Source organism: Notamacropus eugenii, chromosome 1, assembly GCF_028372415.1.
Source record: "Notamacropus eugenii isolate mMacEug1 chromosome 1, mMacEug1.pri_v2, whole genome shotgun sequence".
NCBI lineage: Eukaryota > Metazoa > Chordata > Mammalia > Diprotodontia > Macropodidae > Notamacropus > Notamacropus eugenii.
This window is the reverse complement of record NC_092872.1, coordinates 81,385,035-81,527,592: the sequence shown is the minus strand read 5'-3', so window position 1 is coordinate 81,527,592 and position 142,558 is coordinate 81,385,035. Positions and strand designations below refer to the sequence as shown.

Genomic DNA, 142,558 nt, shown 5'->3' with positions numbered 1-142,558 from the left:
TATATATTAAATCACTAGTATTTACTGAATGAGCATTAGCCAAACTTCTTATTTTTAAATCCTTTTATGATGCTTAAATAGAGTTGACCTTACATTTAGGTAAAGTAGATACAGTGGAATTATATCTAAATCAAGGGTAGAGGCAGGTAGGTGGTGGAGTGAATAGAGTAACAGCCCTGGAATCTGGAGTATCTGAATTCAAATCTAGCCTCATAGACTTGAGACTTATCAGCTGTGTGACCGTGGGCAAGTCACTTAACCCCAATTGCCTTGCAAAAAAATTTTTTTAATTAATTAAAAAAAAAAAAAACCAGGGTAGACTCAAAAAGCAGTGCAGAATATGTTGCCAAAATTACCCTTGAAAAATCCTTCAATTGGCTAGAGTAGAAGGGAGTAATATAAAAGAAGACTAGAAAGATAGGAAGAGACCAGACTAAGAAGAGTTTTAAATGACAACAGTTTATATTTAATCCTAGGGGTAATAGGTAGTCATTGGAGCAGCTGTGCTACATGATCCAACCTACCTACTCCATTAAGAAACTCAACTGGGTAGTAATATGGAAGGTGGATTAAAGGAGGAACAGACATGAGTCAGGGAATCCAAATACAAGGCTACATCTGGGTCATGTAACCAACACAATGGAGAACTTGACATTTTCCCCAATCTTCACAACTCCTCTAACTTCTAAACCTAGAAATTTATAAGTGATGAAGCAATATTACCTGTCTCTGCCATCTAGGACACCAAGAACCCTAACAAGTTAACAATTCAATGAACTCACAAAAGAAAAGCCAAATCCCTAACCCTCCATTATTATCACCTGCCCCAAGGCTATCCACAGGCTTGCAATAGAATTTAACTCTACCCTTCCACCTCTCCTACTGTTATAGAAAACTAAAAGGCAGAAGCTCACTCTATAACAGCCCCACAGTAGCATTCTGTGCTATAACAGAGTTCCATCAAATAACTGAGGAACAGAAAGAAATGGAATAGGACATATCTGTATATGACTGTATGGCACTCCACTAAACCTAAAGGAAAGAGACTAGCATCCAAGTAGGGTTAGTTTTGTCCCTTCAGAAATCACTTGGAGAAAAGACTAAAAAATAAGCGCAATTTGAGACAGCTTTGAGGACTAGGGAAATTGCCATCAAAGAGTCAGAAAGTAAGCAATAAGGGAATATGAGAGAAAAAATAAAAATACCGAAATTACCAAAGAACTCAGGAGGAAGAAAATTCAATTAAAGACCTTGAACATAAGCAGATAAACAAACAGGAAAGATATTAACAACAGAAGGGAACAGGGTCTCTGTTCGACCTAGAGGCTGAGTGCTACCCCAGTCTTCTTACCTTTCATCCAGGTCTTTGGTGATCAGCCGGATAAACGTATTGAGAGAAGAGACTTTCCAGAGTCAAACAAGGGTTAGGCTTTATTCAGGGTCTTAGTTACGTATCCATATGCAGGGCGAGTTCTTCCCCAGGAGAAAGGAATCCTCCTCCTCCCAAGGGGCAAGGATCATACAGAAAGAGGATGGGAGTGGAAGAGGGGAGGGACCCTCTTCCCTCTAAGGGCCCTGCAGCAAGAAGAGGGCCTTCAGGCTTTCCTGTCCCTACTTAAGCTCTCCCAGCCGCATAGTTTGCATGTGAATACTGTGTGTGATCTCAGTCCCTAGCTAATTAACAGGTGTGCTCAGACCCACGGACCAATCTCAAGGGTGGGATGCTCTCCCCAGCAAGTTTCCCACTGAGAAGAGGTGGAAAGGCACAAGATAGCTCAAGTTTCACGCCTCAATCCCCAGCTGTTCCCTGGGGGGCCTCGTGAGAACTCTGAGGTTTAGAAGTCCTCACTTTTACCTGCCCGAGACTGTTCAGGTAAAAACTGAGCTTACACCCCCAAAGGTCTCTAAAAATGACTAAACAATCCAGGTGAATAAAAGAACGAATATTACATGACAAAGGAAAACTGATCAATACCTGATGAGACAGAGAATGCCTAGGAATGCCAAAGAGATCATGGAACCACAACAGGATCTTCCTGAATGGTTTAAAAGAGAAATATAAACTATGAAAGAAGAATTTATGGCCTGAAGAGAAAAACTGGAATCCACCATAGCGAGTCTCACCAAAGAAACAAAGGAGAGAATAACTGATAGGGAGTGTAAATATAGAGAAATAGAGATCAAGAAGATGAGAAGCAAAAAACAATAATGTTCAAAGAAAACATGATGTCTATATAATTGAAACATATCAATATTTGAAGACAGGATACACAGAGAGAACATAAGGATTATATGCATAGGTCTTCTGGAAAAGTACAAGTCAAAAAACTTGAATGACATAATGTAAGAAATAACACTAGGAAAGGGGAATCAGAGTTCTCTGGAGCAAATGGCACACAGAAGAGAAGGCATGGACCAAAGAAAGTGATTTCATGGCACGTGGGGGTGATGGGGTACAGGCTCAGGAAACCCCTCCTCCCCCAACTCTCTTTGAACTTTCCCACAGTCAATTCTCTGCTGCTGGCCAGAGTGGCCTACACCTAATCTCCCAATTCTCTCCATTCTCTGTTACCTCCATATTGCCCAGACTACTTCCCACCCTTAATCCTATCTAGATCTCATTCTCCCTTGGCCACATGGTCTAGATCCCTGGCATTCCTGGCCCTTCTCTTTTATCTCCCAGTCACCCCAGATTACTTGGCCACTCCTAGATCCTTCCCACAGTCTTCTGTATAAAAGATCCACCTTGCCTCCAAAAAAGTGCTCAGATTCCTTAAGAATCTAGCCAAAGCTTGGATTCCTTAAGGGTCTAGCCAATATGGTGGATTTTTAGAATTTTAGAATTTTAGAATTACACCCACCTAGGACTGTGTTTCAATAGACCTTGTTTTGCTTTGGCTGAAAGAAAGCTTGAGTCGAATTCATTAGGGCAGGACCTGGCGCATCACTATTTCAGGAGTCACTATTTCAACATGGAGATTGTTGAGGTTTAGGGGTGCTCAGGACCCCAAAATACTCACACACCAGGTCCTGCCCTACTGAATTCGACTCAAGCCTTCTATCAGCCAAAGAAAAGCAAAGTTTACTTAAGATCTGCCATATTGGGTAGACTTTTAAAGAATCTGAGCATTTGTGACAGCTTGTATTGACAAACTGGCCAGAGTCTGAGCTAGATTGAATATGAGCACCTTCAGGGAGACAAGATGTACTTTATATAGAGAAAGACTGTGGGAGGGATCTAGAATGGTTAAGTAGTATGGGGTGACTGGAGGAGGGGTTTTAGATAGGGTCTTGATGGGAGTGGCCAATAACTGGAGTGACAAGAGGTCAAGACGTCAGAAACCAAGAGAGTGGGATTAAGGGTGGGAAGTAGCTGAAGGCTACCTAGAGATAACAGACCATGCAGGGCAAGGCTATGTGAGCAACGAGCCCAACTAACAAGCCCCTAGTTCCCAACTATTAGAAACATACTCACCTTTAACAAAAAGCAATACTTGTAAAATCAGGAAAGCTTTTATTAATCTTGATAGCCCCCAAGTTGTGTTCATCCTTCATTGCCAAAGAAGACTATGCCATCAGAGAAATGTTGACATGACTTGCACTTGACTTTGTTTTGAGTGAGGAAGGGCTGTGCAGGTCACCAGCCTCACTTCTCTTCCAGAGTCATCTGAATCCAGTCACCAGATATTCATCAGGATGATTGGAGATGACCCAGAATGAGGCAGTTGGGGTTAAGTGACTTGCCCAAGGTCACACAGCTAGTGAGTGTCAAGTGTCTGAGGTGAGATTTGAACTCAGGTCCTCCTGACTCCTGCACTGGTGCTCTATCCACTGTACTACCTAGCTGCCCCCTTAGCTTCAAAGTAAGGCTACAGGAAGACTACAATTTGTTCAGACCAATCCAAACCCTTTATACTAGTCCAAATTTTGGGCTTCCTGCCACACCATCCATTGGCCACATGATTTCATGTTCTCCTCTCTGATAGGCTTCCCCTAAAACAGCTAGTGTTCCCTGTGCACAAGTTTCTGACCTTTTAATCTGACTGTGCTAGATCACAACTGATCACTTAAAGCTGGGCATTTTAACCTGTGGAAACAGAACTCCTTCCTTGTTTCCTAAAGCCAAGTTAAGGTTAACAGAGATTTGTAACATTAGTAATTAGTTAAGTAATTTTTTTAAAAATTAAATTTTAAATGAATTTTTTTAATTTTAATTTTTTAATTAATAATTAATTTATTAAATTAAACTTCATTTTAAATTGATTTAAATTAAAAATTTTAAAAATAATTAGTAATTAGTAAAATAAAAAATATATTAGTAATAATGGAAGGCTTTTGGCCTTTGTCTGAAGCAAATGTAGCAGTCCATTAGGAACTACCTGTTCATTCAGGAGGGAATGAACATAAAAATTAATAAAAGCCTTCCTAATTTCACAAGTACTGCTCTTTGTGTAGAGTAGGTATGTTTCTAGCAAGAGAGAGTGCGATGGGTCACCAGGATAGGCTACCATTCCTGTTGGGAGCTATGTAACACTCCACCAACCTGAAGGGAAATAGCACAGCACCCTGCTGGAGTCAGTTCTGATCAGTTGTGGCAAAGACCTAGGCTAGTGAACTATGAATTCAGTATGAGAAGAGGCTGAGATACTTTGAGATCCAGCCTGCCCGGGGCGACTCCCGGGCCTTCGCCTTCTACTTACCTATCCCCGGTCTTCGGACGTCTCCGGCCCCTCTCCTGGTTGGGGGAGGGGAATTCCCTCTCCCTGTTGGGGGAGGGGAATAAACAGGCAGAGCACCCGAAAGGAGTTGCAGCCAGCAAGCTTTATTGCGTTTCTTCTCCTCCAGCTCTCGTGGTCATCCCCTTTTATTATCCCCTGTCTCCTCCCCCGTACCTCCCATGGGCAGGCGAGCTCCTCCCAAGTGCCTCCCCGTGGGTGGAGCCAGCCTGTTACCAGGGCCATCCCAGTACCCCACAAGGGGGCAGGTTCGGACCCTCAGGCGTTTCACGGTCCTCACGGGGAACCCCGGTCCAGAGCTGTCCCCCAACATCTCCCCCTTTTTGTTTTACACGGGTAGGTTGGGCGATTCCCCCCATGGGGACCTGCCCTCGCGGTGTCTCAGAGACAAGACATCGCCTTTAAGACTCTCCAGTGCCCGTGTCAATAATTGCAGGAGGCACTTCAGGAGGCACGGCAGGACGAGACACATAAGGACAAGAACTGCAACGGAGGAGAGCACCCCTGGCAGCCAATGCAAGTCCAGGATTCGTTGTAACCAATCGAAGATGGAACGCTCTTCTTGTTCACGCTTTTCCTCAAACGTTCTGGAAAGGTTATTCAGCTGATCAATAAGCAAGTCCAACTGATGGATGTCATCTGTGGCGTTGTAAGCCAGCATAGCCCCCTGGAGGGCTTTGCGGACCGCCGGCCATTGATTGGGGAAGGTTGAGGAATCAGTTGGGAGGTTAAGCACGCAAAGCGGGCGATATTTATAATGGCATTGTAACATCTCATAGCGTTGATGTAACGCCATTTGGTCTCCTAGCCAAATTACCGTGTCTTGCAGGGCGGTGATTTGGCTTTGGAGGAGATGGTCTATGTAGTCCTGATGGTGCCACGCCGCTACCTCTGATTTCATGAAAGATTGAAGAGTAGAAGCTAATAATTGTCCTTCCTCTATTAGTTGTTGAATCTGAAACTCTTCATAAGGCGGGGAGTCCCTGTGCTAATGCCCAGTAGGTGTCGCCCCTTTGATCCGCGGCTCGCTGCTCTGCGGGGGTGGCGTTGTACCATTTGGACTGGACAGCCTCGGACCCAGGAAGGAACTGTTGTAAGGCCATCAGAAGTGTGAGCATGGTTATCTCACGCTGTTTGCACACCTGCTTTGGACGGTGCCTTCCTCTCCGCCCTCGTCTCCTCCTTGCTTTCGGCTTCTCGCAGCTCAACTGCCCATCGTGTGGGGATCCAGATCTCCGTCCCTGGGTCGGCTCCATCTGGTTGGACACAAAGATACCCCTGACCTCTCGCTATAACTACTCCAGGGCCATACCATTTGCCTTCTTGGTCCCTCCACCAGATTCAAGCTCCGGTGAGGCAGGCAGTAGGGGCCTTTAACGGCCTTTCCCTTCTGCCTCCCATCTCATGGAGATAAAATCTTTGTGCGGGGCATGTGCCATCGTCTCGGATTTGCAAAAAATTGTGAGTGAAGACGGCTTGTGCCAGATCACCTCGGGAGAGGCGCCCCGCCGCCCTTACTCCCCCTTTTTGTTTTAACAGAAGAGTTTTTATAGTGCGGTTAGCACGCTCAACAATGGCCTGACCTGTGGGATTATATGGGATGCCAGTAATATGAATAATAGAAAATTCTCTACAAAAGGCGGCAAAGGCAGAGGAAATATAAGCTGGCCCATTGTCTGTTTTTATGGCTCGAGGCACCCCAACCATGGCAAAGCAACCATAGAGGTGGTCGATCACTGCATGGGCTGTTTCCTTAGGCTGTATAGAGGCCATAATAAAATTGGAGGCCGTATCAATACAAACATGTATAAGAACTTTGCCAAAATGTGTTACATCCATTTGCCAAAGATCGTTAGGGAGATCACCACGGGGGTTAATTGCGGTGTCTCGGGCAAGAGGGCGAAATGGGGCACAATTGATACACTGTTTGACTATTTGGCAAGCGTTTTCTCTGGACAATCCATAAAGGCGTCGCAAAGATTGGGCAGATAGGTGATACTTATCATGGGCTGCCTGTGCTTCTAAATGCAGAGGGAATATAAGGGCTTTATCTACAATATCATTACCCTGATAAATGGGTCCTATGGTGGACATATGTGAGCGAATATGCAATACATAAAGAGGAGTAGAGCGTTGTAACATGGACTCTTGAATATCATATAGGATTTGAGCTATAGTTGAAGCACGGGGATTAATGAGGGCAAAAGGTAAAGCAGCAATAGCATTTGCACAATACAAGCTATCAGTAACAAGATTAAAGCTCTCATTAGGTAATATGGAGAGAGCATGTTGGATTGCCACTAGTTCATTCGTTTGGGCTGAGGAATGTTCGGTGGTGTACACCTTAAGGAGTAGCTTAGAAGGGATATAAACTGCAGCCCTATGACATTTGGTGGCATCCGTAAAAACAGTGGGTCCCATAACTGGCTGTGGAGATACAATAGCAAAGGAAACCCGAATAGGAAGAACTTCCCATCCTCTAAGCGCTGGGGGGAGCGGAAGCTTCGCAATATTACACATGCATAGAAGAGAGGCCCATTCTGGGATTTCATCGGAGAAACACCTCAGGGCTTCCTCCGATGCCTCTAAATTCAAAATGGGAAATCTGCCAAAAGCCAATAGGCAGCGCTCGGCACCTAAAAGAAAAAATTGGGCGACCATTCGCCATTTATGTGGAAGGGCCTTTTTGTTGCGAGGGGGGTACAGCCACTCCAAAATGCCATGTGATTGATAGAGGCACCCAATGAAAGTACTGGCTTTTAATATAGTGGCATAAATGGGTTGGTTGGGTTCCTGCCGCACAACAACTGTGGAGCATCTGTTGAGGATGCTCTTGGCTGCCATTAAGGCCTCAGATGTCCAGTGTCTGGGTGAGAGTAGGGCGGGATCTCCTCGCAGCAAGTCATACAGCGGGTACAGATCACCATCGGGGATAGGGATAACTGCCCGCATCCACTGTATAGCGCCAATCAGCTTTTGAAAATCATTGAGAGTGGAGAGCTGAGAGAGATCAATGCTCGGAGGACGGCGAGCAATTCGCCCTTGTTTTAGTTCATAACCAAGATACTGAAAAGGGGGTGTGGTCTGTACTTTGTCTGGAGCCACAGTCAGCCCGTGGGCAGCTAAGGTATCAATCATAAGCTGAGTAAGGGCCATTGTGAAATCATGGCTAGGCGTAGCAACAAGAATGTCATCCATATAATGAATGATAATGGCCTTGGGGAAGCGCTGTCTAAGTGGAGAGAGGATAGCATGGACATACATTTGGCACATGGTAGGACTGTTTGCCATCCCTTGAGGGAGCACGGTAAAATGATACCTTTCATATGGCTGCTGGCGATTTTCCGAGGGAATGGAAAAGGCAAATTTGACTCTATCTTGTGGATGTAAGGGAATGCTATAGAAACAATCTTTGATGTCAATAATTGTCATACTAAAATCTCGGGGGATCGCAGCAGGGCTAGGGAGACCAGGTTGTAGCGCCCCCATAGGCAGCATGCATTTATTAATCTCTCTAAGGTCTATGAGCATGCGCCAAGATCCATTTTTCTTTTTTATAACAAAAACAGGAGAATTGTAAGGGCTTGTAGTGGGCTCAATGCGGCCCTGCTCCAAAAGGGAAGCAACTATAAAGCGTAAGGCGGTGAGCTTTTGAGGGGTTAGGGGCCACTGCTCAACCCACACAGGGGTCTCGGTTTTCCATGTTATAGGTGGGCTGCTCACCGTCACAGTGACCCCGGAATATTTAATTGAAGGTGTTCTGGGGTGGTAAGGTGTAACCCAAGTTGCTGAAGAAGGTCACGCCCCCAAAGGGCGTAGGCAAGGCCGGTCAATTTCAAAGGCCTAAAATACCCCTGATGATTCTCAAAGGTCCAATTCAAATGTTTAGCAGCCTGTAGTGCCAAACTGGCACCCCCTACTCCAGCAACCTGGGCAGCACCATCGTTCACCGCCCAACTGGGGTCCCACTGGGATGCATTGATGACTGAAATATCTGCTCCGGTGTCGAGCAGACCCATGATTGGGCGTCCTTCAACCAAAACTTGTACCATGGGGCGATCGCCCACAATGGGAGAGCACCAATTAACTTGATGGGTTTCCTGCCCGGACTCTTCAACCCAAGGCAGAGAGATACCCCTCCCAACAGGAGTTCCTGGGGCAATGTTTATGGGATAACAATGAGGATTGTTCAAATAAATGGTAGAGGATCCGCTAGCCAACAATTGAGTATGGACTATAAATGGCACATAGCCAGAGGGTCCCACCACCAGACGGGGGAAAGGAGCGGGGGGCATGTCGATCCCATCAGTATGCCAAGGTCTTATAACTAAATCGGCATCGGGGGAATCCGTGGTAGACGTGCATATTAGGGTTGCAATTTTTGGAGAGCCTGTTGATACTGCTGCGGGAACGATAGGGGTACAGAATTCCCGGGCTGGGGGGCAGGGACAGGGCCTACAGCCTCCACTGGGAAGATCTGTTTCTGGGGTCGGGGGCCCCCCCGAGGGAGGCCCCCTTTCCCATTTCCCGACCGAGGTGGTTGAGGCTGCTGCTTTAGACGGCAATGTTTGGCAATATGGCCCGGTTTCCCACAGCGAAAACAGGTGGGCAATGCTCCCATTTTAGCGACAGGGCACTGGCTCTTAAAGTGCCCCATTTGGCCACAGCGATAACATTGTTTCTGGGCCTTGGTACCTTGAAGGGCCTGAGTCACCCCTTGGGCCACCGCCGTCACCATGGCTTGGTGGGTGTCTTTAGGTGGAATGTCTAACAGCCTCTCTACTATCTCTTCGAGGGAGGCGAGAGGTCCCAAGCCCACTAGGGCTTGGGAGCATTCTGGACGCAAGCCATCTCGGACCAGCTGAGCTATCAGGGAATCCGTTCCTGGTCCTGAGCCAAGAGACCGCCGGACCGCAAGCTGGACCCGACTCACAAAATCAGTGGGGGACTCGCTAGCCCTCTGCTTTAGCCCTACCAACTTGTCCCTCATAGTCCCCGGGGTGTCAATCTTGGCAAAACCCCTAATATGACAATACTGAACTGCAGCCATCACCTGAGGATCGAATTGGAGCTGGTCAATAAGCTGCGAGTATGGCCCTGCCCCTGTTATCATATTCACAGCGTCCTATGTCTCTGCAATATTGTGTTCCTTGACATATCTGAGCGCCTCTTGTCTAACGGCGGTGCCATAAGCCACTAACTGTCCTGGTGTAAGGATAGCCCCCGACACTTCCTTCCAATCAGCTGGGGCCCACGGCCAAGTGGCTGTGGTATTCGCAAAGAGATGCTTCACATAAGGTGATGAAGGGCCATATTTGGAAACGGCCTCCTTCAGTTCTTTCAATAATTTGAAGGGCACCGGTCGATGGAAACGGTTCTCGTTTCCCATCGGATCCCGCTCCACAATGACAGGGTAAGCACCGGCCCCCTCTCACTCCTCTAAATCTATCTCCTGTCCTTCCGCCAAAGCTGCGGATAGGCTCTGAGTGAGTACACTCAGAGGGTCCGAGGGCCCGGACCGCCCGTAGGTAAATGAAAGCGCTCCTTGTGATGATTGTGACAAGGACGTGGCGGCTGGGGAGAAGGAGAGGGCATTCAGCCCGACCTCGGGAGGACTGGGAGTTCCCAAATTCCGTTGAAACTTCTTCCTGCGAGTTCCCCAGCCCTCTCTTGCTGTTTCAGGGACTACCCATTCCTTCTTGAGTGTTCCTCCCTCATCGGACTTTCCCTTTGTCTTGGGAACTTTCCACTCCCTCTTGGGTGTTCCCTCCTCATCAGACTTTCCCTTTGTCTCGGGGGCTTTCCAGGGGACCTTCCACTCCCTCTTGGGTGTTCCCTCCTCATCAGACTTTCCCTTTGTCTCAGGGGCTTTCCACTCCCTCTTGGGCGTTCCCTCCTCATCAAACTTCCCTTTTGTTCTTCCCCTCGGGGCTCTAGAGTCCCGCCCCTTGCTCAGCCATGCGCCACCTTGAAGGGCGCGGTCCTGGTCCCTGCCTGCACATTCTCTTAACATACCCCATGGATATAAAGGCTTGGGGTTGGGATCATCCTCATCGGATTCCTCTTCTTCTTCTGTCGTCCCTTGAAGGGACTGCCCTGTCTGGGTCTCGCCATTTGATCGCCAAGGGGGACGGGGATCCGAGCACAAAAGTACGGCGACCACTTGAAAGAACGTAAAGTCCTCCTCTGTTAATACACCCGGGTTCACCCTCTCATAGGCAACCATCTGTTGTCCCACTATGTCCCATTTAGCTGGGCATAACCCACAATGCTCTAGCCAAGGGGAGACATCCCAGATCTTTTCCACAAATGCTCTACAGTCCCGAATGTGGGGCTTAAGCCCATGGATCTTACAAAGCTTATACAGCTGACAAGCAAGTACTCCTTTATCTTCGGGCTTTAAACTGGGAAAACTATTTCCCTGACCCATCCTGGCCACTTCCCAATATTAAGACTGCCTGAATCTTCCCGCAGTAGCGAGGCAAGGCCACTTCTCAATACTGAGGCTGCCTGAATCTTCCCGCAGTAGCAGAGCAAGGCTACTACTGCGGGGCAAGGCGGATTCTCCTCTCCCTACAGCGGTCCCTGTTCGGGCGCCAGATGCCCGGGGCGACTCCTGGGCCTTCGCCTTCTACTTACCTATCCCCGGTCTTCGGACGTCTCCGGCCCCTCTCCTGGTTGGGGGAGGGGAATAAACAGGCAGAGCACCCGAAAGGAGTTGCAGCCAGCAAGCTTTATTGCGTTTCTTCTCCTCCAGCTCTCGTGGTCATCCCCTTTTATTATCCCCTGTCTCCTCCCCCGTACCTCCCATGGGCAGGCGAGCTCCTCCCAAGTGCCTCCCTGTGGGTGGAGCCAGCCTGTTACCAGGGCCATCCCAGTACCCCACAAGGGGGCAGGTTCGGACCCTCAGGCGTCTCACGGTCCTCACGGGGGACCCCGGTCCAGAGCTGTCCCCCAACACCAGCCAAGGAAATCACAGTCAGAAATCACAGTCAAGAAGTCACAAGGAAAATGGGGTCCCCATCCTCCCCAAGCAGGACTGAAAGTACCAAAGATTTCATGAAGAACTGAGCTCAAAGACCTTAAACATAATGAGATAAATCAACAGGAAAAACAGAAGGAAATAGGGCCTCCAATGCTAGTAAACAAGTGCAGGCATCTATAAATACTGCAAACAAAGGAAAATGGTAAGACTTGAGAACATGGAACCACAACACACCATTCTTGACTGGTTTGGAAGAGTATTGAGAATTATGAGAGGGGAGGTTATGTCCTGCACTACAAAAATAATAGGGAAGACAAAAAAACTGGAATGTGCAATGGTAAGCCTTGGCAGGGAAACAAAAGAGATATTGGGAATGCAAATACACAGAAGTGAGGGACAGCCTAGGAGAAGCAAAGCAAAACACAAGAACATCAAAAGAAAATATTCTCACTATGCAAGCAAAACATATGGATCTCCAAGGCAGGATGCACAGAGACAGCCTAAAGGTTAAAGGTTTCCCAGAATGGCAGGACAGGACAAAAATCCTTAATACCATAATGAAGGAAATAGTAGAAGAGAACTGCCCAGAACTTTTGAACATAGAAAATTAAATTCTAATCAAAAGAAATCACAGATTACCTCTAGAAAAATGTCCAATGCTGCAAACTCCAAGACACTTAGTGATTAAATTTAACAATTCAATTAGAAATTATTTAAATTAAATTTAACAATTCAACTTAGAAAATATTTGAATAATATAAGACTATTCTGCACCCACTAGAAAAAGGACAAGGGAATGGAATAATGTGTTACAAAGAGCAGTGGAGCTCAGAATGCAGCCCAAGGTGACCTCTCCTACAAATCCATTTAACCATATGGCACAAAAGATGGATATTCAATGATAAAGAAGAGTTTGAAACATGTTTATAAAGAAAACCTGAACTAAAGAGTTTTTGTTGCTTCTTGAACACCCCAAACAACAGAAATATCAGAGGAATGAATAAATGCAGACAGCAACAGCTGTCTTTCTAAATGTACAAAGAGACAGGGGTGAAGTTGGAAATCTCATAGAGGTAACAGTGAAGAGTGGATGACTACTGGCGAATGCTTCTTTGTGGGACTATTTTATAATATTATAACTGCCACCTTGGGGCAATCTTCTCTGATACCTGAAATAACTGGCATCATTCTGAGAGTGAGGCACAATGGAAAAGGGGAATACATGGGCTAAATCCCATAAGGCAGGGGGAGAAAGCACCTAGAGAACCGAGCACAGAATGAATATCTTGGAAACTTTGATTATATGAAGAATACAGAGAAAAGAGACAGATTAGATTATGAATCAGAGAATGAGGGTCTAGAGTAAACAAAAAGAGATGATGAATAATGAAGAGAGTGAAAGAAATATCTTTTGGAAAGGGATGCAAAAAATAAAATTTAAAAAACTAATAAACAGGACTAGCTGAAGGAGAGGAAAGGAAGGGGAGCTTTACTTGACTGGGAGGAAAAGAAAGAGGGGGACGAAATATATAACCAGATAAAAGAGAAAGAAGAACTAATAAACAAAACCCTAAAGGGAAAGGAGTAAAAAAGAAAAACAACAGAGAAGAACAAATCAGAGGAAAGGAGAAGAGAGACGTTGGGAACAGGGCCACTTTTAAAAAAAGATTAAAGTAGCTGAAGGAACATAATATTGTGGTTACAGCAAAAGGCAGAGCAGAAAGCATAGCTCGGAGGAAAAAAATTCTACAAACAGATGGAGGAAAACATAAACCTAACTCATAACTTTAAAGGAGAAGGGATTAAACAATCCAATAAAATGAAAAAGAGTGACAGATCAGATAAGAACATGAAACCCTACAATCTGCTGCCTATAAGAAACATATTAAAAAGACAACAACATATAAAAATAATACTAAGGGGATGGGAAAAAAATTACTATGTGTCAAGTGAATCCAAAAAAGTAGGAGTTACCTTCCTGCTATCAGACACAGCAAAAATAAACATTCAAAAAATAAAAAGGGACAAAGAAGGTAACTCTATTAGGCTGAAAGGAACCATAGATAACAAACCAATATCAGTAATCAACTTACATGCTCCAAATGACTTGGCATCCAAATTCATAAAGGAAACATTTTCTGAGTGTCAAGAAGACGGACACTAACACAATCATGACAGGATCTCTCCATCAGTTTTGAATGAGTCTAATGGAATAATAAACAAAGGGAAAATATGAAACTGAACAAATTTCTGGAGAAACTAGCCTAAAAAGACCTATGGCATCTTCTAAATGGGACAGCAAAATAATATACATATTTCTTTGCACCATATGGAACTTTTACAAAAATAGACCCTGTGTTAGGACATAGAAATATTGCAAGCAAATGTAAAAAAAGGCAAGAATTGTTATGACATCCTTTACAGACTATAATGCAATAAAAATGGAAATTGGTTCAGGGACCCTAAACAAAAGGTACAGACCCAAATGGAGACTTAAATGAAATCTTAAATATTGAGTGAGTCAAAGAACAACCTATAGAAACAACAACTATGTAAAAGAAAATGACAATGATGAAACAACATACCAAATTTGGGGATACAATTTATACTCTTATATTCTTTGTAGGGAATGTTATTAGAATAAGGAAAAACTGGAACCTTTAGAAACGTTCATAGTGGTTTCCAATGTTCTTTGTTCCATAAAGCCCTTTGAACAAAAATAAAAAAGTTTTGTGAATTCCAAAGCTAATTTAATATACTACTCATAATATTCTTTTAGATTTATTCATTAATTACTTAAAATAATTACAATGATAACTTTTTACCTCAAGAGGTCCACATTAAAATTTATATTATAGAATTATAGCTGTAAAATATAAATGCTTATTCTACCTACGACTATCAAAATTCAAATTTTATAGAACAAGACTAACTATAAAATGATCATGAATATTTATATGACATATCACAAGAACTAAAAAAAATAATCCAGTAATACTTCATATACTCACTATTATCTCCAAGACTTTATATAAAATGTATCTTACAAATTCTGTTAACCATAAGTAACATTTTAATGAAATAAGTTACAACTTGGAAGATATTTAACATTATATAACAACCATGTGTAAATTTAATTTTGATATTAGACTTTTTCATTTGAAAAAAGATTTGCAATATTTGACTCAACACTAAGCAGTCTTAAATATAGTTCCACACTCTGTTTTTTCCCTGTATTTTGATTTAAAACAATAATAAAGATTCTCTGACACAAAAATGTTGTGGAAAATGATAGGAAATTTTTTTACAAACTTTCTTGTTGATAGAAATTCTTTTTTATTTTTAGCCATCTAACCAATCTGTAAAAATGAATAACTAGTTGCAACAGAAAATATTTACTTTTCTACTGTAGTAAATGCTAATTTTAATTGGAATTCAATTACATATATTGCTTCATTTAAAAACAATGTTTATATATAAACTAACTTTGTAAGGAAAAAAATTCTTGAGAAATGTTTTTCTTCTTTTCCACCACTGGCACAATAGTTGCACTCTCACAGAAACTCTTCTGAGTGACTGACCAGTGCTGCCAAAACAGTTTATTTGAAAACCTGCCAGATAGAAAAATAACATAAATGGAGAGTAAGTTTAAATTAGAAAACAATCTTAATGCAGCAATGAGAAGTAATATAAAGTTTGCTTCTGCAGAACATTTGGGATGGTACATGATGATTTCAAGATGGCTTGTAATGCACATTCTCAGTGATCATAGTTTTCCAAATGACCTGACTTTTGAGCTACAAAAATCTGTAACATTTTGACATTTTGATTGCAGAGATGATAAAGTACAATTAGAGGATAAAAGAGGGGAATGAGGGAGCTACTGTGGTATAGCATATGGAACGGAAATAAGGATATGCACATGCATCTGACCACATACTGGGAATTGTCAAACTCTTGTGGTGGTTTGAAAATAATTTGATAACAGGTTGAGAAACATCATGTTCAGTCAGAAGCAGAGTTTGATATAATCACTGCACAAACACCAAAATCATGCACATGATCACGACAATTTCAAATAGCAGCAGAAAAAACCTAGAGTGCTTCAAACATGCACATACTTATTGTCACAGAGGAAAAATATATTTGTAACATAATTGGACAATTTTTTTATTGCTTTAGGAACCATAAAAGAATTTTTAGCACAAGTCTCTCGAACTACCATCCTCAAGGGGTTCATGAACCACTAAATTGTAATCTCTGTTTGATAGCATCACTCAATGCAACAATGATGCCTGATGGCTAATTCTATCATTGAGAATTCTGCTCAAGGGGACAGAGAAATTCGAATTGCAACTAAGAGTTGAGTGGGTTGACTAGGTGACTGGAGGTTGAACCCAGGGATCCTGGCTCAGGTGTGGCATAGGATCAATTGGGATTCAGTATAAGGGTAAGCAGTAGTGCCAGGGCAAAGTTCTTTCAGAAGTGGACTCAGATATTCTCAAGCAACAGTCACAGGATCATAAATTTAGAGTCAGAAGGGATCATTGGATCATATAACTATAGCTGGAAAGGACCTCAGAGGCCAGCTAGTCCAACCTCCGCATTTTACAGATGAAGAAATGGAGGTCTAGAGAAGGAAAGTGACTTGTCCAGTGTCACTCAGGTAGTTACCACCTTTCCCCCTGTACTTTGTTGCCTCTCTCATTTATTGCCAGAGTTTACAGCAAAACTACCAATTAAAAGCAACTTTGATTTGGTAAGGAAACCTTGGTAATTCCCATGCCAGCTAAACAAATGCAAGCTGTGATGGATGAACTTTGAACCCCACCCCAGAGGGGAATGTTTACACTTAAGATAGACAGTTACAGAGAAATTACCAGGAAGAGGATGAGGAAAACAAAACAAGCTATCATGACAACCACTACCCAAAACCTGCCAGATGAAATAAAATTTCCTTACGACACTTTCTGGGTATCTGATATTATACAATACTTGCTAGAGAGGATGGTTCAATGTTTACTGCTCACTGAAGGGTAAGGAAGAGAAAAGAGGCTACAAACTATACACAAAAGTGACCATTATAGCTTAGTAAAACTGTTCTTCCAGCTGGATGAAAACCAGAATGACAGTGGAAACCACCACAGAGTGGAGAGAACAGTTATCAGAAGAATGAGTCCCTGCCTTTGATAAAGGGCTAAGGATGCTGACAGCTTCTATGGATGATCTGAATAAAAACTACAATCCTCTGGAACTGGAAACACAAAGAAAACAGAGACCACTTAGCATTAACCAGGCTTTAGAGACGGGGGCTGCTTTTGATTTGTATTTCTGCACACAGTAAGTGCTTAACAAGTGGTTTTTTAATTCATCCAAAAAACTTAGTTTGGATTAGAATTGTCTCTAAGGTTGTTTTCATCTCCAGATCCAAGGTCATGTGATAGATGTGGCAAATTGGTTACCTGTGAAGGAACACAAAATCATGAAAACTCCACATCTGTAAAGTGTTAGCTACAGGTATGGGGGGGGGGGCAGGGTTTAATTGTGCATTATGAATAAATTTGAAAGGAAAAACTTGTTGGGTGGACGGGAAGGACCTATTCGAAAACGAAGGTGATGTTTAAAAAAAGTTATCAACCAAAAAAACTAATTGTAAACTAAGACAGTTCAATTCAACAAATACTGTTTCAAACTATAAACTCTGGGTCTGGGTGTTTTATACATTCCAGGAGAAAACACTTTCCAGATTATAAGACTTTCTTAATAACATTTAAGTTCCCAATTGGAGAGGAGGAAAAGGAAGCCAAATGTGAAGTTTGACCTACAACAGGTAAGGAATAAACTTTTTTCCCCAGCTAGATTTTTCCGAGGACTATATGAGACATCTGTGCAGGTACTCTCGTAAACCCTGCTACTGCTTCTCTTGTATCGCCCTTAGTGCCAAACACAGCTCAGAACACAGTTTTTATTGTTCACTTGAGCTACTACAAACACAGTTTACAGGCGAGGAAATTACCAGACTCTTCCTACAGCAGGGGCAGTCTTTGAATTTCGTGATTTAATTAGGATTACGATGGAAGGCTACCTCTCTGGGTTTCTAAATATTGGCTGTTTTTATTTGTTTAAAAAATAATACATCGTCCTCAGCGTTGTCACACTTAACCTGAGACGGTCCGTTCCCAGATCTGAGCCTCTCAGCCCTCACTTCAGAATCCTATAGTTGGGACAGAGCCCTTCGGATCCAGGGATCATTGAAACTCGAAACTGTAGGTGACCAGACGAGAAGAAAGAAACGAAAGGAGTAAAGAGGGAGGAGGTGAATGGGCGGGGCGAGGAGGTAAATAGGAGGAGGGAGGTTTTTTAAGTAATGTATTTTCTTTTAACCAATAGTAGCCCTTGGAATGGGTCCCCTCCCCGGGCCATTATTGGCCAGGACATACTATAAAAAGAGGGCTAGCTGGGGTCGCATATTCTAAAGAAGGCAAGTGGGTCAAGAAGCAGCTTGGGTTGTTGTGGTGCCCCTAGCTTCGAGGTTCACCCACACTTGTCGCCACAATCCGTGCAGGTCTACCCTTCGTAGGTCTCCTTACTCTCCGACACCATGGCCCTGAACCCAGGCAAGCCCGAGTCCAGCGTGCGCCTGGTTTTCTTTGGCGCGGCAGGGGTGGGCAAGACTGCGCTGATCCAGCGCTTTCTGGCGGACACGTTTGAGTCTCAGCACAAGCGCACGGTGGAGGAGCTGCACTGCCTCGAGTACGAGCTGGACGCGCAGCGGGTGCGCGTGGAGATCATGGACACCAGCGGCAGCTATTCGTTCCCGGCCATGAGGCAGCTGGGGATCCGCCGCGGGGACGCCTTCGCCCTCGTCTACTCGCTTCAGGAGCCCGAGTCCTTCCAGGAGGTGCGGCGGCTGCGCGCCGAGATCCTGGAGACCAAAGGAGCGGTGCCCAGCCCGCCGCCCATCGTGGTAGTGGGCAACAAGAGCGACCTGGCGCCCGGCGGGAACTTCGCCGACGCGGCGATCGCTGCCGTGGAGCTCGAATGGGGTGGCATCTACCTCGAGGCGTCCGCCAAGCGCGGGGAGAACGTGCTGAGCCTCTTCCAGGAGCTGCTGCAGCTCGTGCACCTGCCCAGCCGCCTGAGCCCGGTGCTGCGCCGCCGCCGCCTGACTTTCCCGGGGGGAGCGCCCGACTCGCCGGGGGGCACGGTCTCCAAGTCCCGGGCGGCGATGCGCAAGCGCCACAGTTGCGCAGTGTCTTAGCGCTGGCCATTCCGCTGTCTCTGAGCGCCCCAAACCTAGCGAAAGAAAGCGCAGCCCCGGCTTAGCCCTTCCCTTTCTCGGCTCTCTCCAGCACCTTGGTTCGCCCTTGAACCACCCCTGGCTGAAGCCGCTGCGGGGATCCTGCCGCTTCTGACTCGCCTCCCCCCGCAAGGGGCGCAGTGGAGCTGTTTCTTAGGGGGTCCCCGTGCGACTGGGTCCCGGGCTCGGCTGGTCCCCGCATGCTTAGGGCGGTGCGGGATATGCGTTCAGCGTTCAGCGTGCCAACGTTTCTGTTGTAGGACGGGCGGGGTGGAAACCAGGTGCCAAGCGTGAACGACCCGAAAGCCCTGTGGTTGCTAGTCTGTACTGAAGTGTGTCCTGAACTCCGGGAGTGGGTGCTGTTGGACTGTTGTGGTGGACGCTGGTGCCACAGAAGGCTTGGGGTCTGGACTCGGGGTAGGGTAGCAGTAAGAACTCAAACGTCTTCCAGGCAATTAAACTGGGTGGGGGGGGGGCACTTTGAGAGAGTTTGGACTAGAAGATTGCTTCCAGCTCCAAATCCTGTCACACTATGAACATGAGAAGCTCTTTACTTGGCTATACGGTGGTAAGTGCCTGACGTGCCAGGCCTCTGAAAAATAGCCTCCGTGGTAAGCTGTCAAGTCCAAACAATCACTCCCTTATACCCCACATCCCTCAGTGCCACAGTTTACCCTGGCAGCTGCTGTGCTTCCTGACTGGTTGTAAACCCTTCAGGAGCAAGGACTGGCTTTTGCAAAGTATGTATGTACATATGTTGTATGTGTATATGTATGTGTGTGTGTATATATATATATGTGCATATCTGTACATACATATATATGGCATTATACCAGTTTGGTTCGTCCAGTTCAGGACTGTGTTGCTGAGGCTGGGTGTAAATGTTCGTAAATAAGTTTCTATTAACTACAGTAAAGGAATTCCCTCCTTCAGTTAAAGTCAGATTATATAGCTAAAGTTTACTACGTGCTTCCTACACATTACTGATTCTCACAAAGCTGTAAGGTAAGTGCTATCACCCCCATTTTATTGTTAGTTTCTGAGATGGAGTTCGAACTCTGTCCTTGACTCCAAGGGAAGGCAAATCATTAGAATACCTTAGCTAGTGTGGTTATTTTACAGATAAGGAAACTGAGGCTCCAATGTTAAATAACATGATAATAATAAGTATCCGAACCACAATGAGCTCAAGACTTCTGACTCTAACTCATCGGCAGCTCACTAACTTTGCCTAATTCAGTCCATTTGCGGGTTTTTTCCCTCATGTTTGACTCTTCCTGATCTCTTTTGGGGTTTTCTTGTCAAAGGTTTGACGTTTCCTTCTCCAAATTTTGCCTAACGTTAAGTCTAACCCTATGCAAATACATTTCATCACCTTAAGTTTTTTGAGGGGGGAGGAAGATGAGATAAAGGGGAACATAGAGACATAGTCCACATGTTTATAGTCCTTTAAGAAGCAGAAAGAAAGCATTCCTAATAAGGCCCAGTGGCATGGTAGATAAAGTGAATTAGGAAGGTGTGGGTTCAAATCTTGCCTTTGATATATACTAGCGGTGGGACCCCATGTTTAGCCTTTCTGAACTGCCCTCATATAAAATGGAAATAATAACACCTGCTTCACAGAGTTGTTGTGAAGTTCAGATGAGACAATGTACATAAAGTCCATTGTAACTTTAGCTTATAAAACATTATAAGTTTTTTAGTACAGGAACATAGGTGCTCTGTAGAACCCTGCAAAAGGAGGCCACTGTTAACACTGTTCCCATCTTTCCCCTTTACCTTCAGAGATTCAAAAAGTTTTGGAGTATAAGTTGTTTAAAAAAGTGTTTTATTAGGCCTAAGAAGAGAACAGTTTTCATTATTAGATTACTAGCTACTAAGTATAAACAAGTTACTAAGTATAAGCATAAATTTGGTAGCTTTACAGGAAATCACCAGGACTCTGTTACATCTGACCTATATCCAGTTCTACTAACTAATAACTATTTGTCCTTATTTACAAAGCCAAAGGGAAGTCCCACCCACCCATATTTCCACTTCTTTCTTCCCAGTCTGGTCTCTTGTTTGTTGATCTGAAATATGATCATTTTAGGGTTAATCATTCTTAAAGCATACATTACACAGGGGTATCACAATTATTAACACAAAGGGATCACAAATTACAATTAGTTAATTTTTAAACATTTGTCAAACCAACTGCTGTCCATAATGATCTATGTTGTATTTATGTGTGACCAGGCAAGCATCAAAGCCCGTTTCACTTTCAGAAATTTCTGCTTTTTATTTCAAACACAAATATCCATGGACTAAATACATTCTACAAGGACCCTTGGTTTGGGTCTGCTCTCAAAAGTCAGTTCTGGTTTTTTAGCCACTTTAGGTCTTTATGAAGCAAAATAATAATAACAATAATAATAATATTAAGTGGGGGGAAATGCTGGCCTCCATCTAAATGCCTCTGGTAGGGGTGGGGTGACAATGTACCTAATCTCCATAACTGTTCCCCTGTTTTAACTGTTCTGAAAACTGCTTATCTATTCCATCCTTTTCCAGTCCTAACTGTGTATCTTCCCTCTGATTATTCAGTTACCCCTCTTTTTTAAAATAAATTTTTTGTTGCTATCTTTTGTTTTCTTTAAATCACCAGAATTTCTCCCAGGATCCTTTCTTCCCCTTTCCCACAACCCACCCCCCATATAACAAGTGACAGTTTTAAAGAAAAAAAGAAAGAAAGAGGAAAAAAACAGCAATAGTGATTCATATATTGGGAAAGTCTGAAAATATATACAGTATACCACACTCATGGAGTTGGGTGGGTGAATAAAAAAGTTATTCTTAAACATTGTTTTTATTTCTGCATATATTGCTCCCTACTTCATGGCCAAAAATTGTTAATACCAAATGCAATATTAACTGCCACTGTCTTAACCATCCTAGCAATGTCAGAATTCCAGTTTTGTCCGTGCATTCATACCTTGAGCCACAACTTAAGTGCCCACCCTAGAACCTTTCCTTGTGAACAAAACCAGCTTGAGCTTGACAGTAGCACCTGATGCCCTTACCACTTCCATTGGGATTCATGGCATGAAGGGCACAACAGCCAGAATGTAGCTTTCCTTCTTCAGATTGCAGAGGGTGACTGGCATCTCATGACCAGGTCTTGCTTTCTTGTACTACCTCCTCTCCTCCTCCTGAAAGTATCAGGACCTTTTTCATGGGTCTCTGGGTTGGGAAATCCTTTGTGCTCTACACTCATGTAACATCCTCCAGGGTAACCAGCTTACTACCCTGTTATCTCAATTAAAGATACTTTATTCCTCCACTTATGACTTTTAATTTATTTCAGGACTTAAATTAAATAGCGGTAGTGGTGGAATTCATTGAATATGAAGTCCTTCATGGTCCAGGGAGTGAGCTTCTGGCTACCCTGGTGCCAGCATGGCACCCAGTCCTCAAGCCTTCTTCCTATTGGACCAGTTAATACCAAATTCTTAATTTTTGACTTGATAAAGAGGTCATTTTCTGCCTCAATTCTTATTAAACCTTAATCATTGAATGGGGGTTGCCTCAGCTGAAGTGAGACCTTGTAAAGGCCAAGATCCCCCACTGTGTCCAGTTGTCCTGATCTGTATCTGGCTACTGGACCCAGATGGTTCCAGAGGAGAAAGTGAGTCTGGTAACTTTGCACAGCCCTCTTTCTCTCAGATCCAATTCACTTTCATGTCATGGTCTTCTTTGATAACAAAAGACAAACAGCAGCAACCTAATCGCTGTTCAATCCAGACTCCCATCTTTTTAAATTGAGTCACCTTTTTAACTGAGAATTGTTTAAAAAAAAGACCCGAGTTCAATTAATTTGGCGTCCACTTTACCTGACTCCCTCAAATGGACTTCAGTCAGTCAAATGGCTTCACAGTATGATTTGAATACTTGCAAGTTTTTGGAACATTGGCAATTATTGACAAAATCAATAAAACAGAAACTGCTGGCCCCAGGGGGGTTCATTTGACAGATAAAATTAGCTACTTAAAAATGTCACTGGATAAGGCAGGGTCAGAAATCAAACATCCTCCAAGGGACTTATTTAATCAATGGCTGTTAGAAGTCATTAAGAGAGAAGCAGAATCTAGGTTTTCATCTTCCAAGAAAAACACTGAAAATAATTCTAAATTGAAAAAGATGCTGAAGCTAAAATATTTGTCCTACAAGAAGGATTAGGCCAATTGGAATCTCAAAAGAAAGGAAATGAAAACTGAAATAAAATCTCTCAGGTGATATGAAGGAAATGAGAGAACCAATCAAGAATTTCTATATTAGCCTACCATATATGATATACATGGTATATGTATGTATAAAACACATGTAATATATACACATATTCCAACATATATGTATATACATGTACACACATATATCAACATGTGTGTGTGTCTTGGTCCCAGAATTCTTGTGTACACACTAAATTTTTTAAGGAAGCTGCATGCTTTTGTCTGTCCTTATGGCATGTAAAGTATAATGTTTGTATTTATATGTGTGTTACTAGAGAGAGCTAGTAACCCAGAGTGAGAGTGGAATCCTATCCTGTGTTTGTTGATGTATGCTTCCTCTTGTACCTGCTTCAACAGAGAGCCTAGCAGAATGAAAATTTAAACTCAAGTGCCTTTGTGTTCTTTTTTTATATCATCTGTGTTTAAAATCAAACTAGCCTTTTCCTGAAGCCATTATCTTTGATTGTTTTCTGTTTGTTTGTCCGTTAACCTATGGTGTGTTTGTGTGTTTCTCCGTGGCTCTTAGAGCCTTTGTCAATGTAATTGTTCACACACTGGGAACTCTGAGCTTTCAAAAACATCTTTCCTTTCACTGGCTAAGTGAACTGAACTGGTTAAGTTTGAAAATGTAAGGATTTGATAGACAAAAGAAAAATAAGCTTGTAAGAAAATGTTTGCAAATTAAAGTGAAGTAGGATTAGGAATAAGTTAGGAATAACTTTTTAATTGGTATGTATTTTGAACTTGGAAATTTTGCTGTAAATTATATGACATTGCTGCTTATTTTTATAACAGATTCAAATGTATTATTTCATTGCTAAGTAGAAAGAAGACTTACAACTGTAGCTGCCCTGTTCGTGTGTCCTGTACCTTTAATTTTCAGTCTTAATTGAGATTAATTGATAGCCTCCCACTCATCCTAAAACACCGTCATACAGCCCCTATGGAAGGAATTTTGGCTAAATTTAAACTAAATTGAAAGGTATATTAAAAACTTTAATTGGAAAATAATCTTGAACACTAAAAATTTAGAAATTCAGGTATAATTAAATCCCCAAACTAAAGTTTGTGAATTATGCTCAGTTTAAATTGGTTTTGTTCACCCAATATATTTGAAATGTGTTTAAAACTTCGAAACAAATTTTCGTCCTTTAAGACTCCTTAATCAAAATTTGTCTATAGTGTCCTTAAATGCAATCACTTTAGAATTTCGGCAATCAGTATTTAAAATGCGTATTACCATAGTGAAAAAAATTTGTATATGAATTTTTGTAAAAATTAAAAAATACAACTCTCTTGACTTTTGAATTACAAAGTATTAACTCTCTCCAGAGTTTGAAAAATGAAGAGTAAGTAAGCAGAAAAATGAAAAGAGTAAGTATGATTTAATTTGGAAAACTGCTTTGATTTCATATCTGCAGACAACATAATAAAACTTTATTGTTAATTGGATAGTCAATCTTTTAGTAAGGTGTTATTGGGGTTGAGAGAAGCCAGAACACCACTCTTGTGTTGTTCAGCAGGAACATAAGCCACTCCATGTCTCCTGAGTTTTTGTAACTACTAAACATATCTTAATGATTTTCTCTTTAAAAGAAGATTTGGTCCCACAAACTTCTGGGACAAGAAATAGACAATACAGTGGAGCTCTTTGGATCTCCCAAGTTATAATATCAAACAACTGAGTATAATTATGATAAGTAAATTAATGAAAAAAACCCCTGGGTTGAAATTAACTTTACACTTGGGAAAAGTTAGCAACAGTATGTGCTGAAGTTATGAAGGAAATATTCAGTAGAATGAATACAGTCTGTGATATGGTTGAAATGTAAAGGACAGGTAGGTAGTCTGAGTAATGGGTTTGGAAGATTTGGAAAGAGAAATGAAAACTTGAGGGAAAATACGGAGGATGTGAGAAGGTTTGGATCTTCAAACCATAAGAGAGAGTGGGAGGAAGTTTGACTTCATTTAAGTAGAAAGATTTTGAATGAAAATTTTGTAGCTTGATTTGAAAGTCTATAACACAGTTATAGAGGGTTAGGAGAAATTTGATTAGCTAGGTATTCCTAAGTGTGAAAATTGGGGTATAATACTGTCACTTTGAAAATTGAATCCCCTAATATCAAATGCTTAGAATAAATAGCCCTTGTGTAAAATGTAATACTACATAACTGAAATTATAAGTTGAGATTCTGTACAATACTATTTGGAAAATAGATCCAGGTGCAATTGAATTTATTCTGGGCTTGTTTGAAGGGAAATGTGACCCTCCTAGAATTTATTTTACTATGGACCAGGAAACTGGTTAGTTATGGGGTTTTATGCCAAATTACCTCAATTATTTGATCTGTATATAAAGATAATATCTAACATTAATTTGATAATCCATTGTATTAGAAATATTCTTAGAAAAATGAATTCTTCTTATTCTTTCCCTTCCTAATCCCCTATGGATTTAATTGTTAAAAGATTAATATAAATATATTATAAAATACTTTTTAGAAGTATGGGAGATACAAAATTTTATAAAAATGAATGTTAAAATGGTTTTACATGTAATTGGAAAATTTTAAATACTATTTTAAAAAAAGAAATATAGGAGACAGTTTGCTGTAAAGTTGACATAGCAAGGAACCCTTTAAAATGTCCTCATCTGTGAAAGGCAGGGTCCTAAAATCTTATTAGACCTACTAAGAGTTTAAAGTAAGGTTGACAGAATTATAAAGAAAGCAGAATAGTGAGAAAAAAAATTTTGTTGATAAGTGTTTCTGATAAAGGCCTCATTTCTCAAATATGTAGAGAACTGAGTCAAATTTATAAAAATATGAGTCATTCTCCAATTGATAAATGGTCAATGGATATGAATAGACAGTTTTCAGATGAACAAATCAAAGCTATCTATAGTCATAAGAAAAAATGTTCTAAATCACTATTGATTAGAGAAATGCAAATTAAAACAACTCTGATGTACCACCTCACCCCTATCAGTTTGGTTAATATGACAAAAAAGGAAAATGTAGGATATTGGAGGGGATATGGGAAAACTGGAACACTAATGTATTGTTGTTGGAGTTGTGAACTGATCCAGTCATTCTGGGGAGCAGTTTGGAACTATGCCCAAAGGGCAATCAAACTGTACATACACTTTGATCCAGTAAAGGAAAGGGCCAAAAAAGAAAAGGAAATAGGGCCTATTTATACAAAAAATATTTATAGCAACTTTTTTTTGTGGTGGATAGGAATTCAAAAGTGAGGGAATGCCCATCAATTGGGAAATGGCTCTGTTAAACTCTGTTAAATGATTATAATGTGGTATTATTGTGCTATGAGAAATGACAAGCAGGATGATTTCAGAAAAACCTAGAAAGACTTAAATGAACTGATGCAAAGTGAAGTCAACAGAACCAGGAGAATGCTGTATAGAGTAACAGCCATGTTGTTCGAAGAAGAGTTGTGAATGACTTAGCTATTCTCAGCAATGTAATGATCCAAGAAAATCCCAAAGGACTAATGATGAAGTGTACTATCCACCTCCAGAGAAAAAACTGATATTGTTTAAATACAGACTGAATTATGCCAATTTTCACTTTCTCTCGCTTTTTTATTTTATTGTAGTCTTCTTGTACAAAATGACTAATATGGAAATGTTTTATAGTAAAAAAATGACTAATTACTAATATTACTATTATGCACATATGTAACCAAAACTGATTGCTTACCATCTGGGGGGGAGTGGGGGAGTGAGAGGGAAAGAGGGATAGAATTTGGAACTTAAAACTTTAAATGAAAATGCTTTATGAAATTAAGTAAAGACTGAGTGTTGTCTTTTTGTAGCAAATTGACAACTGAGCAGGGTGTCAATATTTTAAGATTTTAAGTTCTATCCCCATGCTCAAATTGAAGTATATTGAGTTGATTTTAATTAAGAAATAAATTACCAAAAAATAAAGATTTTTATTCCTGACCCCCCAAAAAGGGGGGAAAAATAAATCTGTTTCTAACCATTGAACCACACTGTCCTAAAATTTAAATTTAATGCAGCTTTGACTTTAATCTCCTACAAGTATCTACAAGGTTAAATAAGTCTCTGACAGTCATATCTGCCCATCTTTCACAAGGGTCTGTAGGAAGCCATTATTACAAATCTAACACTATATTATAAATTTTGGTTATGGTAAAAATATTGGTTATTGTGATCTATATTTATCATTATTATTATATAAGACCATATATGACCTTTAAGACCATAAATGTTTCCTTGTATTGATCAAATTGAGATTTATTTAGTTAATTCTTTCTGTGAAAATTCAGAGGTTTCTCCCTCAGGAAAATGGACCACACTTTGTCAGTATCAAATCAGACTCCTTAGATCTTTTTTGCCTGACTCAAAAATCAGTCCTTCAACTAGAATTTTGTATTTTAGTCTAGCACACTTTAAACTCACCTAATGATCACTGGTGTGAATTCTAACTGACAAAGCTTTTTATGTATTTCCTATTATTTTTAATGTAAAATTATATATATACATATATACTGAAACTTGGTAGCACCAACATAGAAAAATAGCTTCTCTTTTAATCTGGATATTATTACGTTATACTTTCAGTGTAAAGAACATTTTATTTTACGTAGATTATAATAATAAAAAGTGTTGTTTTTATCTGATAAGAGGTTTGACATGTTTGTTTCAGTTTTGCTGATAGCATGTTATAAATTCTATAATGGCTAAACCTAAGAGCTACTGAGGTAAAAATGCCTACCACTCCCAATTAAAATGGAAAAGTTTATATCAGTTTTATGTAAGTTCCACTTAAATTTGTTCAGAATGATATTTTTGTTTAAAAGAATTTAAAGATACATCCAACTGAACTGAGATAACAACAAGAAATGGGTTTTATGTTTCAAATCCATGTTACGGTTTATGATATTGTGTAGATATACTATTTAGGATCACAATTTCTTTCTAATCTGGATGTTGCTACATTATGAGCAGAACTGTTAAAGGGAAAAGAAAGTGTTTGAAAACTGTTAATGTTCTGAAGTCCTTGCCTATAGTAAAGTGAAAGTTTCATCTAAAATAATTTCACTACCATTTATTAAAAAATGTAAGATTATTCCGGGGGTGGGGAACCTGCAGCTTCAAGGACACATGTGGCCCTCTAGGTCCTCAAGCGTGTCCTTTGTCTAAATCCAAACTTTACTAAATCCAAACTTTAATAAAAGGATTTGTTCTGTAAAATTTGAACTCAGCCAAAAGGCCACACCCAAGGATCTAGAAGGCCACATGTGGCCCCAAGGTCACAGGCTCCTCATCCCTGGGTTAAGTTATTAGGGTTTACTAAGAAAACTGAATACCTTCCCACATTACAAACAATTTTTGTTGAAAGGGGGAGTGGTCATTAGAAATTTATGGTAATTATGAATTTATAGCATCAGACTTTATTGGGAATTATGAAGTTACATCTGGAGTAGTCTATACTGAAATTACTTTTTAACCGACTTAGTTTTAACATTAAAGGTTGAATAAGAGATAATATCTGTCAATTTAAAGGTTTCCAGCTATATTACTTCATGAAAATCTAATAATTATCCTTTAATATCAGGACAAATTTTAAGTTGGTTTTTTTTGAGAAAGTCAAATACTAGTAGAAAGGAATGTTAAGTAAAAATCTTTTGTGTGATTTTTTTAAAGGCCTGATAAATTTTATTCATTAGCCAATTTTTTTCACCAGCTTAAGAATATTGACGGCAATTGTATCCAGTCTTCAATCTGATCAGTGAGACTTTGTTTTTTGAGGTTAAACCTTTTTGGGACCCTGAATATTCTTTTTGAGTTTCATTCTTAGGTTTGTTGTGTCCTTGGTCCAACCCTAAATGAGCACTTCAAGAAAGATGCCAAGTTGCTCAACAAGAGTGATATCTCAGACCTAAGGCCAGTGGATATCTGTTCCTGGGAATAAAATTGGGAGGGTAACCTTGGGAAACTAAGGTTGGACTCTCTTCATTCATTTTCCTGTACAAGAAATTTACTTACCTGGTTCCATATTCTTAGCTGCCTATAATCATTCTGAGCCTTGGGTGTAGGCCTTTAGGGCAAGTATTGATGTATTATATTCAAATGCCTGTTTCTTCCTCTAATAGCAAATATCTCTATCCAGGGAAAGATAAGCTGTGATGTATGACTCTCTTAGCGTTTTCAATCGGAGACCATAGTCAATACTTATTCTCAATAATATGTGATCCTTAATAATTGAATCTACTGAAACCTATGATTATTGGAACTTGCTATTTAAGACCTTATGGGATGGTAATTGATATTATTCTGAAACTGACTCTGGGTAAGATCATCAAGAAATGCTGTTTGGCCAATGGGGCCAGGAACCCTATAGGGCTGACACTCATGAACTGCAGGTGGAGTTCCGATGGGGAAGTCTGGGAGAATGACACTTGGCATGGACTGAAGTAGGATTCTCCTGACTCGATTTACCAGTGTAACATTTCCTCTTTGATTGACTTTAAGCCTAGTTATACTACCTATATGACTCTTGCTGGAATTGACATGAAGTTAGGGTAGCATTTTTCCTTTACTATAGCTATGTCCCTATCTTCCTTTTATACCAAATTTCTGTAATTATGGCAGGTATAAATCATTATAAGCACATTATTAAATTTTTATCTTAGAGGTAAATACTAGAGCACATCTGAGCTACTGTAATAAGATGCATATAACAATGTACATAACTATAATAAGGTGCAAATAAGAACTATTTAACTTAGAATGTTAGTCCTCTCTATAGTCTAAACAACTAAGTAGATGAGCATTTCAGCTTGTCCTCTTCCTGTTACTACTTATAGATATTTGTATATTAAATAAGGTCCTTAAACGTTCAAAACAATGCAAGAATAATTGAATAATGCAATAGTTTATGAGACCAAGCTATTATTCTATTAATTATTAAGACTAAATCAAAAAATAATTTTTTTAAAAGAGTAAATCAAAAACATCTTCAATTTTGTTTTGAAGGAAAGAATTTTAGTGTGATCAATTTCCTTAGAGAAGAGTAATTTATGGAATATCTTGTGTTCCCTAAATGGGAAAAATCAATTATATTTATGTTTGTTTTTAAATTTGAAATTACTACCTCATATTGAGTATGTTTTGAAGTGCAAATATGTTTTATTATAAACAACTTATTTGATACACACTGTTTGGAAACTGATTACTCAGTGTGTTTATACATGCCATCCCAGAACCTTTTGTTACAATTGAAGTTAGTTTGGCAGCTTTTAAATGAATTCAGTCATGAGCATCATCTTATAAAAAAAATGTTCTGCCATTAGTTCCTTAGCAGAATCTCAAACTCCTGGCGGGGGTGGGGGGAGGGGATGAGCAGATAAAAGTAAATCATTAGAGTAAATAAAAAATTAATAATAATACAAGAACAGATAATTATAAATTAAGAAGGGAATAACATGCACACTCAATTTGGTATGAAAATCTATTTTACACTACAGGAAAGTAGGGGAGAAAGGGATGTGTCAAATATAAAATCAGGTTTAAAATTTTTCAGGCAAGGCCTTCAGAATATTAAAAGTTTGCAAACGGTTTCTTTTTTTATAATTAAGCACATAATGTAGCAACATCCAGATTAGAAAAAAAAACTGTTACTAAAAGCATATCTGCACAGTATCGTAAACAGCATTATAGATTTGAAACAAAACCAACCCATTTCTAGTCAAGTTATCTCAGCTCAGTTGAATGAATCTATAAATTACAGAGAAAATCATTCTGAACAAATTTCAGTGGAACCTACATAAACTGATTTCTAAATTTCCCATTCTAATTAGATGTGGTAGATATTTTCACTTCTGTAGTTCTGAGGTTTTAAGCATTATAGAATTCATATTATGTCATCAGAAAATTAGAAACAAACTTATAACCATGTCAAACATCTTATCATTTAAAAACAACAAAATTTGTTTTCATTATTATAATCTGTATAAAATAAGGGAGTTGCTTTGGGCACACTTCTTTTTGCTATGATTGGTCCCCATTACAGGAAAAAAAATCTTTAGGGATGTTCTCTTTTTTCTTCTTTTTGCCTGATTATATATTACTTTTAATTGTAAATACCTAATACACATTTTAATTTTAATTTAATATTTATTTTCCCTAATTACGTAAAAACAATTTTAAATATTAACTTGAAACATTTTTTAGTTCCAAATTCTCTCCCTGTCTTCTCCGCTTCATTGACAAGGCAAGCAATTTAATATAAATTATACATGTGCGGTCATGCAAAACATGTTTCCATGTTAGTCATGTGAAAGAAAACAGACAACCCCACCCCAAGAAAAATAAAGAAAACGTATGTTTTGACCTGACTTCAGATTCCATCAGTTCTTTCTCTGAAGATGCATAGCATTTTTCATAATATGACCTTCAAAATTGTCTTGGATCATTCTGCTGCTGAATAGCTAAATCATTCACAGTTGATCATCATACAGTGTTGCTATTACTGTATACAATGGTTTCCTGGTTCTTCTCATTTCACTTTGCATAAGGTCATGTTAGTCTTTCCAGGTTTTTCTGAGAGCATCCTGCTTATCTTGCCTTATAGCACAATAGTATTCTATCATACCCACCTACAATAACTTGTTCAGCTATTCCCCAATGGATTGACAAGGGATGTTTTTTCTTAGCGTTTCAAGAACTCCTCCTGTGGGCCATATGGCTTAAATGGCTACTAATTAATTTCAGTTGAGATGGTGATTTGCTTTAGAGTCTAACATTAGAGGTATTATGGATATATTTTGTATGTTTTGTTAGAATGTGAGTAAAATATTTAATACTTTCATGAAATATTCAACTCAATTTACCAACTTGTTGAATGAACAAAACAATTCTCTGAGCAAAAAGATTGGTTTGAAGGGAGTGATCCCTGACCTCAGAGAAGAGAGCCATCCTTGAGGCAATTCCTGTCTCTTGACCTTGAGGCTATCACTATCTCTGATATCTCTTGATATCCTTTCTTTTCTCCAGGAGTCCTCATTCAACTCTCCTCTTTTCAGTCCCACCCCCATCCATCTCTCCTATCTCTTCTCCTCCCCTCCCCCCACTTACTAGTATTTTATTTTTTCCAATTACATGTAAAGATAGTTTTCATCATTTTTAAATAAGATTTTGAGTTCCAAATTTTTTCTCCCTCCATCCCTTCCTTCCCTCCGTCCCAAGATGGCAAGCAATCTGATATAGGTTATACACGTACAATCATGTTAAACATATTTTCTCTCTTGTTTCTTTGACAATCCCAGAACACATAAAGCTGAATCTTAAACAGTCAGACTATCTTTCAAGGGCCACCTGATACAGAGACAATTTTCTTATTGCCAATGACAAATGACTGTGTGCCTCCCAATTATATCAAAGAAAGCTTGTTCTTCCTTAGTAAAGGGATTACTAGAAGTTGCTGAATCTTTATAATGTTATTTCACATGTTATTATTGTTCTGTTTCTTTTTTTAATAAGCAAGTAAATATTTAAATAATTAATATTTAATAAATAAATATTTAATTTAATATTTAATGAATATTTAAAATAATATTTTTTCCAATTACATGTGAAGACAATTTTTAACATTCATTTGAAATTTAAATTTTGAGTTCCAAATTTTCTCCCTCCCTTCCTCCCCTGCCCCCTCTTTAAGGACAGTTAGCAATCTGATAGAGGTTATATATATGCAATCATGTAAAACATATTTCCATATTAGTCATATTGTTGGGGGACAAGTTGAGTTGCATCAAGATGTCTCTAAGGAATTTCAAAGATTCAGGCGAACTCGGTTTTGAGGTTTCATGCTCTGATGAGTGGTTAAGCTTCTTAGAGGAATTAACTTCAGTAAGGTAAGACAATTTTATAGTGTATATGATGCTGATTGCACAATAAAAATTTAAATAGAATATTTGAATATGATTAATATTTAAAAGGCAGGAGGGGGTTTGTTAAGAGATTAAGTAATAGGGGAGGGTTCCCAGCCTGGGTGGAACTTTGTATGCAGTTACCGACAGTACATATAGAAAAATCCAAAGGGGGTAAAGGGGAGCATGTACGTATGATAATGAAATTATAATAATCCTCTCTACACCATAACTTCACTCTAGGTCAGTTCTTTACTATTACTGTGAAGGTGCTATCTTAGGGAGGGCCCCTTCTATGGTTTGGTGGTCAAACATCCTGCTCTACATCCTGGCAGTGCTGCTGATTGGCTAACTATTGTGGTCCTGTCTGGTCAAGATGGATGATGTGGTTGAGGTTGAGTGCATAGACATACCTGTTTCTGTGGAAAATATGTGAATTGCATCTGGGGGTAGAGGCTAGCTAAAGGATTAAGTCTGGTGGCAATGGCTGGCTAGGGGAAATGGCTAGCTAGAGGCAGTGGCTAAGTTGAGTCTGGATGCAGTGGCTAGCTAGAGGCAGCAGGTCTGCCGATGATTGAGTTTGAGGACCTATGGTATGATTAAGGCCAGATTGTATGGTCAAATCAAGCCATACCTGCTGTTTAGTGGGGCCCATAAGGAAGTTAGAATATTGGGGCTGATTTAGCAGCTCTATTAGGATTCCATCAATATTGGGAAAGAAGAAATGAAAAAAAAACATTAAAAAATGAAAATAGTATGCTTCGATCTGCATTCAGACTCCATCAGTTCTTTCTCTGGTTGTGGATAGAATTTTCCACCATGAGTCTTTTGGAATTTTCTTGGATCATTGTATTGCTGAGAAGAGCCAAGTCATTCATAGTTGATCATCATACAATGTTACCATTACCGTGTACAATGTTGCCCTGGTTTTGTTCATTTCACTTTCCATCAGTTCCTGTAAGTCCTTCCAAGTTTTTTCAAATTCATCTGCTCCTCATTTCTTATAGCACAATAGTATTCAATTGCATTCATATACCATACATTCCTCAATTGATGGTTATCCCTTAAATTTCCAAATTTTTTGCCATCACAAAAAGAGCTGGTATAAATATTTTTGTATAGGTAGGTCCTTTTCCTTTTTCTTTGATCTCTTTGGGATACAGATCTAATGGTGATACAGCTGAATCAAAGGGTATGCACAGTTTGATACCTTTGGGCTGGATCTGTTCACCACTCCACCAACAGTGCATTAGTGTCCCAATTTTCCCACATCCACTCCAACATATATCATTTTCCCTTTCTGTCATATTAGCCAATTTGATAGATGTGATGTGGTACCTCAGAGTTATTTTAATTTTCATTTCTCTAATCAGTAGTGATTTAGGGCATTTTTTTCTTCATCTGAAAACTGCCTGTTTATATTCTTTGACCATTTAACAACTGAGGAATGCCTTGTATTCTTAAAAATTTGACTCATTTCTCCATGTTTGAGAAATGATGGTGCCTTAACTTCTGTGATTAGATCCTAGAGTTGGTCTCCAACTCTCCTATAGTCAGTCAATAAAAACTTATTAAGTGCCTTACCCTGTGCCAACTCTGTGCTAAGTGCTAGACTATATTGAGAGGATACAAGGTGTGTACAAGTAAGCAAGGCAAATATGAAGTATGTCTGTAGAAAACAATATAAAGTAAATTATTTGAGTGGAAGTAAAAACAAAAAAATGATAAACATCCTCTGCTTTCAAGAAACTTATATTATATATAATAATATATTAATAATTAATATATTACATATTATAAATTAGATGCAGGATTGTACTGGTAAATGTTTAGCTCTCTGGAAATGTTTGTAGCTGTAAGGTAAGACTCACCTTGTAGTCTGTAAATGTTTCCAGCTTTCTGGAAAAATGTAAGCATGACACATTTTTTAAAAATTCAAATAATATTCTACTTTCCCCCCAATTACATGTAAAAACAATTTTTTAGCATTCTATATTTTTTAAGCTTTGAGTTCCTAATTCTATCTTTCCCTCTCTCCTTCTTGAGACGGTAAACAATCTAATATAGGTTATACATGTACAATCATGTGAAACATATTTCCATATTAGTCATTTTGTGGAAGAAAACTTGAACCTGAAAAAGAAATGAAAGAAGCAAAGAAAGTGAAAAAATAGTGCACTTTGGTCTGTATTAGATGCCATCTGTTCTTTTTCTCAAAGGGAAAGCATTTTTCATCATGAATATTTTGGGATTCCAAGACACATTTTTCAGTCTAATTTGTATTATTATTTTCTTCATTTTTTTAAAGTCTAGAAATCAACAAAACAATAAATTTCTAATTCATTGCACTTGCTGATTTCCAAGATGTAAATGCTCACACGGAAAATTTTAAATGACGCTCTCTCTAGCAAATATGAGTTTGTTCCAATACCTCTCCGATTATATACTTGAAAACTTAAGGAGGGAGAAATCAGTAACAGCCAGGGGGAATCAGGAAAGCTTCTGGTAGGAGGCAGCATCTGAACAGAGCCAAATCAAGGATTATAAAAGTCACAGCTCAAGAAGTAGTGCATTCTGAGTGTGTGGGATGAACTTATTTGATTGTTCATACAAAGGCACTGAAGACTGAAAATGGGACCCTCGAGTCTGGGGAAGAGCAACTAGACCAATTTGACTGGACCCTAAGTACAATAAGTTTGCTACAGGGGTAGTGAAGGATTTTTCTATATTCCACACCCAATCCTAGAGTTATTAGGGAGCCCCTGAAGGTTCTTCAACAAAAAGGCATCATTTTAAGAAGGGGTTAGTGAAAGTACTGGAGTCCTTGTCTTACAAAGTGGAGTTTAAGGAACTGAGGTATATTTAGAATGGCAAAGAAATGACTGGGGTGGGATGGGAGAGAAAAGCGAGTGGAAAGAAGACCGGAGAAATGGCTGCCTACAAGTAGTTGTAGGACCGTTGTATCATGGACCGTTGTATCCAAAAGGAATTAGCTTGTTCTGCTTGTCTCCAGAGGGCAGAACTAAACCAGTGAGTGTAAGTTATAGAGAGGCAGATATACTCCCCATCTTAAGAAAAGCTTACTAGCAAATAGAGTTATGCAAAAGTAAAACTGTTTCGCCTTTGGAGGAGGATATAAATATATATGTATATGCATGTATGTATTTGTTGAGGTTTGGGAACCATGAGGTTTGGGGAACTCAGGACCCCAAAATACGGACAAGCCAGTTCCTGCCGAATGAATTCGACTCAAGACTTCTTCTAGCAAAAGTAAAGCAAAGTTTATTAAAGGTTTGCCATGTTGGATTGACTCTTAAGGAGCCTTGCCATTTGCGATGCTTGTATTAACAAGTGGGCCAAATAGAAAGTTGGCTAGACAGTCAAAGCTAGATTGAATCTGAGCCCCTTCATGGAGGTGAGATGGAATTTATATAGAGAAAGTCTGCGGGAAAGATCTAGAGGTGGTGTAGTAGTCTGGGAGGAGAGTCTAAGGAGGATCTGGAAGAAACTAGGGTAACTAGTGATGTAATGAAGGGTGGGAAACAGCTGGAGGCAATTGGGAGGTATCAGACTATGGAGAGCTTGAGTGGGAAGTAATGGAAGATGGGCTAGGCTAGGTTAAGGGTCATAGATTTGGGTATAAAGTCCAGATTAAGTGGGAAGATTCAAGCAGAGTTCAAGGAGCTTCTCAGAGTCTGTACCCCACCATATTTTATCCTTCAGTCTTGTCTGACTGTGACCCATTTAGGGTTGTCATGTTAAAGATACTGCCATTTCCTTCAGCTCATTTTAGAGATGAGGAAACTGAGGCAAACAGGGTTAAGTGACTTGCCCAGAGTCACACACACACACGCATTACATACACATATACACATACATGCATACGTATGAATGCACACATATACACACGCAAATATACACAGATACATAAGCGCCCACTCGGTAACACTAAAAAGGAGATTCTTGTTCAGCTACAGACAGCTCCTGGATGGTTCGTGGTCCATCATCAATTGATTTCCTCCTCCCTGGGGGTCCTTCCCAGGCCAGTCACTGCCACAGATCGCTTCTCCCTCCCTCCTTCTTCCTCCGTGGTGCAGCACGCTCAGCACGCTCAATCTCCAGGCTTCCCAGGACAACCAAACTTGACAGCGGCCCCCCACTCGCTGTCAATAAAGTTTGTTGAAAGCTCGGCTTGCCTTCGCAGGTGGGGCAGGGGCTAGTGGGTGGTGGAGGCGAGGGCTCTCCCATCGTGCCCCGCGGTAGGCGGGTTTGGATTTTAAATCGCTGCAGCCAATCGGCGGCGCGGACCGCCCCGTAACGTTCCCGGCGCTGGGTTTGAATTCTGGGCTACTTGCACTGACCCTGCAGCCGCGCCGCTTGGGGCTGGCAGAGTGCAGCCGAGCTGTCCTAGCTTAGCCCCGCCGAGCTGGCCTAGCGGAGCTGGCCTGGCCTAGCCGAGCCTAGCCGAGCCGAGCCGAGCCGAGCTGGCCTAGCGGAGCTGGCCTAGCCCAGCCGAGCCGAGCCGCAGCCGCTGCGCCGCACCCGGGCAGGTCCAGCCGGGCGAGAAGCAGCGGGAGGAGGACGGAGCGGCTGCGGGCGGAGCTGGGAGAGGCGGCTGGGGACGGCGGCGGCGGCATCATGAGCGCGGCGCCCGCGAAGCTACCCCTGCGGCAGCCCGGCGTGGGCTCCTCGGAGCCTCGGGGCAAGCCCGCTGTCGGCGGGGCCGGAGCGGGCGGCGGGACCGGGACCGCGACCGCCCCTCCTGCGGCCGCCCCGGACATCCCCGAGGTGCTGGTGGACCCTCGCAGCCGGCGGAGCTACCTGCGGGGCCGTTTCCTGGGCAAGGGCGGCTTCGCCAAGTGCTTCGAGCTCTCGGACCTGCAGAGCAAGGAGGTGTTTGCGGGCAAGATCGTGCCCAAGTCGCTGCTGCTGAAGCCGCACCAGAAGGAGAAGATGTCCATGGAGATCAATATCCACAAGAGCCTGGTCCACCAGCACGTCGTCGGTTTCCACGGCTTCTTCGAGGACAGCGACTTCGTCTTCGTGGTGCTGGAGCTGTGCCGGAGGCGGGTGAGCGCCCCGGAGGTGGGGGGGACGGGCGAGGAGACGTTAGTGCCCCGGGGTGCTATCAGAGGGGTGGAGGGCCTGCAGGAAGGACTGGGGGTGGGGCGTGCTTCCTCTCCGATCTCCCCACCAAGCGGTCACCATAGAACCGGCGTGGGCACTAGCGAGAGCCCGGGAGGTTGGGGGCCGGGCCCAGCTAAACCCAGAAACTGGCTCCAAGTTCCATCGTGCCCTTGAGTTCTCAAGTTCGAGGCCTCAGTTCATGTCTTGAACCCTCGGGGCTCGGGGAGAGAGTGGATCCCCTGTGAGTTCTTTCATAAGCAGCATTAGGGTGGAGTAGCTCTGTTGCCCCCCCTTCCCCCCCCCCCCCGCAAGGTTTCCACTCACACGACCCCCTCCCCACCCCGATAACAGAGTCTGAGACCCCTTGACTTAGCGCGTGTCTCTTCTCGCTGCCTCCCACAGTCCTTGCTGGAGCTGCATAAAAGAAGGAAAGCAGTGACTGAGCCTGAGGCCAGGTATTACCTTCGCCAGATTATCCTAGGCTGTCAGTATCTCCACGAAAATAAAGTTATTCATAGAGACCTCAAGTTGGGTAATCTCTTCCTCAATGATGACATGGAGGTGAAGATAGGTAAGACTGGGGAACCCCTAACCAAGCTGGGATTTTGTACAGGAAGTGTAACTTCCTAAATGGACCTAATTCCCCGTTGAATAATCTGTGTGGCTGTCCAGGAAAGACCCTTAAGCAAAAGTCCCAGGGATTAGTCTAAAGTCTGTGTGACTGGAGCCTTTTCCACAAGCCAAATTTTATAAACTTCTTTTTGGCTTTGCTGTTAAATCATTCCTCTTGGCAAAAGTAAGCAGTTATGCTTAAATGCACAACCTTATGCAAGAGAGCTACAGATTGAAGAAGATTTAGTCCTAAAATGCTTGCAGGAAAGTGTATGCCCAGAGTCATATTTTCCTTGCACAGCTCCATGTTTTTTAGAAAAGGATAGGGATGGAGATGGGGGAGGTGAGGGCAGCCACAGGTTGGTAGCTAAAAGAATACTGTAGAAAAAAATCAACAACCCATGCTTTTCTTTGTTTCTTCTGTACAACAGAACTGGGCAACCAGGGAACATAGACATGGTCCAGGGTTTACTGTGGAAAACAAAAGGAATTCTGGATCTAATTTCAAAAAAATTTGGAGACAGGCACCTATTATACAAAGGAGGATATAACTCCTTCCCCCCAATCCCCCCAGTGAGATGAGGCAGGGGTAGTAATGTTCTCTCTGGGTCTTTAGATTACCCTAGTCTAGGGAGATGGGATAGAAAAATTATATTTTATATTGTAGGCTACAATAGGGCCAGCTTTGTTGAAAAGGCCCCAGGCTGTTAGGTGCCAGAAGTGGGCATCAGTAACAACCTACATGGGACTATGGGTCAAACCAATCTGGATTCCTGGGAAGAAGAATGATTTGCTTCCTAACCCTTATTACAGGTGACTTTGGATTAGCAACCAGAGTAGAATATGATGGTGAACGTAAGAGGACCCTCTGCGGAACACCGAACTACATAGCCCCTGAGGTGCTAAGTAAGAAGGGCCACAGCTTTGAGGTGGATATCTGGTCCATTGGGTGTATCATGTGAGTAGTAGCTTAACTGGATTCTTTATCAGGAACCCAAGAGACAGGCAAACCTCCATTTATGAATAGGCAAAACCTGGCCTTCCTTTTTTAGCTCTCTGTTATCCTAAGAACTATTTAGTCTCAGGGACGAGAAGAATAGAAGGAAAGATGATCCAGGGAAGATGAGATTCCAGTGACAGTGAGATATTCAAGAACACTGGTCTTTGGGGACAGTGAGGAGATGGGCAGGACAGGTGGAAGGGTTAACTATTGCTTTTAAGTGATTGTGGTTATCTGAAACAAGATCCTTAGAGAGCAGGGGGAATGGAGCCTTGTTTCCCTTGATGCTGGCATCCCACTGAGGGCCTCTTCCATCCAGTACCAGTTTTCTTCCCTTTGCCTAGGCTTGGCCTCAGGAGCTGAAGGATATTTTCCTAGGTCGTTCACCTTTTGCACTTGCTTGCAAAAAATTGGCTTCACAAGTACAAGATGATGGAGGCATGGTTCCAAAGTTTGTTTGAAAAAACTCTCTCAGTATCTGAGTACGGTACAAGTTCAACATTAGTCATAAGTATAATGTGGCAGCCAAAACTAATGTGATCTTGGGCTACATTTAGAGGCAACACTTCCAGTCAATCTGTAAGGAAGTAGGAGGTGATTATCTTACAATACCCAGACTCCATCTGGAATATTGTTTAGTTCTGAACAAAACCATTTAGAAATAACATTACTAATAAGCTGGAGGATATCCAGGGGAAGGCATCCTGGATTGTGAAGTAAGTGAAGGACCTTGAGTCCATGTATTATGAGGATCATTTGAAAGAATGGTATGTGTTTAGCCTGGAGAAGAGAAGGGGAGCATGAGAGCTGACGTGTTTTAAGGGGTGTCATACTTCTCTTGTTAGATTTCAGAGGGAAGAACCAGGAACAATGGGTAGATGTCTCAAAGAGGCAAATTTATGCCTGATGTTAGAAAAATTTGTCCTTGAGCTGCCCAAAAGTTGAATGGGTATCTTTCTCAGGAAGTTAATTCCTCCTCACCAGAGATCATAGGATCAAAGGTTTAGATCTGGAAGGAAAGACTAAATAATTTGCCCAACTGATAAGTATTGGAGATGGTGTTTGCACCCAGGTCCTCCTGACTTCAGGACCAGTGACCTCCCCAATAGACCATGTTGTCTCTTGGTCTTCAGATAGTTTGAATGACCACTTAGAGGTTGGGTTGGCACTCTGTTGCAACTGTGGTTCCTTCCAACTCTTAATTCTGTGTTTGTGTTTTATTATTGATTGTTTGGGATTAATTTGCATTTGAAGAGACCTGGCTGTGAAGTCTTACTCTCTCCCTTAGACACCACTTCCCTTCTTTATATTTGCAGGTATACCTTATTGGTAGGCAAACCACCCTTTGAAACCTCTTGCTTAAAGGAGACCTACATCCGGATCAAGAAGAATGAATACAGCATCCCCAAGGTAGGCTGAGCTTCCAGAGTGGACATACCATTGATTGTAAGTTCTTCTGAGCGAGACATGGGGCAAGAGCTCCTTTGTTTAATATATCCATCTCATAGAAATGTGAAGACCACATCTTTCATGTATGAAATCCTTCACTCATACAGCTACCACCTTTATCACTCCTTGTCTGTATTATTTCACTAGCTTCCTAATAGGTTTCCCTGTGTCCAGTCTCTCCTCTGTCCAGTCCACCATCTACACAGCTGCCAAATTGATATTCCTAAAACATAGACCTAACCATTTCACTTCCCTATATGATAAGCTTTAGTAACTCCAAATTCCTTCTAAGATAAAGTAGTAAGTTCTTTGTTTGGAATTTTAAAGCCTTTGTAAGATGTCTTATTGCATATTACATTCCAGACTGACCTGTTTGCTGTTCCTATATACAACAATATTCCATTACTTGTTGTCTCTGTGTCTTTGTGCAGGCTTTCTGTGTCCCCCATATATATTCTCTCTTCATCTCTACTACCTAGAATCCTTAGCTTCCTCCAACGCTCAGCTCAAGTGCTACTTCCCATGTGAAGTCAACCTTGATCTGCCAAGTTGGCTTATGCTCTTCCCTCTGGAAATTAACTATTTTTTGTTTACATCTGGGTGTGTGTATGTGTATTTATTTAAATTTACCTAGCTATGTTTGTGGTTTTTCCTCTCAGTAGCTTGTAAGGTCTTCGAGGGCAGGGACTATTGGTGGTAATGCTAGGATCGAATACAATGCCTGGCACATAGTAGGTGTTAAATAAATGACTGTAAAATGAGTGGGCTTGGTGCCTGTTAATCTGTGAGTGTGTGTATACATACGTGTGTAAGTGCAAAAACATTTTGGAATTGTAGGAGGACAGTTGGATAAGGGTGTATCTTTCAGAATTCGAGTGGAAGTCTGGAGCAGTTACATAAATTTGGTTTTCAGTTCATTTATGGTTAAGAATCTGTTTCTGAATTCTGTATTTATGTTTACAATAATTTACAATTATTTAGAGTTTATGATTGTTTACCATTATTAGAAAAGTTTTTGAGGTTTCTCTCCCCTCTGGACTCTATTGTAAAATATAGAATTGCACTAATAGGAAAAAACTGTCTTATGTATTCTTTATGTGGTGACTTGGAAATAGTACCATTCAGTTATGTGGAGTTACAAGAAACACTCACCTTAAGCCTGCACTGTAAGATTTTCTCTCTAAACCCTGAGGAAACTTCAATGTTGAGGTCTTTTCAAAGCTTTGGGGGCACCAATTTGAAGGGCTGCCTAGAAGTATCTACAAATAATTACCAAGTAGGTATCCGCACTACTAAAAACATTTAACAATGTACATTCAAAGTATGAAATCAAATTTACCCTAACCCTCCTGTAAGACTTGAGTCTTTTGGAATTGGCAAGTCGTGGCTGTTAATTCTGCTTATATTCACCATGCATTTGCGCTGTCTCTGACATCCTGCCTGTCCATGATTTGTTAGCTAGGTAGCATTAGCAGGGTAGTATATTGGTTGAGAGGACTGAGCTTAGAGTTAGGTAGTGTAGAGTGGGGTACAAATCCCGATTTCCCGATTTAGTAACTGTGACCTTGGACAAATCACTTAACTCATTCAAGCTCAGGTTCCTCATCTGTAAAATGAAGAGGTTGGATTTGACAGCCTCTAAGGTTCCTTTAAGCTCTAAATCTATGATCTTAGGAATTTTGATGTTAGAGATGATTGACCCCACTACCCCCTCCATAGTGAGTAGTTTAGGATTATTGAAAGTTATCATATGGAAAATGTTACTCACTTCTGTAGAAAGAACTGAGAGAGACTGAATGCAGATCAAAGCATACTCTTTTCACTTTTTTCATCATTTTTTTCCTTTTCTTCTGTTTCTTCTTATACAACATGACTAATATGGAAATAAATTTTACCTGATTGCATGTATATAACCTGTATCAAATTGGCTAACCTCTTAGGGAGGCAAGGGGAGGGGAGAACATTTGAAACTCAAAATTTTATTTAAAAAATGAATGTTAAAATTGCCTTTACATGTAATTGGAAAAAGTAAAATACTATTTAAAATAAAAATAAAAATAAATGAAAGTAGTCATGATTTCCCAAAGGCAGTCTCTTCCTTTTTCTCAATTGTGAGCATCTTTAGCCCTTGTTCAAGAGACACATTTATATGTATGTATTTATAGAACATATAACATTTTACAGGGTATCTCAAGTTTTAGAGTAGTTTTGAGCTTTAATAGTTTGAAACTGCACTAAGACTTTAGGAGTACTGTGTGTGTGTGTGTGTGTGTGTGTGTGTGTGTGTACACACACAGATTAATTTGTTAGCCATCCAGTGGCAAACCCTAGTCTGTCCAGTATAAGTTTTCTATTCACTTTGTTTTTCCATTGTTGATGACTAGGAAAACCTCTTTCAGTTTATATACTTGCTTTGTACAAGGCATTGCACCAAGTGTTAAGAGACCACAAGGCTGAAAACACATTTGTGTATCCTGAAATTTTAAAAAGGAATTCAGTGACAAAAATCTCAAGTCAACTAGAGTGTTTTTGTAACTATCTAAGAGCATCTAGAGGAGTACACAGCTAGTTTGGAAGCCTTGAGGTGTTCTGTGCTCAGCTGCTTTTCCATCTTCTCAGGGAACACGTTGAAATATTACCCTAGTGTGGGAGGGAATCTTATTCACTGATTAGGGAGCAGCAGCCTAGGCTCTGCGGATCAGGAGCAGTGTTGTTTACTTAGTGTATTTATTGTTCAGTTGTTTGAGTCACGTCTTACTCCTCGTGACCCCTTTTGGTATTTTCTTGGCAAAGATACTGGAGTGGTTTGCCATTGCCTTCTCTAACTTCTTTTACAGATGAGGAAACTGAGGCAAACAGGGTGAAGTGATTTGCCCTGGGTCACTTAGTAACTATCTAAGGCTATATTTGAACTTGAGTCTTCTTGATTCTAGGCTGAGCCCTCTTATCTACTGTACTACCTAGCTGCCCCTACTTACTATGTCTAGGATAAATCACTTGACCTTTCTGGGCTTTAATTTTTCTCATTTGTAAAATAAGAGAGTTGGTTTAGGTGAACCCAAAAGTCCATTCTGACTCTAAATCTGTGATGCTCAAATGGAGCTGGGGTGATCTCCAATAGAACTGGGGCTCTGGTAAACACTTTATTGCCTTTGGATGAAACTGGGTAAGTTTGGCCAGAAGTGAGGCCAAGTATTTTCATGTGCACAAGAGATAAAATTAAATTCCATGTCTTTTGGCAGAGGAGGATTTCCTCCATGAAACACTGGCCTCCTAGCCTTTCTGTCTTTATCCCAGTGAGGGATATCAGATTTCATTCTGTAGACCAGATCTGCACAACTTGTAAACTTTGGACACAGAAAGGTTGGATTAGAGACAGACTGACAATGGTTGGTTGCCTCCAGTCACATGACAAATAGGAGAGAGCACCATGGCAACAACCCTACATTTTTTGGGGAGCCTCCTGAAATCATTTGGTGGGCCACAAGCAGCCTGTGAGCCATTGTTGTGCAGGCCTGCTGTAGACTTTACAATTGGGTTTCCTCAATCTAGTTCAAAGATCTTCAAACATATTCTGTTATACCTTCTGTTAGCAAGAAGGATGCTAAACCAGGTGTTATGCTGGGCAAAGCTCCATACTGCGGAGGGAGTTTTCAACTCTAGGAAAAAATAGCTGGAGAAGAAGGGAAGGAAATCCATAGAGACATTATGGAAAGCCCCAGGTCCAACCTGGGGAGAGAAGAGATCCTTTGTAATCACAGCTTTCTCTTCATTTCTCAAGGTCTGTCTTACATAGCTCATGGTCATAGCTAAAGTGTATAAAAGGACTTTCTAACTGAATCTGGTGATTGTATGTACATGACCATGATTCTTTTTAAGATGGGGGAGAGTTGTCCTGACAAAACACACAGGTTTTTGTGTACCGGTGACTTAGACAGAGTTGGTCCAGTTGTTAGCTGTCTGATATTCCTAACCCTTTAGACATCGAGGTGTACTTGGAGTCTACAAGACCTGAGTTCAAATCCTTCTGCAGATACTCGCTAGCTTTGTGGCTTATGGCAAGTCATTAACTTTTCTGGGCTTCAGTTTCATCTGTAAAGTGAGGATTATGATAGCACTGACTCTACAGGATTGTTGTGGGAATCAGGAGTTAAGGGCTAGACCCATGATTTTATATAGGGATCCCTAGGAGGGGACTCTCCTTATCAGTGCTGGTCAACAACTTCTCTGCGTCTTAACATCCTTGAAAGAATGACTTAGAGCACTAAAGCTTAAGTGACTTACACTCAGCCAGCGTATGTTAGCGCAGGACTCATCCCAGGTCTTCTTGGCTCCAACACTGGCTTTCTGTCTGCTGTGCTCATACTGCCTCTGTGAACTTCATGTGAAATAATACATGTAAAGTACTCTGAAAATTGTGAAGTGCTGTATAAATGTTAATGGTTTTCACTTCTGATTCATAGTTGTCTTCTCCCTTGGTTTTAGCACATCAGTACTGTGGCTGCCTCCCTCATCCAGAAGATGCTTCGCTCTGACCCTGCCTCCCGCCCCACCATTAATGAGCTTCTCAATGACGAGTTCTTTTCTTCGGGCTACATTCCTTCCCGGCTTCCCACTACATGTCTCACAGTCCCACCAAGGTTCTCCATTGCACCCAACAGTGTGGAATCTGGAGGCCGGAAGCCTCTCACAGCTCTCAATAAAGGTACAGCTAAGTGGATGGGCCAGATGCTGGGCCCTGGTGCCTTCTGGTCACCCAGCCCCTAGGATGTTTGCTACCTCTCAAAGAAGGTACTAGATGAATGAAGCCTTGAAAATGAACAGACTTTTTTTTTGTTTTATGACCCTCAAGATGAGTGGGCTCTCACTGGGGTGTTTGGACAGGGCAGTGGTGGGGAACAGCTAGTGCTGGCCAAGTAACCTCTCTGCCCTTTTCAAGAAGAGGAGACTGACCTGAGCTTAACCATGAGGTGCAAGGCTGACATGTAGGTGGGAGGTGGTACCTAGCTCAGCTAATAGGGTTATTCTGTACTATAGCATCTAAATTGGCCCTTAATTCCAGGTCCTACAGGGGGTGCTTGCCCTCAGAATCATCTAGCCTAGAAGAGTCACTTTCCACTGACTCTAAGCTTGGATAAATCAAACCCGTCACTCACCATTCAGGGGTAACTGCACAGTTAATCTGGAGAATTATAAAAACAAGAGTAAGTCACTGTTTTGAAATGTAGCTAGTATGAAAATTCAAGTCGTTTGACAGTGTTGTTAAGAAAACACTACACGTAACTATTTGTTGGGAATCTTTAGAAAGAGTTTCTATAAAGCAAGAATTCCTAATTTTTTTTGTATCATGGACCCCTTTGACAGTCTGGTGAAGGCTCTGGGCTCCATCACAGAGTAATGTTTTTATTTTTTTATTTTTATTTTTTTAAATTTAATTTATTTAACTTTTAACATTCATTTTCACAAAATTTTGGGTTCCAAATTTTCTCCCTGTTTGTCCCCTCCCCCCACCCCAAAGAACCGAGCATTCTAATTGCCCCTATCACCAATCTGCCCTCTCTTTTCTATCATCCCTCCCTCCCCTTGTCCCCATCTTCTTTTTTGTCCTGTAGGGCCAGATAACTTTCTATACCCCTTTACCTGTATTTCTTATTTCCTAGTAGCAAGAACAGTACTCGACAGTTGTTCCTAAAACTTTGAGTTCCAACTTCTCTTCCTCCCTCCCTCCCCACCCATTCCATTTGGAAGGCAAGCAATTCAATATAGGCCATATCTGTGTAGTTTTGCAAATGACTTCCATAATAGTCATGTTGTGTAAGACTAACTATATTTCCCTCCATCCTATCCTGCCCCCCATTACTTCTATTCTCTCTTTTGATCCTGTCCCTCCCCAAGAGTGTTGACTTCAAATTGCTCCCTCCTCCCATTGCCCTCCCTTCCATCTTTCTCCCCACCCTGCTTATCCCCTTCTCCCCAACTTTCCTGTTTTGTAAGATAGGTTTTCATACCAAAATGAGTGTGCATTTTATTCCTTCCTTTAGTGGAATGTGATAAGAGTAAACTTTATGTTTTTCTCTTACCTCCCTTCTTTTTCCCTCCACTAAAAAGTTTTTTTCTTGCCTCTTTTATGAGAGATAATTTGCCCAATTCCATTTCTCCCTTTCTCCTCCCAATATATTTCTCTCTCACCACTTAATTTCATTTTTTTAAGATATGATCCCATCCTATTCAATTCACTCTGTGCTCTCTGTCTCTCTGTGTGCGTGCGTGCGTGCGTGCGTGCGTGTGTGTGTGTGTGTGTGTGTGTGTGTGTGTGTGTGTAATCCCACCCAGTACCCAGATACTGAAAAGTTTCAAGAGTTACAAATATTGTCTTTCCATGTAGGAATGTAAACAGTTCAACTTTAGTAAGTCCCTTATGACTTCTCTTTGCTATTTACTTTTTCATGCTTCTCTTCATTCTTGTGTTTGAAAGTAATATTTTCTTTTCAGCTCTGGTCTTTTCATCAAGAATGCTTGAAAGTCCCCAATTTCATTGAAAGACCAATTTTTCCCCTGAAGTATTATACTCAGTTTTGCTGGGTAGGTGATTCTTGGTTTTAGTCCTAGTTCCTTTGACTTCTGGAATATCATATTCCTTAAACCATGGATCCGGGCTCCTGCCTGCTTGGGGAGCCCCTGTCCGCCGCCACCCCTGCTGCTGCCTCCCGAGGGGGCCTGAGTTATGGGGACACTCCACTCCCCTCTTGACCAGCCAAAGAGACTCACTCACCCCGGCGCCTGTGGGTGGAGGGACCTGCGTGGCTGCTGAAGATTCCGTCCCTGAAGCCCGCTCGGATCTGCTCCTCTCGGTGCCGTGCGGCCAAGGCAGGGCTGGGCTCCGCGGCGTGATGGACCTTTAGCGTCAGGTTTTCAGGGCTCTCTGGAACAGAAATCTCCTCTGCTCCGTTGTTCTGTGGCTTCTGCTGCTCCAGAATTTGTTGAGAGTCCTTCTTTATAGATACTTTATGGGCTGTGGGTTCGGAGCTAGCATATGTGTGTCTTGCTACTCTGCCATCTTGGCTCCTCCCCCCTAATGTTTTTAAATGCATAAAATAAAATACATGGGATTACAAAACAAATCAATTATGTGAAGCACAGCCATCACGATATTTTCTTGAAAAAATGTCACAAAGCCCAAGTTAAAAAAATATAGTTTGGACTAATTTGACCCCTAAGGATTCTTCCAACTACAGATTGGTGAAAAATGCCATTTGGTTCAATGGAATTTTCTTAAAATGATAAATAGTACCTATTTAAAAGCAAGAACAAGCTTTTTCTGTCACAGAGACAAACTTAAAGCTTTCTCATTGAGATCAAATATGAAGCAAGGATGTCCATTATTCACCCCTAGGATTCATTATTATGCTAGAACTGCTAGCTATAGTAATGAGACAAGAAAAATAAATAGGCAATCAGATACCCAGAATATTCCATTACTAGGAATTATTAAGTGAAATGATTAAAGTAAAAATACCTATGTTTTCTAATGTTTCTAGCAGGAATGGGTGTTATATTTTGTCAAATGCTTTTTCTGCATTTATTGAAATAATCAATATGATTTTTGTTTTTATATTGGATATGGCCAGTTATGCTGATAGTTTTCCTAATATTGAAGAATATTCCCAGTATTAGTTCCTAGTATTTCCTAATATTGAATGTTCCTAACTGCATTCCTGGTATAAATTCCAAGTGGTCATAGTGTAGGATTTTTGTTATATATTTCTGTAATCTCCTTATTTAAAATGTTCACACTGATATTTGTTAAGGAAATTGGTCTATGATTTTCTTTCTGTTTTTCCTCCCCCAGGTTTAGGTGTCAAAGCCACATTTGTGTCACAAAAGGAATTTGACAGGACTTCTCCTTGGCTTATTTTTTAAATAGTTTGTATAGTATTCGAATTAACTATTCCTTCAATGTTTGGTAGAATTGACTTGTAAATCCATCTGGTAATTTTTCCTTAGGCAGCTCATTGAGAGTTTCTTTTTCTAAGATAGTTATTTAAATATTCAATTTCTTCTGCTAATTTTATATTTTTGTAAAATTTCCTCTATTTCACTTAGATTGCCAATTTTGCTGGCATATAATTAGGCAAAATAACTTGTAATAATTGCTTTAATTTCATCTTTATTGCATTTACCCTTTTCGTTTTTGATTCTGGTAATTTGATTTAAAAAAATCAAATTAACCAATGGTTTATCTCTTTTGTTGTTTTTTTCTCAACATAAAATCAACTCCTAGTTTTATTTATTAGTTCAATGGTTTTCTTTCTTTCAATTTTATTAATCTCTCCTTTGATTATCAAAATTTCCATTTTGGTGCTCAATTAGGGATTTTTAATTTGTTCTTTTTCTGGTTGTTTTAGTTGCATGCCCAGTTCGTTGATATGCTCTTTTTCTATTTTACTAATGTAAGTGTTTAGATATCTAAATTTCCCCCTAAGAACTACTTTGGCTGCATCCTACAAATGTGGGAATGTCTCATTGTTGTCATTTTCTTTAATGAAATTATTATTTCTCTGATATGTTGGTGGACCCACTTATTCTTTAGGATTTGACTATTTAGTTTCCAGTAAACTTTTAATCTGTGCTTCTGTGGCCCTTTATTAAATATATTTTTCTTTCATTATGGTCTGAAAAGGGTGCATTTGACATTTCTGCTTTTCTGCATTTGGTTGTGAGGCTTTTATAACCTTAATACATGGTTAATTTTCATGAAGGTACCAAGTACAGCTGTGAAAAAGATACACTCCTTTCTATTCCCATTCAGTTTTCTCTAAAGCTCTAGCACAGCTAAATTTTCTAGGATTCTATTCATCTCCTTGACTTCTTTCTTATTTTATGGTTAGATTTACTTAATTCTGAGAAGGAAAAGGTGAGGCCCCTGCCAGTGTAGTTTCACTGTCTCTTTCTTCCTGTGATTCATTTAACTTTTCCTTTAAGAATTTAGGTGCTATGCCATTCAGTGCATTATGTTTAGTACTGATATTACTTCATAGGTATGGTTCCTTTTAGTAAGATGTAGTTTTCCGTGCTTATCCCTTTTCATTAGTCTGTTTTTCCTTTCCTTTGTATGAGATCTCAATTGTTCCCCTTGCCTTTTTGGCTTCAGCTGATGCATTTCCCTCTATCCTTGTTTTCTTTTGTTTCTCCTTCTTGTATCTTTTCAGTTTTCTCAAGTCTGAGTTGATTCTGACCACTGCCCTCCCTTCTCTTGTCCCCTTCCCTTTCTCCTTCTCTGTTGGGTAAGATAGATTTCTCTTACCAATAAAACGTATATATTTCCCCTCTTTGAACCCATTTAGAAGTCAGTGAGGTTCAAGCATTGCTCCCCTCCCCCTTTTTTCCGTTCACTCCCCTGTACGAGCTCTTCCTTGTGTACCTCTTTTATGTATCATTTCTCCCAACTCATTCCTATACCCTTTGTATGTAGAATACTTCTAACTGCCGTAGTAATGGCAAAGTTTGTAGAATATACATCTCATTTCCCATATTATTTCTTTTTTTTTATTATTTTTTAATGTTTAACAATCACTGCCATACAATTGAGATTTTATCCCCCCCACACCTACCCCCCACTACCCCCCTCCCTCCCCACGACTGCATACAATTCTGTATAGATTCTACATATACTTTCCTATTGAGTATATTTTCACTATAGTCATGCTATGTAGTCAGACTAAAATAAATGAAAGAAATCGTATAACAAATCAGAACATGATACACAAACACATACACATACACAAACATGATCTGCTACATTTTGTGAGTGACTTCCATATTTCTTTCTCTAAGTGTGGAAGGCATTTTGCCTTGAGAACCACCTTTGGGATTTTTTTTTTTTTATAAGAAGTTTTTGCGTTATTACGAAATTCCAAGTCTACCAGAAAAAACTCTTGCACACTGTGGTCGTTGCTGTGCACAAAGTTCTCCTGGTTCTGCTCCTTTCTTTTTTTTTTTTTTTAATTATTATTTTTTTTTATTTTGTAATGTTTAACAATCACTGCCATACAATTGTGATTTTATCCCCCCCACCTACCCCCCACTCCCCCCCTCCCTCCCCACGACTGCATACAATTCTGTATAGATTCTACATATACTTTCCTATTGAGTATATTTTCACTATAGTCATGCTATGTAGTCAGACTTAGGTAAATGAAAGAAATCGTATAACAAATCAGAACATGATACACAAACACATACACATACACAAACATGATCTGCTACAATATGTGAGTGACTTCCATATTTCTCTCTCTGAGTGTGGCAGGCATTTTGCCTTGAGATCCTCCATTGGGATTTTTTTTTTTTTTGGTAAGAAGTTCTTGTGTTATTACAAAAATCTAAGACTACCAGAAAAAACTCTCACACACTGTGGTTGTTGCTGTGCATAAAGTTCTCCTGGTTCTGCTCCTTTCACTCAGCATCAGGTCATATAAGTCCTTCCAGGCCTCTCTGAAGTCTTCTTGTTCATCATTTCTTATGGCACAATAGTACTCCATTACATTCATATACCATAATTTATTCAGCCATTCCCCAATTGATGGACATCCCCTTGACTTCCAGTTTTTGGCAACTACATAGAGTGCTGCTATAAATATTTTTGTACATGTGGGACCCTTTCCCATTTTTATGATCTCTTGGGGATATAGTCCTAGTAGGGATATTGCTGGGTCAAAGGGTATGCACATTTTTGTAGCCCTTTGGGCATAGTTCCAAATTGCTTTCCAGAATGGTTGGATGCACTCGCAGCTCCACCAACAGTGAATTAGTGTTCCAACTCTCCCACATCCTCTCCAGCATTTATCATTTTCTTGTTCTGTCATGTTTGCCAATCTTATAGGTGTGATGTGGTACCTCAGAGTTGTTTTGATTTGCATCTCTCTAATCAATAGTGATTTAGAGCATTTTTTCATATGATTATAGATATCTTTAATTTCTTCCTCTGAAAATTGCCTGTTCATATCCTTTGACCATTTATCAATTGGGGAATGACTTGTATGATTATACATTTGAGTCAGTTCTCTATATATTCTAGAAATGAGGCCTTTATCCCCAAGCTTAGCTATAAAAATTCTTTCCCAATTTACTACATCCCTCCGAATTTTGGTTGCATTGGGTTTGGTTGTGCAAAAACTTCTCAGTTTAATGTAATCAAAGTTATCCATTTTACATTTCATAATGCTTTCTATCTCACCTTTAGTAAAGAATTCTTCCCTTCTCCATAGATCTGATAAATACACTATTCCTTGCTTCTCCAGTTTATTCATGGTATCAATCTTTATACCTAAATCATGTACCCATTTGGACTTTATTCTTGTGTACGGTGTCAGGTATGGGTCTATGCCTAATTTCTGCCACACTGTTATCCAGTTTTCCCAGCAATTTTTGTCAAACAATGAGTTCTTATCCCAGAAGCTGGGGTCCTTGGGTTTATCAAACAGAAGGTTGCTATATTCCTTGCCTACTGCATCTTGAGTGCCAAGTCTATTCCACTTGTCTACCTCTCTGTTTCTTAGCCAATACCAAGTGGTTTTGATAATTGCTGCTTTATAGTACAGTTTGAGGTCTGGTAGCGCTAGGCCACCTTCCCAAGCATTTCTTTTCATTAGTCCCTTTGATATTCTGGACCTTTTGTTTTTCCAAATGAATTTTGATATTATTTTGTCCAGCTCTAGAAAGTAATTGTCTGATAGTTTAATTGGTATGGCACTAAATAAGTATATTAATTTGGGTAGAATTGTCATTTTTATTATATTAGCACGGCCTACCCATGAGCAACTAATGTTTTTCCACTTACTTAAATCTGACTTTATTTGTGCAAAAAGTGTCTTGTAATTGTGTTCATATAATCCCTGGGTTTGTTTTGGCAGGTAGACTCCTAAGTATTTTATACTGTCTACCCTAGCTTTAAATAGGATTTCTCTTTCTATCTCTTGCTGTTGGACTTTGTTGCTAATATATAGGAACGCAGAAGATTTGTGTGGGTTTATTTTGTAACCTGCAACTTTGCCAAAGTTGTTTATTAATTCAAGTAATTTTTTACTTGAATCTCTGGGATTCTCTAGGTAAATCATCATATCATCTGCAAAGAGTGATAACTTAGTTTCTTCTTTGGCTATTCTTATTCCTTGAATATCTTTATCTTGTCTAATTGCTACAGCTAACATTTCTAGTACCATATTGAATAATAGTGGTGATAATGGGCAACCTTGTTTCACCCCTGATCTTATTGGGAATGCATCTAGCTTATCCCCATTGCATATAATGCTTGCTGAAGGTTTTAGATAGATACTGCTTATTATTTTATGGAAAGTTCCCTTTATTCCTACGTTCTCCAGTGTTTTTAGTAGGAATGGGTGTTGTATTTTGTCAAAAGCTTTTTCTGCATCTATTGAGATAATCATGTGGTTTTTGTTAGCTTTGTTGTTGATGTGATCGATAATGCTAATAGTTTTCCTAATATTGAACCAGCCCTGTAGTCCTGGTATGAATCCTACCTGATCATAATGTATTAATCTCATGATAAGATGCTGTATTCGTTTTGCTAAAATCTTATTTAAAATTTTTGCATCTATATTCATTAGGGAAATTGGTCTATAATTTTCTTTCTCTGTTTTGTCTCTTCCTGGTTTGGGTATCAAAACCATATTTGTATCATAGAAAGAATTTGGAAGGACTCCTTCTTCCCCAATTTTCAAAAATAGTCTATGTAGTATTGGAATTAACTGTTCTTTAAATGTTTGATAGAATTCACTTGTGAATCCATCTGGCCCTGGAGATTTTTTCCTAGGGAGTTCATTGATGGCTTGTTCAATTTCTTTTTCTGAGATGGGGTTGTTTAAGTATTCAACTTCCTCTTCTGTTAATCTGGGCAATTTGTATTTTTTAAAATATTCATCCATCTCGTTTAGATTATCGAATTTGTGGGCATAAAGTTGGGCAAAGTAGTTTCTAATTATTGTTTTAATTTCCTCCTCATTGGAGGTGAGTTCACCCCTTTCATTTTTAATATTAGTAATTTGATTTTCTCCTTTCTTTTTTTTAATCAGATTGACCAAAGGTTTATCAATTTTATTAGTTTTTTCATAAAACCAACTATTGGTTTTATTTATTAATTCAATAGTTTTCTTAATTTCAATTTTATTAATCTCTCCTTTGGTTTTCAGTATTTCTAATTTGGTATTTACTTGGGGATTTTCAATTTGTTCTTTTTCTAGCTTTTTCAACTGCAAGCCTAAGTCATTGATCTCCTCTTTCTCTATTTTATTTATGTAAGCATTCAAAGATATAAAACTTCCCCTAATAACTGCTTTTGCAGCATCCCATAAGTTTTGGTATGTTGTCTCACTATTGTCATTCTCTTGAATGAAATTGTTGATTGTTTCTATGATTTCTTCTTTAACCCAACCCTTCTTTAGAATTAGATTATTTAGTTTCCAATTGATTTTTGGTTTCTCTTTCCATGGCCTTTTATTACATGTAATTTTTAATGCATTATGATCTGAAAAGGATGCATTGATTATCTCTACCTTTCTGCACTGGATTGTGAGATTTTTATGTCCTAGTACATGGTCAATTTTTGTAAATGTTCCATGTACCGCTGAGAAAAAGGTATATTCCTTTCTATTCCCATTTAATTTTCTCCAAAGATCTATCATATCTACCTTATCCAGAGTTTTATTTACCTCCTTAACCTCTTTCTTGTTTATTTTGAGGTTGGATTTATCAAGTTCAGAGAGGGGGAGGTTGAGGTCCCCCACTAGTATAGTTTTGCTATCAATTTCTTCCTTCAACTCCCCCAACCTCTCCTCTAAGAATTTGGATGCTATACCACTTGGAGCATACATGTTTAGTAATGATATTGCTTCATTGTCTATGGTGCCTTTTAGCAGGATATAGTTTCCATCCTTATCCCTTTTGATTAGATCTATTTCTGCTTTCGCTTTGTCTGAGATTAGGATTGCTACTCCTGCCTTTCTTACATGAGCTGAAGCACAATATATTCTGCTCCATCCTTTGACCTTTATCCTATGTGTATCCCCCCGTTTCAAATGTGTTTCTTGTAAGCAGCATACTGTTGGATTATGGCTTTTAATCCATTCTGTTATCCGTCTCCGTTTTATGGGAGAGTTCATTCCATTCACATTCACAGTTATGATTACAATCTGTGTATTTCCCTCCAACCTCTTTCCCACCATTTGTGCTTTTAGCTCTCCCGTCTCCCTTCCCCTCCTCAATAGTATTCACTTTTCTCCCCCTCCTCCTGCAGCCTTCCCCTCCTTCTTTTAGCCCCCCTCCCTTTTACTCCCCTTTGCTCTTATTGCTCTTTCCTCCCTTTTAGCCACCCTCCTCTTTCTTCCCCCTTCCCCTCCTACTACCTATAGAGCTAGTTAGGATTATCTACTTAAGATTATTGTTCCCTCCTTTGAACAAATCAGATGAGAGTACCTCTCAAACAATGCTCATCTCCCTCCCCTCCTTCCCTCTACTATAGTTTTGTACTTCTTCCTGTGATATAATTTGCCATTTTCTGCTTCCCCCTTTTCACACCTCCTATTACAATCCCTTCTCATACTTAAATCATATTTTTGACATGACATCATTTACTTTATGCCCATTCCCTCTACATATATCCCTTTTATCATAATAGCTGCACAGTTCTCAAGATTAACAGGTATCATCTTCCCTTATAGGGAGGTAAACAGTTTGCCCTAATTGAGTAGCAAGTTTTTGTTTTTGTTTTTTCCCCTCTGTTTACCTTTTTATGATTCTCTGGAGACCTGCATTTGAAGATCAAATTGTCTATTGAGTTCTGGTGTTTTGGTCAGGAAGCTCTGGAAATCCCTTATTTCGTTGAATGACTTTCTCCTTGCCTGAAATGTTAAGCTGGGTAGTTGATCTTGGTTGAAGTCCCAACTCCTTTGCCTTACGGAATATTGGGTTCCAATTCTTTCGATCTTTTAATGTAGAAGCTGCAAGGTCCTGTGTGATCCTGACTGTGTGTCCTTGATATTTGAATTGTTTCTTTCTGGCTGCTTGTAGTATTTTCTCCTTCACTTGATAGCTCTGGAATTTGGCAACGATATTTCTTGGGGTTTTGAGTTTGGGATCCCTTTCGGGAGGGGAACAGTGGATTCTTTTGATGACTATTTTGCCCTCTGAGTCTAGTACTTCTGGGCAGTTTTCCTTGATGATTTCCTGGAAGATATTGTCCAGACTCTTTTCTTCATCATGGGTTTCTGGCAGGCCAATAATTCTTAAATTTTCTCTCCTGGATCTATTTTCCAGGTCAGTTGTTTTTCCAATTAAATATTTTACATTTTCTTCTATCTTTTCATTCTTTAGATTTTGTTTGACTGATTCTTGTTGCCTCATTGAGTCATTAGTTTCTACTTGCCCAATTCTAATCTTCATCGTATTGTTTTCTTCAGTTAGCTTTTGCATCTCCTTTTCCATCTGACCAATTTTTCCCTTTAAGGAGCTATTTTCTCCATTTAATTTTTGTACTTCTTTTTCCATTCGACCAATTTTCCCAGTTAGGTTTTGGGTTTCCTTTTCCATCTGATCAATTTTCCCAATTAGGTTTTGGGTTTCCTTTTCCGTTTGATTAACTCTTCCTTTTAGGGAATTATTCTCTCCAGTTAATTTTTGAACTTCCTTTTCCATTTGTTCAATTTTCCTTTTCAGAGTGATGTTCTCATCAGTGAATTCTTTTTTTATAATTTTAAAATCATTGGCCAGTTTTTCTTTTATTTCCTCCTTCAGATGTTCCAGGTAATCTAGTTGTGCTTGCGAGAAATTCATAGTCCCTTCTGAGGTTTTAGATGGAAGTACAGTCTCAGCTCTGACCTCTTTGGTGTTTGTGTTTTGGTCCTTATCCCCACAGAAAGATTCTATGGTTTTTTCACTTTTCGTCTGCTTTTTCCTATTCATGATGTTGGCTGAGTGTTTTAGCTTCTGGTTCTTTCAGTCAGAAGGTACAGATCTTTAAGTTGAGCTGATGTGTGTCTACGCTAAAAGCAGGCTTTTGTTTTTTGTTTCCCAGATCAACCCTGGGGTTAGCTTGTTAGGTGTGTGGGAGGGGTGGTCTGATCTCAGGAGATCTCCTCAGCTGACCTGAGGCAAAGGCAAGGTCAGGGGATGGTGATCCCAGCTTCCCTATTGTCTTCCCTTTTCCCCTGGAGGGCTGGGGCACGCCTAGAAGCTAATGCGTGTTCCTGCCCCTCCTGGGGCTCGTCTCCCAGCGCTGAGGCTTGCCTGGGTCTCAGTGCGAATTTTCTCTGCCCTGGGTCGTCTGTCCTTCCAGATCGCCTCCGCCACAGTAGGAAGAATCCCCCTTTGCTATTTTTCTAGCCTCTGGTGTTATGAGACTATTTGCCCCCTTCTGCTGTTCCCGCTGATCCAGGATTTATCTGGGGAAGTATTTTATGGTTCTTTCACAGTCATCAGGGGGGAGGAGAGAGCATTTACTGATCACTCCACCATCCTGGCTCCCGGAAGTTCAAGTAGGTGACTTACTGAAGTTTAGTCTTCAGGCTGAAGGTTTCAAGGGCTGCTGCGCTGATATCTGGCGCTCAGCGGCTCTCACCGGCTCGGTTTGGCTTGTCTCCTGCTCCGCTGGGTTCGCTCGCCACTCTCGGGCTTCTCAGGTCCCTTCCGCCCTGCTGTGCTGACCGGGCTGCTCTGTGCGCTGGGGGCTTACCCCCGCGGAACAGATCCTTCCTGTGGACCTTCCAGTCCAACCTGGGCTCCGAGTCTGTCAAAGTCTGTCACCCACTGGATTCTACACCTCCAAAGTCTGGTCAGATTCTCCTTTCAGAGATATCCAGAGGAGTTTGTCCAGGAGCTTAGGTGAGTCGTTGCTTTCACGCTGCCATCTTGGCTCCGCCCCCTTGACCTCCCATATTATTTCTTTCATGTTTACCCTTTTATGCTGCTCTTGCGTCTTACATTTCAAAATCAGATTTTCTCTTTGCTCCAGTCTTATCACCAGGAATACTAGAAAATTTTCTATTTTATTAAGTGTCCAGTTTTTTTTTTCCCTTGATGGATTATACTCAGTTTTGCTGGGTAGGTTAGTTTTGGTTGTAATTCCAGCTCTTTTGCCTTCCTGAATATCATTATTCCAAACCCCCTGCTCCTTTAATGTGGGAGCTGCTAAATCTTCTATGATCCAGTCTCTGGCATCATGGCTGTTTAAAGTATTTTCTCTTTGACCTGGGAGCTTTGGAATTTGGGTGTAATATTCCAAAGACTTTTTATTTTGGGATCTCTTACAGTTGATGATTGGTGAATTCTTTCAATTTCTGTTTTACCCTCTGGTTTGAGAATCTCAGTTGGGACAGTTTTCCTTGACAATTTCTTGAAAGTATGATGTCTAGGCTCTTACTTTGATTATAACTTTCAGGTAATATAGTAACTCATTTTCTTCTATTTTGTCATTCTTTTGACTTTCATTGTTTCTTGATGTCTCATGGAGTCATTAGTTTCCACTTTATTTTTAAGGAATTATTTTCTTCAGTGAACTTTTCTTTGTTTTTTCTTCTTTCTTTTTCTCTTTGATCAATTCCACTTTTTAAAGAGTAATTTCATCAGTGAATTTTCATATCCCATTTTTCATTTGGCCAATTTTTTTAAGGTGTTATTTTCTTCATTATTTTTGGTGCCTCTTTTGCCAAGATGTTAATTGTCTTTTCATAACTTTCTTCCTTTGCTTTCATTTCTTTACCTACCTTTTTTCCTCTACCACTCTTACATGATTTTGAAAATAATTTTTTAGATTTCCCCTGGAATTCTTGTTGGGCTTATGTCCAATTTACATTTTTCTTTGCGGCTTTACATTTTGACTCCATTGTCTTCTGAGTTTGTGTCTTAATCTTTCCTGTCACCATAGATCAGGAATCATTTTTTGTGGTCAGATTTTGTCATTGTTGTTGTTTGCTTATTTTTCCAGCCTGTTTCTTGATTTGGAGCTTAATGTTAAGCTCTACTCTGAGCAGGGGAGGGGCACTCTCTCAAGCTTTAAACTTTTTCAAATTGCTGTTTTTATAGCTTAGTTCTGAAGGTTTGGAAGTTTTCATTGTTTCCAAGGTGGTGTGATTGTCTCTGGCTTGAGAACTCCTGAAGCTGCTTCTGTCACCACCACCTAGTTCCACCACTGGTATTTCATCTCTGTGGGCTTAGGGTCAGCCTTCTCTCCCATGTCACAAATCTCTCTTTCCAACCTCCTGTGTTGTCTTGGACTGGTGGAATGTCCCACTCTGATCTTTTGTTGGTTCTGCCATTCCAGGATTCAATATGAGGCGTTATTTTAAGTTATTTGGAGGCGAATGTTGAGGGAGCTCAGCTGAGCCTTCCACCTTAATTCCCTTTTTGGCATGCTAGGGGAGGTGAGGCTGGGAGGAACTTGGGCTTCTTTGCCTCCTGCTGTAGCCAGGAGTAGATTGAGTGAAGCAGCAGCTGGACCATGTTGCTGGGTCTCATCTGAATCCTTTGGGTGTTTTGAGAAGCTCCAACTGTCTATTGAGCCTATGACCAGTCTGGTAAACTCTTCTATCCCCATTCTGTTCTTTCCCTAGGAATGGATAACGCTGTCCCTGAGCAGCCCCCTGAGAAAGAAGAAGTGTTAGTTCAGGAACCAAATGGACCTGCTGACTGCTACCTCTCGGACATGCTACAGCAATTGCTCAGTGTCAATGCTGCAAAGCCTTCTGATCGGAGATTGGTGAGGCAAGGTGAGTCTCATTGCAAGGCAGGATACCAGGCACATACTTTGGGAGAAAGGAAAGATTCCCTCCAAGCTACACCACAACTTGGAGGGCTTTTTATTGTGTTTCCAAATTGGGAGGGAAAGGGAATTGATCTCCATTTGAAGGGCTATAAAGTAGATGAGATACTGGACCTACTTTTCCTTGGGTGCTTAGGATTGGATGGATGGATTTAGGAGGCAGGTTTTGCCTTCATTATAAAGAGAACTTGGAGCCTTTGAGCTGTCCAGTAATGAAAAGGGCTGCTGTTGGAGGTATGAGCCACTGCATTTAGAATTGTTCCAACAGAGGCTGGGTAGCCATTTATAAGGCTGTTTTTAAAGGTATTCATGTGCTGTTGGGAAAGGATTTAGACCAGAAGGTCTATAAATTCCCGTTCATCTTTTGAGATTCTTTGACTTAATAATTTAATATTCTACTTCCCTTCTAGAGGAGGCAGAGGATCCTGCCTGCATTCCCATTTTCTGGGTCAGCAAATGGGTGGACTATTCAGACAAGTATGGCCTCGGTAGGTTCCTGTCGTACTCCTTTTGGCTCACTCAGTCTGAGCCTGATAGAAATTTCCTTATCTGTAAAAAAGCAGAGGGTTAGCCTTGATGAGTCTGAGGACTATCTTCCCTCAGAGTAGAGGTTCCTGTCTTGGCCTCTCCTCCTCTCAGGGACTGCTATAAATTATGACCCAAAAGCTATTTCCTTGGGTTGGGATAAGTTGATCCTGTATCCCAAATGGAAAGTAAATGAGATGCTAGCTTTGACTCAGAGAGGGTCTTCCTCATATTCTATCACTGGGCTCCTGCAGACTTGGGTACCCCTGGATGGTTAGGTGGGCATTGTATAAAAGCTTCCATAATGTCATGTGGTACACAGAGAGGGTTATAGAGTTCCATGTTGCTCAGTTATCTACCTAGTCCATGTCTGCATCTGACTGTCCCTCTCCTGCCTAGGATACCAGCTCTGTGATAACAGTGTGGGTGTGCTGTTCAATGACTCCACTCGGCTCATTCTTTATAATGATGGGGATAGTTTGCAATACATTGAGCAAAATGGCTCAGAATCCTACCTCACCGTGCGTTCCTATCCTTCCTCGCTGACCAAAAAGGTGAGGCCAAAAACTAGGTCAGCAGCTTCCCCAGAAGCTGCTCTGGCCTGAACCACAAGACATGGCTGGGCTAAGACCCTGGGGGAGGTAGGTGGTGTTGTGTCTGGAGTCTTGTTGTTTTCCTCCCACTAGCCCAGAAAGAACCTGGGCCTCCTGAGGTTCAGGTTGTGGCTTTCACGCTTCACTCCTTTCCTTCTTCTGCTAGATTACTCTCCTCAAGTACTTCCGCAATTACATGAGTGAGCATTTGCTGAAAGCTGGTGCTAATATCACCCCAAGAGAAGGTGACGAGCTGGCTCGCCTTCCCTATTTGCGTACCTGGTTCCGGACACGTAGTGCCATTATCCTACACCTCAGCAACGGCACTGTACAAATCAACTTTTTCCAGGTGAGCTGTCAAGCTGGTCAAGAGATCTGGAAGGGGGGTGGTATTTTACTGTGAAGGCACCATGGGAGTCTGGAGGCAAGGGACCTTAGTTTAAAGGTTGGGTCTCATTTTCTCTATTCCTATGGCCATGATCAAATTGCTTAACTTCTCCAGGCCCCAGTTTTTTCATCTATAAAATAATGTTTTTGAAATAGACATCTGGGGTCCTTGGCCAGCTTTGAACTCACCATGGGGTCTTGCCCTGTGTTCCCTCCTTTCTAGGACCACACGAAGCTGATACTCTGCCCGTTGATGGCGGCTGTGACTTACATTGATGAGAAGCGGGACTTCCGAACATACAAGCTCAGCCTTCTAGAAGAGCATGGTTGCTGTAAGGAGCTGGCTAGCCGCCTGCGCTATGCACGTACCATGGTGGACAAATTGCTTAGTTCCAGGTCAGCCTCAGCCCGCCTTAAATCCTCCACGTAGGCTGCCTGACGCTTTGTCTGCTTCTTACCCTGGCCCCTTTTCTTCCCATAGGTGCTTGGGCTCTGTGGATAACTCCCCCTGCCCTTAGCCTTATTTCTTCCTATGTCCTTGCCTGGCCTGGATGGATCTGTCCCCATCCCTCTGCCCCCCACCAAAAAAAGGAGAAACAAGAAAAAACTTAGGATAGTAACCTTGACTCCCTCTCTTCCCTATCTTTGTGCTGTAGGGGAGGGAAAGTTCATGTGTAACTTATTTGTACATGGTGGTATGTCTTAGGATACCTTGTTCTCCTCCTTGAACTGTACAGAAATTTTTTTAAGGAAACTCTGGCCCATTTGTCTTTGTAAACATTAAACATTAATTTGCAAGTACTCATGTTTTGTATGTAATGTGCTCCTGGGGCGTTAGGGTTGTCCCTGAGGGGGTGTGTGAGTGTTGGGGGTTGGCGAACCTGGGGAGCTCTCATTGCACAGCCTCAGGAATCCAGTGGGTTCACCCATGTGGGTGGGTCCTCATTCATTCCTGTCCATGTCCCGCTGCTTCCCCAGTAGTCACTCCACACCATGGGCCAAGCTGTGGGGTAGGGTTTTATTTGTAGCTGGACACCAGCTATACTGATTGCACTGGATCAGAAGTAAAGAGTATGGGATTTGGACTAAGGATATCCATGACAGACCAGCTCTCAATACCTCATCCTCTCTGACTATGGGAACCAGAGGCTTGAGAGGCAACATGGCATTTTAGGTAGAATATAAGAGAATAGAGAAAATCTGAATTCTTTGTCCCATCTCTGACATAAACTGTACCTTTTTGAGACTTAGCTTTTAATTTATAAAATGGGGATGCTGGTTCTGGTCAGTGCTACCTCCCTTCAAATGGTGTTGTAAGGTTCAAATGAGAAGTCACTCAGTTATTAAGGGGCTGTCAGGCAGTGTGCTGGAGCTGAGAGCTCCACATCATGTCAACTAGGAAGGAACAAATGAGGAATCCCTCAGACCACCCTGAGGGAAGTGAGCTCTTGCATTTCTGATCTGGGAGAAACCCCCTGAACTAGAGTGACTTAGTGTGTTAGTGTGGTAGCTATTGGACCACATGCTGGTGTGCTCCTTGTGCCACATTCCTTTCCTTGGCAGATGTCCTTCAAAAGGCTGATCTCATTGAGGCCTCACTCGGCTGCTTCCTCTGCAGTCTGGGACATTTTCTTTTTCATTCCCTGTGCCCTCTGTCCTATAGTAGGGTTGGAAAAGACTCTCGGAAGCACAGCAGCTCATGGCCTTGTGTGTGTGCAGGAGCAGCTGGGGAAAGCGGGATGTGAAGTATTGGACGAACTCCTCGGGCACCTGGCCAAGTGCCTGCCTCACCTCCATGGGCAGCTCCTGGTAGTGGTGCCTCTGTGGGGAAAGGAAAGGGAGACCCTGGCTCCAGCAGGGCCCTTAAACTGAAGAGAGACCCTGTAACTGGCAACTCCAGCCTCCTCCCACCCCAGGCCCCTTCCTAGGGACCCAGTGAAAACCCATACCTTGTTTCTCATGGCCCGCAAAAGATCACGAACAGATGTCCCTTTGTATGATCGGAACTTTCTCAGGTCTGAGGAAGGTGGAAAGGAGACATGGGAGTTGATATGGAGGGTAGGGAGAGGGAAAAACGGCAGGAGAGGGATTAAGGCCTATGTCAGGCTTTGTTGGGTTAGAGCCTCAAGGACAGGGCTTGGGCTAGGAGAACCAGCCTCAGTCTTCAATTCTCTGGATAAGAGAGGCCTGCTCAAGCAACCTCTCTATCCAGTCCTTCCTCATCCACGTCCTCCCCACCTGACTGCAGAGGTCCAGAGATGTGACTGTGCCAGTTTTGTCTGACCACGCTCTTGCCTCCAGCTTCCAGAGCTGTCACCAAAGGCCCGTCTGCAGCCTCCTTCTCTATTCGGTCACTGACATCCTAGAGCCAAGCAACAAAGAGTCATTGAGCCCCTAGCCCTAGACATAGTCTAGTCCTCTAGCCTTTGAGGCATTCAGTCTCATTGGGGAGACAAGACCATATATGGGCCAGTCAATACATAACTATGTAATGTTCTGCATGGGATTTGGTGCTATAGAAGTTAAGGGAAGAGAGAAAACAATGACGCTTATAGAACTCAGGAGCTGAGACTTGGTAGAATTTGGATAGGTGTAGGACAGGGGTGGGGAACCTGAGGCCTTGAGGCCACATGTGGCCCTCTAGGTCCTCAAGTGTGGCCCACTTTAACTGAATCCAAACTTTACAGAACAAATGCTTATGATGTTTGGATCCCGTCAAAGGGTCACACTTGACCTAGAGGGTCACATGTGGTCTCAAGGCTGCAGGTTCCTTTACCCTGGAAGTAGAAGCCAGCATCCTGTTATGTGAGAAGTCACCTTGACCCAGCAATTATAAACATGGACATATAAACCATGGCAATCAATACAAAAAGATGTTAAGTGCAATAAAAAATTCCTAACAGTATTAGGCTTAGTTGCCAAAAAATTGAGAGGGAGAAATGGGCACCTCTCAGTGGGGCTGAGTGAATTGTGGCATATCCATATCCGTGTACAGAATGACAAAAAGCTGAGGAATTTGGAGAACTCAGGAAATAGATTGATGATTTATATGAACTGATGCAGAGTGAAGAAGCAACCAAGAGAGCAATATGCTTGATCATTGCACTAACATTAATGATAAGAACCATTTCCTGGAGAACGTCTAAGGACCAGTGGAGAGGTGGGACTACAGAAGTGGAATGTGGTATATACATTACTAGGCGGGTCAGCTGTGTTGGCCTTGTGAAATGCTTTACTTTATTATAAAGACAGGACAAAGGATGACCAAAAAAAACTTTAAAAAGGTCATTCTCATGAGAGAAGCATGGGATTAAAGGTTCAGAAATGAAATTGAACCTTATATTCTGGCAACTGTTCAGAAGTTGACCTGAACAGAGGTAAGGAATTATAGTGGAGAGGCTAAAGTGGGGCCAAATTGTGGAGGGCCTTGATATTTAATGGCTGGGAAAAGTTTCAGGGTTTACAGCCAGCCCCATTCTCCTGGTTTTTCTCCCTCTCTAGCACAAACTGACCTCTTTATCCTTAGCAAGGTATGGAAAAAACCTTTTCTCCTTTCTTTTCTTTTTTTGGAGCCAATTGGGGTAAATGATTTGTCTAGGATCACATAGCTAGTAAGTATCTGAGGCTGAATTTGAACTCAGGTCCCCCTGACTCCAGGGCCAGTACACCACCCAGTTGCACCTCTGTTATTTCAATGGAGAATGTTTAGCCACAGAGATTAGTTTTTCTTTACTCTAACCTTATGTTACCCTACTTCCCTTTTTTTAGATTTTCGGTTTTCCTTCTCTCACTTGTGGCTGGTAGGAAACAAATTCAGCTCTAAATCCCCTCCAACTCTAAATCCTGTTCTCCTACGTTGATATGTATGTGTTTTGGTTGTTTTTTTTTTTCCTAGCCAGTGAGAAAACATAGGAGGACATTACACTGGGTCAAATGATCAGAGTTTGGCATAGACTAATGTCATATTCAACATGGCTTTTCAGGCTGCTCACTTTCAAGAAAGGATGGCAACCAGGCAATTAACAGGGATGAGCTCAGGAGAGGCATCATGGGATAGTGGATAGAGAGCCCCAGACTTCCAGGCCCACCTCAGATGTTTACTAGCTTTGTGACTGCATTCCCCTCACTTAACCGTTCCTCCTCTTGGAAAATGGGGATAATAACTAGGGGATCTTCATGAGTATCAAGTAACATGGGGGATGTAAGATACATTGCAAATCTTAAAGCCCTAATAGAAATATCAGCTGTCACTGTGCCTGCTCCTGTTGCCTCTGACTCTCCATTCCCACATCCCCACAGCCATTAACTTCTGAAGTCCTGGATCCATGGGTCCAAGGCCACATGACCTGTGAAAACTGGGTTTCCAGTGATTGACCTTTTGTGACTGATGGGAGAGAAGAGGGTGATGGAGAACGAGATCTCCTTTGCCCCTTGCTTAACTGCTAAAGGCAAAAAATTATCCAGGGCAGCCTCAAGTGGCAAAAAGAATTCCTCATTGGCCGGGGACAAGTCAGGGAAGCTGTCCTAACCTTGCCCAAGTTGCCTTTCATTGGCTGTGTGTCAGCTTCAAGACTTTGAAGCACTAACTCAAAGGGATCCATCACTGGAGTTTCTGGTACGTTCTCTGGGGTATCCTCCCCAAATCCTGACCTCAGTCTGTACCATCTAGGAGTGGATTTGAAAGTGGGAGGATGTCACCCACTGTCAGTGATAGGATCTGTGACAGACAAGAGGCTCCAGAAAAACCAGATTTGGGGAAATCCCATATCTCCAGGAGCAAAACCATCTTAAGACCTCCTTCCCCGAGGATTTTTCTTTTCTCTTGAGTGTGGTTGCTTCTTTTACCTGAAAGAATTGTAGCTCCTTGGCTCTGCTCCAAAAGAAGGGATGAGCCAACACAAATTGTGCTGAAGGTCGTAGCTGGGGCTGAGGACTCAACATGGCCTCCACCAGTTCTTTGGCGATCACCTTTTCTGTAGAAGGAATGGTTGTCAGCCAGGCATGTTGGTCTTCTTCCATCACTCTCCTTCCCTAGCTGGCTCAACAAGATGGCAAGAGGAGGGAGGAAAGGGGTACCAGAGCTCCAGATGCAGTCTCCTCCCCTCCTAAAGTTTCCTTACCATGTGTCTCCTCCTTAAAGTGGTCCATGTGAGCGTCCCCAGCAAGGATGTTGGCCTGTCGATGCAGGCTGTCCCCAAATGGGTGCCCCCCACCTGAGAGAACGTAGTAGAACACCAAGCCTGCTGAGAAGATGTCCACGGCACAGGTCTGAAGACACAAAGCAGGGATGACAGAATATAGGTTCTGACTCCAGAAAGCCTTTTCAAGCTAATTCCACAACTGGGCCAGGTTTTCCCCTTCACCCACACATATAGTTATACTATTATTATACTGTTATATAATACACATATCTGTATTATATAATAATAATTATCATACTATTCCATACTTTTCTCACCTCAAGGCTCTCATCGCTCTTAACTTGCCCCAAACAGATCTCTCATTTCTATGCATAATTCTGAATCAAGTACAGTATGCGTAATAATCTGAACATATTTTTCTGTTACGTTATACAGAGGAAAGATAAGAATGTAGGAAGGATTGGAAAGACACTGTGAAAAAAAGGAGTGGGAGGGATCCAGAAACCAGAGAGGAGAGATGATGTTAGGGGAGACTACTTAATCAAGTGTGACGTGAAAGACCTAAATCCAAATTTCCATTCATGGCCAAGGTCTTTCCCTAGGGATCATTGGATCATAGATCTAGAGCAGGAAAAAATATTGGAAGTCATTGAGTCCTCCTCATTCTACAATGAGGAAACCAAGGCGCTGAGATTTGTCAGTGGTGGGGAAGGAGAGAAAAGCCTGAGGTTTAAAGCATTTACACTAAATAGCTAAAATACCACCTTCAACAAAAAGTCCTTCCCTAAGCTCCCCTTAATCCCAGTACTTTCCCCCTTGTTTATCTCTAGTTTATCCTGTACATATCTTATTTGTACATGGTTGTTTGCATGTCGTCTCCCCAACAGACTGTGAGCTCTCTGAGAGCAGGAGCTGCCTTACAGAGTTTAGCACAAGTGCCTGGCACTTAGTAGGTACTTGATAAATGCTTGCTGACAAACTGACTGGCCTGGAATCCTGGGGAAATAAAAGCCTCATGACCCTGAGGTCAAAGAGGACTGGTTGAGCCAGGACTCAGGTGTCCAGCACTGCAGCTCTTGGTGATTTGGGAGTTTCTGTCCTCCCTCTTGACTGGGAGGACACTCACAGGACTTTCTGGGGGTTCATCCTGTAGGAGCTCTGGGGCAATCCAGCCCTCAGTCCCTGGGATGCCAGAGCAGAGACTGAAGGTTTGTCGTCCAGCAGGCAGCTTCTTGCAGAGGCCAAAGTCAGAGAGGACAGCTCGGCTCCGGCCCTGGCTGTCAGGCCCCGTGATGAGGATGTTACAGGGCTTCAAGTCTCGGTGGACTGAGGAACATAGAGGAAGGCAGGCTTAGGAGTGAGGGGATCTGGTGAAGGTTGATAGTGTTGGACTGGGGTAAAGAGAGGGCAGAGAATATTGGTTCAGGTGGGGAGTGAGCACTGGGGCACAAAGGAAGATAGGCTTAGGAGTGAGAGGATCTGGTGAGGGTAGGTAGTGTTGGACTGGGGTAAAGAGAAGGCAGAGAATATTGGTTCAGGTGGGGAGGAAGCACTGGGGTATTAACCCCCCTCTCCACCCCCCCACCCCCCCATACCTATGTTCAGAGAGTGTAGATGGACCAAGCCAGATGTCAGCTGGTATAACAGGGCCACTGGCTCTAGGCCTAACCGATTTAAGGCAGGATTTTCAACATACTGAAGAAAGAAGCATTCAAGATATTAAAACTACTATCACTCCATATTTTTATTTCCTTTTAAAAGAAATTTTACTGTTCATTTACTCTTTACCTTCCATGGGAACAAACCCTCTGGAACAAAGGAAAACACTGAAACCAAATCATCAGACAGAGAGACCAAATCTGAGTATACATTGCATTCTATATAGCTAGACCTCCCAAGCTTCTCCACTTAGAGGGAGCTCCTCCTTAAAACCCCTCTTAAAGCCAAATACTTGTTCTCCCACTAATTATGATCGCATTTAAATCACAGAGAGGTGGAAAGACCCTCCTTTTCATTGTTAAGTTTGCGGATAGTGGTTATGGGTATAAAACTGCATTCATTCCTCATTATCTGTTTAACCTTCTACAATCCAGCTTCTCTCCAAACCATCACCCAAGTGAAACTCTCCCAATATATTAAATCTGATGGCCTCATTTTTCTTGACCTCTCTGCTGCATGAATGTTGTAGACAACATCGATGCAGCTTGATCTCTCCTTCAAGCACTGCTGACCCTCCCTTCCTTGGAACGCTCTCCTCCTTTGGATTCAGAAACGTGGAGGACTCTTGATTCTCCTTTCTCTCTGGCTAACTTTTCTCTCTCCATCTCTCAATCTCCTTTCCACCATTTATATATGGCTGATATTGAAGACCCAGTCCTTGGCCTCTCTTATCTCTTTACTGTCTACCTTGGTGACCTAATCCACTCCTAGGATTTAAACCATTATTGCTATTTGGATAATTGCCAAATCACTATCTCTATTCTAAGTTTCAGTCCCAAATTGACAACTGCTTACTGAACATCTTTCAGATGTCACCTCATTACTTCAAAAGTGACAAAAGAGTGCTTGACCTTAAAAACAAAGATTATATGAGATTCCCAGCTCTGAGTTGTATGACCTTGGGCAAAGGTGTTGGCTTTTTAAAAATTTTACAATAGCTGTTGTTCAGTCATATTTGACTCTTCTTCGTGACCCCATTTGAGGTGGAGGTTTCCTTGGCACAGATATTGGAGCAGTTTGCCATTTCCTTCTTTAGCTCATTTTACAGGTGAGGAAACTAAGGCAAACAGGGTTAAGTGACTTGCCCAGAAGCATACGGTTATTAAGTGTCTGAGGCCAGATTTGAACTCAGGAAGATGAGTCTTCTTGATTACAGACCCAGCATTCTATCTACTGCACTATTTAGCTGCCCCTTAACAATAGCCAGCATTTATGTAGCATTTTAAAGTTTGCCAAAGACTTTACATGTTAACTCATTTAATCCTCACAACAACCTTGTGAGGTAGGCAATATCATTTCCTCTGTTTTGCAGATGAGGAAACTGAGGCACAGAGTGGTAAAGTGACTTGTCAAGGTAGTAAATGCCTAAGGGAGAACTTAGATCTTCCTGACTCCAAGCCCAGGGTTCTATCCATTGCTCCACCTGGCTACCCCAGCTATTATGACTAATCATTAACGAACATGAACCCTTTAATTTACAAAGAACAAAAAAGAGGATTAGATAGGAAATTTAGCTTAGCATTGGCATTGTAGATGTGTAATGAATGTATTTCCTCCCCTCCTTTCCAGGTTTTCTGTGTCTTCTCCCATGAAAATGAAATTTCCTTAAAGGCAGAGACTGTCTTTCTTGTATCCCTAGCACTTAGCACCTGGCCTGGCACATAGGAAATCCTGAAAAAACGTTGAATTTGGAGTTTACTGAAACTGTGAATTCACATTCCCTTCACTAGGCCACAGTTTCCTCATTTATAAAACAAAGGATTTGGATTAGATAATCTCTACTAACCCTTCCAGGACTAAAATGTCCAAAATTTATTATCCAGTCTTCAGTACTCTTAGGATAAAAAAAATTCAGAATTGGAAGAAATCTCAAAAGTCTGTCCCTTCATTTTTTTCTTCAGTCATTTTGTGTCTAACTCTTTGTGACCCCATTTGGGGTTTTCTTGGCAGATACTGGAGTGGTTTGCCATTTCCTTCTCCAGCTCATTTTATAGATGAGGGAAACGGAGGCAAAGAGGTGGGATTTAAACACCAGTCCTCTAACTTGAGCTCTGGCATTCTTCCCACCCTACCACACTGTGGCAACTTGCTCCTTTCTTTACTTTTAGTTTTCTCTTTTTTGGGGGGAGGAGGGTAGAATTGCTACTTACAAATTTTATTTTGAATGCACAATCTCTATTTTTTAGGATATGTTTTGTTTTGATGTTTTCCAGTAAACAGGCCTTCTGGTACTTTTTAACTGAATTAAAAAGTCAAGCAAAACCACTTCCTCCTCTCCTCTACCTCAGAATCCCTTACTTGTAGATGTAGCTTAGGCAACACTTTCTACATGAAGTCTTTCCCGATTTCCTCTAACTGCTAGTTCCCTCCCTCTCAAACTACCTTTTATTTAGTTGTCTTGTATTTACAGTTTATTCCCTGCGATGTTTATTATGTATATGCTTATACATATGTGCTCATTTCCCCCAATAGAAGGTAAGTTCCTTGAAAGAAGGGATTATTTCATTTTTTATATTTGTACTGCCATGTGCCTAGTGCAGTGCACACAGTAGGCACTTGGATGCTTGTTGTTTGATATATTCATTCATTCAGTAAGCATTTATTAAGTGCCTACTATGTGCCAGGAACTAAGCAAAAAGACAATCTTTGCCCTCAAAATGTTCACAGCCTAATAGGAGAGACAAGAAGCAAACAAACTTATTCAAAGGGAGCTATGGATTGGATAAATAGGAAATAATTAAAAGAGGGAAAACATGTGGCATCCTTTTCAACAGAGTGTTAGCTTCTTGGGGGTAGAGACTTATATAAAGTCCTTATTTCTGTATCCTCCTTGTCTAGAATAGTACTTGACACATAGCAAACCATCATCCTCACCTCCTCCCTAGGAATATTTTGGACTCCACTCCTGGAACCATCCCAGGCTCTGACAGGTCTATAGCTTTCACCTAATCTTGCTCAGATCCAGACCTCCACCTCACATCTTGGCCATCTCTACTCTGGGTGATGTATTACCCCTTTCCCTTTTCGAAGACTCCTCTTTCTGTGCTGTTTTCCATTGTAAGACTATAAACTCCTTAAAGGCTTGCTTACTTGTATGCCTGTCTGGCACATAGTTAAATGTTGAATTTGCATTTGTGTTATATTTTGTACTTCTTGTATCTCATTCCTGTGTCCAGTCTGTGCCACTAATTCTTAACTTTTCTTTCTTCGAAATGGCTCCCGTGAATTCCTTCCTTTCTCTCCATTGTTGTTGTGACCAGTCCTGAGACTCAATTTTCCATTCCCAAATTACTATAACAGCCTCTCAATTTTTTTTTTCTTGCTTCTAATATCTCTTCCTACATTCCTTCCTGCTCTTGGGGAAAGAGCTTTCTGACCTCATCAGAGGCAAGAAAGAGATTATCAGGGTGAAGCAGTTTAGTAGTCTTGGAAGAAAGCTGAAGAAAAAAATCTCAAGGGTGGGATTCTAATCTTGACTCTCCCACTTTATCGCCAAGGGATCAGAGGCAAGTCAGTTAATCTGTGCCTCAGTTTTTACAATGGCACAATAAAAAAACATCATGTCTTCTCCACCTTGCAGGGTTGTTTTAAAGGATTGAATGAAATATACGACAGCACTCTATAAACACAAAGCACTGCATAAGTGTCAGCTGATAGAGAAGTCCATCTTCCCAACCTAAATCTAACCCAACCTAAGGCGTTGGGGAGCTGTTTTGTCTCCTGGAAAGGAGGAAAGAGTAGAGGCCCTGTTGGAATCAGGCTCACCTCTTTCAGGGTGGCTGTGCAGAGCTCCAAAGCGATGTAATGGAACTGGGGTCCCCGCTCGGTGCAGAAGTAACGTAATACACTGGGGTGTGAGTCTGACTCCTGGAGCAGCTGCACTTCCCGATGTACGAGGCTGAAACACTCCCGAAGCAGCCGCTTTACAGCTACTGCTCGCCCTTCGAACTGGCCCCTTGGATGGAAAGGGAGAAAGAAGCCAAGAATAGACTGGGGAACTGAATGGTCTCAAAGCCGAGGGTTGGCTAGAGCTCCTGCACATCCCAAGGACTGCCCTTATCACCTCCTGAAGTAGACTGGCCTCCTCCTGTGCCCCAGATGAGAGTGAAGGCTGATGGGTAGGAAGTCCAGGGTTGGCCACCTGACCCTTGCTCACCTGAACACAAAGGTGCCACCTGTGCCACGGCCAAGAACATCTTTAGGGTTGAAGGAGATCTTTCCCACCACAGTGAGCTCTTCATCTGGGGTTAGAAGAGAGGGGGCAGGGCCTTAGGAAGTGCACCTCCTTGTAGGTGCCTGGATAACTAGGAGCATGATCCTGGTTTTCCCTTTCCCATTCTCCTTCCTTTCTGGCTATAATCCTCACATTCTTTCATCACTCTTCCTCCTCTCTTTGCTCTCTGCACTCAACTGGGACCCTCTTCATTGCCTTTTTTTCTTACTTTTATACTTCTATTATGTTTCCTTGTATCTTCTCTCTCTTTCTCTCTCCTTCTCTGTCTGTCTGTCTCTCTCTCTCTCAATTGGAGATTAAATGACTTGGCCAGGGTCATGCAGATAGTAAGTGTCTGAGGCTGAATTAGAACTCAGGTCCTCCCTCCCAACTCCAGGTCCGGTGCTCTATACACATTTTTTTTTTTACCAACCTAAATCTCTGGAATGTTTTCCCATTTTTCTTTTCCCCTATGGCTCATTCCATCATTTTCCTTTCTTTGTTCCCTAAACATCCCAGGTAAAAAGAAACAAGTTAAAAAATTTATGCAATTAGCTAAGCACAACAAATATATTATTTCCATTTTACAAATGAGGCAACTGAGGCAAGAAAAATTAAGTGATCTGCCCTGGATCACTAGTAGAGTTGTAATTGAACTCAGGTCCTCTCTTCCAAGTCCTAGTACTCCTTCTACTCTAGCACAATGAGATAGGAATCTGGAATAGAAGGAAGGGAAAGAGGAGTCCAGAGAATGAAGGACCTAATCTAATCCAAGAAGAATGGATGATTCCTCAAGCAAACAGGAACCACTGCACTGTTTCTGCTGCCCACCAGACAGGAGAACTGGGCAACACACAGATGTACGGGTTACCTGCCCAAACAGCACACTAACGATTTCTACAATGTAAGTTTGGATTGAATCAGCTCACAATCAAAAGTCCCTGGCACTTCCACAGTGACACTAACTTCTGCTGCAGTTGTTTTTTTTTTTTGCTGCTCCTGTAGCAAGATACTTCATCTCCTGACTCTGGGTATTTTCACTGGCTCTGTCCTCCATGCCCAGAATGTTCTCCCTTCTCATCTCCACTTCCTGGCTTCTCTGATTTCTTTCAATTCCCACCTGTCTTTTTCACATCACAGGGATTAGGGGCTTGGCACTCCTGAGACTTAAAAAACCCATGTAAAATTTTTTGGCCCTCCCTTCATGCTAGAGAAGAAGTTTGAATTTTTTCTTTTTCATTTATGGGATATTTATAGTACCTTATTGTAAAATTTGGGTTAAGTATTTAGTCATAGGCTTTGTGTCCTCTGCTGGCCTTTGTGTGTCATCTGCAGCTTCACAAAACTCCCCCAAAATTCCCATTTAATTTCTTATACTGACCCACAATACATTGAAATCATGATGGGAAAGTCGAGATGTGAAAGGGGATAACTGTAATTGTTTGCATGTTTTTGTCTCCTTAGTTACACTGTGAGCTCCTTGAGAGCAAGGAGTGGGATTTTTTTTAACCTTTCTCTGTACCCCCAGCAGTTAGCAGTACAGTCCTGACACACAGTAGGCACTTGATAAATGCAGGTTCACTTGACTTCCCAGTGTGGCCTTGTCTGTCTCCAGGAGTAAGAGAGGGAGTTCCAGACAGCCATTAGACAGAATCCTACTTCTCAGCAGGCACAAAGATGGTTGTATTCTGAAGGAAAGGTCTAGGGACATAATTAGCCCAGTAGTCAACACTGATTTTATACTCTATTAGTGTACTAAGAATGTCACCAATGTGTTCAAACTAAGGAACCACGAAAAGATCGAGCAGGGGGTACATAGCAGCAACAGAGGAACTGGTGTCAGCTAAGGCCCTTGCTTATAGGCAAACCTGCTGAGCTAGGAACGTACCCCATGATACATGTGAAGATAAGATATATATTATCTTTCAAACCAGACCTGATATAATCACTCAGGATCCTGTCACATCAAGCCAGGGGTGTGTAAAGAATGGATTACAAAGAAGGACCAGCCAATTAGGAGTGGGTAAGCCCAGGCAGAGTTTAGAATTCAAATTTCTGGAAATGTTGAGAAGATTCTGTGACATTCCAAAATGATGTAGATTCAGGAAACCCTCCCAAGCCAAGGGTCAGAACAGCATCAGAAGCCAAAGGCAGGCTAGCTGGGTGGCATGGTGGATTGAGTGCTGGGTCTGGAGTTAGGAAGACCTTCAGAAATTGACTAGCTGTGTGGCCCTGGACAAGTCCCTTAACCTCTTTCTGCCTCAGTTTCCTCAACTATAAAATGATACAATATTTGTAAAGCACTTAACACATGGTAGGTACTTTAAAAATGCTTGTCTCCTTCCTTTTTCCAACAAGAGCAGGTGAGGCAGAAGAGGAACAAACATGAGCTAATTTCATATGTATAAAGGATATCAGATTTCTTGCCTTCTTAGTTTGGTAGGGAAGGGGGTGGAAGGAGGGAGAAAATTTGGAACTAAAAATAAAGATTTTAAAATGAACAAATATAATTCTGCCATCCTAATCCAGGGGGTGGGAGGTAGGGGAACAGGAAGCAGGGAACCTGAGTCTGGGAGTCAAGAAATCTTGGATCTAGTACGAACTTTGCCACTAACTAGCTCCAACTTAAGCAAGTCACTTCAAACTCTCTGGGTCTCAGTTTCCTCATCTGTAAAATCTGAATTCTTCATCATCTATAAAATGAACGAATGAATGAGACTATATGATCTCTCAAGTCCTTTTTAGATCTAAAACTCTGTGACTTGAATAACTTTGGATATATAGATGCTAGAGATCAAAACTGATGGATGAGTTAGAAGCAAGTAAGTGGCCAAGCAAGTAGTTAGAAGAGAAACAGATACAGCAAACCAGAGACTCCCCTCAAAATGAGGGTTCGGCAGAAATGAATTCTTGAATATTCTTCCTTGTTTAGTAAGCACCAATAACTGACTTCTCATAGAAGTATGACCAACCAGGAGGTTTAGGTTTCTGGAGTGGAGCAACTTGCCATTCTGGCCAGATTCTGTTGTCAATTAATTAATTAGTTAGTTATCCTGCTCTCACCATTCAAGTGTTTCTATAAGGAAGGAAAATGAGAGCTCCCTGGAGTTTAATTGAAGAGTCCAAGGAAGGGAAATTAATATCAGTATAAAACATTGATAGTAGATACTATGTTAAGTCTTAGAGAGATAACTGAGTGTTACAAGAAACAATGGCAGAAGTTCTTATAATAGAGAACAGCATTTTAGGCTTTTCAAAGTTATAACTAGCAATTTGGGTGCCTGGGGCAAGCGGCATAAATTGGGCCCCTGCCTCAATTTTGGTAATTCATGATATAAAAATAATACAAAAAATAATTAAGACCAGTTAGATGAGCGGGAGGAGTAATTAGCTATTAAAGTGACTCACATATAGGTGTTATTAACAATGTCCTTGTAGCTATGGTAATAATGTTCTATTTTTAATTAATTATAGTTGCTAACTCCATCTAAGTTCAATCATATCCAACTGCTGAAGAAATGAATATGTAGTTAACAGCCACTAACTTTGATAGACTTATCTCTTCTTAGCAACGCAAGGATCTAAGACAACTCTAAAAGACTCATGATGGAAAATGCTGTCCATGCCCCAAAAAAGAACCATACAGTCTGAATGCAGATCAAAGCATATTACTGGTGCTCTCTCTCTCTTTTTTTGTTTCTTCTTTCTCCTGATCTCTCCCATCGGTTTTAATTCTTCTTTACATATTACATGCAATCTTGGGGAAAGAGAGATGGGGAGAAAATTTGGAACTCATAATCTTATAGGAGAGAATGTTGAAAACTGAAAAGAAACGAGTTATGTGTCAAATTTTTGCATCTGCCTAATTTCGGGGGCCCTGGATCCCAGTTAGCCTGCCCCAGTCGGAGCTCAGAGTATATTTCAGAGTATGGGACCAGAGATTTAGAGCTAGAAAGAAGTTTAGAGATCATCTAGTCCAACACCCTTATTTTATAGATGAAGAAACGGGGCCCTCAAAGAATATGACTTGCACATCGTCACAGAGTGGCAGAGGCAGCATTTGAATCCAGGTCCTTGGACTCCAAATCCTGCGCTTTTCTTTCCACTGCACCACAGAGGTGATAAAGTAACGGTGTTTCTACCCCTATGGAAAGATAGATTGAAGACTGCTTGAGAAGAATTCCATAAATTAATTATGGACAGGCTGGACAAAGTCTTCTGTGCAATTTTCTTGAAATCCTCAAGAAAATTGAACTTGTCTGAGAATAAAACCTTAACCGCAACAAAGAGATTCGTTCTGGCTGCTGGAATAGGAAAAGAATTTGAAGAGATAAAAGGAATAGACTACTTCGAGGAAGGCATTGGGGAGAAAGTAAAGTACGTAGGAACTAGTCTTGGTTAGAAACAGGAAACTATACCTGGGATTAGCATGTTCACATATCTATACTTCAAAATAATAATAATAACCAGTTTTTAAGATGGTACTTTAAGGTTTATAAAACACCTTGAAAATACTATCTCATTTTATCCTCACATCAACCCTGGGAGGTAGGTGCTGTCATCGTCCCCATTTTACAGGTGAGGAAACTGAGTCAGATAGAGGTGAAGTGACTTGCCCTGGGTCACACAACTAGTAAATGTCTGAGGTGGGATTCAAACTCAGGTCTTCTTGACTCCAAGTGGAGAACTCTATCTAGGTAGAATTCCTTTGGCTGAATATGCTACAAATACTGGAAAATTATCATCCAATTAGAGAGGCAGAATCATGGAAACCATGGAAATAGCCCAGGATGTGCAGGGAGGAGAACTGGGTTTAAATTCCACTTCGGACTCGAGCTGTGTGACCCTGGACAAGCTATTTTATCCCCACTGAGCTTGGGTTTCATAGGTTTGGAGCCAGAAGGGACTTTGTTGTTTTGGTTCAGTGGTGACCCCATTTTGGAGTTTTCTTGGTAAAGATACTAGAGTAGTCTGCCATTTTTTTCTCCAGCTCATTTGACAGATGAGGAAACTGAGGCAAAAAGGATTGAGTGACTTGTTCAGGATCACACTGCTAGTGTCTCAGGCTGGTTCAGGTCTTCCTGACTCTAGGCCCAGCCCTCTATCCACTGCCCCACCTACCTTCCAGAAGGGACCTTAGAGGTCTTCTAGGTTCAACTTTTTCACTTTATAAATAAGGAAACTGAGGCTCAGAGAGGATAAGTGATATGACCAATGTTGAACTGGCAATAAAAGGCAAGGCCAAGAGCCAAACTCAAGTTCTCTGATTCCAAAGTCAGCACTGTATCCCCTGGACCTTGCTATCTATAACGTGAAGATGATCCCCCCCTGATAGGATGATATATGTAGATCTGGAAGAGACCTTAGAGATCTTCCAGTCTCTTTTCTTAGTTTATGAATGAGGAACTGGGTCTGAGAAGTGACGTAATTTGTGATGCTCACATAGGCATTATTTGGCCTCAGATTCCTTGACTCCAAAGTCAGCGAGTTTTCCCCTGTAGCACCAGAAGACCCCCAAATGCTCCTATCAGGGGATGGGAAAGTGGTTTATAAACCTGAAAGCACGACCCACACTTAGCACAGTGCCTGTCACATAGTAGGTATGCCTCTCAGATAGTAGGTACTTAATAAATGTTTACTAACTGCTGACATGTACATCAACTATTAGATTACCAGTAGAGAAATATTAGATGGTCTCAGGAAAAGACACAGAGAAGCTAAACTTCTGATTGTCAGGCCTTCAGAGAGCTACTGGGCTTCCCCATTAACCTTTATCCCCAGACCAGTTTTAGATTTTGTGTGGATTACTGAAAGTTAAATTTTAGAATCAAATCGGATCCATCTCCTATACCCAGCACTATCACGTTATTATGTGTATTAGAACAATGTTTGCCTGCAGTACGCAAAATATGTTTGCCTGAAAGACTATTTTGTAGAGAACTCATACAAGAAGTGCTACAAGGATACTCTTGAGGTCTTTTTGAAGAACTCTGGAATTGATTGAGAGGTGCCATCACAGGACCAACCAGCATGGCATGGCTGCATCAAATAAGGCGCTGTGCCCCATGAGCAAAACAGAATTGAAGTAGTTCAAAAGAACATGAGATGTGCAAATTTAGAGACATCTCTACCCCAAATGTTCACGTGGACTATTTGTGCCCCACCTGGGACAGCGCTTTCAGAGCTTGTATTGGTCTGATTAGCCACGATACCTTGACTCCAACATAACAATGCCATTTTGGTTCTCTTCGAGAACCAAGGACAACAGCCATTATGATATATATTGAGTACAGCCAAAAATCATTTGGATAATAGAATCAGGTGAAGGAAAATGGCATTTGGAGAAAAGTTTAAGTTAGAAATAGTCTTTTTAAAATCAGACAGTCTAATGTCTAGCACTTTGGTCTAAGGAAGTCAACTGCATCTTTCCAAGGGTTGATCCCAATGGCTGATTTAATCAGGCTAGACGCAGAGGTATGCTGGAACCAGTAGGTTCAATATCCTATTGTTAAAGTTTTAGTGTGAACACTGACATATTGGAAATCAGCAAATGCTTGAGTTAATTGTTTTGATATTATTGTTTTGATCTTCTAGTCTTTAAAAAATAAATAGAGAAAACGTTAACAATGTAGATTAAATTTAAAAGTGGGTCATACTTTTTGGAGAGCGATTGTCAAATATTTACCAGCACACTTCTGGTTGGAAGCATCTGCAACAATATACACAGATGATTTTGCTCCTTTCATTCAGAGCACAGATGAGCTCCTGTAGATTCTCTGGGGGTGGCTAAGTACAATTTGATGGGAAACCTTATCTGGACTTTCAAAGGTCAAATGTTTGGAATTGTTTCAAATGTTAAGAAATGAACCTGTTACTTTCACGTTTATGCCCAGAGGCAGCTGGTGGTACAATGGATAAGAATGCTAGACTTGGAGTCAGGGAGACCTGAGTTCAAATCTGATTTCAGATACTTCCTAGATGTGTGACCCTGAGCAAATCACTTAACTTCTGTTTGCCTCATTTTCTTCATCTGTAAAATGGGGATAATAATAGTACTCATCTTGAAAAATCATGGTGAGGATCCAATGAGATAATAACCATAAAGCACTTGGCACCCTGCTTGGCACACAGTAAGCGCTGTTTATGTGTTAGCTACTATTATTATTGGATAAAGTTAAAACTATGAAAAAGCAGAGACGACAAGGTATAAGTGTAGAAGCTGTGTTGTTGAACTGGAAAACTGTTGGATTTGGAGTCAAAGAACTTGGGTTCAAATACTGAACCCAGTGCCATTTACTATCATTGTAAGTGGGCAAATCACAACCTCTGGGCCTCAACTTCCTCACTGGTAAGATGAGTTGTTAGTCTATCCGTTCCTTCTAAGTCTAAATCTACGAACCCATTACTAAACTATAATTAATAGAAAATGCCTATCCTTTTGGGGTATTAGCAGGATGCTCTGGAAATTCAGTCTTTCATGTTGGACAGTAGCAGCACAAAAAGTAAACGCAGTAAAGCTATCTGAACTTCAGAACGCAAACAAAGTTTTGAAATGTTCCAACTGTTTCTAATTTCTTCACCAGACTTTCCAAAACACAAGATCATGAAAAGGCAAAATATTGTGTCATAGAACTTATTAGGACATTATTGTTAAGAGAGAGAAATATGTCTTTTATCTAGAAAAAGAGCACAATGTAGTGGCTAGGGTACCTGACCTGGAGTCAGGAAGACTCATCTTCCTGAGTTCAAATCTGGCCTCAGACACTTACTGGCTAGGTGACCCTTGGCAAGTCACCTACCTCTGTTTGCCTCTCAGTTTCCTCATCTATAAAATGCATTGCAGAAGGGAATGGCAAACCACTCCAATAACCTAGCTAAGAAAACTCAAAATGGGGTCACAGAGTCAGACAGCTGCAAACTCAAGAATAATTCCCCTATGCTGGACAAAGAGAGGGAAACAAATCTACAGGGACTCAAGTCCCAGAAATGCATGCACATTCTAGGAAGACTTGTTAATGTTAAGAAATAAGCATACATTATATGGAAACATTCTAATTAAGGTCCATGTATAAGTTTAGGCTTAAAGGAGAAGAGAAAAAACCTAGGGATAAGGGAGAAAAGTATCAAATAGTACCTCAAGGTGTTGTTTTCTAAAGCCACTTAAAAGTATTACCTGTCTTAAAGGTTGTTTGGAGTTAGATTTTAAAATAACAATACCCTGATATGTATAAGGAATGAAAAATTCAAGTTTAAATGATGCTCATGCAGAGAGCCATTCTCTGGTATCAGACAAAACACAGGTTTTCCTATTTGGACCATGTGGATATGGTATACAACTGCCCTCTCGTGGTTTTTCTGAGACAGGAATAAACACTTTTTCAAAACTATAACATTTAAATGTTTCAGAGAAAACAAATACCATAACAGTTCCCTCTCTGCCTCTGCTTTTTCTTCCCCTTCCTTTGTACCTGTCAGTCTGTTCTGCCTTCCACCTAGAGAGAGCTAGGCAGCTCAAAGGATACAGTGCTGGGCCTGGAGTCAGGAAGACTCGAGTTCAAATTTGACCTCAGACGCTAGCTGTGTGACCCTGAGCAAATCCCTTCACCACCTCTGTCTGCCTCGGTTTCTTCATCTGTAAAATGAGGACAATAATAGCACCTACCTCCCAGGGTTGTTGTGAGGATCAAATGAGATAAGAGAGCACTTAGTGCAGTACCTTGCAAACAGTAGGCACTTAATAAATGCTTATCTTTTTTCTCTGCTTGTCTTTCTTTCTTCCATTACCCAGGCACTCCAGTTCTCTGCCCTCCCCAGAGAGCCTATGAGGGCTTAGGACTAACCTTTGGTGTCTTCAGGTTCCGGGGCAGTCTGGATGGAATGGACCCTGCTGGTGGGGTCTGTGGGATCAGGGAAGGATGGACAGATGGCAGTAGATCTCCAAGGGATCCCTTGGTTGTTCAAGGCTGCCCCCAGGGGTAGAGGGAGTGGGTCCTGGGAAGGGCAGGGGTTTGGAATCTCCCATGGACCATGACGTTTCTCTTGTATGCACTGTTCAGATAGCAAACAAGGGTTCAGCCACATAGGCTCATCTCTACTTTAACCCTGAGAGTGGCCCAGATGGGCCCTACTATGTACCACTACTCTGACTGAGAGCCAAGGGCACAAAACCAAGCCAGGTATGCCAACTCTTCCATCCCTTTCCTTCTTGGAGAGAACTGGGAAGCTCTGGGCTTAGGGTAGACTCAAAAGGAAGGGAATGAAGGTACGTAAAAACTGGAGGTCTTGGGGTCGGTAGGACTGAAGAAGAAGAGTGGGACACCCTGGAGGGAAATGTATGAGGGGGGAAGACCTGGGGGACTCATAAGAGAAGGGGAGGGTCCAGAGCTAGGGTTCCTAGGGGGAAAGGATGAGGGGCTACAGTGAGGAATCCTGGAGGGTAGGGAATGGGGCCAGAACTAAGAGTCTTGGGGACAAGGATTAGGAGGCAGATCTGGGCATCTTGAGGAAAAGGTATGGGAGTAGAGTGGGAAATCCTGTGTTGGGGGGGTCAAGAACAAAGCTAAAGATCTTAGGTGTGAACAGAACTGGGGATCCTCAGGGTGGGGCTGGGGAGTTCCCAGGAGGAGAATGGATATAGGGGCAAAGCGTCTGATGGCAGAACTTGGGATTCCCAGCCCTGGGGGAGGGCCTATGAGTTTACCTGGTGAAGAAGAAAGATGATGCAGGCACCGAGCAGGAGGGTGGTGAGACCAGCTACCAGAATGTCTTGAGACCCAGACCCTGGGTACAGATCTTGGGGTCCCTCCTCAGGATTGGGTCCTGGCAGTCTTTCTAGACCCCACACTACCTCCTGGCTCAGGCTAAGAAGCTGGAGGGGCAGAGAGATTCATGTTTTATGTGTCCTATCTTCCCTCCACTCAGTGCCCAGTGTTGCTTTCAGTCTGTTTACTGACCACCCAGTGCAGGGTCTCTAAAAACCCTCTGAGACTTCTCTTCCCTTTCTCTCCCTCCCTTTCTCCCTCCTCTCTCTTCCCCTCTGAAAACTGACCTCTTGGAAGAGGGTGTGGGATGAGACACTCTCTGAGGGGCTGATCTTGGCCACAGTCCTGGACTCTGAGGTGGGGAAGACCCTCAGCATGGTGGTATGTAGAACAGGGGGAAGCTCATGGTGTCCTGGGCGGGGGCAGAGAGGGGTGCAACAGAGGTCAGAGAGGTCAGCTAGGGTCAGGAAAGTCTTTAATAAAGTCAGATTAACCTCTGGGTCTGGGAGGTACTCAAACCTGAGGAGGGGTGAGGGTGGGGGTTAAGGGACTTGAAGCTCATTCTGACTCAACAGCCAGAAAAACTAGCGGATCTTTAAGTCAAGCTGGTAAAAACAGTATAGAACAGAGGAGCTGTTAGTCATATAATAATGGTGATGACATCTGTATAACACTTTAGCTAGACTATCTCCTTGGATACCTAAGAGCTAGGAATTATTATAATACCCACTTTTATAGATGAAGAAAACATATTGAGAGAGACCAAGTGACTTGCCCAGGGTCACATATCTAGAAAATGTGCCTGTCCTCAAGGAGTCTACATTACTACTGTTATTATTATTGGGGAAGACAGAAAAGGAAGTCATGTTCTCCCACCCCCACCCCAGGGAGGATTTCTGAATATGAACATAATCATCCGAGTGCTTCTTCTCATTCCCAGAGTGCCCCCTCACCAACGAGCAGCCACGAGCTGTGGAGGGCAGTTATACTGCCAGGAGGGTATCTGACATCTGTGCTAGGGGTGACCTCCCGCTCTCCTGAGTCACTCAGAGTCACCCCCTCCGTGGTGGGTCCTTTCACTGGCGCCAGGATGACTCCCCGGGGCTGCAGCAGGAGGAAGAAGGCCATGAAGGGTGCCCCTACTTAGTCATCTGCCCATTCTTCTCACCCATGTAAAAGTTCCCCCTTCTCACCACCAGTGCTACACCCGCGTGGACCAGTGCACTGGAGGCATAGAAACTGGCTGCATGCTTCCCCACGTACAGAGTCAGCCTAGAGGAGGACAAGAGGGAAAAAGGGAAGAGGAGGAAACAGCAGGTAGCCCTACAGCTTAGGGTGAGGGTGATGTGGGCAGGCACCTCACCTGGCCCTGGGCAAGGGAAGGTTCATGACAAAAGGGACAAGGGGATCAGATTAGGGCAGGAGAATGGATGGGAAAGAAGGTGAAGGCAAATTTTACTAGAGGTAGAGGTTGATGACTGATTTATTTTACTTTCTTCCCAGTCCCTACTTGAGCCGAATTCTCCAGATGGCATGATGTGGGCTATGGGGGCAGCTAGCATGTCCCTAAGGTTCTTTCTATTTTCACCCTCCCTCCTTCAGGTGGTGGCTTCCTCTGAGCCCAGACCCAGGTGTGCTGACTCCCCTGGAGACCACTGGGCACCTACAGCAACTGAGTCTCAGAAGTAGAGAAGTCCTTGTTTGCTGTTCTAGAGGGCTGGGCCCAGCGCTTCAGGTGGATGTGGTTGGAGCGAAGGGTGAGGAAGCGTAGGGTGTCCAGGGCCATAGTGAGGTGGGGTAGCCGGTGTAGACTGTCTTGGTGCCAGGCATAAATTCCTGCTACAGGTGAACCATAGTCTTGTGTCCACAGAACTGCTCCATTCTCCTTGTCCACAGTAACCACCAGGCCCTCTCCACTGGATGCAAAATGGCCCACCTCTGCAGAAATAGATATTGAGCTGCAGGCCCCATTCTGGGCACACCTCTTGACCACCTAGGCTCCTTCTCTCCTTTCCTCCTGGGAGAGAGTCCTGTATGTTTTGGGTAAAATTGCTGGATGATGCCCAAGGGGCTGAGAATACTTGAGGGCAAATAAGATCCCTCCCCCACCTCCCACTTAGGCAACATCCCAGGGGAGCCTTGGTCACTGCAGGGGCCAGGACTCATTCCTGGTAGTCGTAGAAAAGACCGTTCATGATTGTCCTGAGGCAGCCTTTACTTACCGTAGCCAGGCAAGTGGTCAAGGAGGGGTGCAGAGTAGCCTCTGAAGGTAGTGTTCCATTGAAGAGCCTGGGACCTGGGGTCATACATAGTGACCGTGTACTCTAGAAAGTGGTCAGTAGAGTCATCTCCATTCCCATGGCCCCCAGAAATGTTTTCTTTCCATGTATTTCTCCCTCCCACCCTCACCTGCCAACTCCCTAGTAATCTAGAACTGAAACAAGTTAGGAGGTCATCTGGTCCAACTCCCTCATTGTATAGATAAGGCACCTGAGACCCAGAGAGGCTAAGCTTCTTGTCCAAGGTCACACAGATCTTAAGTGCCAGGGGTGGGATTTGAAACGAGGTCTTTTCATTGTGCTAGAGCAGCTGTCTATATGAGAATCAATTTCCTTTTTTCCCCTGGCTCTTTATCTAACAATGGCAAGTGTCCTAAAAAGCTCTGTCCAATAGCAACAACTGCCTTTTGGACATCTCAAATTCAACACATCCCCTCTCCCCAAATCCTCTCTTCTTCCCAGCTTTCCTATTTCTGCCCAGGGCACTGCCCTCCTCTCAGCTCCACAATCTCAGTGTCATCCTTGACTCCTCGATCAAGCTCAGCCCTCATATCCAGTTTGCCACCAAATCCAATTGTTTTCTACCTTCCCAACATCTCTCGTACGGTGGCCCCCAAATCTGAGGACAGTTTTAAGCTCTTGGAGTACTAAAGATTTTGGGACACCCTACAAACAAATCCAACACATAGAGCTACAACCCTGGCTTGTTCCCTGCTCACTTTGGTCTTAGACCATTACCATAGCCTTCTAATCAATTGTTCTCTCTAACTCCAAGCCTCCCCATTTCTCTAATTCTTCCTCTGCTAAGCTGTCAAAGTGATTCTTCTGAAGTGAAAGTCTGGCTATTTCACCTCATGGCTTGATGAGCTCCAGGGTTCCTATTACCTCCAGGATCAACTATAAACTCCTTTATTTGGCATTTAAAACTCTTAAATAATCTGACCCTTTCCTATCCATCTTACTCTTTTCTCCCCTCCACCTCTCTCATGCCTGCCCACCTTCGGCACTTTGTTCTTCTGGCTCCTTCCCTCAAGACTCACCTCCAGATCCAGCTTCTGCAGGAAGCCTTTCCCAATCCCCCTAGTTGTTAGTGCCTCCCCGCCATTATTTCCAACTTGCATGTTCCTAGTTATTTACACATTGTCTCCTCCATTAGAAGATAAGCTCCTTGAGGGCAGGAATTTTTTTTTTTTAATTTTCTCGGTATCCTCAGCACTTAGCAGGGTGCCTCCATGTAGTAAGTGCTTAACAAATGCTCATTGACTGACTGTTGATGAACTGGATGCACACCTGTATCTAGGTAAGAAGTATATGCAAGTAAATGAACCTTTCCCAGGGGCACCCATAAGTAGGTCCATTCTTCAAGTGAGCTGATGACATTACCGCGTATCAATATTCTGGACAAAGAATATCTGGGTCTGCTCTGTGAGTAGACTAACATTCTCACTCACGTGTGCGGCCAATGTATAGAAGAGGGGCTGAGGGGTAGAGTCCATCCCACGTCTCTGTGGACAGCATGGTTAGCTTCTTGCCTGACTTGGGGTCCACCATGAACCATGTATCCTGCTTCCTTCCTGAAAGAGGGAAGAACAGTGTCCTCTCTTGAAATATTCTATCCTCTACATATAAAAAACCTCTGCTTATACTTTGTTGTCAAGTATGGTGCCCCCTTCCCATCCTCACAGATAGAACTCCCTCCCCTCAGATAAAGTTTCTCCACTGTCAGTCCCCAGACCAGAAGGAGCAGCCTGGTGTGGTCAGAATTGTGGACGTGTGTGTGTGTGTTAGGGAGCCAGAAGAGACAGGGAGGGTGGAATGTGAGTGTTAAGAAAACAGATGTGAATTAAAGGATTCCCCCTACCTGTATAGAAAACACCATCTGAGCTGCGGCAGGGGGAGGCATGTACCAGCTCTGGGATGGTGAATGGGAGTTTCTATGAGAGAATGGTAAAGATAGCTCAGTCCAGGCTGACCAGAAGGGATCCTAAGACATTTTGACTCTATCCACTCTGTCTCCCCTTAATGTTCCAGGTCTTTCCTGTGTGGGACAGTCTGCTACTCTCCCTCTCTTCTGGATTCAAATCCAAGTCACACCCTGTCACACCCATTCCCTGCAACCTCTTCCCAAACACTGCCTTTGCTGAGAGGTCCATCCCCATTGAAGGAAACCTACCATGAGGCCTTGTTTGCTCTCCTCTCCTAAGATGTACAAGCTGCCATCACTTGGATCAGGGAGGAAGGCTGGTCTGGGGAAGGAGGAGGAGTCAATGTTAGAAGTGCAGAGGAGAGATGGGAAAGCAGGCCCTGAAGATTGTCACCAACCATTCTCCTTGCCTGGGGAAGGCTGTCCCTAGGAGATCATGCTTGTAACAAGTAGAGGTGGAAGATGATTTGAGCACAATCCCTTCCTTCTGCCTCAAACCTAAACTCCCTTCTCCATTTCCCCTCCAAAATATCAGTGACTCTCATTTAGTTTCTCAGGTAAGCCTGCATTTTCCTCCCCTCCTCTCTTCCTTGCCTTAGAACTTTGTTCTTGTGTCTTCAATATCCACCCCCCCCCAAACTTTACTTCCCTTTCCTGTCCTTTACTGTCCAGAACCCTGGATTCTCTTCCCCTATATTTATATCCCCAAATCCTAAAAATCATATCCTCTTCTGTCCCAGAACCTCGTTCATCCTCTTTGTCATAACCCCTTGTTTATTACTCCCTATCTCAGGCCACAGTGGTGAGGAGAGGATACTTACTCTGTGGCATACACAGGACCCTGGATGATGGGATCTACAAAAACAAGAGCAGTAAGTGATAAAGTACTAATATCATCCCTCCCTCTCTCCCAAGAATACACAGTCCTATGATGGCCATGGGCAACTCTACTCCAGCCCCGAATTTTGGAAGCTGTAGGCTGAGATGGAGAATATTGTTACTGAGAACTCTTAGAAAGTAGGTAGATACCATTATTGCCACCATTCTGGGAGCATTTATGGGAAATCAATGGGTACTTCTTCCCCAAGGCCTGGCTCACCATCCTTCAGGGTCCATTGGATGTCACCGGTCTTCTTGCTAACAGCATGCAGACTCCCATCCAGAGTGGATATGAAAAGCAGGGTTTCAAGCGTGCTCCTTGTCCTTCCCTACAGGCCCTCAGTATGAAGAACAAAAGGTCAGGGGAAGGTATCGTGTGAACTTTGTTCCCTTTACCTAAACCCCAGGGATTTGGGGCCCTCCCTAGTGCAGTCTTCCAGGCCCTTATTTCCTTGGATGTTCTCAGACCGGGTTAGTTGGAATAGAATCTTGCTGTGGAGAATGGTTTTGCCATGGTAGGACCTGCTTATGTTTTAATGAGGGAGACAACTTGTAAGTGAACTGGTGCCAGATGTATACAGACTGGAAGAAGGTCATCTTTCTCCCTGTTCCACCATGGAATCCAATGGGAAGCTACAAACTGAAAGGAATGGGAAAGGATGACGGAAAGATAAGCCCAGAGAGGTATCTAAACTGATTGTGATTCAATGGGGATGCCTCTTTCTTCCCAATTCCTTCCAACTTTCCTCCCAGCCAGAGGATGAAGACTCCTCTCCCTTCCTTCCTCTTCAAACTGGCCAGGTTGGTTTTGGTGCCAGGGAGCTACTGGGGCCACAAACCTGAGATGCTTGGAGCTTGGAAAGGGTGAGCCCCCTGCATAGGCTCCCATTACATCCGGCTAACCTGCTGGGTTCGATCACCTGCTGCTGCTGCTGCCACCACTGCCACACCCTGGGCAAACAGGGCAAGGCTGAACAAACAGCCAGAGGAAGCACACAACCCCTTAGGATTAGCACCCTCAGTCTCCTCCCTGGGGAGGAACTCCATCTTCTGGCCATCTACTTCCTCCCTAAGGCTATAACTGTTTTGTACTCTCACAGACTCTTCCCTTACCCCCCAAAAATCCTGCCCTGTCTAGAGGTAAAAGTATCTTCTCTCAGTCAAGAAACTATATCCTTCCCCTTAGTACAGGTTTCTCTCCTTCCTCTTTTGGTTTCATCCCTTAGCCAGCCAACATGGAAAAATGTTTGGAGCCAGGCCCCCGGAGCAAGATAGAAGCATAGACCAGAAAGGGAATTTCAAGGGTAAGAGGGGCAGTTGACATTAAGTTCCATGAACCTTGGGAGTGGAATCATTTCTCATTAGAGTCAAGACAGGTGGGGAGCGGGGTGAGGGTAGGGCAGGGATAGTTCAGGGAGTGCTTCTTGGATTCCCCCTACATTTTGCCTTGGTTTCCCTGAGAACTTACTTAAGAATTCCTTGACTTTAAACTCATTTTATTCTTTCCTTTTTTTTTTTTTTTTAGTGTTCCCTCCGTAAGAGGAAGAAAGACAGCCCTTGCCAAATCTATCTCCCCTTGCCCATGTTTCCCTCGATATTTGGTGCTCCTCTCCTATTGGCTGCAATCAGCCTACTTTGTAGTAATAGAGAGACAAATGCCCTCACCTCAGGGATGCTCATGCTACCTACCAATGGGGCTGGCTCCAACTCACTGAAGTAGAAGTAACAGAAGCAGGGACACCCCCCAAGAGCCTCCTGCCTATCCCACATCCCCACTTGTTCACAGTTCCAGTCTAGCTCTGGTGGAAGGGATGAGAGGGAGCGAGTCCTGAAGCTGAAGTGGCCAAAGGGAGAGAGTAATAGTTAAACTTTTAGAGCGGGTAGGGCCCTCAGGGGATCACCTGGGGCCAGACTAGAGGCTTAGTTCCAGAGCTTGGACCCCTGCTGTGCTCACTTCTGTGGGATCGGGATTTGGCCGTACCCCCCACCTCTCCTGCACGCAGCCAGCGGGCTTCTGGAGATATGAATACCTTTCACCACCACCGATAACCAGCCCCTGGATTCCTTAGCCGGGCTGGGGGCGGTTTGTGCCACTGTGATGGGGACAGCGCAGGAGTTGGACGAGATTCCCCCTCCCTCAACCCCAACAAAGGCATTGCCTCCAGGGTAGAGCCTTCCCCAGGAAGGGCGAGTGCCCAGGGGTCTCCGATCCATCTCACCTGCGGCAGGCACAGCCAGAGCAGTGCCAGGAGGCAGAGCGGGAGGCCAGCCCTCTCCATCGCGTTGGGCACAGCGGGTGGCGTTGGTGGCTGCTGCCTGCGTGCCCAGCTGGCATGCTGCCCACCACCAAAAGGTGTGTTGGCAGGACGGGACTCGGAGCGCTTTGGGCCCCTAGCCGTGGGAGGGGCGCAGAGCCACCTCCAGCGGGGCGGATCCTGCCTTTGGCACCCGCCCTTCATTCCCAGACCAGGCTCGGAGGCCACTGGCCCGTCCCTAGAAGGGGTGGAGCAGGAGGTCAAGTGCGGAGTGGAAAGGTAGGAGGGTGTATGCCAGTCCGGGGGTCTGGAAAGCAAGGCACGGCCCTCCGCCTTCCCTGGGAGGCCATGGCTACGGCTGAGGGAACAGAAAGCTGGACTTTGTCCTGGAGTCGGGAAGACTAGTTGGAAGCCCCGCTTCTGCCTCTTACTAGCTCTGCGACTACGGGGCAAATCGTTTAACTTCGTGGCCCAGGTGTTTCAGGGATCCTAGCTGCACCACGTAGCTACCGCCCTGGGTTTGGGGAGCAGGAACACACGTCAGTTACCAGCTGCGTGGGCACGGCTGCCCCCTCAGGGCTGCCCAGAGCACTATTTGTGGAGCCATCACCTTACAACCTTCTCTTCCAGAAGCCTCTCACTGGCAAAGTAGGGGTGAGGGGGTCTGGAAAAGGTCAGTACAATTCTTCCGGTCAGGGGTGGCAGTGCTTGATGCCAGCTGAACGTGATGAGTAGCACTTCTACCCAGAACCAGAATTTAAAATCCCACCATTAGGGTAAGCTGTCACAAACGTGTTTCTTCTGAGAACGTTGATGGGAAGACGAGGTAAAGCGAAGTAAGTCACCTGATCTGGGGAAGGGGGGAGAGAGAAGATCGCTAAGGGAAGGTGCAGAAAAGGAAGGAATGGGGGTCAATTCAATAAACATGAAAACGCTCCTACCCTCCAGTTGGCATTCCGTGTACATCCGAGGAGATAAATAGGATAGGTCAAGGAAAAGGGCCTAGGGGGATCAGGAAGGGCTTTCCCTGGAAGGTGAAGATTCTAAGAGGCAGAGGTGAGGAGGGGGCCCAGGCTGAGCCAAGGTCCAGATGCAGGAGATAGAACATGGAGTATGGGAAACAGCAAGTGAGACAGGTGGCTGGGAGGGTGAGAAAGAATAATGGGAATTAATTCTGGGAAGGTGAGCTGAGCCAAATTGTGAATGAGTTTAAATGTCAAGGAGTTTATGTTGTATACTAGATAGGCCAAAGGGAATAAATCACTGAAGAGTCCTGAGAAGGGAAATGATGTGGCTGGATTTCTATTTTGGAAGGCCTTCACAAGATACTTTGGGAAAGGTAGAAAGCAGTTTAAGGAGGACCCAGTTTAAAGAAGGCTATTGCAAAAGTGTAGCTGCTGAGGATCTAAACTAGGGTGGTAGGCCTGTAAGCTTACAGAAAGGCACAGTTTTAAGACAAGACTTGGTAATTTATTGGATATGGGAAGAGAGGGAGAGTGGAAATTTAAGGAAGGAGAATAGATTGTAAATCTGGATGATTTAAAAGAAATGGTATTTTCAACAGAAAGAAGGCTGGAAGAAAGGCAGTGAAGATAACACCGTAGATGCTAACAAAAAACTGAAGTGATCTCCAATGTGTCATTGGTGAAGGTCTAAAGCTCAGAAATGAGAGTAAATATATATTAAGACGGGAGTTATCTGCATAGAGATCTGTGTAAAGGCTGCATAGAGCAGGTGTAGGGCAAGATATGGATGTCAACTCAGAGTCATCATACAAGTACGTGAACCAAAAGATGGTAGTTGGAAAGGGCATCTATTTAAGAAAGTAGGGGCCAAAAGCTACAGAAGGCAAGAATAAAGGGCAGATTTAGCAATTAAGAAAGAACTGGTAATTCTGGGAAGAGCTATTCTGGGTGATTGGTGTGGCAGGGAGGCAGAAGTGAGATAAGTTAATGGAAGCAAATGGTTTAAGTCTGCTATAGGAATGTGGCTGTGGAAATGAGGAAATGAGGTATATGGACATAAGAATGATCAATGGTCTTAAAAACCTGAGCACATTTATAGGCTGCAAGGAAAGAACCTGGAGAGATTAAAAATAGGAAGGGATCAACACAACAGGTTCCAGGAGATGAGATCAAAGGACACGAAGTAGAGGGGGCTCCTGCTGACAAAGGACTGGACTAAAGAATGAGGTCAACAGTTCCGGGGTGCAGCAGACAAGAGCAATATTGGACAGCTATTTTTTTCAGTGAAGTATGTGATAATCTCTTCAACTGAGGAAGGACTGGGTGGTTTAGACTCTTGAGGCAAGGAGGGCAAGTTTGGAGTAGTAGCTTATGGAGAATTTGATGGAAATCAGGCATTGTCTTGGATAAACCAGTTAACTGTACAGAGATCAGGTCCTACCAAAAAAAATCAACCAGACAGTACAATGTCCAGTTTTGCCCACAAGTTACAGTTGACTGGCAGGAAATGACCTGTTAGAATTGGGTTCAGAATCAACGGACACAGTATGGTTCAAGGTCTGTATCACCCTTCAGTCCAACTTGGCCAACAATGGTCATAGAACAAGAGGGTAGGAAGCAGATGCTCTCCCAATAGCAGAAGGAACTAGGCACTATAAAGGATGAAGGATAAAACCCTGAATCTTAGTGACTTAGTTATTTTCCCAGGCACCAGCATCTACTTAAGCGCCAAGAGAAGGGGAAACTTTGGCCTTGGTTCCTAGGGGCTTTCACCATTGTCTGTGTTTTCCTGTTACTAATCCACCCATAGGTACCAAGTCTCCTCACCCATAAGCTTCACTGGTTCTTTAGTGCAGATGCCCCATCTGAATCCTGACTACATGCCCCACTTTTTGATACTGCTACCTGACCAAATCCATCCTTTACCCTTCCTTTTCTTTTCTACTCTCACCATACATTCCAGATCACAAGGTATTTTCTAGAGTTTATTTATAAGAGAAAAGAAGAGAGACTCAAGACAATTATCAGCCCATGAAAATGAAAACTATCATAGATCATGCAATATCTAAGTTTTTTCTGACCTAATCTTTAAAGTTCTCTAGGATGAGAATCCTCTTTAAGAGGATGCTAGTATATTGACTATATTCATGGCCTGAGATAGTTCGATTTGCTAACTTTTGGTCTTTATAATGTGCTAATTTAATTGGTCCACCTTTTTTTTGGGGGGGGGGCAAGCCCAGGCTCTGTCAATTGGGAACCTCCTGATAGCATACGGCTGGCCTGTTGTACCCTATTTTTCTATACTCCTCTTCCCCCCTCACCACCACCCTCCAAATCAGTTATTAAATCTGCTCTAAATATAATGTTCAGCCCAACATCATTCACCCGTAAGTTCACAAAAGATCTCTTTCTCTACAGGCAGACAAAAGATTCAGTCACTAGTAAGAGACAGAATTAGAGGAGGCTTCTTATCTTTCCTGACATTAATCTCAAAGTTTAGAAGGTCCTTCAAACATCTCTAGCTTTCTTTAATAACCCCTTTAAAATCTGCCCTTCTTATGATAATCAAACTTTCTTGAAACTACTGACATTTTTCACTTGACCCACTTTGGGAATTGTAGAGTTGTTTTCCACTTACCCTCCTCAAGTCCTAGGTTGGGCCCTCATTCTAGTGTCTAGGATTCAGAAATCTGTTTCCCTTTTCTAGGCCCCCCTTGATTACAGATTTTCATCCTGTCCTTTCAACACCCTATATCTGTGCAAACTGAAGAAGTGTCATCCCTTCAATCTGTCCTTGTCCGTTATCTACCTCCCATCCCTTTCCCTATCAGTCACATTCAGAGTGCTTCTGGTAATACAGTGCTCCTAGCCAGCTGGAAGGAGTCATGCTGACAGCTTTGACTGACCTGGAAGTGGGGAAGGAAAGTGATTTCATGACAATCTGCAGATCAAACTGAGAACCTTTCTTAACCTTCAATAGAAGCAGGCTGGAATAGGAGAGAATTTCAGTGAGATCTTTAAACTGAAAACTAGGCACTTTTAAGTCAAAGGTTGGGCATTTTTATGAAACCAAAGGTACCAAACTTCAATGCATCCCTGTGTTCAGATTATTGTGCAAAAAAAATATGGGAACAGAATGTCTAATCTGTAGTTATTAGTAGGCACCACTTGTGATTTCATTTACCCAACTGGTCCAGTTTTAAGGGGTCCTCTTAAGGGAGAAAGGCATCTAGAGGAAAGGAATGTTGCATTTCCCTTATATATACACCATATTTCAAGAAGGTATGGAAACCTTGGGCCCTTCCCCCCCATCTTTCCTAGTAGTTATAAAAATATATAAGCATACAGTAAGTTGAAAAAAAAAAACAACATATCTTGGAAGAATGTGTGTGGGGTGGGGGGAAGGAGGATGAAAGGGAACAAAGAGAATTATGGTGAGTGAAGGTCAGACAACAGAGATGGCTGTTCCATTTTAGCCAATCATAGACTGATTAGTAAACTAAAGAAATTGGAAAGGAAATAGTTGATGAAGTTTTATAGTGGTGCAGTGGATAAAGGGCTGGGACTGGAGTCAGAGACTCAGATTCAAATCTCACCTTGGACACTTTACTAGTTGTGTTACCCAGGGCAAGTCACTTAGCCTCTATTTGCCTCAGTTTTCTCATTTATAACAGGGATGAGGAAAGCACCCACCTCCTAGGGCTGTTGTGAGGATCAAAGGAGATAATATTTGTAAAGCACTAAGCACAATGCTGGCCACATAGCAAGTGCTATATAAATGTTAACTATCATTATTAGTTTGAGGGTGTGGTATTTAGAAGGATTGAAGGAACAGAGTATGGCTGACAAAACATGAGCACCAGGATCGTAGAAAAATCTAGCTACCTCTTTTCAATATGTAACCCCTTTAATCTCCTGTTAATATCTGGCATTTGGTCATCTCTTTCCAATCAAAAAAAAAGTTTCACTGATGCCATTTTTTGATCTATTCCCCTACTTACTTCCAATGAGCCTTGCAACAAAGATAAAAAAGTTAGGTAAAACCAACAACCTATCACCCATGTCTGGTAGCATATGCAATATCCTTACCCTTACCTCTTCACTAACACCTAGCAAAAGCTTCTCACAAAACAGATTTCCAGAGCTACTGGAACTAGGCTGCTGTCAGGGAAAAAAGTCATGTCCTTTTATAAACTGTCCCTTGGGGCCAAGGGGAGAATCCCAGGATATTCTTTAGGTTCAACAGTGCTTGAAACTCACCTGACCAAGGAAAACTTTCTAATCCCACAACGGTCTCTTCTTTATTTTGCATTTCCAGTTAGTTCTCTTGTAAGCAGTATTGCACCATAAACTATGAGGGAAGGAGGGACTGTCACCTGAATTCTGTATTTCCTTTCCCTCCCCCAATAATCATTTAGTACACAATAATGCTTCATAAATGGTTGAATTATAGGTTACCTTGTAGTTGTTTCACATACATACACATTAAACACATTTTGGTGATCTATGATTTTAATTTTTACGTCCACCAAAGGATTATGCACACAGGAGATGCTCAAATACTTGTGGAAAGAATGAAATCACAGGTCAAAAGCCCATTTCTTCAGGAAAAGCTTCAAAGATTAACTCAACCACCTCCCTTCTCCAATTCATTCTTGCAATTACTAGGAATGGGCTAGCCAACTTCAGAAGACCATTAAAAGTTAGTCAAGGCCAAATGATGTAATGTCACACTTGGAAATAAAGACCTTTGGAAAGAACAAGGGGAAAAAAAAGTACAATTACCAGGCATGTGTCAAGTATACACTATGAATAAAAGTAAATGAAATCTACTTGAAAGAAGTTATGAGATATTTTGAAAACTTGACTGACAAAACTGAGGAGGCAGATTATATCTAGGCAGGGAGTTATTTCTCCATCTTACCTGAAAATAAGAGTCAATAAATCAAATGGTTTTAAAAGGTCTTAACTATCTTCCCCAAACTAGACGGGGTGCAAGGTTAAGCCAAACTGAAGATAGGCTAGATTTCTACATGAAGGCCCCAAACATTTGGTTGGTCTTATCTCTCTCCTCTTAGCACCTTGTCAGACTATAAACTCCACAAGAACAGTATCAATTAACTAGGTATCCCAAGCATCTAGTAGACATACATTAAGTACAATAAATTATATAGTACCTATCACATGGATAAAAGCTACCCTACAGTCTAAATAATGATCATGCTCCTATATTTATATATATAGATATAGTGTATTTCTCTTACTAGAACACGGTTAGTCAAAGCTGGCAAAAAGATGGCTCTCGCCCCAATTTTCTCCCTTGATGACTTGAATTGGACTCACTCAGTTGCTGGGAGAGTTTGATTACCAACAGAAGTACATCCAGTTTACTCCTCATTGTGGAAGATAAACAAACAAATCAAAGACACAGAATTAATTATCAAACTTTAATTGGTAAGACTAATCTTACAGAATAAACAATAAGATAACCAGTAGAGATTACACTTAAAAAATCCAGCAGTGCAAATCTAATAGACTAAATATTTTTCATTTACCCCCAAACAGGCATTTAATTATTTAAAAACAAAATAAAAATACCATCCAAGTGGTACTTATGTCTATTTCATTTTCAAATAATTCTGCAGCGGAAGTTCTTTTTGAGAAATAAAAAATAAGTTGCTTAGAAAATAAGAAAGCAGTCAAAAATCACAATCACTGAAGCCACACCTAGCCTAGAAGGTAAAGCCATCAAGTGCTGCATCGACACAGCTCTCCTGACCCCTTAACTTCAGAGGAACCAAACCTATCAGGAGATGAATTTCTGTAAGCCCCATGACACCAAAAAAAAAAAATTCTCTAAGACAAGATGGATGAAGACCAGTGATGAAAAAAAAAAATTGTGGATGATTGCCCAAAGAAAGCCCACCCAGCACTGCTTAATTGGCACACCAAACATGGGAGAGGGAAGTTACAACACTATACTCAGGTTTGCTTCAATAGACATGTTTTAGAACTAGAAGAAAAAGAGTTCCTGTTGAAATATGGCAACTTTTTACAGATGTGGCAATGTGGGAAAGTTTATCTCTTTGGCCCTTTAATTGCAAAGCAGCAACTCCCTAAGAAGTCTATGTAATAATAACATCTCATCATACAGACGGAAGGCTTGGCTTTCTGCTAACCCACCTCAATAAGACTGCCCAAGCATTCCAACAAAGTGCATATTTAATTTAGTCCAATTTCAATTAAGATGTGCTACTGCTACCAGGAAAAGTTCCATATTTGAGCAAGAGACTTGCTTAACACCAAAGAGCTCAAAATTCTACAGATTCTATTGTTTCTAGGCTGACTAAGCAAGCCAAATGAAAGAAAACGAAAAGCAGTCAGCCTTCAGCAATGTTCTCGTTATCTTGTCCTCTTATAAAATGTCCTCAACCAAGGTTTTTTGCTTTTAAGAAGTAACACATAGGAGCAGAGGGTCAGACATCAATACTCTGGAAAGAACAGAAAGTCCAGGAAGCACATAAGAATCTGAAATGAATGGGACATCAAGCTGAGAGCATTTGGCCTCTCAAATTATAAATGTGCTTTCCTTCCATTTCCAAGGAAAATCTGCTTATATTACATAGCTTTCACTATCTTCCCCATAATTAAGAGTGGGGAAGGGAAAGATAAGGAGGCAAAATAAAATTTGAAGCCAGGATAGATTAAACCTTTCTCCTTTTCTTAAGGTATTACATGTATCTCCCCACACTGAGGAAAATCAATTAAAATGCAAGAAAAAACATTTCTCATCTAGATTTCAGAGCTGAGGGTGGGAGTGAGAGAGAGGATATAGAAATAATTCCAAGAAAGGAACTTATTCACTTACTCTCAAGAGGGACTGTGGTTCCACTTTGTATATAAATTTGATTAAAAAAAAATCCACTAGGTTGAATAAACCTGTTGAGGTTAGTCACAGATCTGATTTTTTAATACTTTTGCATGCCAAAAAGGGCACAGACTTAAATCAAACACCTTTTTCATGGCTTCCTTTATTCTCCCTGAGACAGATCTTTCCCCAGAGCTACACACAAATCTTCATCCATACAGTTAGACAATCCTATGTTCTCTAACAAAGACAGGAAGCTTTGCCATAGGCATCCTAAAACCTCTGGCTCTTAGGAACAGCTCCATATGAAAAAGGTGTAACTTACATTATTGTAAGATAATATGTAATAATTACTTCTGGAGGAAAAAGCACCATTTCACTTAAAAAAAAAAAAAAGACACACATGCATACTGCCCTCCCCCCAAAATAAAACCACTCATCCAAGCTTAAATTCTACTTTAGTGTACTGACCATAGGCAGACAAGCAGTTTGGTTATCAGGAACAGGGTAGAATATAGAGAATAACAATTTTAATACTATGGCTCAGCTGGATGGAGGTGACGCACCAGAGAATGGGCCATCCACAGTATAAAGGGAAACAACACAGGTGGTACCACTGGGGCTCTGAAAACATTATTTTAGGCAAGCAGAATGGAGGAAAGGACTTTTTTTCCTAGAAGAGTCAAGTGAGGTGGGTTTAAAAAAAATGCAGAGTACTAGACTGTAAGACCTGTGAGGACAAAGACCATATTTTATCTAAACTCCCTATCTTACTCAGTACTTAGCACAGTGCTCTACACTTAGCAGGTGGTTTTAATAAATGCTTGTTCAAATGATGTTACGAAATGAAGAAATGAATGCAATGGATGGAGGAAGTTAAAACCAAGACCATGCTAATGCCAGAATTCTAGCTGTTATGATACCATTCGGTCTGCAGAGCTGTACAATGCAGCACTGATGGGCTGCTGAGAAGTAAGACATACAGACTTTCCTTCATATACCATAACTGTCTCCCTGCTAGGGAAACTGAACATTGATATACAATTTGATATATAAATGCTGCTACTTTCAAAGGATGGAAACAAAGTTTCTAAGAAACTTCCAACACGTATACAATATTTATGCCCTTACTGACAATTAAATGATTTTCCTATACATTAAATAACTTAGGAACAACTGCAATCTAATAAGCAGCAGGTTATTCTTCCCGTGTGAGCTGGATGCCCAAACTACACATTGACATGAAGGGTACAGAAGAGTTCTCACAACTGGCTTACACTGCATAGTCATTCTCAGTCAAAAACACACACTAAAGTATATTCTACACATTGAGAAGGGAGCCACCTAAAACCTGCAGGTCGCCCAGAGGCCTGCATCTGATAGGAGGGAATTTCAAAGACAACAGCAAGGGAAGAAGCACAGGAGTTTTCCCTCTAGCTTCACAAGTTAGCAATCCATCCAAAGAAAAGGGGACCAAGTGTACCAGGAGCACAAGGGACGTAAGTGAGAAGGGCAGTTCTTGCGATGCTCGTCCAATGGAGTCAGTCTTGTCTTTTAGATTATCATCAATCATGGCAAGCACCTTTCCAGGACAGAAAGGGTCAGTGTGACTGAACCTGAGATAAAGGACACTTGAACGTAATGGCTGGTGAGCAGTGACAGAAAGGAAAGAGGAAGCATGGCTAAAGTTAGCTAGCCTTCCTAAGATTTTTTTTTTTTAAATGATGTCCAAAGAAAAATAGGAATGTACCTGAGTTCACTGCCACCCGATGGAGCTTTATATGAACCAAGCCTGGTTCTTTACTCCAGGGGCCAAATGAACCAGCACAATGGAGCGATAGGCCATGTCAGAGAAAAACCTCCAACTGTTCAGGACTCTTGGTGCCCATTTCTGCTACAAATTGTCATAACAATGGACTGGTCACACCCAAGATAGTCCAGGAAACTTTAGGACTGCTGCTCAATTCTGCCAGCCATTAAAAGGTGGCAGCTGACCTGTACGTGGGAATCTGGAACCTCAGAACAAGATGTTTTGCCAAGAGCAGTTGGTTTTCAAAAAGAAAGAATGAGGGACGGGAGCGATTTTGGGGTCACTATGCCCTGAAATGAGCATCTGTAGAACATGATGCTTAAAATCCAATGGTGTGTCCCCTCCCCCCCTCCCCCCACTGTGTGATCAGTCAGCATCACAACAGAAAGAACCAAAATGACCACAGGAAATAAAAAGTGAAGGGGTAGTAAAATACAGAAAAGAAGAAAAATAAGTCATCTTTGGATTTACAAAAAAAAAAATTAAAAGCTCAATTTTTCTTGGGGGGGAAGGGAGAAAGGTGAGAGAGAAGGGAGGGTTCAGGTCAAACCTGAATTGAAGGCCAGAAAAATATGGCTTACTAACCCCCCCCCAACTTTGCATACCATTTACAATTTATATGTAGGAAAATTAAAAAAAAAAATGTGCCTCTGTCATAACAAATCAGCCCAAATTAACCATTTGCAACCAAAGATTTATGAAAATATTTTTTTAGTTCAAATCACATTAAAAAACCCAGATACATATTTTGATCATTTTGTTTTAAACAAAATTGGCAGATCTACTCTCAGAACACTTAAGAGTATTCCACACAAGGCGTTCTGAATTAAGATTTATTGATTTCCACCGTATTCACTTTAAATATGGTTTGAAGCTGACTGAAGGGAAGGGATTTTGCAATTTTAAGTTAAAAGTAAACTAATGGTGAAAGTACATCACCTCTGGCTTCAGTCAATATCTCCTCAGATTTGAATTAATAAAAGTTCCAGGACTATGAAATCCGGGCATGTTGCAGGCCTCTCCCAGCAATGTCCTTCACTTTGGGTCAGTCTCCTGTGCCAGAGGTGAAAGTGCTTTCAAAAATACTGCCATTTTCCCAGCACAGTGTCTTTGATTGCATCCACATACTGAGTTGGAACCCAATACACCCAGTAGTAAGAGGCTTCGGTGGGACCCAACTGAAATGCCTGAAAGGGAAAAAGGAAACCAAGCAGTACTTCAGAGCCAGGGACACCAAAGAAGCAGGATCCTAACACATCGTGGAAAAAAGTTTTCTCACTATGCACTAACACTGCAGCAAAATGCAAAAAGGGCAAATTCCTTTAGACCTGTAATTCAATATTCCAGAAGAGTCTCTCTTGGTTAGAATAAGAAAGACAGAATTCTTGAGTCAAATATAATGTTCAAAGCAGCAAGAAAAGAAAGCCAGACTTAGGGTTTCTCCATGGCAACATACTGGATTTTTAGGTAGGGATAACCTATTTGCTATCATTTAAGTTGAAAGCTTCTAAGACTTCAAGCCTTCTTTGAAATGTTGCTGAATGTTAAAATAGTTCATTTAAAAAAATCACCTTCACTACAAGACTTTAAAAGCTACAAAGGGCAGTAGTTCTAAACCAATTCTTTGATAAGGTGACAAAGCTAATTTGTAGCTCTAGCAAATCACTGGCCAAAGGTCAGGGGGAGAGGGGTGGATACCAAACCTAAGGTCTCTACTCTTCTTCCAGTATTGTGGTGGCAGTGGAAGCTGGAGGAAGATAGAAGGAAAGCAGAAAGCACTCATGATAAGGCTGCCTCATTACAGGCTGGAGATACATTTTTTCTTTTCCTTAGAGTGAGAATGCAGCCAGGTTGATTTCCCTATTTTCTCTCCACTATCCTACAACAGACAGATCAGCCATGAATATGAAGATTTCTTACTGAACCACATGTATTTCTTTCCTTATTCCTTCAGAGGGATAGGGGCTAATGTTGCTACATTTATGATATGACAGCTGAAAGATCCTAAACAATATCCACAATTAAAGCAAATGAAAATTTGTAGACAAAAAAATAAAAACCTCCCACTTATTTTGGTCATAGCCAGTGACAAATGGCCCAAGAAATTTAGAGAAAAAATTATTTAATGTCAGCCTTTTCTCTCCCCACCCCTGCCCAGATCAACAGTCTCCATGAAGAAAGTAACATGGTTCCATAGTCATTATTCCAATGGCCCTCCCTCAGATCATTTCTGTAAAAGAGCAGGATTTGCCTAAATTAGTCATACAATGACTTCATCCTTCACTTCAGTCAGTGTAGTCTTAGTTATTTATGATTCCCTCAAAGAAACTCATTTGGATTCAAGAAAGGATTTTGCATTAGTATCTGGATACAAAAAAATATGGATCTAGTTCCTCCAAATCACATGAAAGCACAGAGCTATGCATTTTTACCTCGTACAGCAAGATCGCCATTCTCTGAAGACTATAAAAAATCGACACACTTTAGCAGCATCGCAAACAGCTGACTGCCTGGAGTATTTCCTTCTACCAAACTAGTATTTTATTTTTGGCTCAAACTTGAAAGCGAAAGTTCCCAAGCCATTGCTACTCATGTTCATATCTATTTATTTGGTCTTAAAGCAAAGATGTGCAAATACAAGGGTTAATAAACACATATCCTAGGAGACAACTGGAAAAATCTGCCTATTCTATAACAGGACTCAATACAGTGTGGGGGGAGAATATAGAAATGAGCCGCCCTGGGACAAGTTTCTGAAGCTGGATTATGTGAAACATAAGGGAACCTTAACAGTACATTCTGAGGACTCAGTTCTTTTTCTTTGCAGACAAAATTCCAACTGTCAATTTGGTGGAATTAAAGGCTGAATATATTGTTACTAAGCCAGCAGCTTACTTACCATCATGTGGTAATCTTCATGTCCTTCAATAGGTTCACTGACCACATTTTTAATGGAGCCCATGGGTAATTTTTCAGTTCGCTCTAAGTTAAAAGGAATCATACTGATTATTAAATGGCACTCCAATTTCAGCAAATCTGACATACGATTCTTTAACAACACTTGTGGTTCTAATACTTTCCCCTCCCTGATTGAGGGAGACTGACTATTCTCCACCCACAAAAGCTTGTCCTTATGGCCATTCTCTTCTCTATAAAGGTCAAACAGACCCTTTTTATCAAAGTATGCCTTATTTAGAAGAACCATTTAGAAACAGAAAACTGCTTAGTGAACTCAATCTAAACACCAGATAACAATTAGGTTTGCCAATATGTATTTAGTCCATGTTAGTAAGAACAAGGACCAAACTTTCTCTGTTGGAATTAAATAAGGTTTGTAGTTCAATAACTGAAGGACTATATTTGCATGCTTATTGCATAAACCCAATGATGTGTGATGTGCTTTTACTGCCTGGGGCAGGCTTGGTTAGGGAGGGGAGGTAGGAACAGGTGCTTTATTAAATAGTTTAGACTGACACAGCCCAAAACTTCCTAAGGAAGTTTCACTGAGGCACATCTCCCAATCATTTCTCCTCCTCCCACCCTTAAATCCTATGTTATTCTATTCAGAAATATACCCCAGGCAACTGCCTCCCATTCTTCCCTTGCTTCCTCCCTACCCCTGACATGCACACACACATTAAAAATTACCTTAAAAAATCTTTCAGAGTTCATGTAGCATACACCTGCCAGATACTATGCATCACACATGGGCCAAAGACGTTTTATGGCAATTTTAGGAATGGTGGTCAAACAGGAGAAAAGAAGAGGGCAGTGAGTGGCAACTGGAGTAAAATGAGGCTATACAAAGGTAAGCCAAGTAAGGACAGGAGCAAGTAGGATGGCAGGAGAGGAAAGGCATGGCAGTGAAGAAACATGATGACAGATAGGTGGTAGGATGAAACAACAGTGAAAAGAGACCCAAGGTATGCTGAGCATGTACAGAGACACAAAACATTCATAGGATAGCTGCAAATATAGAGACAAAGGGAAAAAAAATAGCAAAAGACTCAGAAGAAAAATTCTCAGAAAAAAAAAGTCAAGAGATCTGGGTTCTAAGTTCTGTTACTAATTACCTGTGTGCCAGTGGGAAAAAAGTTACTTTGGACTTCAGTTTCCTCATTTATGAAATGAATGTGTTAGAACAGACACCCTCTAAAGTCCATTCCAGTTGTAACATTTTATTATTTCATATTGCCTAAATTAGTTACTACAACATCTAACACATTCTTCCCTGAAAAAATTAGTAGTGGGGCTCAGATGTTATTCAATGGACTAAGTCGAATTAACACTGGACTAGGAATCAGAGAATTTAGGTTTGAATCCCAGTTGTCTCTTACTGGGCACGTGACTTTCAACAAGTTACAATTTGAGCCTAAGGTTCCTCATCTGTAAGGTAAGAGTTAATACTTGCACTACCCGATCTCACAGGGCTGCTAGGAGGAAAACACTCAATAGATTGTAAAGCTCTACATAAACTTAAGTTTCTATTCAAAGTGAGACAGTGCTGTACAGTGGATAGAGCTGGTCGTGGAGTATGGGAGATGTGGTTTCAAGTTTTGATTCTGACGTATACTGGCCAGATGACCCTGGGTACTCACCTACCTGTTTCTTCATTGGGGAACTTTCTATGTTAATGAAATCACAGTTCTGAAGGAAAAAACTATCAAGCTTTGCTTTAGAGAAGGTCAGTTGTTTGGGGAGTTACCCTAGATTAGAAATCAACAGAATGATGATATCCAGCACTCAGTTTGATGTCTAGGCTCACCTGGATTGAAATCCAATTATCTTCTGCTGGGAAGTTTACAAGATGGGGCAGATGATACTGTACGTTACTGTACTGTTCAGAAGAACAGGTAATAATGGAGGTAGCTTTGGAAGGTTTCTGTGGCACAGCAGTGGACAAGGGACCTTGGTTATGATTTGACTTGACATTAAATGAAGCTAGAAGATGAATAAGGCTTGGTCTGAGGGCATTCATAATAGCCTAAGCAGGGTCCTATGTGGCCCTCTAGAGCCACTTTCACTGAATCCAAACTTCACAAAACAAATCATCTTAATAAAAGGATTTGTTCTGTACAAGTGTTCTTCTCTATAAAGGTCAAACAGAACCTTTTCATCAAATGTACCAAGGATGCCTTATTTAGAGGAACCATTTAGAAACAGAAAACTGCTCATTTAGCTCATCTAAACACTAAAGAAGTATCAGGTTTGCCAATATGTATTTAGACCCAGTCAAAAGACCTACATATCAAGGAGCCAGAAAATCACATATGACCTTGAGGCCACAGGTACCCCACCCTTCATGGTCATTTTCTTTTAACAAAAAGTGGTTTTCAGTATCCTAGGGGGTCTCCTAGCCTCTTCCTATTCTCTCCCTTCTAGGACAACTGGGAGGAGAACTACTATGGGATAATCAGTGTTAAGAGGTATTCTCTTTGATCACCTAATGATCACCTCAGCAAAGACACAGTTTAAACAGAAAAATGCTGATAACTGATAGTAGCAGACAGATATTGTTTTAAGTGTTTATAAAGTACTTCTTACAAAGCCTCATTTGACTCTTATAGCAAAAGTAGGTATCACCCCCATTTTACAGATGAGAAAACTTAGGCTCAGGGATTTTAAGGGACTTGTCTATGGCCACACAAGCTAAGAGATGGAAGCAGGATTCAAAGTCAGTTCTCACCTGAAACCAAGTCCAGAGTGCTTCCTGTTATATAGTTGAGTTGCCTCACTCATCTAGTAGGCAATTTAATAGCCCTTCTAGAAAAAGAACCCTTAATCGGAAGGATTAACTAACTAACTAATACAAGATTGAAAAGATAGTAAAAAAGGGTACAACTGAACATAAATGTGTAAAGGAGTAAATAAAACATTGAGGAATATCTAGAGTATAGTAAAGAGGGGTTAGTTTAGAACAAGGGTCAGATGTGCAACAGAAACAATCTGATTCCAAAAGAAATATGATGTATGTCAACAGCAGTTACCTTTAGTGCCAATCCACAACTGGTCTTGTTCTAACTTAAAGGTGAGTCTCACTTTTCCTCCTGTCTTATTGTACATGCCTGATAAAGGTACTGTTGGCAGTCGTTCCTGGAAACATAAGAAAACTTGTGGCAGTAAAGCCTGTCATACAGATAAAAGGAGTAACAAAGAAGGAACAAAACTATAGAATATAGGAAATAAAGACTGTTCTTTCCCTGAACAGTGAGGGCAAGAACTGGAAGGAATATCAGAAAACCAAATGTAGCAGGCTGGTCACAAGATTTCAGTATGATCGCAATGGGTCTAGGGGCTTTGCTTACCTGGGCACCCTTAACAGAAGGCATCACATCTTCAGGTTTCCCTTTATCTAACACTTTTCTGTGTTGCTAGAACATAAATCAGAAGTTACAATGCAGAGAAACATGTCTGAAGTGAGTTATATACTTCTTCACAGCCATTACCATCGCCAAAATGTAAAAATCTATCAGTCTGAAATCAATGGATGAGTCAAAAAAAATCCTTATCCTAATATTTTGTTTTAACACACACAAACCCACATACACACTCACTCTCACTCTCTCTCTCTCCCCCTCTTATCTCAGGCTAAAAAAGCATGCAAAAATGTGTCTGGTTGAAACAAATACAAGAGGACCTACCGTAGCATATCAATTCTAAACTCTCAGAAATAATTAAAGAATACTAAAAATAACATTCTCACTTGATTAAACCTTTAAAAGTAAGGAGAAAGTCTCTTTATATTTAAGGAGATTGTTGAATGTTTTTCTCTTGGAAAGTGATTTATATCTTTTTTGGGGGGGGAGTGGTAATGTTATCACAAACTTTGGAAGCAGATATGATGGCTTTAACCTGAAATAAGAAATACTAATCTACAGCCTGGATGCCAGAGACAGCCCTACCCACCAATACTTTAAGGTTGTTCCCATAATGTTTATTAAATGAGCCAGAAGACATAATCCTCACCAGTCCCCTAAATCACCTTTCTTCCTCTAGTACTTAAAAGTCTTGTATGGAAAAATCTAACCCTAACTATGAGCAGCAAGAAGGCCAGAATAATCACTTTCAATTCCTTTACAGTTTTTCTATGAGCTTGACATAAACACATTCTTAAAGATATGACTTGTTCTAACTGAGTGCTTTAGAATTGGTTATGTGGCTGTTTTGTGTTATAAATGGATTTTTTCTAATTGTAAAAATACTTCATGGGGGAAAAATTGTGATCAAACATAATTTCTTGATTGTTGTCAAACCAAGTTACTTAAATTGAAATTATTTTCAGTTTTTTTTTTTTTGGTAAATAAATGAAACTAAAAAAACACAAACAAAAATATTCTTAAAGAGGGTGAAAAAAAGTCCAAGGGTTGGATTCCTCTCATTAGGTAGTTTTATGCCTCATAACTTCCATCAGAAGAGTAGGCCTATATGTTAACAGTGTAAGTGAATCATGCTGTACTTGTTCCTTTTGAAGGTTACAGTGTGGGCAAAAGCTTTAGGCTTATTAAGTCAGCGTCAGCAACACAAACCTTGTATTTAAGAGCACACTGTGCTCACAAAAGGTATGACATGTTAAACATAAACAGAATTAGGGTATTAATTATTAGGAGAGTATATATATGCTTATGGATTTACACATTTGCACAGCAAAAAAAGATGCAGAGAAGACCTTGGACAATAAAATCAGAGCTAGGAGAGTGCAAGAGGATTCAGGACAGAAAAAACGTATCTAAATGTAATTTAAAATTGCCTTTTCCTGTCAGTCCAACAACTATAAAGGATAAAAAGCTTTTGGTTTACCTTGGTCAGGTAAACAGCACAGTGTATATACATTTCTAAAACAAAGTTTCATGTGCCTCTTTATATACATCTGGAGCTTTACAGTTTTAGGGGGATGTCTTACAGATATGAAAGCTATTATTTCTGGCCGCAAGAACTCTGGGCACACTTAGTTCCAGCTGTTTGCATGCTCATCATCATGTAGATCACCAACTCATTTTTTGTAAAGGTCATGTCATGGTATATTAGAAGACATTATTACCAACTCAGAGCTCTACAACATGGAATATGAAGTCTCCTTATTTTCTTATGGTTAGTCTTTAGATATGCTAATTATAACTGATGAAACAAAGATACCAAACAGTTTCAACTTCACTGAAGATCTACATGTCCAGAAGGCTGTTTCAGATTTCTGCCATGGACTATGGCCAAGAAAAAGCTTCTTCAGGGAAGAATGGAAGCCACAGGCTAGGCTCCAAGACAAGACACAAACCCGAATACTCAGCACCAACACCAAGGACTAAGTCACCAACCTTCTGCCTACAAAGTGGCTCCTTCTTGCTTTCTTCAGCTTTTGCTTCTTGCTGTGCTGCATCTTTGGGTGTGTTCACTGCTAAAACATCATTTATAGTAGATCCGACCACCATAATCTTGGCACCACTGGTTACTTTGATTTCCCGTAATGTTTTCTCCTCAGGCAGAAGTCCCTTAAACATAACTTTCTGCATGGCAGGTGGTAGGCCTTAAGTATGGGAGAGAGGAATAAAATTAAGGGTGAATTTATTTAGATCTATCCAATTAGGAGTTTTTGGGGGGTTGGTGGTGGAGGAGAGCACAACCTAGTGATTCCATTTCTTTAGGGAATTCCCTCCACCCATTAAGATTGGCATGTGGGGGCCACTTGGATAAAGTGTGAGACTCAAAAATCAATAAAACCTAAGCTTGACCCTGCCTTACACACTATGAGCTGTGCAATGCTGGGTCAGTCACTTACTCTCTCTGCCTCAGTTTCCTCCTCCATGACATGAGGACTAAAAACTGTACCTATTTCATGGGATTTTGGGGGGGACGGAATATTAAATGAAGCCAGCTTAAAATGTGAACTATAATTATTGCTAGCAAAGATCACTTGTTTTAGAACAGGGATTCATAACCTTTTGGGGGGATGTCCTTGACCGCTCTGACTCAGAATGTTTTTAAATGCATAAACACATAACATTACTAAGGAAACCAACTATGCTGATACACAGACATTTATATACAGATACACAGGCACACAAAGTATTTAGCCCCGTACGCACACATCTGCCATACGTTCTACTATCCAGAAATCCATGCCCAGAACCCCGGGTTGAAGAGAGCCGCCCCGAGGAGAAGCTGCACTGGCCCAGGTCACCCAGGCCCGGCCAGCACGTGAAGTTTAACTTCCTAGCTAGGCGAGCTTCTCGGGCTCAGTGTTTCCATCTGTAAAATGGGAAACATTGTAACAACTCGCTCCCGGGCTGCGGGAGGATGGAATGGAACACCGCCAGGTCCTGGGCAAACTTTAAAGAGGCTCCTCCGTACACGTGCGGACGCCCCCCCCGCCCACCTGTGATGGAGTGGATCTTGCGCTTCAGCTCGGCCCCCGTGCTGTCCAGGGGCACCCGCACGTCGTATTTGTTCTTGTTCCAGATGATCTTCAGATCCACCAGCTCCTTCTCGGTGTCGGCGTCGTCGCCGTTGCTGACCGAGGCCCGGGCACTGGCGATGCCCCCCTGCGTCTGGTCCGCCTGCGGGCTGCCCTTGGCCGTGGCGGCCGCGGCCGAGGACAAGGAGGAGGGGCAGGAGGAGGTCTCGGCCTCGGCGTCCACGCAGTTAAGCTGCAGCTTCTGGGCATCCGTTTCCATGCCGGGCTCCTCGACTTCTAAAGGCGAAACAAAACCCACCGGAGTGCGAGGCAGGGGCGGCGGCGGCCCTGGTGCCCTGGCCTCCCGCTGCTCCGAGGGGGGGACGGACCCGAGGGGGCCGAGGCTGGAGGCGGCGGCATATCGGGGCCCGGCGCGAGGCTGCGGGCGGGACGCTGGGGGAGGGGCGGGGCCGACCCCCTGCCTCGCACCCCCCCCCCTCGGCTCCGCGCAGCCCGGGACGCCCGCCCGCTCCCGGGCTCGGGCTCCAGGACAGGGCCCTCGAGGGGCGCCCGCAGCACCGGCTCCGGCCCCTTTCCTCGCCCTCCCCCCCTCCGGGGCTCCGCCGCTCCCTTCCGCCCCTTCCTCCGTAGCCCCGGGCCCGGGCCGCCAGCCCTCCAGCTCTCTCTTCCCCGAGCTTGCCCCCCGTACTCACCATCCGGGGCTCCGGCCGCCGCCATGATGATTGTGTACAACACCCACCGCAGCGAGGGGGCCGCCGGGAAACGCCGAGCAGACCAGATTGGCCCCCGTCTCGGCCCGTACTCTCCCCCTCCCCACACACATACGTACACGCGCGCACACACACACACACAACACACACACTCGCACACACACGCCCACCGGAAACAGGTGGAGGTTCCTATGGAGACTCACCAGCTCTCTCTGCCTCTCCTGTCGTTATTCCCCAGATGGTGATGGCAGCCCTCCCCCGGTTCGGGCCGAAGCTGTGGGAAGTAACTGTTTGGCGACGCTGGGTATCCCCACCGAAACGGAGCTAAGATGCCCTAGGACTGGGAGAAATAGGACCCTGTCCTTTTAAAGGGAGGCTCCGCCTCCTCCAAGAGGAAGCAACGGATTGGCTAGCGCCCTGCCCGGAAGTGAACCTGTTTAGCCACGTGTGCATTCAGTCCCACATGGCGGCCCTGCTGCTGGGGCTGCTCCAGCTCCGCTTGGCCCGGGCGCCCTGGGGGGCGGGGCGATGGCGCGGGCACTGTGGGGGGCCTGGACCGCAGAGCTCCGCGGTGAGAGTCAGGTTCGCCCCGAGCCCCACAGGTAACTCGCTGTCCATCAGTGGGATTTCTAGGCTTAGCCACTGCACGGTCAGAGGTCGGGGGTGGGGCTGGGGGAAGAGGCAGGAGGAAAGAGGGAGGGACTGCGAGAAAGGGACGGGATAACCCCAGGCAGACGGATCCCGGCTGTGCGGTGTACCGCACTTTTGCCGTGTAGCTTTACGTACCTGCAAAAGAGCTAGTGGAGGCCAAAGGTCGTCTCTCCTTCCTCGTTGGACGTGCTCTGGGTGCCTAGTATATGCTTGTTGAACGAACACTGCATTCGCGTTTGAACCTTGTAATTGCCCTGTGAGAAGGTTAATGTAGTCACTGACATATCGCGTGTAAGGATCTTTTTTTTTTAAAGAAAGGGTTTTATTGGTTTTTTAAATTAATCTTACTTCCCAAGACAACCCCCAACTCTCAGAAGAAACCCCTGCTTGTGACAAATTAGGACAATCAAGCAAACAAATCAGTATATTGACCTTGATTGAAAACGTCTGTCCTTCCTGACCTGTGGTCTACCACCTTGCTACCTAGAGGTGGAAGTCATGCCCCTTGGATGAGATGCTTGGGAAGTCACCTTTGGTCACTGTGTTGAAGAGTGCCCTGAAGTACTTCTAGTGGTTTTTGTAAATGATGCCAGCTAGCTGTAACTTCAAAGTATGTGACAACTGCAGTAATTCTAATTGCCCTCTTGTAATATTAAATCTGTGAAGGTAACTTTCACATTATGTGGCCTAGGTTGTGTTTTTATGGATTCCTTTAAGGAGGTTTGTGTAGCGTGTGTCAGTTCTCAAAAGATGGAACTGAGGCAGGGTTGAAACTGACTAACATGTGAGTGTTATCTGAGAATTGCCACTTTCCTAAATGTGTCCTTGAACACTCAGCATTGAAGTCGGTGCTGTGTGCCAGCTGCTCCCCTAGACACTGAAGATATTAAAGATAAAAGACTCAGAAACAGCCCCTACCCTGACCAGGCGAGGAGAACAACGTGTACATATATAAACATTCATGAAATAGATACAAGATAAATTTTGGGGGTGGGAGAAAACACTGGAGAGATCAAGAAATGCTTTGTATAAGACTTAAAAGAAATTAGGAATTCTGTGTAAGAAGTGGAGCTGAGAAAAGAGCGCATTACATGCATGAAGTACAATCAGTACAAAATTATGGAAATAGGAGATAAAGTCCCATTTATGAGGAATTTATTTAAGGCCAGTTTGGCTGGACCATGGACAGGAAGGGGAATAATGTGTAATAAGGCTGGAAAGGTTGTGAAGAGTTTTAAATGCCAGAGTTTGTATTTGATTCTAGAGGTAATAGAGAACAATTTACATTGTTGAGGAGAGGAGTGACATGGTTAGACCTGTGATTTAGGAAAATCATTTTAGTTTCTGTGGAGAACAGAATGAGGTAGTGAGATATTTGATCCAGGGATACCAAAATAGGAGGCTATTAAAATATGGCTGTTTGAGTCGGGGACAGAAGGGAGAGATGTTATGGCAATAGAAACCCCAATTTTTGGCAAGTTACTCTCTGGGGCTCATTTTCCTCATCTGTAAAACGAGGGAGTTAGGCTGTGTGACATCTATGGCCCATTTCAGCTCTAAGTCAATGATTTCATGAACAAGACATTTAAGTAGCGTGTTGAAGTCTTCCAAGTTACCTAGGCCTCAAGCTCCTTTTCCATTGCTTCCTGGCCAGCCTTTCAGCCAGGCATCTTTTGTTGTTCAGTCATTTCTGTTGTGTCTGACTCTTCATTGACCCCCTTTGGGGTTTTCTTGGCAAAGATATTTGAATGCATTTCCTTCTTCAGCTCATTTTATAGATGAGGAAACTGAGGTGAACAGAGTTAAGTAACTTGCCCAGGGTCACACAGCTGGTAAATGTCTGAGACTGGGTTTGAACTCAGGAAGATGAGTTTTCTGATTCTAGGCCCAGCACTCTACTGTTTCACTTAGCTGCCCTAGCCAGGCCTCTACATTAGGAAGACTAACCTTTATGGCTCAAAAATGCCACAGTTTTAGAGTATCCTTAATTTCAACTCCCCATTTATTTACACAATTAAATTTAGTATCTGTATACACATAATTTTTTAATGGCTTTTTGGGTATTTTGTAGGGTCTTTCCACCCACTTGAAGCCTTATGGGCAAGCCATGGATATGCCAGAAGTAGTTGGTATGAGGCTGAAACAGCAGATTCTACATTGTTTTCATAGAAGAGAAAATCTGGCATTACCCAGAAAACTTGCATTTATATTTTTAAGTCATCTCTGAAGACAGAGTGAAAAAATACAGCTTCGAGGGAATGAGGCACTTAGCCACTACCTCTGTCAAGAGAAATGTCATTCTGATTTAATTGCATTGAACAAAATCATACTGATTTCAAGGCATTTTAAGTTTACAGGAAGGAATGCTTGTCATCCTCAGCTTTGTCAGATGTAAGTGATTTGACACAGGTTGGCTGAATGAGATGTGTAAGGCTACTTATATAAGGAAGAGAATTTAAGAAATTGATATTCAACAAGCTGGGAACATTTTTACTCCTAGTCAGAGGAACCCCTAGCCTCTCTCTTTTCCGCTTGAAGATACAGGACTCTCTTTCTCCCAGTAGTCAGCTGGCTTGGCCTTTCCCAAAGTGAGCTAGTATTCTTTCTATGTATGGCAGGATAGGGTAGAGGAGGAGTGGCCACATGTAGCCTTCTAGGTCCTCGGGTGCGACCTTTTGACTGAGTTCAAGTTTTACAGAACAAATCTCCTTAATAAAAGGATTTGTTCTGTGAAATTTGGATTCAGTCAAAGGGCCACACTTGAGGACCTAGAGGACCACATATGGCCTGGGAACCCTGGGATAGAGGATAGAATGTCAGACTTAGAATTAGGAAGACCTACCTTCTCATACACCTTGTCACTTACTAGTTGTTTGGCCATGGACCAGTCATTTAAATTGTCTTAGCCTCAATTTCTTTGACTTTAAAATAGGTAATACAAACCTTGATATTACTCATGCTCTCTCTACATCGCTGACTTGTTGGATTCTGGTCCTATGAACATGCCAAACAATCAGCAAACAAAGTTTATGCAGCACCAAGTACTGGGCTCAGTGCTAGGGATACAGATACAAAGAATGAAACCATCCCTACCTACTCTCACAGAGCTTACATTTTAATGGGGGGAGACAATAAATACACATATAGGAGAGCACAGAATCGATATGAAGAGAAGTGCAGATCAATACAAAATAGTTAAGAACAAGGGGCTTGGTAGGGGAAGAGTACGGTCATCCAGGTGATCAGGAAAAGTGGGGGATGCCCCCTAAGAAGGGAAGGTAGGAGGGGATGGCCAGTACAGAGGCATGAAGATGAGAGATGGAATATCCTGTGTAATGTAATGTAAGTCCAGCTTGACTGGATGGCATCGTGTGGGAGGTGAGGAATGTCTAATCAACCTGAGAAGATCCGTTGGTGCCAGATTGTGAAGGGCTTTAAAAGCTGTATGGTAGAGTTCCTGCTTTAAACTAGAGACAGCAGGGAGCCACTGGAGTTCAGTTGAGTAAGAGAATGGCCTGGCCAGACTTGTACTTTAGGAAAGTCACTTTGGTGGCAGAGTTGTGTGGCCTGGAGTGGTGAGAGACTTGGGGCAGGGAGAACAATCAGGAGGTTGTTGCCATCATCTAGGGGAAAGGTGATGCAGGCTTGAATTAAAGTGGTAACTGTGTGAGTGAAGAGAAGGGATGTGAGAGATGTTATGGAGGTCGAAATGGCAAGGTGTGGCAGCTGATTGGATGTATGGGATGAAGAAGAGTGAGACTTCTAGGAAAATACTAAGATGATGAACATGGGAGATGCATGGTGACCTTTGATGGAAATAGGGAAGTCTGGAAGATGGGAGGGTTTGGGAGAAAGATAAGAAGTTGTTTGGACATACTGATTTTGAGAGGTTTCTGAGACATCCAATTTAAGATGTCCAATAAGTGACTGGTTATGCAGAGGAGACTCTGGGATTGAATATGTTAATTTGGGAGTCTTTTGCATAGGGACGGTAGTTAAACCTGTGGAAAATGATGGCACCCGTAGAGATACTATAGAGGAATAAAAGAAAAGGGGCCTAGACAGAACCTTGGGGAACACCCACAGTCCACAGTTAGGATGTGTGATGTGAATAATGAGCCAGCAAAAGAGACCGGGAAAGAGTGGTCAGGCAAATAAGAGAGCTGGGAAAGAAAAGCATAGAATAGGAAAACTCATAAAGTAGTGAATGGTGTCAGATGCAGGAGAGGGGTTAAGACCGATGAGGACTGAGAAAGACCATCAGATTTGGCAAGTAAGAGATCATGGGTAACTGTGGGGACACTAGTGTCTGCTGAGTGCTGAGGTGGTAAGGCAAATGACAGCAGATTGAGGAGTGAAAGGAGAGAAAGTGAAGGTGCTGAGTTGAGATTTTTTTCCCCCTAGGAGTTTGGCAAAGAAAGGGAAAAAAAAAAAGTAGGGAGATAAATTGAGGGGATGATGGGGTCTAATTTTTTTTTTAAGGCATTAAGATGAAACAGTGAATAGGGAGAAGGTGAAGAAAAGAGACATGAGACCCACTGACAGAGAGAGGGTGTGTGTGTGTGTGTGTGTGAGTGTGTGTCTGTGTGAGTGTGTCAAAGTGTGTATGTGACTGTGTGTGAGTGTGTCTGTGAGAGTGTGTCTGTGATTATGTGAGTGTGTGTCTGTGTGTATGAGAGAGAGAGAGAGAGAGAGAGAGAGAGAGAGAGAGAGAGAGAGAGAGAGAGAGAGAGAGAGAGAGAGGGAAGGAGGGTGATTGAGGTTTCAGTCTGTTATATTCTTTGAATATAAATCAACATTGGGAGCATCCCACTAGACCTGGCGAGGAGAAGGGGTAAAGGAGAATGGAGGATGATGGGAGGAGGACCTTAGGTTGCCTGGCCTCACATTTCTCCAGAAAGTAAGAGGCAGGATCGTTACGTCTTGAGATGGAATGGGAGAAGTATGTGACTCTTGAGGAGGGGGCTGGGAAGTGAGATGTCAATTGGGGTGAATACAAAGCACTGTCTTGCTTCATTGAGGGCCCCATTTTGTACCCAGTCCACATGATTGTTTGATTTAGCTTCAGCTCCATTCAGCCCCAGGGAAGTAGAAATGTTGGAGGAGTAATCCAGAGATCAGATTCAGAAAGAGAAGTAGCACAAAGACAAGGAGAATTTTTGAGAGCAAAGGACAGTGTAGAATTGACGTGGGGAATGATAGGGTACAGATTGTACAGGGAGCAAGGCTAATGTCTTGAGAAAATTCTGGAGGCTAGGGAGATTAGAGGTCTCAGTGAGGGCCAACAGCAGGTTTGGGAGGGATGAGGTATGGGGGAGTTGGAATGATAGGAGGTTATGATCGAATAGAAATTTGTAGGAGTGTTGGGGGCTTTGAAGGCTTGGCTAGACTTAGTGGGCATCCTGTACGCAGACATTGTTCTCGCTGTTCTCTGAGGTTAGTTAGTTAGTAGCATCTCACTTTCCATTGGATTTCTGGATCTTTACCACAGACTTTGGTATGAGCTTTTCAAGTCTTGTTCACTTTTTCTTTTAAAAAACAAACAAACCAATCTTTTGTTTTTCCATCCCTAGCATCTTGACACAGATACGACTGGGTGGTCCTTTAAAGTTACTTCCAACCTTAGCTCTGTGGCGCTGTGATACCTCTCCCCTTTCCTTCCTAGAAACCCAGCTCTCATGGAAATAAACGAAAAAGAGAAAGAGGGAAAGCAAAAGCGGTTCTGCAAAACTAACATGTCAGCTGAATCTGACAGGACATACACTGTTTCACATCCACAGGCCCCCACCATGGGCCTGTGGATTTTCTCTTCTTTCAGGCCAGCTTGGTTATTGTAACGGCACAGTGTTCAGTTAGAATTTGGGGTTCCTTCCATCGGTAGGCTTTTTGTGGTCATTGTGTACGTTGTTTTCCTGGCTTTGCTTACTTCACTCTTCGTCCCTTCTTATAGGTCTTCCCATGTTTCTCTGGACTCATTATATTCATCACTTCTGAGGTTGACATAATACTCCGTTCCCTTCTCCTGCCACAGTTTGCTTTGGTCTTTTCATTCTATGGTTGTCTGCTTTGTCCCCAATTATTTTCTACTATAAAAGAAAGTGCTGCTATAAATATTTTGGCATGTGTGCCCAAGAGGATGGGCTCTCTGAGTAAAAATGTTTAGACTTTTTAGTCACTTGCTTAGCATAAATTGAAGGTTTTTTTCTTTCTTTTAACTAGGCTTCATGCATTTGGGAGGCCTACGAACTGCCTTGTATAACTACATCTTTGCCAAGAAATACAAAGGGAGTTTCATCTTGAGGTTGGAGGATACAGATCAAACCCGCCTGGTGCCTGGGGCTGCAGAAAACATCGAGGACATGTTGGAGTGGGCAGGTATGCCTTGGGGTAATACAGACAGCTTCCTCTAGGGCCCAATAATAAAAGTTGTATTTTCCAAAGAAAAACAGTAGTAAGCATGCTCCACTCTTACCATTCAGAAAAGTAAAAGGCCCCATAGGAGGTCTTCCTGAGAGCTGTGATTAAAGATGAGTGACTTCACCATCACTGTCAGAAAGAAGTGAGAAGGATGCTGGATATGTTTTTGTCCTAGAGAAGGTTCTTAGGTTAGCAGATTCCTCTCTGTAGAAAGGGAGTGAAAGAAAGCTCTGAAAGACCTCCAAAGTATTCAGCTCTGCAGAGACCTCTGGCTTTGCCATTCATTCCCTGAGATCTAGGGAAGTTTCTAAAGCTATTTCTTTCTTCTCCCAAATATTCTGCTGATGGGTAAAGGGAGGGACAGAGAGTGAGCAGGTGAAGGAAAGCCTTTTGGAAGAGCTGCCCCAGTGGACTGACTGATACTTTTGGCTGTGGGAAATGTTTTCAATTTCTGATCATGGAAGTGATGATGTAGGGAGAAGACAGCACTAGGGAGGAGGAATCACAGGGGTCAGTGCTGTGAAACAGAATAGATCTGACCACATAGGAATTTCTGTTTCATTCACTACTCATGTAGGACTCCATGTGTTTTGCTTTTATTTTCTTTTCAGGGATGTTCTGTCTCAGCTACATGGTCAACCCTGTGAAGGCAGGGAAGTCTTATTTTTTTTATATTTCCAGCATCCTACCGATGTAGGGGAGTGTTTGTTGATGTGGATATGAATTTGTTTTCTGGCACCAAAGAGAGGCAGGATAGAGCTGGGGAGGTGTGTTTTCCCTGTGATTCCCCCAATGGGCTTTCATTCTCAGCCCTTTGGGTGGCTTCGTGAGGGGCTGAGCATTTACAGGCCACTGCTAACTTCCTATTCCCTGTGCTCCAGGTATTCTTCCTGATGAAAGTCCTCGGCGTGGAGGCCCTGTTGGGCCCTACCAGCAGTCTCAGCGCCTGGAGCTCTATGCCCAAGCCACCGAGGCACTATTGCGGACTGGAGCTGCTTACTATTGCTTCTGTACCCCACGGCGCCTGGAGCTGCTGAAAAAAGAGGCCCTCAGGAACCATCAGACACCCCGGTACAAGCGTCCTTGAGAGCTGACCTCCGAAGGAATTGATACTTTATCAGTTAGCTCTTGTAGTGTGATATTTTTCATTGTATGTTTCTTTTTTAAATAGATTTTTATTATATTGGTATCTTTTGTTTTTACATCACCTTCCTCTATTCCCTCCTTTCCCATCCCAGAGAACTATTGCTTATAACCAAGAATTTTTTTAAGAGGAAGAAAAGAAAAAAAATTTAGCAAAACCAGTCAACACATCAAAAAAAAAGTCTGCTGGTACATCCCTGTGCAAACCCATCTTGACACCGGAGGGATGGGGGTGAAGGCTGTGGGGCAGGGGCAGGATGTCTTTCCATCTCTCCTCTTTGGAGCCTAGGGTGTTTTTTATAATTGTACAACATTCTGTTCTGATTGTTTTCTGGTTCTTTCCATTTCTGTGATCCTAGTCATTGTATGTTATGTTTCCAGATCCCATTTCTATATATTTTCTTATGACATATAACCTAGTCTAGTCTAGCGGATGTTGATTAGCTCAAGCTCAGTTAAGATTTCTTAGGTTTATGGGTTCTTGGACTGAGAATATTTTCTGTGAAATTTCAATAGGTATGACAATCGGTGCAGGCTCTTGAGTCCTGAGCATGTGGCCAGGAAATTGGCAGAAGGTGCCAAGCCAACTGTCCGCTTGCGTCTGGAGGAGGGAGCTGAGACTTTCCAGGACCTGGTACATGGCTGGAACCGGCATGAAGTGGCCAGTGTTGAGGGTGACCCTGTGATCTTGAAAAGTGATGGTTTTCCCACCTATCACCTGGCCTGTGTGGTGGATGACCATCATATGGGCATCAGCCATGTTCTTCGAGGCAGTGAGTGGCTTGTCTCTACTGCCAAACATCTCCTTTTGTACAGGGCCCTGGGTTGGGAGCCACCCCACTTTGCCCATCTGCCTCTGCTTCTCAACAAAGATGGCAGCAAGTTGTCTAAGCGGCAAGGGGACATCTTTCTGGAATACTTTGCTTCAGCTGGCTTTCTTCCGGAGGCTTTGTTAGACATCATCACCAATTACGGCTCAGGTTTTGCAGGTACTCTGATGATGGGAGGCGGGGGGGGGGGGCAGGACCTTTCCAACTGTCCGAGAGGCTCCTGGCACTGCTCTGCAAAGAGACTTAATTACCACGGGCTGAGCCTGAATCCTTGGCTTGGGGCTGTGAATGGGAACCAGTAGCAAAAGCGTATGAATCTCATCGATGTACTGAGAAGCAGCTTAGTCTGTCTTGGGAATCAACGTACAATGTAGAAAGGAGAAGGAGGCTGACTGCTCCGGGGGAGGGTGCAACCCTGACAGGCCCGAATGATTTGCAGGGAACCAGATGGGAAGGACACTGCCAGAGCTGATAGAACAGTTTGATTTAACTGGGATCAGCACCCATTCAGCCCTGCTGGATCTGGAGAAACTTCCTGAATTCAACAGGTGGGTGGTATAGACTAGCTCTGTTTTGGGGACTCCGTACAGAGGACAGCTCTTCCTCAGAGAAGAGCTGCTTTATGCCCCAGGTCAGTTTTGTTATTCCAATTGCTGGCTGACCCTGTGTTTGGACCAGACCTCAGGAGGAAGAGATTTATTTATTTTAAACTTTACATATATTTTCAATTAACAAGCATTTATTTTCTGTCCTTCTCACCTAGCCCATTGGGTGGGGGAGAAGCCTTATAACAAATATGTATATTTAAGCAAAATACATTCCTTCATTGACTATATTGAAAAATGCATTTCATTTGATCAGATTCATTAAGGACCTGAGAATCTCACTTCGGTGGTGGTTTTTTTCCCAGCTAGCTCATGAACACTATAATTTGCCTATTTTGAATTTTGTTTATTAAGTCTTTCAAATGGTACCTTTCCGCTGAAGAGCTCTGGGTACAACCATGATATAGATGTTTATTTTAAATTACTTAGATGAAATGGTAATAAGAGTAAAAATATCAGCAGGGTGCTGTGTCTTCTTTATTGTGTTACTATTAGAACAGGCCGCTTTCAGCAGGGCAATAGTCCTGAACGTTAAGAAGTGGAACTCTGGGCTCACTTCTCTCCCTGGGTCTTTTTTGCCTTTTCTGGTTATTGCTGCTAAATCACAAGAAGGGTGGGTCTAGTATAGCCTGCTTATTGGGTGGAGGGGAAGGATGATCAACTGGTTGTGAGGTCCCATAGCTTTTCTGGAAGGAGGGGAAATAGTCCTGGGGAAGAAACAAGGATGCTGTTTGACAAAGCTGTTGTATACTTGCCAGTGAGGTTCAGGACTCCCAGCTCCCAGTTGCGTGTTATAATTTTACTCATTCATAAAGGGGCCTCTCAACCTGCCCTTCAAGACAGTCACAGAAATCCTAGTAACTGGGACCTGGGATACACCATTTCCTAGGAGACCAGAAACCTGAAATTCTAGTCACATTTACTTGAAAATATCACATTATTGTATCATCCTCATTTTTCCATCTGTAAAAAGAAAATAAACTCCTTTCTCCTCCCTTGGACCACCTACTTTGGGAGCACAGGCACTTCCTGTATGCTAGTAGGCTTCTTCCCTTTCCCCCATCTTCTCCCTTCCCACTACTCTTACATTCCCTTTCTCTTGCTGGAGCACGTCTGTAACTTGAGCTCTCCTATAGGCTGCATTTGATTCGACTGTTGAATGACAAGGCTCAGAGGCTGCAGCTTGTGAAGAAACTTCAGGCCATGGTGGAGGAGATGTATGGAGAGCAGCTGGAGGACAGGGATGTCCTCAGTGAGGACTACGTAGAGAGAATCCTTTTGCTGGGACAGGTACGTACAGGTGTGCATTAGTAGGGACACAGGTAAGATAGGGTGTCCCCATGGATGGTGTAGTCCTTCCCCTTCCTCTTCATTATGCCCCGAGAAGATACAAAAAGCCTAGGGCATTCCTTTTGAGTGGCCCAGCCTGCCCAGATTTCCTTGGAGAACTCCTCCTGAGGTTTCTCTCTGGTAGCATTATGATTGCCTCTTTCCAATTCCTTTCTTAATAGGGGCGTATCAGTCGCCTGCAGGACTTGGTCTCACCAGCATATTCCTATGTATGGACTCGCCCTGCTGTGGTCCGGGCACAGCTGCAGACCATCTCAGGAGAAGTGGATGTGATTGCTAAACTGGTCCTGGGGTGAGTGTGCCCACCTTAGCCTCTGGGTACTCATTCTTCTCCCTAGTCTCTGGTTGTGAGACTTAGGACAGCCATCAGCACATCAGGCAAATGGTGAAGCTCAGAAGGACAGGTTGATAAAGTATCTTTATTTGTCCTGAAGAGCCTAGTCCAGACTAAACTTACCCAAACATAACCTCTGAATATCTCTGGGACACACATGGTAAATAGAATAATTCTTGTATCCTGGTTGGAGGCATTGAAGTTCAATGTTTGTGGCTTGTTCAAGGTTGGTGAAAGGAGTATTCACTAGAAACCAGGCCCACTGACTCCCAAACCAGTGCCTATCACTGATTTCTATCCTATGGTTGTATTTCAGAGGCTTTCAGTGACTTCTACTCAGGCCAGACTTAGTGAACACACAATTGTCCAAAAGCAGGAGGCTCTCTAGAAGTTCCTTCTGTCCCCTTTCTATTTTTCAGCCTCATCTAGCATGTCCCAAACTCTCTTTGGACTGGCTTGTGCTCAAGTGTCTCCTAGAGAAGAGAAAAGACAATTTCATTTTTGTCTTTGGAGAGAGTGAGGAGGGGAGGAGAAGGATGGGGTAGTGAGAGAGAGATTGATTAAGATTGATTAAGCCTGGCTCATGGAAAAATTGCTTAAGTAATATTTCTTGAATTAAAACCCTAAGGAGAATCATTTAAGGTAAGTGGTTCATAGAATTTAAGAGGTAGAAGGAATGTTAGAGGTCACCCCATCTATCCCCTCTTTCTATAGATAAGAAAACCGAGGCCCCGAAAAATGAAGTGATTTGCCTGTGGTCATACAGCTGGCAAGCTGATGAGTTAGGAATAGGAATTAGGGTAAAGTCTCTTGATTTGTAGTCAGGTGTTCAAGTCAGGTCAACAAGTATTTATCAGGTACTCACGCTGTGCCCAAAACTGTGCCAAATGCTAGGCACAAGAAGAATTCAATACACAAACACTAATTACAGACACAACGTATGTACGTGGTGAATTGGAGTTAATCTCAGGAGGGAGGCACTAGCATTAAGTAGGGCCAGAAAAAGGCTTCTTGCAGAAAATAGAATTTTAACTGAGACTTGAAGGAAGCGGAGACAGGGATGATGTGGAACAGCCAGTGAAAGTGCATTGATTTAGGAGATGGAGTATTTTGTTCAAGGAACGATGAAGAGGCCAGTTTCACTAGATCATAGGGTGCATAAAGGAGAGTAAAGTACAAAGAAACCAGAAGGCACAGGATATAAGGGATTTTAAAAGACAGAGAATTTTGTATTTGATTCTGGAGGTAATATCAAGTCACAGGAGTTTATTGATATGGAGCGATATGGTGGTGTGTGTGGTTTGTCCTTCATTCTTGAAGAGGAGTATAACATCAGGAAAATGATGCTGTGGCATGAATTGGATTTAAGTGAGGGAGGGCTGTGCAGAGTCACCAGCCTCACTCTATTCCAGAGCCATTTGGGTCCAGTGGCCAGATATTCATCAGGATAACTGGAAACGGCCCCACCATAGTTATATCCATGCTTCAGGAAGATCCATTTTATAGCTGAGTGGATGAGGGGCTGGGGTGGGGAGAAACTTGAGGCAGAGAGACCAAGGAGTTTAGGAGTGAGGGGATAGGGTCCTTCACCAAGGAGGCATCAGTGTCTAGTCTTGGCCTCATTAAAGGGGCCATACCCTGGTTACTCCTTAAACAGGCCTATTCAATGAATGGGTGTTTCCTCACCCTAAGTGAGTACCTGCAAAGTCTTTGTCCTAAAGGGCCCAAGGTCTCCCAGTGCATCCTGGGCCATGTCCAGTCATACTGATGAATATCTGGTCACTGGATTCAGATGACTCTGGAGGAGAAGTGAGGCTGGTGACCTTGTACAGCCCTCCCTCCCTCAAAACAAAGTGCAAGTCATGTCACCTTTCTCTGATGGCATGGTCTTCTTCAGCAATGAAGGACGAACACAAGCAGTGTTCAGAGAGAAGGGGGAAGATGTTGGCAACTGATTGGGTAGGAGGGGAATGACAGAAAGTGAGGGGTCAAGGGATGACACCTAAGTGTGAGACAGGGAGGGTGGTGGTACTTTCAACAGTAATAGGGAGTTTAAGAAGAGGGGAGGGGTATGGGAGGAAAGATAATGGCTTCAGTTTTGAATATGTTGGTTTAATTAAGATATCTATGGGACATCCAGTTTAAGATGATCAGTAGGTAGTTGGACATGTGAGACTTAGAGATGAGGAGAGAAGTTAGAGCAGGCCTTAGAATGGTCTGCATAGAAATAATAGCTGAATCCACAGAAATCAATTAGATCACTGAGCAAAGTGTCATGGAGGGAAAAGAGAACAGGACAGAGCCTTGGGGTCCATTCATGGTGAGTGGTTGTGATTTGAATGAAGTTTCAACAAAGGAGATTGAGAAAGAGCTAGAAAGGTAGGAAGAGAACCAGGAGAGAGTGAAAACCTAGAGAGATGAGAGTATGAAGGAGAAGAGGGGGGATCAACAGTGTTAGAGGCTACCGAGAGATAGAAAAAGAATGAGGGTTGAGAAAAGGCCATTAGATTAGTCAGTTAAGAGATCACAGATAACTCTGGAGAGATCAGTTTCAGTTGAATCATGAGGTTGGAAGCCAAACTGCAGAGTTAAGAAGACAGTAAGAGGAGAGGAAGTGAAGGCATTGCTTTCTCAAATTGCTTAGTCACGAAAGAGAGGAGGGATATGGGAACGTAGCTGTTACACTGCGGTATGCTTCAGAGGAGACCTTGTGTTGAATTACCTCTGCCATCTTTGCTGACTTTTGGTTAATCTCTGCTTTAGGTAATTCACCAGAAACCTTAATTCTTGTGTCATCTAATTGACTCACTACTCTGTTCTGAAGCCCTTGGAATATTCTGACTTCTTGGTGGTGTTCCTTTATATTTAGACTTGTTTGCATAGAAATGGATTCTTCTACTTCTCTTTGGTCACCCTGTATGTAGTCTACTGTTTCCTACTTTTGGAAGACTAAAAATTCACAGTAGATTTTCTTTCTAGCATGTCCCAAACTCTTTTTGTCACTGAGTTGTGGTCAAGTGTGTCCTAGAGAAGTGGTAATTTTTTAGGGCTTAACCTGATTGGATTATATCATAGTATGTATATTCTCAAAGTAGCTTTAAAGCTTGATAGTTACCATATTCTGCACTGTTGCTGAGTGAGAGTCTTCTAGGAAATCCCCTCCCACTCTGCATTCTTTCCCTTGGGCCCCTGTTTGAAGAGTATGCCTCAGAAATTGATGGGAGATCTAATGAATCAGTTGGGCTTCTTTTAGGTTGTTGGAAACACCTGGCATATCTCTTACTCAGGAGGTGCTGAACCGAGAGTTGAGAAGACTGTCAGAGAATACGGAAGGTGTTGAGTATGTCAAAATGATGAAACTTCTCCGCATGGCACTCAGTGGACAGCAGGTCAGCTTGGCCTGCTTCTCAGAATCCTTTCCCTGGGCTCCCCACTAATCTTTTAAACTTTAAGTCCTGAGAAAGGCTAACCAAACCAAAGAGTTGTCCCTCTTTAACAGTGATGGCAGGTGGAAGATGTCTTCTGAACATTTAGGGATCTGATCTCAGGATTTCTTCGTATTTTCAGCGAGGCCCAACCGTTGCAGAGATGATGGTATCCTTGGGACCAAAGGAAGTTCGGGAACGGATGCAGAGGGTGCTCTCAAGCTAGGGAGAAGATTCTTAGGATGAATGAATAAGGACAACTCATGGCCCACTTTCCTGGAAACTGCTACTGGGACATCAGGGCTGAAACCAGTGTTCAACAGGAAGTCTGTGGTATTAATGTGAGAACTACATTTCTGATTGCCCATGGGTAGGCATGGTGACAGGCACTATGTGTTGATAATTCCTGCCTAAGCTTACCCCTCTGACCAATTACTAGTGTAGGAAGATCCCACCCTACCATCTCATTCCTTTCTTGACTGTAAAAAGGAGCTACCTTGGGAACCCATTTTTCCGTTTCCTTGTGTACCATATTATGTACCAGGGGTTTGGAATTGGTTCTTGGTTCCCGTAACTAGTTCCCATCTGAACATCTGAAAATGTTAATAGGCCTGCAGGTCCACAGACAGGACTCAGGATTTAATTGTCTAAGCTCTGATACTTTCTGTTCTTGTGGCCCTTCACTGAACTCCGGCTTGGATTTTGAACAATAAAGGGTGAATAAGTCAGTAAGTCCCCAGAATGAATGAAATGGCCTAGGCTTAACGGGGCAGGATCTTGAAGGATTTCCCAACAGGGCTAGGGTCGGCAGGACTGAAAGGATCCTGGGATCTGTTGGGACAGGGTTTTCTGCTTTATTGCCTGCACACTTCGTATATTTTCCAGACAGAGATGGAATGCTTTCCAAATCCTTGGAGTGGAATTATTCCTTCCAGAGTCCTTTATCTACCCAGAGATTACCCTTGCCACTTACTGGTGACTCTTGTCTTCTAATTTGGAAAAAAAGGAGCATAATAGGGAGGTTAAAAAAATTATCATTTTTATCAGTACCTTTTGTTTTCACTTCTGAATAGATTTCTGAATATATCCCTTCCTTTACTCATAACCCATGAACCATCTCTTTGAACAAGATTTAAAAAAAGAGAAAGTAGTTCAGTAAAACTAATCATGTTTGATAATATATGTAATATTTTACATCAATATTCCTGCTTTCTTATTCCCTAAGAAAAAGAGGTATATTTTCTCAATTTTTTCCAGACCAAGCTTAGTTATTACAATTATGTAATGTTAAGGAAGGACTTTATATATTCTGTTCCTCCATGACAACTAACAATAAAAACCCTTGGAAAGTCCCAGAAAGACTGTTAGCTTACTTCAGAGATGGGAACCAGGGAAAAACTGGGGCTACTTTTGGTGTCACAGTAGGGTAGGAAGTTGTATGTCAGAACAGCAGGTGGCTTTGGGGAGGCATAGCAGAGAAGCCACTTCATGGGGTCAGCAGAAGGAAATAAAGGTTGAATTGGGACTGAGATATATTCTCAAGGTATGATACCAAGAGGAGGACCCATACCCTGATCATCCTGTCCCTCACAGTCTCTCATCTTCCCCCTCTAGCTGCTTTCCTACATCTTTCCCTAGAGTAAGGGTTCTTAACCTGGGGTCTGTGAACTTGTCTTTTTAAAGAATCGCAATTTTATTTTATCACGATGATGTTAATATTCTTTTTTTAAAGTTATTTATTTTTAGTTTTCAACATTCACTTCTGTAAGATTTTCACTGTAAGAATTTTCAGTTTTTTCCCCCTCTCCAAAATTTCATGCAGTTTGATCTAGGCTCTACAGATACATTCATATTAAACGTTTTCACATTAGTCATGTTGTAAAGAAGTATTAGAATCAAGGGGTTGTTGTTGTGTTTGTCCTTTACTTTTGAAGAAGACCCTGATATCAGGGAGATGATGACATGACTTGCAGTTGACTTTGATTTGAGGGAGGGAGGGCTATGCAAGGTCACTAGCCTCACTTTCTCCTCCAGAGCTATCTGAATCCAGTGGCCAGATAGTCATCAGGATGACTGGAGATGACCCAGGATCCACTGGGAGAACCCTGGCCTTTGTAGGCTAAGACCTTTTCACCTTTTCTCCTCTTTCCGTCTTTCCGTTCTTCCTTCCTTCCTTCCTCCCTCCCTCCCTTCCTCTAAAGCCCATGGATTAGACCACAATAGGTCCCTGCACAAGCTCCACTTAATAGCTGTATTTTGGGCCCTCCTGGTTTAGAGACAATGTTTCTCTTTGAAACAGCAACCCTGAGAGTCTTCCCCTCCCACCTTTATTTTGTTTTCATTTTGCTTTCTAATTAAAGGGGCCATCTCTTGACTCATTTCTTAAGGAGGTCTATTCAATGAATGGGCATTACCTCACTCAAAGTGAGAACCTGAAAAGGCCTTAGCCTAAAAGAACCAAGGGGAGGGACTGCAAGAAAGCAGAAATAAGACAAAAAAAGAAAAAGAGCAAATAGTGTGCTTCGATTTGCATTGGAACTCCACAGTTCTTTCTTTGGATGTGGACAACATTTTCTATCAAGAGTCTTTTGGAGTTGTTTTAGATCCTTGCATTGCTGAGAAGAGCCAAGTCTGTGAAAATTCATCATCGCAGGAGGTGGTTGTTACTGTGTACAGTGTTCTGGTTCTGCTCCCCTCAGGCAGCTTCAGTTCATGTAAGTCTTTCTAGGCTTTCCTGAAGTCTGCCTGCTCACCATTTCTTATAGCACAGTAGTATTCCATTACATTCATACACCACAGCTTGTTCAGCCATTCCACAATTGATGAGCATCCTCTCGATTTCCAGTTCTGGGCCACCACTAAAAGAGTCGCTATAAATGTTTTTGTGCATGACTTGTATCCTTATACATTTTACTCAGTTCTCTCTATATTTTAGAAATGAGGTCTTTTTCAGAGATACTGGGTATAAAAATGGTTTCCCAGCTTTCTGCTTCCCTTCTAATCTTGGTTGCATTGGCTTTGTTTGTGCAAAAGCTTTTTAATTTAATGTAATCAAAATCATCCGTTTTGTATTTCATAATGTTCTTTCTTGTTTGGTCATAAATTCTTCCCTTCTCCATAGATCTGACAGGTAAACTATTCCTTGCTCTCCTAGTTTGCTTATAGTATCAGCATTTCTGGCTAAATCACATAACCATTTTGACTTTGTCTTGGTAGAGAGTATAAGATGTTGGTCTATGTCTAGTTTCTACTATATTATTTTCCAGTTTTCCCAGCAGTTTTTGTTAAATAGTGAGTTCTCATCCCATTAGCTGGAGTCTTTGGATTTATCAAACAATAAATTACTGTAGTCATTGACTTTTGTGTCTTGAGTACCTCTCCGGTTCCACTGATCCACCACTCTTTTTTTTTTAGTACCATATAGTTTTGATGATTGCTGCTTTATAATACAATTTAAGATCTGGTACAGTTAGGCCATCTTCCCTAGCATTTCTTTTCATTAATTCCCTTGGTATTCCAGACCTTTTGTTCTTCCAGATAAATTTTGTTATTTTTTCTAGCTCTATGGAATAATTTTTGGTAGTTTGGTATGGCATTGAATAATTACATTAATTTAGGTAGAATTATCATTTTTATTACATTAACTCGGCCTACCCTTGAGCAATTGATATTTTTCTAATTAGTTAGATCTGACTTCATTTGTGTGATAACTATTTTGTAATTGTGTTAATACAGTTCTTGGGTTTGTTTTGGCAGGTAGACTCCCAAATATTTTTTAATGTCTACAGTAACTTTAAATGGAATTTCTCTTTTTATCTTTTGCTGTTGGGCTTTGTTACTAATATATAGAAATGCTGATGATTTATGTGGATTTATTTTATATCCTGCAACTTGGCTAAAGTTGTTTATTATTTCAAGTAATTTTTCACTTGATTCTCTAGACTTTGTTTTCTCCTTTGCCTATTCTTTCAATTTCTTTTTTCTTCAATCTCTTATTGCTAAAGCTAACATTTCTAGTATAGTATTGAATAACAGTGGTGATAATGGCCATCCTTGTTTCACCCCTGATTTTATTGGAAATGCTTCTAGTTTATCCCCACTACATATAAGGCTTGCTGATGGGTTTTAGGTAGATGCTGCCTATCATTTTAAGGAAGACTCCATTTTTTTCCTATGCTCTCCAGTGTTTTTAATAGAATGGGTATTTTGTCAAATGCTTTTCCTGCATCTAATGAGATAATCATATGATTTCTGTTAGTTACGTTGTTGAAATGGTTAATTACGCTGATGGTTTTCCTAATAGTGAGCCAGCCCTGACTTCCTGGTATAAATCCTACCTGGTCATAGTGTATTATCCTCAAGATAAGTTGCTATAATCTCTTTGCTAATAAATGTTGTAGCTATTATATTCAGTAGGAAAATTGGTGTATAATTTTCTTTCTCTGTTTTGACTTTTCCCGGTTTAGGTATAAGCACTCTATTTATAGCATTAAGAACACTTGGTAGGGCTCCTTTACCAATTTTCCCCAAGTAGTTTATATGGTATTGGAATTGTGTGTTCGTCCTTCATTGCCAGAGAAGACCACACCATCAGAGAAATGATGACGTGACTTGCACTTGACTTTGTTCTGAGTGAGGAAGGGCTGTGCAGGGTCACCAGCCTCACTTCTCCCTCAGAATCATCTGAATCCAGAGACCTGATATTCATCAGGATGACTGGAGATGACCCAGGATGCACTGGGAGACCGTGAGCCCTTTGCAGGTACTCACTTAGGGTGAGGCAATGCCCATTCATTGACTAGGCCTGTTTGAGAAGTAGCTGAGGCTTGGCCCCTTTAATGATGCAAAGAAAAAGAAAGACATCAGGTTGGGAGGGAAACAGCAACACTTACTATTGATACAGCATGGTATAGCAGATAGTAGGTGTTTCACAGAGGTCTGTCCTTGGTCAGCTTGTCCCTTCTCTGTACCCTTTCTTCAGCGCACCCATTCCCGTGACTTTGTTCCCTCGATCTTCTGGGGGATTCCCAAATTGACCTCTCTCCCCACCAGTTTTCCTCAGAGCTTGTCTGTCTCTTGGCTATCTCCACCTCACAGAGTGGAAATGATAACAGGTCAAACGGGCAGGGGATTCAGGGATGGGGGAAGACAGGATTGTGGAGGCGCTGGTTGGAACCTTTAACGTTTAAAGCTGAACTCGTTATCTTTCCCTCCTAAAAAACTACCCTTCCTCCTAACTTTTCTTTCCATTAATAGCATTATCATCATCCTTGAAAACTGGAGTCCCACTTAATTCCTCCTCCCCTCCATCACTATGAATCCAATTGTGGTCAAAGTTTGGCAGTCCTACATCAACATTCCCTTCCTCCTCCTTGGCATCTGCTCTTTACCAGTAGAGGTGTCTTGCAAAGTTGGGATGTAAGTCTCAGCCCCTTTGCTTGTGGGCTGGGTGACCTTGGGACATTCACTTACCCTCCATTTTCTAATCTGTAACAAATACTTGTTTCTGTATATTGTCTCTCCTCCACTTCATTTTCTAATCTGTAAAATGGGAGTATCATTGCTTTTCCTGTCTTTCTAACAAGAGATGATGCATGTAATGCTTATCATAATTAAAAGCTATGATAATGCTACATTATAGACACACTATTATAATACAAGGACCTGAAATTTCATCTGTTTTCAGTACTCCCTCTGCCAAAGCAGATCCCAGCCCCTCTATCTTTCTGCAGCCATTGGGGCACTGAGCCCTGTGACCTCAGCCAAGAAACAAAAAGTCTACTCCAAGAGTCAGGCTAGAAGCCTCTCTTGACTTGGGAGAACCTGTTAGTGCTGGGGTTTCAAGGACCCAGAATGACCTCTGGTCTAGTCTATGAACTACCAGAATTGAACTTTTAATATTTATTGGGAGTTTTTTGTTTATGGTCCAGTGATTTCCTTGTTGGGAGAACTCCTAGTATGGAATTACCCTCACCCAGTGCCCATTGGTAAGGTGTCTCTAACTTATTCTCTTGGAGAGTTAGTTACCTGGGGCACTGAGAAGTTGGTGGCAATGGTCACACAGCTAGTCAGTTATCAGGAGCAGGACAAGAACCAAGGGTATTCTTGACTGCAAAACCAACAGTCTTGGTAGTATAGCAGAGGGATCAGTATTGTTCTGGGGAACCACTCACAACCCTCCTCCAAGGTATCCTCATGATTTCTGCCATTAATCACACCCCCCCCACCCCCCCACACCCCTGCCCCCCATCTTGACCATCACAAAATGAGCTGTCTTTGTGCTAACTGTAAAATGCAGATGGGATGGGGACCCAGCATGTGCCGTCTGATCTAAAATAAGGCATGAGTAGGTGTGAAATCTTTTCCTTGGGTTCACTGACCTTGCAAGTTTGATAGAATTCACTTGTAAATCCATCTGGCCCTGCAGATTTTTTCTTAGGGAGTTCATTGATGACTTACTCGATTTCTTTTTTCTGAAATGGGGTTATTTAAGTATTTTATTTCCTCTTCTTTTAATCTGGGCAGTTTATATTTTTTTAAATATTCATCCACCTTACTAAGATTGTCAAATTTATTGGCCTATAGTTAACTCCTAATTATTGTTTTAATTTTCTCTTCACTAGTGGTGAATTCACCCTTTTTATTTTTGATACGGATAATTTGATTTTCTTCTTTTTTTAATCAAATTAACCAAAGGGTTATCTGTTTTATTGTTTCTTTTTTCATAGAACCACCTCTTAGTTCTATTTACTAGTTCAATAGCTTTTTTTAAAATTTCAATTTCATTAATCTTTTTTTTGGTTTTCAGAATTTCTAATTTGGTATTTAATTGGGGACTTTTAATTGGTTCTTTTTCTAGCTTTTTTAGTTGCATGCCCAATTCATTGATCTCCTCTTTGTTTACTTTATTCACGTAAGCATTTAGAGATATAAAACTTCCCCTAAGAATCACTTTCAGTGCATCGTGTAAGTTTGGTATGTTGTCTCATTATTGTCATTGTCTTAGATGGAGTTATTGATTGTTCTGGGATTCGAGGTTTGACCCACTCATTCTTTAGGATTAGATTATTTCTTTTCCAATTAATTTTTAGTCTGTCTTTCCATGGTCCTTTATGACATGTAATTTTTATTGCATCATGATCTGAAATGGATACATTTAACATTTCTGCCTTTCTACATTGGATACATGGTCAGTTTTTGCGTAAGTGCCATGTACCGCTGAGAAAAAGGTATCTATCCTTTCTATCTCCATTCATTTTTTTCCAGAAATCTACCATGTCTAACTTTTCTAAAATTCTATTCATCTCCTTGACTTCTTTCTTGTTTATTTTGTGGTTAGATGTGTCTAGTTCTGAGAGGGGAGGTTGAGGTCTCCCAATAGGATAGTTTTGTACTATTTCTTCCTGTAACTCCCTTAACTTCTCCTCTAAGAATGTGGATGCTATACCACTTGGTACATGTATGTGTAATAATAATATTACTTCATTGTCTGTGGTACCTTTTAGCAGGATGTAGTTTCCTTTCTTATCTCTTTTAGCTAGATCTGTTTTTGCTTTTGCTTTGTCTGAGATCAGGATTGCTACCCCTGCCTTTTTTTTTTACTGAGGCATAATATATTCTGCTGCAGCCTTTTACCTTTACTCTGTGTGTATCCTTCTGCTTCAAATGCTTTTCTAGTAAACAACATATTATAGGATTACAGTTTTTTAAGCCACTCGGCTGTCCACTTCCATTTTATGGGAGAGTTCATCCCATTCACATTCACAGTTATGATTACTATCTGTGGCTTTCTCTCCATCCAAATCCTGCAACCCCCCCCCCCCCCAATTTATGCTTTTCTCTCTCTTTTTTCCCTTTCCTTCCTCACTAGAGTTTTTCTTTTGACCACTGTCTTAATCTACCATCCTTCCTCTCCACCCCCCTCCTTTTTCCCTTACTACTTTCTTCCCTTCTATCTACCCCCTCCCTTTCTTTTCCCCTTTCTCCTCCTCCTTCCTATAGAGTAAGTTAGATTTCTATGCTAAACTGATTATGTTATTCCCTCTTTGAGCCAAATCAGATGAAAATGAGGTTCAAACAATGCTCATCACTCACCCTTCTTTCCCTCTACTGTAATAGGTCTTTGTGATGTATGGTCATGTGATGTAATTTACTCTTTTCTGCCCCCTCCTTTCCTCATCTCTCAGTGCAATCTCTTTCTACCATTTAATTAGATTTTTTTATTATCACTTCAATGTCAACCTATCCCCACATCCTTGTCTCTGTATACCCCTTTTACATGGCGGAATAACAATACAGTTCTCAAGATTTAGAAGTATCATCTTCCCTTGTGTGGATGTAAACAGTTTGTTCCTATTGAATAGCATGTGTTTTTTTCCTTCCTGTTTACCTTTGTATACTTCTCTTGAGTCTTGTATTTGATGATCATATTTTCTGTTAAGCTCTGTTTTTTTCATCAGGAAGGTTTGGAAGTCCCCTCTTTCATTCAGTATCCATCTTCCCTGAAAGATTATGCTTAGCTTCGCTGGTTGTAATCCAAGCTCCTTTGCCTTGTAGAATATCATATTCCAAGCCCTTTGACCTTTTAAAGTAGAAGCTGCAAGGTCCCGTGTAATCCTTACTGTGGTTCCATGATATTTAAATTGTTTCTTCCAGGCTGCTTGTATTATTTTCTGTTTGACTTGATAGTTTTGGAATTTGGCTACAATATTCCATGGCTTTTTCAATTTGGGATCTTTTTTTCAGGAGGTGAACAGCGAATGCTTTCAATGACTATTTTACCCTCTAATTCTAGGACTTCAGGGCAGTTTTCCTTGATGATTTCTTGAAAGATGCTGTGCAGGCTTTTTTTTTTTTTTTTAAAATATTTCGTGGCTTTCAAGTAAACAAATAATTTTTAAATTATTTCTCCTGAATCTATTTTCTAGGTCAGTTTTTCCAATAAGGTCTTTTACACGTTCTTCTGGTTTTTCATTCTTTTGATTTTGTTTGACTGATTATTGATGCCTCATGGAGTCCTTAGCTTCCACTTGCTCAATTCTAATTTTTAACCAATTGTTTTCTTCAGTCAGATTTTGTACCTCCTTTTCCATTTGGCCCCTTTACTTTTTAAGGAGTTCTCTTCAGTGAATTTTAATGCTTCCTTTTTCATTTGGCTGATTCTGCTTTTTAAGTTGTTTGCTTCAGTATACTTTTTTCCCATTTGGCCAATTGTATTTTTTAAGGACTTGTTTTCTACAGTCAATTTTTGTCCTTCCTTGTCCAAGCTATTGACTTTCTCTTGCATATCTCCCATTTCTTTTCTCAGTTTTTCTTCTGTCTCTCTTATTTGACTTTTAAAATCTTTTTTGAGTTCTTCTAAGAAGGCTTTTTGGGCTTGAGACCAGTTCCTATTCCCTCTTGAGGTTTTGGTTGTGGGTATGTTGACAGTGTTGTCCACGTCTGAATTTGTGCTTTCCTCTTCCTTGTCCCTGCAGTAAGAATCTGTAGTCATCGTCTGTTTCTGTTTTTTGCTCATGGTGTCTGCCTGTTTGCTGACTTTTAAAGTTGAGCTCTCTTGCTGAAGTGTAGGGGGCACTGACCCAACCTTTTTTTGCTGGGGGCCAGGGACCTAGTCCCTGCCTTTGTGTGCTGGGGCTTTAGGTGCTGGCCGTTGGAGGCTGTGGGGGTCTGGTAGCTGACCTGGGGTCAGAAAGACTGAAGCTGTTGGGGTGGGGTCAGGGATCTGGCTCCTGGAGGATGCCTGCCTGCCGGAGCACGTGGTGGTTTTTCAAGATGGAGTCTACCAGTTCCCCTGCCTGTGCCAAGGCACTTGGGGGTCCTGGTGTTGGTGCCTGCCTGCTCCAGTACCCTGGGGGCTCAGGAACTCCCCCTGGTTTGCTGAGGTGGGGCTTGCCACTCTCTTGCTGGGACACCTCCTGTCCTGTACTGCTCCCCTTCTACCAGAGCAAGAGGGACCTTTCCCATTAATCCCTCAAGCTTCCCAGGCTACAAGACTGTTGCCCTGCCCATATATTTCTTTTTGCTGGCTCAGCTGTTCCAGGGTTTTTCCTTGGGTAATATTTTCTTGGTTTTTAGAGGTCAACATGGGAGAGGGAGAGTGACTTCTTAATCCACCGTCTCGGCTCCTGGAAGTCTGTGAACTTGTTTTTAAAAAATATTTTGATAACTTTATTTAAGTATACTTGATTTCCTCTGTAATTGTTTATATTTTATTTTAGGAATTTTAAGGCATTAATCAGAGGAGTTCATAGATTTTAGCAGACTGTCAAATGTGTTCACAACACAAAAAAAATGTCAAGAACTCTTGCTCTAGAGTCATCAACCCTGCCCTTTAGCCTCTACTTATCTTACCCTTTCTCCTAACAACTCTCCCACCATGCGGAAGCTTTTGCTCCAGTTCATGGGAACCAGTACCTGTCATTTAGATGTAATGGAGTGCCCATTTCCAATTCCAAAGCATGTTCCACCCAGAATTCTGCTTACTGAGGGGGTACCAAGGCACCTCTCTCATGGAAGGGAATGAGTGTTTATTCTCCATACCTCAAAAACCCCAAAGCCTTTGGCTTAAGCATCAGCTTGGGCCACTGTCTTTTGAATGTGGTCTGTGATAATTCCTAGATGTCTTTCTCCAGTTTTTAATTGATTTATGTGATTTGAGAACGGTTTTCCTTGTCCTGTGGTTGTCCACACTGAAGTTCACCTGCTGTTTTTATGTTCCCTCCTGAAGCCCCATAAGACATTCCTGCCATTTATTTTCCATCTGCCCTGTGTAAGAGCTGCATTTCATTTGCATACTTGGATATTTCACTATGCATTCCCTCCTCTTGGATATTCACAAATTTAAAATTGGGCCTATCTCATATTTGGGAGATCCCCACTATATTTTCTGCTGACTCCAGCCCTTTTTTTTCAGATTATAGGCTGGCTCCTTGCTCTTAAGAAAACTGGCCTCTTGGTGATTTCAGTTAGTAACTTGTCTTTAGCGTGGAACTTCATCAGACTTTTTTTTTTTTTAAGAGTCATCAAAGGAGAATTAAGTCCACTGGATTTTCATTCGCTGTCTGCTTATTTATTCCTGTGCCTCCCCTTTCCCGTCTCCCCACCAGAAATAATCCAGCAGCTTAGTTAGGCATGTTTTCCCCTTACAGAAACTGTTACCTATTCTAATTGTCTAAATGTTTTGTAGTTAAATCCTTTATTAGAGAGTCTCCCAGTTTTTGAGGGATGAAAATGAGACTCCCACCTATAGTTTCCAGGGCAAACCTGGAAGGTACCCTCCTCGAGGGTAGAGACAACACTGATGATTCAGGCTTTGAGGTAACGACTGTTTTATAACTATAGGTTATCTGCTATGACTAGCAGTTCCTTTTTGTCCTTGAGTTCTATCAGAACTCTTGAGTGGATACCTTCCAGTCTAGGGGACTTACTTGCTGTTAGTTTGAAGATTAAAAAAAAAATTTCAGTCCAGGAAAAGACCTTAGATATCATCTGGTCTAACCTCACTTTATAGGGGAGGAAGTGTGTATGGGGTGTTCAGGGAGGACTAGTACTTTTGCTGTGAGGGCTTTCTGAGCCCTTTTCCGGCTTGTTCATACTGTCCAACCAGTCACCTGACTCTCACCTGTGGCTTCTAGGAGCTATAGCATTGCATAACAGTCACACCTCAGTAAAACCGTCTTGGCAGAAGGGCTAAACAGGTCTCAAAATGATGGTGAAGACTTTCCCCAGAAGAATAGGTGGATGAGAACAATTTGTTCCAACAGGCCATGAAGGTGGCTGAAGAAGGGTCTATGGAACACTTAGAGCTTGGTCAGACCTCAGAGACACCAAGGTCATCTATACTACATCCCAGGCCATTGCCGGCAGTCCTGACTTTTGTCTTGACACTGGCCTTGGATGACTGGAAGAGAGAGTGAGGCTGATGACTGTGCAGTTCTGCCTCATTTAAATCCAGTTCATACATGAGTCATGACATCACCCTGTGAGGTTGCTGGTCCTCTTCAAAAATGAAAGGTGAATAAGAGATGAGCAAATCAGACCCAGAGAGATTAATTAATAACGTGCCCAGGGTCCCAAAAGAATGGGCAGACACAGGAAGGGAAAAAAAAGGAAAAACCTTTAGGAAAAGGTTCTCAATGACCCTTTTTCCTGAAACCCCTCCAAAATTTATGCCTTTTTTTTGAATTACTAAAATATTTAGTGTTCTTATATTTTCACCCAGCTCTCAAAATAATTTCTAAAAACCATATGCAATTCTGAGAAACTTTTTTTTTGTTGTTTTTTATTTTTATTAATTTATTTAACTTTTAACATTCATTTTCACAAAATTTTGGGTTCCACATTTTCTCCCCTTTTGTCCCCTCCCCCCATCCCAAAACACCGAGCGTTCTAATTACCCCTGTCTGCCAATCTGCCCTCCCTCCCTCCCCACCCCTTCCCTTTGGAAGGCAAGCAATTCAATATAGGCCAGATCTGTGTAGTTTTGCAAATGACTTCCACAATAGTAGTGTTGTGTAAGAACTAATTATATTTCCCTCCATCCTATCCTGTCCCCCATTACTTCTGTTCTCTCTTTTGATCCTGTCCCTCCCCATGAGTGTTGACCTCGAATTGCTCCCTCCTCCCCGTGCCCTCCCTTCCATCATCCCCCCCTGCTAGGCCTAGAGGCCTGAGGGCTACCTGAGTCTTACCTTACCTCACAGGTCTTCGGCTGGCCAAACCGGATAAACGTATGAGAGAAGAGACTTTCCGGAGTCGAACAAGGGTTAGGCTTTATTCAGGGTCTCGGTTACATGTGCAGGGGAAACTCTTCCTTAGGAGGGAGAGAGAAATCTCCCAAGGAGGCAAAGATCTTACAGTAAGAGAATGAAAGCAGAAGTGGAAGTGGGGAGAGAGGGGAGAGGGAAGAAAGAAAAGAGGAGAGAAGGAAGAGGGGCCTTCTGTCCTGTAAGGGCCCCTCAGCACTAAGAGCGCCTTCAGGCTTTCCTGACCCTAATTAAGCTCTCCGGCCTCGTAGTTTGCACCTGAATACCGTGCCTGTTAGATAACAATAGGTGTGCCCAGATCCGGGCCAGTCTCGAGGGTGGGGATGCCTCTCCCATCACGTTCTCACGGGAAGAGGCGGAAATACACGAGATAGCTCGGTCTCACTCCTCGATTCCCTGCTGTTTCCTGGGGGGCCTCATGAGAACTCTAAGATTTAGAAGTTCCCACCTTTACCCGCCCGAGACTGTCCACATGGAATTGAGCTTCCACCCCCAACACCCCCCACCCTGCTTAGCCCCTTATCCCCCACTTTCCTGTATTGTAAGATAGGTTTTCATACCAAAATGACTGTGCATTTTATTCCTTCCTTTAGTGGAATGTGATGAGAGTAAACTTCATGTTTTTCTCTCACCTCTCCTCTTTTTCCCTTCACTAAAAAGTCTTTTGCTTGCCTCTTTTATGAGCAATAATTTGCCCCATTCCATTTCTCCCTTTCTCCTCCCAATATATTTCTCTCTCACTGCTTGATTTCATTTTTTTTTTTTTTTAAGATATGATCCCATCCTCTTCAGTTCACTCTGGGCACTCTGTCTCTATGTGTGTGTGTTATTCCACCCTGTACCCAGATGCTGAATAGTTTCAAGAGTTACAAATATTGTCTTTCCATGTAGGAATGTAAACAGTTCAACTTTTGTAAAGTCCCTTATGACTTCTCTTTGCTATTTACTTTTTCATGCTTCTCTTCATTCTTGTGTTTGAAAGTCAGATTTTCTTTTCAGCTCTGGTCTTTTCATCAAGAATGCTTGAAAGTCCTCTATTTCATTGAAAGACCAATTTTTCCCCTGAAGTATTATATTCAGTTTTGCTGGGTAGGTGATTCTTGGTTTTAGTCCTAGTTCCTTTGACTTCTGGAATATCCTATTCCACACCCTTCGATCCCTTAATGTGGAAGCTGCTAGATCTTGTGTTATCCTGATTGTATTTCCACAATACTTGAATTGTTTCTTTCTAGCTGCTTGCAATATTTTCTCCTTGATCTGGGAACTCTGGAATTTGGCCACAATGTTCCTAGGAGTTTCTCTTTTTGGATCTCTTACAGGCGGTGATCTGTGGATTCCTTGAATACTTATTTTGCCCTCTGGTTCTAGAATCTCAGGGCAGTTTTCCTTGATAATTTCATGAAAGATGATGTCTAGGCTCTTTTTTTGATCATGGCTTTCAGGTAGGCCCATAATTTTTAAATTGTCTCTCCTGGATCTATTTTCCAGGTCAGTTGTTTTTCCAATGAGATATTTCACATTATCTTCCATTTTTTCATTCTTTTGGTTTTGTTCTGTGATTTCTTGGTTTCTCATAAAGTCATTAGCCTCCATCTGTTCCATTCCAATTTTGAAAGAACTATTTTCTTCAGTGAGCTTTTGAACCTCCTTTTCCATTTGGCTAATTCTGCTTTTGAAAGCATTCTTCTCCTCCTTGGCTTCTTGAACCTCCTTTGCCAATTGAGTTAGCCTGTTTTTCAGGGTGTTATTTTCTTCCGCATTTTTTTGGGTCTCCTTTAGCAGGGTGCTGATTTGTTGTTCATACTTTGCTTGCAAGTCTTTTATTACTCTTTCCAATTTTTCCTCCACCTCTGTATCATGATTTTGAAAATTGTTTGGGCTCTTTAAGACCTTTTCCCAGAACCGATCCCATTGAGTGGGCTGGGATTTAGAAGCACTGACTTCCATGTCTTCCCCTGATGGTGAGCACCGCTCTTCCTCATCAGAAGGGAGGGGAGGAGAAACCTACTCACCAAGAAAGTAACCCTCAATAGTCTTGGTTTTTTTCCCTTTTCTGGGCATTTTCCCAGCCAGTGACTTGATCTCTGAATATTCTTCTCACACCCACCTCGTCTCCTGGTCCTCCCAGCCTGCGCTGGGGTCTGAGAATCAAATGCTGCTTCCCAGCCTCAGTGCTTTGGGCGGGGGAGGGGGGGGGCAGGGCTGCTATTCAGTGTGAGATTAAGTTCAGGTGCTCAGGGCAGGGCAGGGCCGCCTCACAGGCTCAGTTCCCTCAGGGGGTTTATGCACAGACCTTCAACAATGGATCCAGGCTCCTGCCTGCTTGGCGAGCCCTGGTCTGCTGCTGCCTCTCAGCTTCTGCCTCCCGAGGGGGCCTGAGTTATGGGGGCACCCCACTCCCCTCTTGACCCACCAAAGAGACTCTCTCACTGACCCCCGTCACCTGTGGGTGGAGGGACCCATATGGCCGCTGGAGATCCCATCCCTGAAGCCCGCTCGGATCTTTTCCTCTCGGTGCCGTGGCCACAGCAGGGCTGTACTCAGCTCCCAGTCCCGGCGCCCAGTCTGCGGCGTGAAGGACCTTTAGCGAGAGGTTTGCAGGTCTCTCCGGAACAGAAATCTCCCTCGCTCCAACGTTCTGTGGCCTCTGGGTGCAGAATTCACCGTGAGTTACTTCTTTGTAGATGTTCTATGGGTTGTGGGTTCGGAGCTATGTATATGTGCGTCTTTCTACTCCACCATCTTGGCTCCCCTGAGAAACTTTTATATGCCAGGACCACCAGGTTACATATTTTTGGGTAGAAGAAGGGATATCAGTTCTTAGCTTAAGCCCCTCTCTAGAAACCTGGAGTAATTTCTCCACTAGGCTGACTAAAAAGCTAGCATCAACTTCCACTTGTAAGTAAGCTGGCCACAATATATCAGAGGACAGGAAAGGAATAAACCAACACTGTCTATTCCCCAACTCTGTAGTAACCTTATTCTCCAAAGATTCCATAGTGAGTTTCCAAATGTCATTTGGAATCCCATGGAAAAATATTTTCATCCTGGCTTCCTTCTTGAGTTGCTTCCATTGTGTCTGATGAAGAACAGTGTGTTCTTTCTCTTTGGAAGAATCATAGATTTAGAGCTTTAGAGTCTAGCTCTGTCATTTCCAGAGGAAGAAACCAGACCAGAGTGGTTAAGTGACTTGCCACCCAAGGTCATCCATGAAGCAAGAGTGTTACAGGTCCTCTGATTCCAAATCCAGCTTTCTTACCACTATACCAGTGCTGCCTCTTCAGGTACAGACTTACCCAGAATCAGGATCTTGGTGCCATTACCACAGCCTGATGATATACACCTTTCTTTGGAGACTTTTCTCTCTCAGGTTTGTTTTTATTGGTGACCCACCAGTCCTGGAGTCAGGAAGACTGTAATTCAAATTCAGCTTCGGATACATGTTAGCTGTGTGATCTCAGACAAGTCATTAAAGTGACAGTTTCCTCTACTGTGGAATAGGAATAATAACAGTCCCTACCTCCCAATGTGGTTGTGAGGACTAAATGAGATATTTGTAAAGTACTTTGTAAACCTTAAAGTGCTATGTAAATGCTATTTAATAGCATTATAAATAATCCACCCTTCATAGTAGCCAAAATAATGCTCTAGAAGCACACTTCTGACCATGTTACTACTTCTACCCCACCTATCCCAAAGTCTTCAGTGGTCCCTTGTTGTTCAGGCATGTCCCACTCTTTGTGACCCCATTTGGGGTTTTCTTGGCAAAGATACTGGATTGGTTTGCCATTTCATTCTCTAGCTCATTTTACAGATGAGGAAAGGGTTAAGTGACTTGGCCAGGGTCATACAGCTAGTAAATTTCTGAGACTGGATTTGAACTCAGGAAGATGTATTTATGACTCCAGGCCAGACACTGTCCACTTCAAAACTTAAGTGCCTGTAAGTGGCTCTTTATTGCCCCACAGATAAAATAATCTCCTTGATTGGACCTTACACAATTGACTCCAACTTCTTTTTTCCATACTTATTTCACATTTCTTTCCCTTGCATAGTCTGAGTTCTGGTCAGCAACCCTGAGGGTCTTCCCCTCCCAGTTGGATTAGTTTTTGTTTTTGATTAAAGGGGTCATCCCTTTGTTATTGTGTTTGTCCTACCTTCTCGAAGAGGACCATGACATCAAGATGACCACGTGACTTGCAGTTGATTTTGATTTGAGTGAGGGAGGGCTGTGCAAGGTCACCAACCTCACTTTCTTCTCCTTGGCCATGCCTTGACCCACCTCTTAAAGAGGCCTATTCACTGAATGGGCATTACCTCACTCAAAGTGAGAACCTGAAAAGACCTTAGCCTAAAGGGTCCAGAGTCTCAGGCTGCATCCTGGGCCATCTCCAGGCATCCTGGCCACTGGACCCAGATGGCTCTGGGGGAGAGAGTGAGGTTGGTGACCATGCACAGCCCTCCCTCCCTCAAATCAGTCAACTGCAAGTGATGTCATCATCTCCCTGATGTCATGGTCCTCTTTGAGAACAAAGGATAAACACAACAAATCTGAGTTCTGGCCAAACTAGCCTACTAGGTGAATTCAACATCTCCCATCTTAGTGTCTTCCCACAGGCTAGCCATCTTCCATACCTGGACAACACCTCTTCCTCACCTCTGCCCTTTAGAATCCTTCCCTTCCTAAATCTCAGGTCTCACCTCTGATTTTCCTAAGGTGCAGTTGTTAGTATTCTCTCCTTTCTCAAATTAACTTGTATTTGTCTACCTTTGGTATATCGTGCATACTATTAGGATGTGATCTTGTTTTGTTTTTTGTTTTATTTTTTGTCTCTGTATCTTCAGCTCTTGGTACAGTCCCTGGCACATAGTAGGCACTTCATAGATATAAGTTGTATGGAATAACCTGGAGAAGAGACAACATGGTCACTACAAGATTGACTGTCTTCCAGAATTTGAAGGGATGCCATAGTGGAGGCAAGCAGGACTTATCTGCTTGAACCTGGAGAACAGGATCAGCTACAGTGGATGGAAATGGAACATTTTAGTTCAGTATATGGAAAAATTTAATAACCATTAGAGCTGTCTCAAATTGGAGTTGTAAAACCACTGTTTAGTCCTTTATCCCCAGAGGGGTTTAAATAAATACTAGACGACTACTTATTGGGACTATTGCATAGAATCTTCATTATTTATGTAAGGAATTTGGACTGGATAATTTCTACAGTCCCTTCTAATGCTGAGGAAATTCCAGAAGTTGTACTCAATGAGGTTATTTAGAGAGGGCTGCTGTGTGAGCCTGTGTTTTGTTTTATGTATTTAAAAACATTTTTTCTGGAAAACCCACTGGCTTCAAAGGTTAAGAACCGTGGCCCTA

General features: G+C 42.2%; 5 protein-coding genes and 1 long non-coding RNA gene across 11 annotated transcripts; 3 read left to right on the top strand and 3 right to left on the bottom strand.

The window, feature by feature from the left end:
- Positions 1-18,143: 18,143 nt before the first annotated feature.
- LOC140503430 (GTP-binding protein Di-Ras2-like) lies at positions 18,144-21,643 on the top strand. Its single transcript, XM_072607409.1, has one exon. It carries the CDS (start codon positions 18,323-18,325, stop codon positions 18,980-18,982), a length of 660 nt encoding a protein of 219 aa, XP_072463510.1. The 5' UTR covers positions 18,144-18,322; the 3' UTR covers positions 18,983-21,643.
- Positions 21,644-37,551: 15,908 nt separating this feature from the next.
- On the top strand, positions 37,552-62,530 carry PLK1 (polo like kinase 1). The gene is made up of 10 exons (XM_072607348.1): positions 37,552-38,277; positions 38,737-38,905; positions 39,760-39,904; positions 41,263-41,356; positions 45,881-46,100; positions 60,016-60,171; positions 60,635-60,712; positions 61,149-61,303; positions 61,509-61,691; positions 61,953-62,530. The coding sequence occupies exons 1-10, from the start codon at positions 37,846-37,848 to the stop codon at positions 62,157-62,159; spliced, it is 1,839 nt and encodes a 612-aa protein (XP_072463449.1). The 5' UTR covers positions 37,552-37,845; the 3' UTR covers positions 62,160-62,530.
- Positions 62,531-62,733: 203 nt separating this feature from the next.
- ERN2 (endoplasmic reticulum to nucleus signaling 2) lies at positions 62,734-90,378 on the bottom strand. Of its 4 annotated transcripts, none has more exons than XM_072607331.1 (23): positions 89,865-90,378; positions 88,485-88,586; positions 87,866-87,974; positions 87,588-87,621; positions 87,016-87,088; positions 86,704-86,776; positions 86,294-86,416; positions 84,786-84,887; positions 84,231-84,501; positions 83,757-83,835; positions 83,517-83,667; positions 82,851-82,975; positions 82,503-82,670; positions 81,643-81,850; positions 72,746-72,830; positions 72,355-72,544; positions 68,466-68,565; positions 67,997-68,196; positions 66,850-66,997; positions 66,575-66,702; positions 63,968-64,091; positions 63,679-63,746; positions 62,734-63,550 (listed from the first exon to the last, which is right to left on the bottom strand). In XM_072607331.1, exons 1-23 carry the CDS (start codon positions 90,102-90,104, stop codon positions 63,314-63,316), a joined length of 3,138 nt encoding a protein of 1,045 aa, XP_072463432.1. In that variant the 5' UTR covers positions 90,105-90,378; the 3' UTR covers positions 62,734-63,313. The 4 variants fall into 4 exon arrangements, with proteins under 4 accessions (XP_072463432.1, XP_072463423.1, XP_072463414.1 ...); XM_072607322.1 differs by having other exon boundaries at positions 88,485-88,596; positions 89,865-90,084; XM_072607313.1 differs by lacking the exon at positions 88,485-88,586 and having other exon boundaries at positions 89,865-90,193.
- A 4,981-nt stretch (positions 90,379-95,359) lies between these two features.
- LOC140503426 (uncharacterized) lies at positions 95,360-96,744 on the bottom strand. Its single transcript, XR_011966792.1, has 2 exons — positions 96,130-96,744; positions 95,360-95,613 (listed from the first exon to the last, which is right to left on the bottom strand). It is a non-coding gene; the product is annotated as an uncharacterized lncRNA (long non-coding RNA).
- Positions 96,745-100,237: 3,493 nt separating this feature from the next.
- On the bottom strand, positions 100,238-110,003 carry UBFD1 (ubiquitin family domain containing 1). 2 transcript variants are annotated; one of them, XM_072607387.1, is made up of 7 exons: positions 109,863-110,003; positions 108,911-109,225; positions 107,853-108,061; positions 105,849-105,914; positions 105,531-105,636; positions 102,443-102,525; positions 100,238-100,730 (listed from the first exon to the last, which is right to left on the bottom strand). In XM_072607387.1, exons 2-7 carry the CDS (start codon positions 109,206-109,208, stop codon positions 100,620-100,622), a joined length of 873 nt encoding a protein of 290 aa, XP_072463488.1. In that variant the 5' UTR covers positions 109,209-109,225; positions 109,863-110,003; the 3' UTR covers positions 100,238-100,619. The 2 variants fall into 2 exon arrangements, with proteins under 2 accessions (XP_072463488.1, XP_072463479.1); XM_072607378.1 differs by having other exon boundaries at positions 109,642-109,905.
- EARS2 (glutamyl-tRNA synthetase 2, mitochondrial) lies at positions 109,994-125,773 on the top strand. Of its 2 annotated transcripts, none has more exons than XR_011966791.1 (9): positions 109,994-110,261; positions 116,530-116,685; positions 117,609-117,798; positions 118,387-118,859; positions 119,140-119,248; positions 120,442-120,595; positions 120,817-120,947; positions 124,277-124,378; positions 124,557-125,142. XR_011966791.1 is itself a non-coding variant. In XM_072607361.1 (9 exons), exons 1-9 carry the CDS (start codon positions 110,123-110,125, stop codon positions 124,638-124,640), a joined length of 1,572 nt encoding a protein of 523 aa, XP_072463462.1. In that variant the 5' UTR covers positions 109,994-110,122; the 3' UTR covers positions 124,641-125,773. The 2 variants fall into 2 exon arrangements, 1 of the variants encoding a protein (XP_072463462.1); XM_072607361.1 differs by having other exon boundaries at positions 124,243-124,378; positions 124,557-125,773.
- Positions 125,774-142,558: the final 16,785 nt, after the last annotated feature.

Coding starts and splice junctions, on each gene's coding strand:
- EARS2 (XM_072607361.1), top strand. CDS start 110,123: ATGGCGGCCCTGCTGCTGGGGCTGCTCCAGCTCCGCTTGGCCCGGGCG. Junction 120,596..120,816: donor GAATCCTTTTGCTGGGACAG/GTACGTACAGGT, acceptor CTTTCTTAATAG/GGGCGTATCAGTCGCCTGCA. Junction 120,948..124,242: donor ATTGCTAAACTGGTCCTGGG/GTGAGTGTGCCC, acceptor GGCTTCTTTTAG/GTTGTTGGAAACACCTGGCA.
- LOC140503430 (XM_072607409.1), top strand. CDS start 18,323: ATGGCCCTGAACCCAGGCAAGCCCGAGTCCAGCGTGCGCCTGGTTTTC.
- PLK1 (XM_072607348.1), top strand. CDS start 37,846: ATGAGCGCGGCGCCCGCGAAGCTACCCCTGCGGCAGCCCGGCGTGGGC. Junction 39,905..41,262: donor TGGTCCATTGGGTGTATCAT/GTGAGTAGTAGC, acceptor TTATATTTGCAG/GTATACCTTATTGGTAGGCA. Junction 61,304..61,508: donor CTTCCTCGCTGACCAAAAAG/GTGAGGCCAAAA, acceptor TTCTTCTGCTAG/ATTACTCTCCTCAAGTACTT.
- ERN2 (XM_072607331.1), bottom strand. CDS start 90,104: ATGAAGGGCGGGTGCCAAAGGCAGGATCCGCCCCGCTGGAGGTGGCTC. Junction 83,836..84,230: donor ACTTCTGAGACTCAGTTGCT/GTAGGTGCCCAG, acceptor GTCCTCCTCTAG/GCTGACTCTGTACGTGGGGA. Junction 63,551..63,678: donor TGCGGGCCATGAGAAACAAG/GTATGGGTTTTC, acceptor CTTTCCCCACAG/AGGCACCACTACCAGGAGCT.
- UBFD1 (XM_072607378.1), bottom strand. CDS start 109,666: ATGGCGGCGGCCGGAGCCCCGGATG. Junction 108,062..108,910: donor CAAGATCCACTCCATCACAG/GTGGGCGGGGGG, acceptor CCCATACTTAAG/GCCTACCACCTGCCATGCAG. Junction 105,637..105,848: donor CTTCTGTTAAGGGTGCCCAG/GTAAGCAAAGCC, acceptor TTATGTTTCCAG/GAACGACTGCCAACAGTACC.